General features: G+C 39.2%; 1 protein-coding gene across 7 annotated transcripts; it reads left to right on the top strand.

Moving 5' to 3' along the window:
- The first annotated feature begins 583 nt into the window (after positions 1-583).
- On the top strand, positions 584-68,103 carry DICER1 (dicer 1, ribonuclease III). Of its 7 annotated transcripts, XM_080396244.1 has the most exons (31): positions 685-844; positions 9,719-9,779; positions 11,581-12,474; positions 18,758-18,823; positions 19,688-19,788; positions 27,566-27,758; positions 28,713-28,875; positions 29,315-29,445; positions 30,600-30,734; positions 31,561-31,721; positions 33,088-33,256; positions 35,333-35,805; positions 38,395-38,527; positions 39,251-39,493; positions 39,588-39,742; positions 41,670-41,802; positions 42,309-42,384; positions 43,513-43,652; positions 46,044-46,223; positions 47,062-47,275; positions 47,648-47,801; positions 49,988-50,170; positions 50,473-50,578; positions 50,678-50,853; positions 51,146-51,929; positions 53,357-53,512; positions 56,898-57,780; positions 59,812-60,080; positions 62,648-62,810; positions 62,906-62,981; positions 63,265-68,103. In XM_080396244.1, exons 6-31 carry the CDS (start codon positions 27,615-27,617, stop codon positions 63,428-63,430), a joined length of 5,766 nt encoding a protein of 1,921 aa, XP_080252370.1. In that variant the 5' UTR covers positions 685-844; positions 9,719-9,779; positions 11,581-12,474; positions 18,758-18,823; positions 19,688-19,788; positions 27,566-27,614; the 3' UTR covers positions 63,431-68,103. The 7 variants fall into 7 exon arrangements, with proteins under 7 accessions (XP_080252373.1, XP_080252370.1, XP_080252372.1 ...); XM_080396246.1 differs by lacking the exon at positions 11,581-12,474; XM_080396247.1 differs by lacking the exons at positions 685-844; positions 9,719-9,779; positions 11,581-12,474 and adding an exon at positions 584-650.
- The last annotated feature ends 53,793 nt before the right edge of the window (positions 68,104-121,896 follow it).

Below are 121,896 nucleotides of genomic sequence, written 5' to 3'. Positions count from 1 at the left end.
TCTTTGCCTTTAGCAGCAAGGCCATCCCTGATGGAAATGACCGCCTGAGCATATGGGAAGGCAGGATTTTGTTAGCCAGCGATGAGAGAGCTCAGCGGTACTCTGCCCAGACACTGCCAAAAGGATCGCCTTTCCCCTAGCGCCTGCCTAGGAGCCCTACGACAGGACACCCCCATTCCCTCATGTTCATCTCTCTGTGACCGCGCTTGTCTCAGTGGGAAGAGCGGTGCCCTGGAAGCGGCTTGGCAGCCCCGCACCGCGCAGCTCTGCCCAGCTCAACACCCCTCTCAAAATGGCGGTCGCCGCCCTCGCCTCAGCGTTACCGCGCGCCACTCCCCGCGCGCGCGAGACCCGCCCCAGCGCGTGCGCGGGGGGGGGAGCGGGGAGAACCGGGGGCCGAGCGCCTCGCCGTCCTCGGGCGGGGGAGGGGAGCACGCACACACGTGAGCCCATGGACCACCCGGCAGCTCCCCGGCGGTTGCTGTATCCTGCTATCGCATTGGCTGCCTTGTGAACCTTTCACCTTTTACCCGTCTTTCGCCGCCAATCGCCTGGTTCCTCTCATAGCGTGGGGATGTGGAGCGTGTAAACTGCGCAGGGTGGAATTCTCGGAGCGGGCTTGCGTCGCGTGCGTGGGGCGGCCCCCGTTGGTACGGGTGGGAGGGGTGGGGGAGGCGCTCCGTTTGCGTAGGGCCGGCAGCGCAGGGGGAAGGGAGGGGGAGGAGGCTGTCCCAGGCCCAGGTGAATGGAGGAACCTGACAGTTGGGGGGAGTGAGGCGGCGGCGGCACAATGAGACGCGGCCTGTAGTAGGGGGAAGCGCCGGGCCAGGTCCCATGCGAGCAGGTAGGAGATGGCGGCCCGGGCGCGCCTGCCTCTCGCCCCGGGAGCTGCATGGCGGCCGAGCACGAGTGTCGGAGCCCGCCGCCCGCGCCGGCTTGAGCCCCCGCAGCCCCGGCGCCGCCGCCGAGAGGGGCGGCATGGCGGTGGTAGCTCCCTCCCGCCGCTGGGGCCCGTTTAGTTCTGCCCCGCCTGCGGTCCCAGCGGCCGTCCCTGACCCCGCGGCTCCGGGGGCCGCCGGCACCGACCTCCGGGCCCCAGCATCGGCCTCGGCAACTTCCCGCGGGCCCCGCCGCCGGCAGAGCCAGGGCCCGCACGGCGGGGGGGCCGCGCTCCGGCCCCTCGGCTTTGTCTCCTCCGGTTCCGCGCCCCCCGGGCGGCCGCGCTGGAGGCCTGCGAGTGGGCGCTGGGCGGGCCGCGCTGCGCCTCCCGGGGCCGGGGGCCTCGGGAGCCCCTCAGCCGGGGCGTGAGGGGCTCGGGGACAGCAGCGTCGGGCAGTGAAGAGTCCCCGCTCTGAAGCGCTGATGTTAAAGGCGGTATATGAAACTCCTGGCGCTTCTCTCGGCTCGCTTTCCGTCCTCTTCCAGTTTAAGTGAAGGCAGTGCATGGAGCGAAAGAGCGCAGTGGCAGCGTGATTAAGGCAGACCTTGTGCTGTGCGGTCTTATGTTGAAAAACAAAAGGTTAAAGAGACCAATATTTATGCAGTGGGGTTTGTTACTGTGTTAGGTAATCTGAAAGAACCCGAATGGGTGGGAAATGGATTGAAATCGATTGAAAGTGACATCTGAAAAAGAGGGGAGTTTCTTGTGTACTAGCACTAACCAGAAATCACTAATTGTAAAAAATGAATCTCTTAGTAGTGCAGTTACAGTTAACTTCAACTGCTAAAAGTCTGGAGGATGTTCGGCACTTCAGATGATCAGTTATGAGTATCTTTGATGTTTAGGTTTTGAACTCCCAAGTTTTGTGGTGGGCTCAGGTAATGAAAGTGTATAGATTGGGAGGTGATTACTACGTTTAGAGTAACAAAACAAAATGAATTTACGTTGCGAACAGTCATTTTATGCTGTGTTTTACTATGTTTTATGCTTTTTTTTTAAATGTAGTAAGTCATTTTGGATACTCTGTTTAAAGTGCAAACAGCATGTGTATATATTCAATGGGTTGGGTGGTGCTTGCTTTAACAAGTTGATAAAGACACAAACTGAAATTGATTTCTGTTATGCCATAATTCTTCTACATCCCTAAGAGAGTCTGTCTTTCCCATTGTCTGTCTCTATAAGATATGTAGTAGTCTATTTAAAAGCTTTGACGATGCTACTAGAAGTTTTCAGCTAGAAGGTGCTTTTATGTGTATAATCACTGGATTGTTATTTTATTATTTATTAATCCATAGGATTATAAAATACGTATATTTTATTCAGAAGTGCTGAACTCTGGCTTAGCTACTGCAGTTCATGAAAGCACCTTGGTGATACCATTCTGTGAATGTGGCAGCTTGGTACTTGGCAGTCAAAAAATGAGTAATGCTCTAATTAATAATTAATTGAGAAGAAAATTACATCAATATACTATTGTATAAATCTCTTCTGGGACTACTAAATACATTTTGAGTATTTTCCGTTTATCTCTCTACTGCTTTAAAAAGGTTGTATTAGACTAAGAGAGAGGTAGATTGGAAATTGACTAAGGCTTTTCACCCAGAGGAAAGAGATACCAGTGGAGGGATCAGACATTACGAAACTTAAGATTCATGAAGAAAGTAGTTAGGTAGCTGGTTTCAGGTGTTTCCCTGGTTTTGAAGGATTTCTGTATTCTACAGATTCAAAACAAATTAGATACTTCTTTGCACCATGTATAACTGAAAGACATGGTGCAGCAGCATGTTGGGAATGCCACAGTTCTACGAGGAAGTTGAAACAATTTGTAGGGAAAATCATCAGAGACCATCAGACACAAGAGTATCTTCTCAGACCCAGCAATTATCAAGGTGACTGGTCAGTGGAAGGTGTACCTGCTTCCCCTGCTGTTATACTCATTCATACATATCCTCCATTGGTTGGTGGTAGAGGAAGCAAATAAGCTAGAGAACTATTTTGCCTGACGTGGTACTACACTAAGGTTTTTATAGAAGTTATGCTTTTTTTGAGAAGTACCTTGATCGTTGGTACCCTATAAGAAGAAAAAAGCAGAACCTGTGATTCAGAAAAACTGTTGTCATGGGTTTTATATACTCCCTAGAAGTTTCTTATTCCCCACTTGAAAAATTTGTAAAATAAGTTTTGGTTTTTCAGGACATAGTTTGCACAAAGTTGCTTCAGCATAGCTGGTTAGAGTAAGTATCACTACTTGACTCGTGTTGAATTTCAGTATGAACTGATTAAATGTGTATTGGTGTGTAACTGAGTGCAAATTACTGGCAAAACCAAATACAGAACCATGCATATCCCTCTTAGAAAAGCAAGGAGCCATTTATTAAAATGGATGTGGTAAACTTGGAGTTGAAATACGCTGATGTATCTTTAGATAAGCTGTAGAATATGATAGCAAGAGTTCAAGAACTATTTTTTTTTCTAAAGGATTGTACACTTTATGGATGATGAGCATTATACTAAGTGCTAAGACTACAGAAGAGAGTTTTATTTCAAGGCATGATCTAGTCTATCAGGCAGCAGGTACAACATCAAAACAGTCTTTGAGATAGGTTGTTCCATTCTTCCGTAATGCTCTGTGAGGATGTCCAGGGTTTTTTTCCCCTCACATAGGTGGTACAAACCAGAGAGTATATTGAGCTTGACAGAGTAGCAAGAACTGGCAGAATAGCAAGATGGTTCCTATGTCCTAATGCTTAGCTGTATAACCACTGCCCATATGTATTGCATCACCTTCATATGTACAACAGTAATTTCTTCAGACTGATAGCACAGAAGTTTGATTTATTCCCCCCCCCCCCCCCCCCCCGAAAGTGACTCCCTTAAAGAAAAAAATATCATTGTAGTGTTGTTAAGAACAGGAGCTTGTATATAATTGTGTGCAGTATGCTTTTAGAACACACTACCTTAAAGGCTAAGAATGACTGGAGGAGAGGAGAAAGCATGATCTTTCTTTAAACCAGTCTTTCATGACTTCCGTATGTATTGTGGTAAACCAGGAGAGAAGAAACCTGATACACAGTGAAAAGTTCATTTTTTTAGCTGAAGTTAACTTCAGTCTTTGGTTGGGATTTTAAGGTTCAGTGTTCAAACTGTGTTGATCATTTAGGGGGGCAGTGGATGTAGGAATGTAATTAAAATAATCATTATAAAAGACTTAATCCACAAGACAAAGCAATGCTCACTTTAGTGTATACCATGATATTAGGTGAACTCCTGGGTTTGGTAGTTCTTGCATGCCTTACCTAGTAATGTCATAATTTTTCAAGTTTGAACGTGGAGCAGTGTATCTCAAATCTGCCCGTTATTTCTGCTCTATATTGCAGACTGCATTACTTACGTAAATTTTCCCTGACATTTGTCACCTTCAAATTCCTGCACCTTTTGGAGTCATGGAGCAGAGAACTGAAACTAGTATCAAGGAATTTACTTGCATTGTTACGCAGCTGAAGGTGTTGAAATCCTCTTCTCTGTTGGGAAGAGAAGGAAGAGCGATATTCCTCCAGCTTCTCCTTGCATAAATACCCCTGGATCCAAGAGACTTTAGTATTGCTTGTTGTGGCTTTTACTTAAGTGCAACACATTCATGAATCTGTGATCCTGTTTTGGTTGGCACAGGTGGCATGATCAGTTTCTGCCCATGTTTTGCATCTTCTGTTGTTACCCTTCATAAAGGATCAGTTCCTTTGGGTTCACTGAATAAGTGTGCATTTGTGGCTGGGATGCAGCAGGGTGACTGCTGGCTTGAGGGATTGGGTGCTGGAAACAAGAGGTGGTCAAGTTGGGACTGTTTTAGCTGTCATTGGGATTTTATTGTTTTGTTTTACATTGCTCATCGGTATCCTAGTGTTTTTTCATTTGTACAAAAAACAAAACAAAAAACCCCTTACTGTTAATTTTTAAAATGTGGTTTCCGCTACCTTGCTCCTCTTTTGGAATCTGATTCCTGGTAAGTCATCAAGGCATGTAGCAGCCTTTTCCTCAGCAGAGATGCTAAAAAATAGTTGGGTAGTGGTAAAAAAAAAAAAAAAAAAAAAAAGTTGGTCTCCTTGAAAGTTGAAGAATTTAAGCTATTTTTTTTTTTAAATCTTTTGGTTTTGAAAACTGACTTGGAGTTTTAGACCTGGCCACTTACTGATGGCATAAATCTCCTTTTCTTAGGAAGTGAGGCAAGTACAGCTTGCTTTTAAAAGTTAATTTGTTTGACTCCATTGAGATGGTTTGGCTATGCAAGCATGTCTGGGCTGGCTAACTTTGCAATTTATGTTTCTCTTTTGTTTGTGATGTCTACTTTGTTTCTGATCTAGATCCAAGTTTCTTACAGGTTTCTTGCAACTCTTAGTGGCTTTTTATGGTGACTTTGGCTCTGTATTTTCTTGTTCAAGGAGAAATGAACAAGGTTTACCTATCTAAAGGTGAAGTTGCTTCACAGTTGATAGTAAAAACTTCTAGAGGTAATCTAGTGGTTAGGCCATTGTCTAGGATTCAGAAGGCCTAACTTCTCTCACTGACTGAGATTTGGCAAGTTAATTCAGGTATCTCTCTTTTCACCCCTTCAAGTGTAACATCTGAATGCCTAAGTCAAAGACAGTTTTCCAATGTTTATATTCTGCCTCTGTATGTTAAGGCATTTGGTTTAGATGTATTTAAGCTGACTTACTAATTGTGGCTTTATGAATTCATAATGTTCACTGATCATATTGAATCATCTTTAATCAGATTATTAGTGCTTGGGATCAATCTCAAGTAACACTTTTAGTTCCTCACTTAAGCTTTGTGTTTATGAACAGACAAACCTGTCTGTCTTGCTACGTTCATAGGCAACGCCTAGTAGGTTTTCATTTTCAGAAGAGGGCTTGAAATGAAAGAAAGTGTTTACAATACAACTGAAAGCTTTGGCCTCCCATTTTTTCCAGTGACCCACAACCTTTTGTCATCTTTACACTAAAGTTAAATGCCTATATTGCCAATTTGCTATGTAAAGTTATTAAGAAGTGATACAAGATCTGTGAAAAATGTTGTGGGGAAAGCAAGAGGTGCCCTCCCATCCTCCTCAGTTACTGAAGATGATTTTTTGTTACTCTTGCTAACATAGTGCTGTCTCTATGAGCTTGGAGACTTTAGAAACCCCAATTAACTGTTGGAGGTAGAGAGTGGGCACAAAGAAAAAACATTTGAACCTCTGTTTCTGCTGTATAATTGTATGAGTCCCCAGGAAGATGTGTGTGTATTCTTCATTTATTCTTCTTGCTACTTAGCTTTCCTGTTTCTGTGAGGCAAAATAAGAGGAAAAATTACCCTAGGAAATCGGTTTTTTCTATCAGTGTAGTGAACAGCCAGCATGAACGGCAGAGACTATAAGGGGAAAGTGACAGAAGCATGTTACTAAGCCATGGGATCATCCTCTTCTCTCTTCCTCATTATTTCCACAGTTACTGTAAGCAAATTATGCATTTTCTGTTAGCTTATGAAAATTAAAAAAAATCCTATGGACTACCTTACACTTTTTTACTACTTGTAAAAAAAGTGTGCAGGGGAAGTTTTTTTTCATTGTTTTCAAAAAATATTGAGCTCTGTCAGTATCAGCCTCCTGAGTTGACTGGCTGACTCTAGAAAGCATAGCAAGTTGTAATTGATGGGGCAAGATGCAGCTGTCTGTATACTTTAAAAGATTACAAATGAAAAATTAAGAAATGTATACCCAGGTGTTCAAGTCCATAGGTTCATATGCTGCATAGATCAGTTGATTTGCTTACTGTGTAATCAGAAAGGCTACAATTTAGTAAAATCTTCCTCTGAAGAAGTGTGGGTATACCATTTACTGGGGATTTGAGAGGAAAGAATTTGAGCTGTCACACGTGACAGAGCTCTGGAGGAGGAGGTGTAGGTTTTACGAAGGTAATGGGCAACATAGGCCTGCATTTTTACTTGAAGTAGTTCATTGAAAAAGGACTGGAAGAATGCCAAAAACGTTTATGAACTCCCTGGGTTTTGAAAGACATATGATCACCTTCCAGGAGATGAGTAATTTTCCCTATGGTAATCTTTGCATAGTTAATGCTCTGCAGTTTAGAAGTTGAGAAGTGAAACCTGCTTTGATTAATACTAAATTGTCTGGAAAATGGTCTTCTCAAGACTACGTGTTACCTAAACTGAATAGAAGGTGGGTTTTCAGTGGCAGAATTCATGATTTGTTAAAACTGTCTGCTGACTGGTTGGTATTGCAGTGGATGAGGGTCTACAAGGAATTACTGGATGATTTTAGGGCATGTAGTGACTGGCATAATGATGAAGCAGGTGCTGATTTCTGGCAAGCAGTTTGAGTAGCATGCCAATAATGCTACTAATGTATACATTGACTGCCAACTACTAACACTTGTTAAAATCTTTTAATGGTTCATCCCGTTGTTTCTATCTGCTGCCACTAGGTGTTTCACAGAATGGTTTCCTTTTGCTACATTCAAGTAAGTTTGGACTAGACAGTAAGAAGTTTTGCTTCTGTAATTTTTAGGTTTATTATCATTAGTGCAACACAGTTCAGCAACAGTTGGCAATAGAGAAGCTGGTGTCTGGTTTTGAGTGAGTCAAAAACCTGCTGAATCCAGTTTGCTTGTTTTCTTAATGTGGGCAGTGTAGTGGCTGTCAAAATGGATGACAACTGTCTCCTCATGCCAGTTCTAATACTCATCTGATCCCTATCAACTACTTAATTCAGCTTGCTGAACCAGCAGAAAACTTGCCTAGGTCAAGAAAAATCACTTGGTTAGTGTGCTGAACTGTTTTTCTTCCAAAAAGTCAGACAAATGTCAAAGCTGTTTAGAGGAGGGAAGGAGCAGTGAAGAGTGGGGTTGCTTCATCTAGTGCTAGATTGCCATGGGATTGGATCAGCAGTCTCATGAAATCTAATCCCAAAATACTACTTCCCATTTGATTATCTTTATGAATATTGATTTATCTTCTTGCCTATTAATATATTTTTTCATGTTTTTCTCAAACTTCTGATTTCTCACTTATTGTTAATAGCTGCTTTTATAAATGTGTGTTACTACAGTAATATTTTGGGTTTGTATATGAAAATTGGCTGTGGCAAGTCCAGGGTATGAACCAAAGTGGGGGGAAGCTTTTGGTGTGTTATGAAAATGGAATAAAAATGCAATTTGATGTAACTACTTTTCTTTAGTGAATACTATTCTGAGGTTTTAACAGCTTTTTAACAAAGGTAACAACCATCAGATAGTGCATCTGACTTAGACTCTAGCTATTAGCTTGGGAAATTCAGATCCAAAGTTGTATCTGGTTTAAAACCTCTCATTTTTATCCAGTGGTAGTTTGTAGTCGTGACCCCATAATTAGGGAGTTGTTCTTAAGAACCAGCTTAAAACTTTACAACAACTTTTCCAGTTTTCCTCAAACTTAGTGATTATATATTCCGAGATAGTAATATAATCAAATACAAATCAAAACCTGATAGCCTAAAAAGCTTATGGTTTTCTCTCTCCAGTTTTCCATTCTTCTGAAAGTGATGGGGCATTTGGTTTGTTGGTAATTGTATGTTCAAGTTCTCAGGTACACTTTGAGTAGCTTTAAAAGCTCCTGAAGGCAGGGGTTAGGCTTCAGTGATAGAAGGGCAAATCATTGCCCTGATGTAAAAAAAACAAAGAAACAAACCCCGAGAAATCGAACGAAGTGTTGGTCTGTCTGTGACCTGTCCTGTCCCCCCGAAACAACTCAAAGCAAAATCGAACTGCGCAGTCTGTTTACCACCAACATGGTACAGATTTGTAATCCTCAACTTGAAATCAAAGCTTTAGGACCCCACAGTACCCATAACAGAAGTCTTATAAATAATTATGTGGAAAGTTCAAAAGTAACAAGTTAGACTAGTTGAGCGAGGCAAGTTACCTTTGTGGATCAGGAAAACCTTCTGATTTTTCTTTTTTTCCCCAACTTGAGGAAGGTTTTGTTTTCCCCACCCCATAGATATGCCTTCAGAGTACAACTGGTGGTAGGGTTAGGCTATACTAATTTTCCAGGCCATGTGGTGTTTTTTTTTTTTTCTCAATAGGGTAAGCTCAGTTTTATGGTGAAAATTGTCTGCAGTTTTTGTTAAAACAAGTGAAAGTATGGTGATGGTACAGCTATAGATACATTAAATCTTTGAGTAGGAATATCTAAACTGTAAACAACGTACCTTTCAGTGTTAGGAGTTCAGCATTTAAAAGTGTGGGCTAGATTTTTGTATCCCATTGGATTTATAGGATAAGTGATATTTGCAAGTTTCAATTTACAGGCATACTTTTAAGAATATTAGTTGATTTTTATGTAATTTTCATGTGAAATACTAGCCAGCAGTATTTGCCATTGATACTGTGATAGTGGATAGAGGGTTAATGAAAAAGACTAAAGTAGAAAAGTTTAATATAAAATATTCATATTATTTAAAAGTTTGCATTCTAATTAGGGGATATATGATCATGGAGGTACTACTCGAAACAGTACATCCTTTTTCCTGTTAGGCATCTGAGGTGCACAGACTGTGTCTGGGGCTGTATGCATTTTAGATAGCATTTCTGCTAGAAAGAAAACACCTTTGTGGAATTTGTTGTTAAGCTTTATTGGTGCAAGTGTTTCAGAAGCTGTATGATGAAGTAGATTAAGGAGACTAATTCATCTAAGAAACATTTTTATTGTGTGTGATTTCTTTACTTTGTTATGGTCTGTCTCTAGATGGGGTCACAAATTACCTGGGAACATTTGTGCCAGCGTAAGAGAGGGTTGGAGGCAGCACGTAAGTTGAACAGTGAGTAAGTGGTGCTCTTGTGTGTATAGTAGTGCCATATTAAAGGCGTGTTAAGCTGTAATCTGAGAGCTTTTATCATACAGCATTCTGTCTCAATGCTGAATGAAAACAAAAGGAAAGTGATAAAATATAAAGTGACTTTCCTGTATTTTGTCTACACCAGAGAGATCATATTTCTTCAGTGACTATTTTAAAGAAGCTTGACTGTACAGCCAAGCACAAATTTTTATGAGCGTGTTTGAAAGAGCTAAAGTGAAATACCGATCTGGTGAAATTATGGTATGTTAAACCTCTGCATATGTTCTGTGTTTAATCCTACTAGAAGAGGAGTAATAAGGTCACTCTCTTCAGTGACAGCTTGCCCATAAGTGTTTAACGAACTTTTACTTTTTGAATGAACTTCATTGCCTTAGTTGATTAGTCTCAGTTTCTCTAAGCTCTTGTCTGTGCAGCAAAGCCAGACTTTTAAAAACAATATACCTCTAAAATTTAATTTCAAAACTATTTTTATATTGCAAGTCTTAAGGGCCTAGACTTACAGCCTGGGATTTTTTTTTTTATTTTTATTTTTTCCACCAGTTAGTTTTAGTATGTGTTTGACAGATGCTGAAGTAGTTTGAACTGTAAATTATGAAAATGGCTGGTTCTGAATTAATTATATGCAGTTTTGGAGAAAAGGAAAGTTTTGAGTGTTAGAATTGTATCCTGCCTTCAGTAAGTACATGTCAATTTGGTCTTTAAAATGGTGAAAGCTTACTATGCATTTTTCCAAATAGTACTTTTGATTTTTGTTGTGCAAGAAAGATGTAATTAAAGAGAAGTGAGATCTCCTGTTGCTCAAAGTTGAGAAAGCAATGCTGAGGAAGAAGTGGGAAATCTTTCAAATCTCCATTGAAAGTTAGGCGTGTAATCTGTTTAAATCATTCTGAAAGTCATACCAATCAATTATCTGCCTCTTTTGGCATCTTAGTGCATCTGCTCATGCCTACTCAAATATGTCAGCTCATTAGCTGATAAAAGGAAATGATTAGTCAATGCAATTGAAAGCCAGATGTATTTAAATATTTATTTTGCATAATTAAAAGTTTTATAATTATAACTTTAAGATATGTTTGCATTGAGTTGTAAAATCTTTCCAAATACACCATCATATGCATTATAGGTGGGGGGAATTATTCAATATAATTGAATATACTAATTAATAAGCTAAATGATGTAATTACTTGATATGTTAATAATGGCTGTGACACTACCCTCCTAATTAATCAGATGCTTGTATTTGATAGTTGCAAATCAAAGTAATTAATACCAGTATAAAAGCACTTGTTTCTAAAAATACCTACAAAACCAAAATAAGCTTCTAACTGATACGGTTTCTTTTTTTCTTTTATAACTAACCATTCTATATGTAAGGTTTCCTGGTATAAATCAAGATTAAATTAAGGGGTTTTAATGCCTTCAATTTAATCAGACTTGCTGTATTGGGCTGTTAATAGTGGAATAATTTATCTTAAAATGCTTGATTATTCCCCTGCTTTTTAACCAAATTATTTAGCACCTTAAGGCTTATAGTGAGGTGTTCTTTTTTTTTTTTTTTTATTTTTTTTTTTTTTAAAGCGGAAGTAGCTCTACTATTCCAAGATGTTGATTGCATTAATGTTTCTCTGATTTGCTTCTATAAATTCTCCTTTCCTTTGATTCCCTCATAACTAGATTGAGTTCTTTGTCATTTAAATGCTGGCAGTGTTTCTTCTGATCCTTCCTAAAAGGAGGTATGTATTCATTACAGCTGTTCTGCTCTCCATTCCCTTCTGTGCCGCTTCATGATGTCTTCAGAGAGTCTGGATTTGGTTGGCCTCTGGAGAACTACATAGTCAGTCTGACCTGCTGGAATTGGTCACATTCAGGGTACTGTGAGGATAAATGAGGGCAAGAAAGTACTCGTAATCCAGTACTCATCACTAAGTTGAAGTGTTTGCAGCACTTCCCAGATCAGAAGAATGATGTGTTGATAACTGCAAAATTTTGTCATCTCCCACTGTTTTCATGTCAGTTTCAGGATTTCTGCAGAGTGTACCTGCCAGGCTGTCAATTATATATATATATATATATTTTTTTTTTTTCCCCCAGGTCTTAATGTATCCAGAGTAGAAGCTTAGGACACCAGCAGAAAGGGGAGCTAGTCCAGGCTTTGCTAATGCAGCTGTCAGAATGGCTGCAGTTTTTCTGAAATCTCAAAACTAAGAAATTGTAAAATCCCTCATTTTTTGCTAATGATTGCTTGACGTTGGCTGCTTAATGTTGCTACAATGAAGCAACCTGTGAATTGTCTATTATACTTCTGGTAATAAGATGGTATTTTTGGTATAATGATAAGTGGTTTGACAACTTCATGCAAACTCAACTGATGTGGTAAGAACGGGACAGAATTCTTTCGTTTGATTCATATTTTTCTATCTTTTGATACTACTATTATTTGATAACCAGTGCTGTGGAGCTGGTAATTCCAGGTAAAGCAAAGTTTACAGTGTTATTTTTAGAAAAGGGGCTCTACTAAAACTAGTATACTTGTGTTCTGCCCTGAAAATGGGGTTCACAACTGATTGAATTGCAGCACTATATTTTAGTGTTACAGAAGAGAAGAACTCCCTTCAGCTGATGGCTGTGGACCAGAATCCTGTAGGTATGTCTGTCCAGTGTAATATCGTGTCAGTTACTCAGACACAGCCTGGAATTGAAGGAACTATAGGAATTTCAAGTTGTGCTCAACAGAAGGGCTAATTGGCAGGTGCAGTACTATATTGCTTCTTGAACGCAAACTTGATGTCAGAAACTCTTAATTGTGCCATTCATAGGAATCTTACTCCTTTAAAACACTTCTCAGCCCTGAGTGGTTTTAGATAATAATGTAGAAAAAGTGGAATTGTTTAGCAATATTACATTATCTTTCCTTCTAACCTGCCTCAATAGTCATTAAATGTGTAATGTCATATGCAGTTAACCACAACTACTTTGATGTCTGGAACCATCCTTTTGTTTGCATAGCTGGGAATGCTTTTGCTCATGTGCAGGAGTACCTTTTACTCCACTCTGAGAAACGAAGAGTAATAACTTACCTTGCCCTGCCCCGTGCTCTCCTGCCCTCCCTCCCTTCTTATTTAATTTATTTAATGATTGCTGTAGTAAAGCAGCTTATTTCAGGTTTTGAAACTTTTTATCATTCATCAAGGAGGAACAACTTGTATACTTTTTTTAGCTACATAGTCTGAGTATCCATACTGTATATGTAATGTGCAGTACTAATGTGAAACATTGGACTAATGCTGCAGTGGACTGAAAAGATTCTAACTGTAAGGTAGACTTGGCATTAGGCAGAGATACCTATTAATGTGCATTCGGAGAAATTGCAAGGATGCCTATTTTATCTCCAATTATTCTTGCATTTGTTCTGCTGCTGTAGAAAATGGACAGATTGTTGAATCAGGAATGGGTGTATTTTTTGGTTTGTGTCTATGAATTGAAAGTGTTAGTGTTGCATCATTATTGGAGGTAAGGCACCCTTAATTAATGGGTTATGTCACAACTGTAACGTGTTAGGCTGTTTATCTGTTTGACTTCATACTAGCTTTCATAGCTGATCAGAACGAAAAGTTTTCAAAGGAGAAGGAAAAAACATTAGAATTTAAAGTTTCTTAGTCAGTGTTAAGACCCCTGTGATCCCACATGTTGCGGAGAGGAGGCTGTTGTGTTTTGTGGATCTTGAGTGTTTTTATTTTTTGAAGTCAATCGTGTTTCCATATTTACTCTTAAATCTAAGACTTCCATTTAAGGCATCTGTTAAAAATAAAGGTTTTTCTTCAGTGACAACTTCAAGTTACATAGTACAAGATTAAGTCCTCAAATGTTGGCAAACTGTTCCAGCTTTCCTTACCTATGGTTCAGGTCTGAAAAGAGACAAAACAAGCATGTCTCATCATATACTGTTATTTTTTGCCACATTACCTCAGACAGGGACTTAATCTTTCCCATCACTACCTTTTCACAGAGTAAATTCTTGTATATATATGAATCAGTTTCCATATCATGTCCGTTCTTGAAGGTCAACAGCACTACAAATAACCTGAGATATGAAAATGCTACATTCTAGCTTTATACTATTAAAATGTATTTATATCATCTCATCAGTTTTGAACCCCATGCAGCATTGCAAATCTATGTGCTTTATGGGACAATATTGAAAAATGAGGATTGATGCATTAAAATAACAAAAAAAAAATAATTTCTGTGACCTGCTGAAGTCTTATATTTAACTGTAAAGAATGTAAAGGAGTGATTGTTTTCTATTCTAAATGCATATATTTGCATGGAGGGAAATGACACTTTATAAAATGCTGTAACTTTTTACTTTGATGCTCATTGCATTCAGCTAGGTATGTATGATCTAAGTAGCTGCTTCTGTGCTGAGGCCTGATGCTTCAGTAGGATATAATAGCCTCTGCCTTAAAGATGGCAGTTCTTTTTAGTTTGACTCAAATAAAAAGTATTAATTACTACTGTTAAGTGAAAAGTTGTTTTAGTTTTTGTAAGTAGAAAATTCAGAATACCAGGAAGCGATGTAAAGTGCTTCACAGTGTGCAGTTTTTCAGCATTGGTCTGTTAATGCTGCAGAAACGCATTACATTTGTTGTTTTGAGATAATCATCACACAGATAATTAAAGTTGATTCTCAGCTCTTAAAATAAGAAAAGCCTCAACATAAGAGCCTTTTCTTGCTGCTCAGCACAGTAAGTTATTTAGCTGGATATGTAGGTTAAGGTGCGAATAATTTCATTTTTTAATGACCTTTTCCATTTTGGAATCAATTTGGATCATTTTACAATCAGGCACATACATTCTTTTCATGCATTTCATCTTGCTTGAGACCCCTTGCCAACACTGTTCCTGTTCCAGAACATTTTCATTTAGACCCTTAGACATTCTTATATGTTTCAGAAAAAAATTGGTGGGCCTATGGAAGTGTCTTACCACTGATTCAGGTTTTTCTTCAATGAAATGAAAGAATCAGTTAAGTATGGGGGGTGGGTGGGGGTGTGTGGGTGTTTGTTGTTTGTTTGTTTATTTGTTGGGGTCCCTTGTTTCCCATCTATCATTTTTCCCCCACACCCTCTGTTACCTCTCTGGAGGTTGGGTTCTGTGGCATCTGAGCAGCTTTGAATGTCTTCTGGATTTGAGAGCAAAACCAGTCTCTTTATAATACAAATCTTTATGGACTTAATACTGACTTCATCCCAGTTTTACAGCAAGTGAATCCAATCCCAGCAAATTCTTTGCAGGGAGAGAACATGTGCAGACATGTAGCGCAACTTTCGACAAGCCTTTATTTCTTAGGAAGGCTGGTTGAAAACTACAAAACCCAAAATGTAATTTGAGTAAATAATGTGCTAACCAGTACATAGTACTTCTGTATTTGAAGGTTGCATTAGGATGAGTTAGTTTGCACTGTTAAATACATTATTTTGGGGGATTATTCCTGTCATTTGTACACTGATTCTTGGGTGATACATAAATTGATATTATGACCAATGATAGGAGACTTGAACTGTCATTTTAAATTTGATGAAAATTCTAGAGAGTGACTTAAACCCCAAGTATCTGCAGGTCTTGCATCACAGAATTGCTGACTTCACAGAAAGCCTTTTGTAATGTAGGACTCTTAGTAACTTTGGATGTTCTGGCACAGAAACAGAAAACTGCGGACAGCCCGCTTCTTGGGGAACTTGACTTTTTGCCACATGGAGAGAAAGGATTTATGTTTATGCAAATAATGGGATTGAAATCCCCACATGAGGTTATATTCAGGGGGCAGCTGCTGCTTTTGCTTTTCATAAGCAAGAATAATTGATGCTTTGGAATTGTACTTCCCTCACAGCTTGCTCCCGATTGGGGAAGAGAGAAATCCCTGTCCTGATGTCTGCTTAATTACCTTCCTGTCAAAAGACACAGGTGCCTGAAAAGCTTGAACATAACCTTTAAATAAACTAAGTAATTACAAGTAAATAATTTGGTACCCAAGTAAAGGACTGAATGATAAATAAATTCACAGATACGGTCAGTTATAATTTCTTGTGATATTGATACAATAATAGTGTGGTTACCTACATAAATTAGGATCTGTGAACTTAGCTATGGCTTTTCTGTGGCTTGGTTTTCAAGCAGCAAATTGGAAAAAAAAGTAAAATTGAATATTATGTGGAATAGCTCTAATTGCTGTTAAATCCATTAAATGTGTTTCAGGGTGTTCTTACAGGGCATATTTTTTATTTAGAGAGAGGTGTCCCAGGTGTAAATTTTTTTCCTGACTTCCATGCAGAAAGCTTAATTCATTGGATGCTAAGAGTATTTTGGTTTGGAGTTAATCTGAGGCAGTAGTGAGTTTGAGCTGTGGCTTCTGACTGATTTTGTTGTTTGTACTATAATAAACCAAAGGAAAATACTTGTAATATAAGGTTGCTGGAATAACTACATGGAAGAGAAGGATGAGACCTGTTTTATAGTCTCACACACACACCTCCCAACATCTGTGACCAGCTGTAATTACAGAGGCAGGATGCCAGCCCAGATGGACTTTTTCCTTCCAATCGTAATGGTAGTTACCCTTCTGATGCTGCAGGACTTTGGTTCATGCCGGAATTTGTTTGTATTTGCATGAAGGAACTTCATCTGAGCTTGAGTCCAATTGCATAGATGTTATTGCAAGATAAGAACTTCATTTTCAAGTTGCTAACTGTTTGAATAATGGTTTAATTAAATAATAGCATCATTACTGGGATGGAGGGAATAGCTGTTTATTTTAAAACTGTAGAAGATGTTGAAGAGCAAGAATGTTGATAGTGTGTATTTTGGATTCAGCCTATTGCCTGTAGTGTGTCAGTAGTTTTTTTACTGTAAATTTCAGTCCTTTTTCTGCAATCTTAATAGCAACAATTAGGTGTCATATTACCATGATTATTTTAAAATACTGAATTACAAACTCAGGAAATAAAAATAAACTTGTTGATACATTCTTTTGTGTACTCTTTGATATATTTAGATACTTAATTTTTGTATTGGCAAATGTTTAAGTAGCAAATAGCAGAAATCCTTGAAGATCTTGGCTGAGATTTGTGGAAGTAACTAGAGAGTTACAGAAGTGACTGGCGTGTCATTTCTTGGATGCTTCTCTTGATGTCTTTATAGGAACTGATTTTTTTTTTTTCTTTTCATGATGCTGCTTTATTCTTTCAGTATTTGATATGGTTGTGGTGTGTCTAGTTAAACACTCCAAATAGCTAGTTATATTGAAACTCTCACCTTCTACCTTTACATAAAATGGGTGAATGTTGACCTTTTAATAGAAACCTTTAAAAAAAAAAAAAAACACCCACCAAAAAAACCTGTGGCATTACTGTTCAATGGAAGACATGTTAGAAATTAATTTTTAGCAATGTCAATGTCATTAACTTTTCCTTTTTGCCCCTCTTGCTTTCTTTTAACAAGATCCCCAGGCACTGTAGAGTAAAATTAGATATATATATTGGGTTTTAATATGGTAAAAAAAAATCTGACAGAATTGGACTTCAATGTTATAGTTAATAAATGGTGGAGGGGTTGGTTATGTTATTTGCTGTGGTAAACCCTAGCTGCGTCCATTGTTTGGCTGGGATGGTTGGCAAGCTGCAGATGCCTTTGGCCTGCAGACAGGAAGGATTGGCCGTCTACTGCAACAGGCTTTTGTCTAAGTGGGTGCACCAACACCATTTAGATGCTAATGTGATATAAGTCCACTGTTTTGTATGAGAACTTGACTGCATCTCAGGAATGTGGCCTGTCTGGTTGTATGTTGGCTTCGGCATTGAAAGAGCCTACTGTAATTCATGTCTGCCTATGGATTAGAGCTGCAATCTTCTGTTTTACCGCTTTGATGTGCCAAAGGAAATTGTTGGGGTTGGTGGAGAATTACATACTTTTTTGGCTCTCCCACATCTTGCCTACTGATCTGTGTGCCTTTTGTTTGCTATCTACAATTAGGGAATAAAGTAAATTTGCGATGTGAAGCCATATATGGCATTAGCTTTACTGACAAGAGTTGAACCTTTTTTTTTTTTCCTGTTCTTGTTTGTTATATGGTGGGGTGACTAAATGCTCTATTGTTCCTTTCTGGTTTTCTTGCCAATATAAAGTGTATTTCTGCATTTTTACTGGAGATGTGACGGTTTTCAGCTGTTAGGGTATTTTCTGGTTCAATGGAATACATACTCTGTTTCATGTTTTAGGGGCAGTGAAAAAATGAATAACCTAGGCATAATAAGAACATATTACAGTAAATTTAAGTTAAACTTGCTGCATCTTAGCAGCAGTTTGCTGTATTCTGTGCAGAAAAGAAAAAAGGATATGTGTATGGTACAAACACAAATTTAAAACTTAGACCCTGGGAATAAAACTTTTGAACATGAATGCAGTACTGGTCGGATTTTCTCTGCTGTGCTACCTACATATTCTTGTTGTAAAAGAAAATAACTGTTTGATTATTTTGGTTTTTGGAAACGCATACATTCTTTGAAGGTATTTGTGTGTTTTTTTAATGTGTTGAGTGATAAGTTTGTTAAAGATTTCATTACTGTATTAGGTGAAACATGCATGGAGGGGGCATAGGGGAGGAAAACTATAAATCTAGTTGGACTCAGCTAGCAATTACTGTAGCAGATAAAACAAAATATGCAAATACCTCCTGAGCACTTCAGGCTGATCTTTCAGAAACTGTGTGTGTTCCTAGCCAAAAAAGGACATATGATAATTAGATTTTGAAGGCCCATGTGCTGTTGCTACAGAACTAAATATTAAAATGCAAGAAAGCAGACTACCACATGGCACAATTGATTTTTATGGCAGTTCATGTTAAAATGCTCTCTTTTTATATTGCCTTTTAGGTTACCTAGGGTGAAACAAAATTACAGGCTTGGAGACTCTGGAAAAGCTCAGCATCAGCATTTGAGGTAAAAATGAACATACTGAAATAATCTTGGGAGTGTCCTCCTTGTTAACTTTATGGAACTGATTGGAGTAGAAATTTTCATCAAGTTCCATTTCGTGTTTAAGTTTTCAGTATTGATTTAAAAAAAAAAATGACTTCAGAACTTCTCTCTTTAGATCTGGGAAAGCTCATACTTTAGATGAGTATATAATGAAATATTTTTTTTTAATTTAAAGCTTTGAGAACACTGTAGATCTGCTTAAATATGGTATTGGTTTAAGTTGTACTTTTATAGAATGGCTGTATTTCCTAACTCCTAAATGCTAAATGGGTTTTTTATGCAAATCATCTTAATTGCACAGTATTATTACTTTTATTAAAAAAACCATATCTTAATATACTTAGGAATAAGTAATTGTTGCTTTTTCATCAGTTTATTATTTGTGGCTTCAAATTTAAATAGTTTAAAGAAGTTTGAATTCTGATTATTTTAAATGTTTAACTCAAATAAAATGAAAATACATGTGCATGGAAGCCGTACAATTATACAGAACATAGTACTGTATTTCTCACATGAACCAGTTACTAATATTAATTACAATACCTGTAAATAGGATTTGGGAAGTATGCTTTCCTTGCACTTTTAAACTACCAAAAATTAACCTTTAAATCACACTTTTAAATTTTTATTTTTAAGACTAAACTAAAATAATTCATGGATGGGCACAAGTAGTTCATTTTCTGTCAGGAAGTTACAGTCAGTGCAGGCTTGACACATTTAAATGTTTATAAGCAACTGAATTGCCACAATTGACCCTGCTGTTGTAGTTCCCTTTTCAAACTATTTTTTTAGTTGATAGGTTTTGTTGTTGTTCTTGTTTTTAAGAGCCGAAGCTTGCAAATTATGCGATTAATCTACAAGCTGATATCATGATGTCAAAATGCAGTTCAGGAAGCATAAACACAGAGACTGCGGAAATTAAAACGGTAAGACTATGCTGTGTAGTATGGGAGAAGCGGGTTTTTCTGTATCGCTTCGCTGTATTCTGCTATTTATGTTTAAAGCTTCTTCAGGACCACAGAGTAAAATAACTTACGTGTGTGAGGTTATAGAAATTTACTGTGAGTTTCTTCGGAAAGAATAGTGAAAGTAGCTACTCTTTTTTTTTTTTTTTTTTTTTTTTTTTTTTATGCGTACATGGTTAGATACAGCAATGGCATAAGCGGCATATGATTAGAAATATATTTAGTTTTTTAAAAGAGGGGGTGTGTGTTTAAATATTGCTTGTGGATTTTATATTCAAATGTGGTTAAGTTGTTGAAGTACAGTCAATTAGAAGAAAAACTGGGAAGAGGGGTGATATATGAAGTGTTGGAATTAGAATTGAATTTATATGTTGTTCCAGGTACGAGATACAAAGTGAATGGTGAGGAAAGTAAATGACAGGTAAATTGTTAAGGCCTTAGTTTCAATGGTATGATTCAGTTTGAATTACAAGTTCAGCAAAACCAGGAAAAGAGGCTCTCTGATTAAGGCTGCATTGAAGAAAAAATGATACCTAATTTGATAACATAGTGAAGACAGAAATTTGTCTAATGTCACTGGTCCTCGCCTTGTCTTCTGTCTTAGGTGCCATACACTTCCTGATTTATCTTTTGTCCACTGTGTTAAGGAGGTAAAAGAGGAAGAATCTGCATAGCATCAGTTCAGCACCACTGATTAAGTAACTACATAGTTAGGCCTGTTGTACAGGGTCTTATACACATTGTGTTAAAAATTGAAAGTTTGCGCCAGAATCTGGCTACATGGTCTGTATTTGTTAAAGGACAAGCATCCCCTTTCTAAACTTCTATTCTGAATGCCTCATGCACTGGTGTCACTATAGATATGCTAGAAAAAATGTGAAAACAAGTATCAGTTATTTCTGTACTGGTAAATGCCTTATAGCCCACGTATGTTATGTTGATATATAGTGGTATGTTAATAATGTATAGCAGCGTAACTGTTAGTGTGAACTGTGTCTTGCTGGCTCTGTTGATAGAGCTAGACTAATTGCAACAAAGTGTTTATTAGGCTTTTGCTTCAAATCCAGGTTTGCTAATACTAATGACTGAACACTAGATGAAGGACTTAAGTGTTGTGCATTTTTCTGAGTCTTAAGTGTCATGTTGTATTCCTTTTCTCTCCTGTATACAGACATTTAGGAGGAGTCTGGCAGGAGTTCCAGCTTTTAACTCTTTATTGCTTGTAGAAATGCTTCAGAAGCAGCTCATTCAAATGTAGAGCCTCAATGTAATCTTCATTTAATAAGCTCTTTAATGAAACTTCTGAAAAACAGAAAGCAGTCTTTGCTGCTCCGGTGTGCCTTGGTATGCTGTTAGGGACCGCTGTTCTGCTTGTGCTGTTAGACTGGCTCTGTATCAGAAGAATAGAACAAATAAAATACAGTTCAAGATGAACATTGATAATAAATATTGATGACTGTGCTAGGGAAACCAGGGGAGCTGGTTCTTATAGAAATGCTCGTATTTGAGCTTTGCAAGCATTTATGCATTGTTTGCCCTTCCTGAAAGAGAACACATCTGAAATACGTTTTTTCCCTCACCCCTGACTACTGTTAGGCAATGCATGTGGTGGAGGTCTTTCAAAGATAACAGATAAGGAGTGTCTTATGCAGCTGAATTGTATGTTAAAGATAGCATAATGTAAAAGAAATTTCTGATTCATGTTATTGAGTGATTATAGTTTGACAGTATTTCCTTACTTTAGCCCTTCTGGGCCAAATTATGTTGTTTAGAGACTTTGAGTTTTGAGTTGGGAGCAGAAATCTCAATGCTCAATTTTCAAAGTATCCTAGATAGCAGCTGCTGAATGAAGGGGAGGGAAAAAACCTTTCCCACGGAAGTGAGACTTTTTCACTTGTTTTTGAGATGTTTGAGTTTTTGGACCTTTTTTTCCAAATAACTTTTTTTAACTTCTCAGAGAACTGAAGTTACAGACAGGAATAGTATTCACAAAATATGCTTTTGTAATGCTTTTGGACTTCTAAGGAAAAGTCAAATCCTTTTTAAAAATATACTTTTAAAAGCAGGTATAGAAACCAGACAATGTAGGAATCTTGTATGTTTGCTTTCATTTGGGCAAAACCCATTCTTGCCACTGCGCAGGGAATGTAATTCTTATCATGTAGTGTAAGTAAAAGTCACTTTACTGCAGACTTCTGCAGTAGCTGGTGTGGAACATCATCAGTGAATATTTTATAAGCTAACATTTACATTAATTTTCTTCTCTGTATTTTATATTTGTAATTTTTTACTGTTTTTTATTTGGTCCACCATTACCCAAGTACGAATTTTCTGTTAGATCTTTCAGCAAGTTAATGTTTCATGCCACACTCAGACATAAAACTTGTTGTAAAGAACATGATATTCAGACTCTTTAGATGTTAGTGTAAGAGAATATTCAAGTAGCAAGAGTGTGTTTGTATTTTTTGTGTAGACTATGGTTTATTTACTTTAGAGTAAGTGGATTATTGTTTGTTTTTTCCCACCCCTGGAGGCCAATTTTTTTTTTTTTTTTTTTTTTTTTTGGCTGATACTGACTGTATTTAGAGAATAAGTTAGACCTTGCTGGACAAAGATGAAAACCTACAGCATTAGAAATAATTTGTGTATCATAAGGATTATATTGGCTACAAAATTACAAATCAGAATTAGTGAAAAAAAAACCAGATTAAACACATTGCGTATGGCAGTAATAAATTCTTGTGATTAATAGGAGATGTAGTTTTGCATTAACTTGGCATGAATATAACACATACTATGCACACAAATGGTGGTAAAAACCTGAAAGGTGCACCCCCAGGGCTCTAGTTTCTTCTCTGTTTACTTCAGTGTTACTCCATAAACATTTTAAGCAGTCCTTGGAGCACAACTAGATCCAGGATGTCTTCCAGGTGAGTACCCTCTTTGGTTTGGCTTGTATTCCTTAGTGCAGTAAACCTTGATATTTTTTTTTTATTTTTTTTTTTTTTTTTTTTTTATGTGTACCAAGGGACTGCTTCAGCTTGGGTGTAATCCTGTGATTGAAAAGCCTACACCACAGTTCCCTAATTATTGTAGACTGAATGAAACTGCTACTAAATGTTGTTGACTGTTCATTCCCAACCTCTTGCCCTTCTGAAATCAAAGCTCTTTAAATGGTAGAACAAGGGGTTAGTTTTAGCTCTGCAGTTTGCTGTCTGTTCACATAAATGTGCATTAAAGTAAGGACATCAGGTTGTGGATTTTGCTCTTAAAACTATCACAATAGATGGCTGTAAAACCAAACCTTTCAGTATTTTAGTAGAACAGATGAGCTTGGGCATTGTGCTGCTTTATCCAGCTTCTGTAACCTAGTCGAAAGCCACAGGAAGCAGGACTTGTTTCCAGGGTTTTGCCCTCCAAATTTGGCTTCAGCAAGTTCTTACAGGTGTCTTGTTTTATCAATTTTCAAAATAACTCAGTGGATAAAGGTGGAACATCTTAACAGATGTCTTTATTACTCACACTGGCTGAGAAGGACTAGGTTGGGGTTTTTTCAGCTTTGCTGTTAGCTAGTTTGTTAGCTATGTTCAGTTGACTTCTGTCCACAAATTCTGAACACATGTACTTGTATCTCAAGTGTTTTCAATTTAAAGCCTGTTCTTCAAGTAGATCTATGTTTTCCCTTTTTATTTCTAGGTAGTCCTGCACTGCTTTTATTTTATTGAAGAACTTGATATTTTCCTTGCTGTTGAAATATAGACTTAGAATGATAAAATTACTTCATTATTCTGGCTTACTCCCATAATAACATTGACATTGATATTGTCAGATCTTATATACTTCCAATACAAATAATACAAATGAAGGCCAGGACTAGGAAACTTCAGCACAGCAGGGAGTAGCATTGAAGGTTCAGGAGGGGAACTTTTCTTTTTTTTACCTGAGTTAGCATACAGTAGGAGGGAATTTAAGCTTTTTCAAGTGTGTTGTGCCACATGCGAGCTTTACTGTTATTTTGCTAACTAATTGTGCAGAAAAATTCTCTTTTTTTCTTTTTTTTTGTCAGATTGCAAGGTGATAGTGATGTGATTAACAGTGGCAGGCAATGCTGTTCTGCTTGCGCTTACTTTTCAAGTTCCAGTGTTCGTGTACTTTTCCTTTGCACTTCAAAGGATTTTTTTTTTTTGAGAATGCTTTTTGATCTCTGACATGATTGTACTTTAAGGCAGGTCTTTGCGAGGATGCACAGATACCAAAATTGTAGTTTAGAATATATGTTGTTTCACAGCTCTTCCAGATCAATCTGGAACCATAAGTATAAATCCCCCTGTTTCTTGCAGTGGAGTAGCTAACCTAGTATCACTTTCATTAAGTGAGTAGCAAGGGAGGTAAGATTATTTGTGAATATTAGTTCCTATGTAAATAGAAAACAAGCAGCCTTCTAAACTAGGCTTGGATTTCTTTCCTTAATTCCCTCCTGGTAATGTGATACAGCTATTTTATGTTCCCAAAGTTGTATTTATGATTTGGAAAAGAAACACAAAATAGGTGGAAAAGTAAACAAAGATGAGGCATTGCTGGTCTAAAGTGATATATAAAACTGAAGTTGCTAGGCTTAGATGCAGGAATGAATGAGGAATTTGCTTTAGCTTTTACTGTGCAAAATATTTGTGTTTTTTTCCTGGTCCCTTCCAGTCTTGAGCGATTACAGTGACACTGATGAGGTCTCAAACTAATAATGTTTCCATATGACTTGCTATATATAAGTAGAGAAGCATTCCTGAGACCATTTCAGTGAAATACTGTAAATGTGATAAAGACTTTTTGTTCTTCAAAGGATTTTTTGTGTGTGTGTGTGTGTGTGTGTGTTACCAACTAGTATGATACTCAATGGGATATAAGAAGAGAAGCTAGGTATATTGTTGGTGAGCTTAAGCTATAAGCTTGGGGAGATGGTTGAGTATGACACTTTCTCAACGTTTTCTCCCTTCTCCCTGGCTCTCATACGCCTAAGCTGTCAGTTCATACAAAAGCTTCACTGAGGTTAGCAGTGCACAGTTTCCATGTGCTTTCTATCAGTGACTGGAGAAGATTGTGTATCGTGCTACTGTCATTGCCATGTGACTGATTTAATCTGATTAGTCACATACTGATTAATATCAGTACATTTGATATGCAGATGCTCATAGATCGGAATGTCAATGATGATTGTGTTTGCTACATGCAACTGTATAGTACATGCATCTTTCCTGCCATTTGTCTCCCAGAGATGTCAAGTCCCAATGGAGGAACAGCCATGAAGCCACTAGTTCCAAAGAGGGAGTGAAGCATAATATCTTCCAGTTGTGCCAGATTTGAACACTCTAAAGTTACTAGTTGAATTGTTAGAACAGAACCTGCGTGTGCTTGTATGCTTTGTTTGAAATGTATAAAACCAATTTAAAAATCTATAGGAGTGTTTTTGTATTACAACTGACATGAATAACAGTGTATTACTGATTTTATGATGTGTGTACACTAGGTTGTTTTCTATTTGCAGCTAAATAAAGCAATGTCATATTGATCATTTTATCTATTTAGATAATCTGAGAGACTCCGGCTGAAATTAGCTTATGTTACAGAACTGAAAAAGTAAATGAGAAGGTTTGCATGAGTTTGGTGACTCATTGAAAAGCAACTGAGAGAAGAAATCAGATAAAGTGTCAAAAGCATTCTTTCGTATGCCCTGTGAAAATGTACATTCGTTCATCATCATTTTAAAAAAAAAATTTGAATACAATTTTTCTTTCTGGAGTCGTCTCTGCCCGACAGTTTCTGTGAAGCTCAAATTCAAATATCAGACAAGATTTTGGCAATATTAACACAGTTCTTTTAGTAAAGAAATACTGTCACTTATTGCTGAGCCAAAGACCAAAAAGTTATGTTTACCCTCTTTCACTAAGTAGCATTTACTACTGCATGTTTTTATTCAAAAGAGAAATAATTCTTTATAATGGAACAGAACAGTGTTACTTCAACTTAACCACTCTGTCCTTCAGGATGCCCCCTACCTCTTTGGAAAAAAAAAAAAAAGAGACAAAGCTTTATCTCTGACTACTTTATAGAAAGTGGCATTTCTTCTGCAAGAGGAGTGATAATCTAATTCAATATATTCAGTTCTCTTTATTTTGCAAGATATGCCCGAGATGGAAAACCAGAGTGATCAGTTTGATCTCTCTTGTCAGAGCTTCCCATAGTTACTTAATATTAGTTAAAATATATATCGGTGTATAGACATGGCCTAAATTATAATTTTTAACTTAAAAATGTGAATATATGAAAAAGAGCTACAATGTTATATTAGTTGAAGGCTATGGTAAAAAAGTTTCATCTTGGAACAGAAATAAATTATTATTTTTGTATCTTAAATTGTACTGCTTTATTTGTAATCTCTGAAAGCAATTATTTCTCATAACTATTAGTAGTTAATGTTTTCTATTAGATACCGTATCATACTTTTCTCAGATTTTTTTCTTCCTTAGTGCACATTTGCAAAACTTAACCAGCTTTCATTCATATAGAAAAGCAAGGACATTTCTATGCAATAGGGTGATAATTTGCTTTTCCTCATGTATTCCTAATGAATGATGAAATTTGAAAGCATTGTCAATTTTATGCATTTCTTGTTTTGAGATTGATGATAACTGAATATAGCGCATCTAGGAATTTTGAGAAATAAAACTTGAAAATACTGTTTTATTGAAAAGGGTATGTATCTGATTTGAAGGAGGGGAAGTATGCAAGATTTCTTAGATTTGCTGCATTATGTTGTATTGTACTTCAGCAACATTTTTCTGTATTGTTAGGCTTTTATCTGTTTCCCTGGGCAAGGTGGAATTGATTTGATTTTTTTTTTTCTTCTAAATCTTAATCGTTCCTGAGAGATAGCAAATGTTTTTAAACCTCCTGCAGTGATGAGGACTTCATACCATTAGTAGGAAAGTGTTTTCTAGTGCATAATTTTCATCAAGTTGAGAATGGATTGTTTGTTTATGAATTAGAATATATTTCTGGAAATTAGTGGTTAACCTGGTAAGTGTCCCTTTCTCCATTAGTCTTTATCAGGGTCATCAACAATTGTTTATAATACTTCAGCGAGTTCCTTAAACAGATAACCTTATCCGAATCTGTTGATTGGATAATGCTCAGGTTGTTTCTTGTGTAGTTCCTGTTCTTTCCCTGCTGATTAGAGTAAAGTTCCGGGGGGGGGGGGGGGGGTGTGTGTGTGTGTGTGTGTGTGCATGTAAAGCTTTTTTTAACTGGTCATAGTGACTTTTTGGTTGGAAAGAAAAATGGAAAATGTGATACTTATTTATGCATGTGGTCTGGAAAATCAATTTCTTTCCTGAAGTAAAGCTGAAACAACATTATTTTTAAAAAAATTGTTCTTAAAGATATTTTACATGGGATTCTGTCAGAACATAAATGGAACTTTATATTCAAATGTATGTGCGTAAATCCAAATGCCTAGAATGAACTTTGCCCCATAAAGTACAGCTCCTCTGAATTTTTTTGGTACTTTGATAAACACATGTCTTTAAGTAGGAAAGTTGTAAATTTAGAATTAATGTTTTCTGCTGAAAACAGTATGAGATCTTACTGGAAGTAAGATCAAGTGGTGTCTTTTTATTAGAATAAATTTTCTCTTTTTGCTTTTTATTGTGACTGTATCTAATACTGTTTCTTTTTCTTCCCATAGTAGGCTGTGCTGGAACAAAAATGCAATGAAAGAAACACTGGATGAATGAATGAAAAGCCCTGCTTTGCAATCCCTCAGCATGGCGGGACTGCAGCTCATGACCCCTGCTTCCTCCCCAATGGGTCCATTTTTTGGACTACCATGGCAACAAGAAGCAATTCATGATAACATTTACACACCAAGAAAATATCAGGTACTGGTGATAATACTAATGGATTTAATTGTACTTTTTTCTAACATTACTCTATTAACTTAATGGGGAAAAAGAGCCAGAGCAGCTGAAGAATGTGCAGTGTTGTATATAGTCTAGGCATGTTTGTCTCATGGCTCCACTTGTTGGGGGTTAATTGTGTCCCTTTTTCTTCAGCTTGGCTGTGTTCTACATTTGTAATATCGCCTATTCCTTCTTCTCAATTTGCTGTAATGAGCAGAACAACTTTTAAGCTGAGTATTCTCCTGCTGCTCTCTGCAATATGCTGTTAAGGACAAATACAGTAAACACGACACTGCATCTCAGTTGTATGCGTACAATCATGTCTCCTTCTCCCTCTGACCTTCTGTCTTCTCCATAGTAAATCTTGATATTTTATTTTTTTTTTTGTTCACATACTGGTCAAAGCAGCTCGGAAATGTCAGAAACCCTATCGGGGCATTCTGATTTTCATTTTGTTAAGGAAGGTTATTTCTGAGCTCTAGAATTTCAGTTGTCTTTGCACTGCAGAGGTGCCTGAAAGCTAGCAGTTGGTTAGTATAAGCTTGGATCACCTTGAGCTAATATACTTCCTTGTTTAGGTCAATTGATGTGTGCTAGACTTAAAAGCTCTAACATCCTTCTTCACACAGTGTATCTAGCAACAGAATCATCTATTGAAAAGGTATAGTTAGAAATAGCTACTTAAAATAGCAGCAAATTGTGATACTAAAGGATTTTGGATTTAGAAGCCAGACTATATATAGTGTGTATTAATATTTTTTGAAAGACTGTGACAATGTGTTGTTATGAAAGGTGTGTTAATTCTATGGCAGTGGAAAGATTTCTGGAGGTATTACTGATTTGTCTGTAGTTTATTTACCACTTGTGCCATTTTTTTGTCAGCTTTTTCACTGCATTGCAGCAAGTAAGGGCATTATTATTTTTTAAACCCAGGTTGAACTGCTTGAAGCAGCTTTGGATCATAATACAATAGTCTGCTTAAACACTGGCTCAGGGAAGACTTTTATTGCAGTACTACTCACTAAAGAGCTGTCCTATCAGATCAGGGGAGATTTCAACAAAAATGGAAAAAGAACTGTGTTCTTGGTCAACTCAGGTAAGGAGGAGAACGTACCGAGTTCCCACACAGGCTGTTAATATTTCTATGGAATATTCCTTGATAGAAGTTGTGTGAAAGCAAAGTTGGGAGAAACTTTTGCATAAAGTATTCAACAGCAAAGATGCTAAACTGATTATAGAATGTGATACCTTTCATGTTTTGCTTATAATCCATTTACTACAACCTGTTTATCCCTCTGACATCTGTCTCCTGGTTTAAAATTAAGACATTGAATCTGAAGTGCAATTTAGTTACCAGTCTGTTTCCTTGCTGTGGTTTTACATGGAGGCATTTGCTGTGTACACATGATTTAACACTGGTCTAAGCTAAAGATCATGTTACAAAACATCATGCTAGGTAATATGACACACATCTTGAAAATTAATGTGTGAGAAGACCTTTATATAATTGAGGGTTTTTTTATTTTTTTCTTAAGCAAATCAAGTTGCTCAACAAGTGTCAGCTGTCAGGACACATTCAGATCTTAAAGTGGGAGAGTATTCAAGTTTAGAGATAACTGAATCATGGACAAAAGAGAAGTGGAGTCAGGAATTCTCCAAGCATCAGGTGATGTATTAAATATAAACTATAAATACAAGCAGAGTCTACAGTACGTTAGGCTTGATCAGAAGTGACTTCTTCCAATTATACATTAACTTTTTTTTCTAACAGACATATTGGTAGTGTTTGTATATGAATTTTGAGGCAAAACATGAGTAGGAGTTCTCAGGCTGTTTTTAAAAGGTTGTATTTTTAATCCTTTGTTTTCAGTTCCTGACATGTTGTTCATGATGATGATGACTGCAGAAGGCTTTTCAAGTGTGCATAGTGTACATTAAATACCATTGAAAAAAATTTTAAATACCATGTACTAAAAAAGAGGATAAAATTGAATGCTTGCTGGGGATGCAGTACATTCTCTTGGGCATGCATTTTTTTTCTGCCTTTTTAGGTATACTATGTCTGTGTAGTTCTTCCTTTAGATGTAAAATCATGAGCTTTAATGGTGTGGGGGTTTGGGGTTTGTTGTTTTTGTTTTGGGGTGTGTGTTGTTTTTTGTTGGTTGGTTGGTTGGATTTTTTTCCATGCTGACCTAACTATGTTGCTGTAACGCAAATATTTGTAATTTCTGGCTTTTTTCACCAGTGTTTAATGGTCTGTGAAATATGTCTGAGGAACTCGTGACAAGTGAAATTGTTACTATACTTGGTGGAGTTCAAAGTTAGTGTAAAAAGAGTGCATAATTTTATCAAGAAACTCAGCTTTTTATCTGTGATCATGTACAAGAAATGAGTTTTCCTTTAAAAAGAATTGTGATAACATCCTGCTTTTGTTATAGCTGCAGGTGGTTATGAGTTTATGAGGAGCTATCTTTCTTGCCAGAGACATGATGGGACATACAAAGGACACTAATTTGTAATGGATTTAATGATGCTTGTTCTGTGTAGTCTGGCTGATGTTGAGATCGTCTGTTTGTTGTATTCAGTTTTTTCTAGGGATGTGACCAGAGATGCATACAAGATGTTCAGACAGTTTACTTCCTCAAGTAGATAATGTTTTATTCGCCTTTTCCTTACCTGGTATATGTAGATGAATAGGAGGCGATATCTGCTAATACTGTCTAGCAAGACCTGCAGAAGGCTTTCCTACTTCACCTTGACCTAAGACAGCTTGCACTTTTCTTATATTGACCCTTCTGGTTTTGTCCCCTTTCAATCTAGGTTCTGGTTATGACATGTCATGTTGCTTTGACTGTTTTGAGAAATGAGTATTTATCCCTGTCAAATATTAATCTTCTGGTGTTTGATGAGTGCCATCTTGCAATCCAGGATCACCCATACCGTGAAATTATGAAGGTGGGTTTCCATTGCATGAATATTTTAAGACTTGCTTGAGGAGGAGGAGTCAGGTGGGAGGGCTGGAGAAGTGGGAACCGTTCTAAAACAGCTTTTGCTACCAATGGAAAATATCAGTGGAATCTTATTTCAGCATATTCCAGGACTGTGAAATTACTGTAATCAGTTAAGACTTCAGTGATAGTATCAGATGAAAAAGTGTATTTACTGCATTTTCCAGAAGGGATTAAAGAAGAACCTGGCTAGAGAAGGTAAAGTTACGAAATTAGGGGAATTCACAAAATTCATTGATAAAATATTTGATTTTGGGAATGGGATGTACTAATCGGGTTTTATTATTTTTAAAATACTCATTTCTAAAGATGTTTGTAGGGCTCTTTCCAGGATGTTCTTAGGTCCATGTGGTATTTGGCTTATAAGTATGAGAAATGTGTGTAATAGAAGTCGTTCTGAAAGTCTCTTTCAAGTTTAAGCAGAACGTGTCTTAATTTATCAGATGATACTTTAGTTTTTACATGATGTGGAAGTATTAGGAGATGTGTATTATAAATGTAGCAAGGATATTCTGTGCAATGCTAACTAGTTATATTTTTCCATGTTGTAAATATTTACCTTTAAAGATAATTGCCATTAAATGTTAATCAATTTCTAGTTTAATCTCCAGTCAGTAGAACAGAAAAACCTCATGCAATGTGTTGTTCCTTTTCCAAGACCTGCTATTGAAATGCTAGTTTCCAACTAAGCATCTAAGTTAGCAGTCTGCTAGTTTCGTATTAGATTTGCAGGATCATTGTCCTAAGGTATTTCATTCGGTTTTACTTCACAGATCTGTGAGGATTATCCATCATGTCCTCGAATCTTGGGATTAACCGCTTCCATTTTAAATGGGAAATGTGATCCTGCTGAGTTAGAGGAGAAGATCCAGAAACTGGAGAAAATTTTAAAAAGTAATGCTGAAACTGCAACTGATTTGGTGGTCTTAGACAGGTACGTTGTACAATTATGGCTTTTAAATTGATGCCCGCATTTTCACTTTGGATGGAGGAATAAACCAGTGGAATTATTTCCTCTTAAGTTTTAGGAGACCTTGTGTGTGTGTGGTGCCATTACTTCTATTTAGGGTGAAGAGGGAATGTTAAATTGCTTTTTGAGTAACAGTGTTGAAGCACATCTTTCCTTGAAGTTAAGTACAAGGGGTGATTTGCCTTGGTATTCAGGTTTTCTGTAGCTGTTAAAATAAAACAAAAAAGACCCAACAAAACAACTAAAAAGAACCTCAAAAGACCAAACTGAAAAGCTCAACCAAATGACAACAACAAAAAGAAACCCAACACACCACACCGCCAACCTAAAAAATTCACGTTCCACAACACATTTCTGAACTTGTAAAATGCACCTTCTTATGTTTGGATAGTAACTGGGTCATGTTCAGAGTATGCCTAATGTTGCTATTTAATTTAGAAAAAAAGATGTTCTTAATGCCAGAAAAGTTGCATGATTTTTTTACTGTATTTTTCTCTCAAATAAGTAGCCTGGCTTTAGTGGCTGATGAAAAAGAGGGAGATAAGAGGAAGTAGTAAAAACTGTATTTAAATAGCAGAGCTGAGTAGGTGTTTTCCTCTGTTCTTAACAGAATGTAGAATTTTGTGAATGTTGCTTAAAGTAAAGGTGGTGATAGTGTGATGACTTGTAGGGGAAAATTATTGTGAAATGATTCATATGTAGTATGTTTTCCTGCACCAGCTGTACTGTGTTGTTGAATTTCAGCTAAAGGTAAAGATGGTTATTTCATGGTCTGGAACAGGTGTTTTGTGGGTGTGTTTTTTAAATGCATTTTTCTGAACTTGCGAGCCATTTGCTTTTAAGAATTTCTCACTCATAGCTTTGCCATTTAAGAATACTAGTTATTTTACTTGTTTAAGTGTATATATGGACCTAAATTTACATTATGCAGATCATTTTTATGATGAGTTATCTTCATAAATCTTGCCGTATCAGAAGAGTACATTTTGGAAAACCAAAATTGAAGATGGTTGTCAAATAAATTCAGATTGCTTTGCCTTAAATTTTCCAATATTTGAAATGAAGGTAGTGATAATAACCTCCTTTTTAGGCAGTGTATTAGAAAGAACAGTGTTTTACAATGGAGTAGTTTAGTATTTGGGGCAGTGGATATATTTTTTTTACATTGAAGTAATTTAACTGTGTATCTATTCATTATATTAATTCATGGTGGGGAAAGAAATATACTTGAATACGCTTCATGTTGCTGTTATTTGCCATATAACCTTAACAGGCTGAAATAGCTGACTTTCAGAAGCTGTGTTTAACTTGATCTTTGCCCTCAATTAAGATATACTTCTCAGCCATGTGAGATTGTTGTAGACTGTGGACCATATACTGACAAAAGTGGGTTGTATGGAAGATTATTAAAGGAATTGGATGAAGCACTTACTTTTCTAAATGACTGCAACATATCTGTACATTCAAAAGAAAGAGATTCTACCTTAATTTCTAAGCAGGTAAGGACATCAAGCTATGTGAAAAACCTGGGGAGCAGAAATCTTACTACTGTTTTTCTTTGCTGTGTGTGTTACATTACTGAAACAGAATCTAAGCTAGCCATCCCAGACTGAGCAGAAAGACTTCTGAATTTTTGTACTCACTAACAGTGCAGGTTTTCTCATAAATGAGTGGGGCTTGAATGACAGCCATTGATTAGAACTTCATCTAGCTTGAGATTCAGATTTGCTTAAGGCAATGAAACAATTCTGCACCCTGGTGTTGTGGGTCCTTATTTCTGAAGTCAAGAATTTGCCATCTTTGTGATCTCCTATGACCTTTGAATAATTCGGTACAGAAAAGGAGGTAATGCATCAGGAAATATATGGAAAAGGTGTACCTAGGTATGTTAAAAGATGATAAAGTAAGAATTTGGGCAAAAATTCCAGCCATAGATCTACAGTTTCTACAATTTATCTTAGAACAATATTGGACTAGTGCCACACCTTGCTGGAATGGAATTTGAACCTGAAGCTTGCCCATAACTTTCTTTGTGTTTGCCCCTATGTTTTCATGCAAGGTGTGAAGGGTGGAATCCAGGAGGCATGTCACGGGGTCCAGGCAGCCCTTTTTCCCCTCTTGGGCTTTGTGCTTTGGAATTACCTCCTGAGATACAACTATTTAAGTATATAAATTAACAAGAAGTCAGTAGTGAGTCACATTTCTATAATAGCCTGTGAGGAAGCTGGAGAACGTACTTTCTACAGCCCAAAGTATTCAGGTTTCCTTTAACATTCTTAGAAACCCAACACTCTGACGCTGTCCAGCAAAAGATTATTTGGGCCAGAGAGAAGGATTATACATAATGCAGCCTATCACAGCCTCACAGGAAAAGGAAGTCCTGGTTATTTCTGTGCTAAACTTGAAATGTTATAGGGTGAAATATATAAGGAATGCTGGCAGCTAGGGGCAGTCACCAGGATTTGCATAGTCCGGAAGAGTGGATTAACTGCTGTGCTTCTAATGCATGTAACCCTCTGTGCTTTTTTTTTCTGATCCAGTAGTTCTCCAAGAAGATGGAGGCACTCATATTAAGAAAAATAAATCAGTTTTCAGCCTGAGCTGCCTTTTGTCTTGATACCAGAGAGCATCAAGCCTCTATGTGCAGTTGTAATTAGTTTAGATAAATTTTGCCCCTAGTTAAGTCTTACAGCTAACAAATGTCTGGGAAGATATTGTAAAAAGGATGATACCTGTTTACTTCCTCACAGAAGGGAAGAAGAAAGAGAAATTAAAGCAGCAACTGAAAACTGTCATTCTGACTGTTATAATTCTGTTGTAACAGTATGTCCAGATCGTGAATCTTTTTAATGGTATTGTCATTGTACTGCATTTCTGGTTTTCTAGTTTGTTTGGCCACTTGACTCTTCAGGAGGGAACAGCTTGCCATAAGATAAGATGGTGGTGGTTCACAATTGTCCGTGCTGTTTTGTCTGAGCAGGGTGTAGTTCTCTTTGGTTTTCCTATTCCATCCATGTATACAAACCCTGATGTTGTTTGGGTTTTTTTCCTTTGAGAGACTAGACTTGTGAAGATTATCCTAAGGCCACTGTACAAGTTTCTGGTTAGATACTTTTGAAACCCTGGCAAATATCAGTAACAAAGTAGCAATGCCCAGTAAAGCATTAATTTTGTTAATTCCATGTTAAAATACAAAGGATGATAATTTCTGATTTGTTTATCTAGCTGTCTCAAGAAGCATTCTCCTTTCTAACATGATTATCTTAAGGTAAATTTCAAATCACAGTTCCACAAGACTGGAAAATATTCTTTGAGCTTTTTTTTGAGATTCAGAAATGTACAAAGTTCAAAGTTTAGTTATAGTAATTTAGGGGGGAGGGGAAAACTGGCTTCATTAGAAAGACCAATGTTCCCAAAGTCATCTAAATAAAAAAAGCAGACTTGTAAATATTTTTATAATAGAAAAATTGTTATAATCCTTACAAAGATTGTTATATGAGAAACAAGATCCTGGTCTTAAATGAATAGTTCACGAATGTACTCTTTGAACTGATATTTTAATTCTTTTGTTGTAGATACTGTCAGACTGTCGAGCTGTGTTGGTTGTTCTGGGACCCTGGTGTGCAGATAAGGTAGCTGGGATGATGGTGAGAGAGCTACAGAAGTATATCAAACATGAACAAGAGGAGCTGCACAGGAAATTTTTATTGTTTACAGACACTTTCTTAAGGAAAATCCATGCACTCTGTGAAGAGCACTTCTCGCCTGCCTCACTTGACCTGAAATTTGTAACCCCAAAAGTAATAAAGCTGCTTGAAATCTTGCGCAAATATAAACCATATGAACGGCAGCAGTTTGAAAGTGTTGAATGGTATAACAATAGAAATCAGGATAATTACGTATCTTGGAGTGATTCTGAAGATGATGATGAGGATGAAGAAATTGAGGAGAAAGAGAAGCCAGAGACTAATTTCCCGTCTCCCTTTACTAATATTTTATGTGGAATTATTTTTGTGGAAAGAAGATATACAGCAGTTGTTCTAAATAGGTAAAGCTTTTTATTTAAAAAAAAAATTAAGAAAAGAAAAGCAGACTCAGCTGCCAGCATGTGGATGCTAATATCATTAATATGTGGGGGATTGTCTTGTATTTTCAGAACTCTTATTGTAAAGTTTATTTAGGAGATCATACTGAATCTGTGTAAAGAATAACAAAAAAATAGTAATTTAGGCAATGTGTGAGTGGATTTAGTTGAAGGGACTCTGCTGATTGTATCTGTACTTATTCTGTATATACAGATGGAAAGACTGTCTCCTGAATAAGGAAGTCCTGAGTGTTTGAATTAGTATTGCCAAAACCACTCAAGCCCTCCACTAACCCATTATGGATCATTATACAGAACTGTTAAAGCAGAATTATAATTTTTCTTAAAATATATTTATTATGGTAATATGTAGAGACTAGAATCCCATTTTATGAAGTCAGTGATGACTGAAGAAGAGCAAAATTCATGGCATGTATTGTACTTTATGGGTGAAATGGGTAGGAATTTTCTCTAAAGCAGTAATTAGATTGATTCTCTTTCTTTAGAGACCTTTAGCAGCATCCACTGCACATACTGTATAATACTACAAACTAGAAAAAAAAAACCAAAACCCAAACCAAAAAAACCCTTGGCTTATTCTTTGATTATCATTACACACAACTGATGAAGTGGCTCACTTACTGTTTTATTTGGTGGATACAATGGAGTTCTGTTGTCCATAAGTTCCTTTCCAGAACAGAAAACATTTTTTTAAGGCCAGTTTCCTTCTATTTTTGTTGTGGTGCCTCTCCAGGTCCCTTAGAGAAAGTCTGATAGCAGAAGTTCTTGTGTCTGTTTGAAAAACAACACCTGTTACCTACTGCTAATAATACTTTTTTAACCACAGAGTTGAAGTCTTGCATGTTTCGCAAGAACTTGCAAAAGATGTGCATAGTGAAATGTTTAATTGTCTATTTCTATAAGAAATGAGGTACACTAAGAGTGTTTGAGATTCTTAGTAGGTACTCAAACTGAAGCTATATGACTTGACAGAAATGCCATGTGGAATAAGAAATATTTTTAAAAAAATTAGGGGGTTTGCCTAGTTATTAACCCATACTTTCATAGTATGTCTGTCTCAAAAGCCTAGACTGTGTACAGATATGTGATTCATTAGTTCAAGGCTAAATGAATTCACATGCATTTTAGTGCAGGAGGATCCCTCTCATCCATTTCCATAAGGCTGGCAAGCTATTTGCCACTCTTCTATTCTCTTGCCTATGCTTCCTGTCCATTTGTTTTAAGAGACTGCAAAGGAAAGAAGTCTTCAAGGTGTTTTATGTTCCCATAAATCTTGTTTAAAACAAAGACCAGGTAAAGGGGAGAGACTTCAGTAGTTTTCCAAGGGTAGAAAGGGCAGGGAAAACTAGCATTTTCCATCTGGTTTGGCAGCAGCTCACTGAGCAGGTGGTAGGTGTGTAGCTGGGGACTGGCACAGCAGCCATTGTCTCATACATGAGGCAGAACTTCTAGAGATGTAACTAGGGAAGGTTTGAGTGACTGTTGAGTTATACAGAGGAAGGCTGTCCTTTGGGTATGAGGAGCACGTGGCAATGGACATGATGGATGTGCTATGAGCAAAGTGGTACTGGGGTGGCTATAGTGAGACATGCAAGGGGAGTAATTTTTTTTTGTATCTGATCCGTTGATTTTTATGGGCTCTGCTGCTCAAAAACCTGTTACAGTTGAGAAATCCCAGGTTCTGTCCATGCTAATAACTGATGAACTAAGGATGCTACAGCATACTTACTTTGTACAATGTAATTATGCTTTTAAATCTATAAATGACTAGTTCTAGATTCAGTGCGTTATCTATATGATCAATCTTCTGCCACGTCTGTAAAATCAGAACAATGCACAAGCCAGCATTTTCTGCTTCTGTAACCTGAAGGACGTAGGGGAATAAACAGAGCATGGATGATCCTTGCTTCCCTGTTCAGTGTTCCTTTTACAGAATTGCATTAAATCCTCCAATTGTAGATGCATTTGGGTTAATTTTAAGAGTAGTAAACATCTTAATCTGTAGGTTGAGCATCGCTCTTTAGAAAAACAGGTCAACATTTTGTCATTAGTATACCTGAACAGAATACATATTTTAACATTAAGGAGAATAACAATCAATGTTTTAACCTAAAAATTAAAACCTTATGTTGAGGAAACATACTTTGTTGAGGGACCAGTTACAGGTCTTTCTGCTAAAATCAGTCATAATTTACAGAAAATAAGGTAAACTAAATTGTTGTGAGTAGGGTGCCTTAACAACAAGGAGCCTTAGAGCAATAGATTGGTTTAGAAATAGCAGGTTTTACCATGATAGGTCTGAAATGCATGTGCTGCACATATAGACTGCACCCATACAAAGCATCTTTTGTTACCTGTACAGAGGTTTTCACTAGAACTAATGTTTTTGGAGAATCTAAGGTCAGTTTATGTGTTAGCATGGCTTAATTATCATGCTTCCATTTTTTTCTTTTAATGTAGGTCTTGAAAACAAAAGATTGTCTTCCATTTTCCGGGTTGTGTGACTTCTAAAAACTTATGTAATATTTTTAGGTTAATAAAAGAAGCTGGCAAACAAGATCCAGAACTGGCTTACATCAGTAGCAATTTTATAACTGGACATGGCATTGGCAAGAACCAGCCTCGTAACAAGCAGATGGAAGTAGAATTCAGAAAACAGGAAGAGGTAACTTCAAGAAAAATAATTGAAACTAGCAGTACCTTCAGAACCTTTTGTTTTCTTCTTCCTTCTTTTAAAAAATTATTATTATTATTATTATAGTTTGTGTGTCTTAAAAACCAAACCAACAGGCAGAGTCATTGGCACTATCATTGGAAGTTCAGGGAATACCCTTAGTTTAACAAATACGCATACTTACTGGAGATATAGGTGTTCTTCATTTAAAAAAGTTTGAAGATATTGCTATGTCACATTGCACAAGCAGAAATTAAAACTTTCAAGTCATGTTTGTATCGGATCATCAACCATCTTTCTCTGCATTGGGTTAGTAGTACAGTGTAATACTGTGAAGAAGATCAGAAGTACCAGCTCTAGAATGTGCTCCACCCTCTGAATGTAGCATTTATTTTTATTTTTTTATGCTACAGCTGAAAAGTTGTAAACAAACAGGTGGGATTGTCTGTATTGCTAGTGGCTTCTTGGAGTCATGTAATATGACATACCAGATCTGTTTCCTAGAAATCTGTTCTGATAAACAGGCTTTCTGTGATTCTGAGAAGATTTTTTGTAGTAGTTTTATATCTACGTATTTAAACAAGTTTTTGGAATGTCTGACTGACTCTCATTGCTTTGGGTTTGTTTGTTTGTTTGTTTTTTGCTTTCAATGAATCTGATGATTAAAAGAGATCTCAGACTAATATCTCAAATTTGTCTTCATTACTTTGACAGGTTCTTAGAAAATTCCGAGCACATGAGACCAACTTGCTTATTGCTACTAGTATTGTAGAAGAGGGTGTTGACATACCAAAATGCAATTTGGTGGTGCGTTTTGATTTGCCCACAGAATACCGTTCCTATGTGCAGTCAAAAGGAAGAGCTAGAGCACCAATTTCCAATTACATTATGTTAGCAGATACAGACAAAATCAAAAGTTTTGAAGAAGATCTTAAGACGTACAAAGCAATTGAGAAGGTATGGGATCAGAAGAATGCGCATGCTTTTGTTAAATATATCATAGTAGTGTTTAAGGGAAAAATCTCACATGTTCTGTTCTTTAAATGTTAAGATCCTCAGAAACAAATGCTCAAAATCTGTTGATACCAATGAAACTGAAAGTGAACCCATTGTTGATGATGATGATGTATTTCCACCCTATGTGTTGAGGCCAGATGAGAACAGTCCAAGAGTTACTATTAACACTGCTATTGGACACATAAATAGGTAAGAGGCACATTCACTTTATATTTCTTGTCTTTGAATAGAAAGTTTCTTAGGCTGTCTCACGACATAGAAGCATAGGCTAGGGCATTGTGTCTATTTCCTCTTGGGAAACTTGGTGGTATCCTCCTTCCTAAAGAAAGTGGTCACAGTGGTTTGAAGGGATAATTTGCTTTTTGTCTGTTTATCCTAATGAGGTTCTAGCTCTGATAACAAAAGTAGTGATACCAATTCCTTTTTAATTAAAAGCTGCCCTGAAAACAGTTTCAAAATGGGTAGTAAGTTTATTTTTTTTAATTTTTTGCTCTTGACAAGCTAGCTTTAAAAAGACATAAATAGATAAAAGTGGTTTGTTAAAACTGTACTAAAATCTTCCAGTTCTAATATATGCATTTGTAATAGGAATCTATTATCATGTTGAAAAACAAAAACATGGTAAGCTGAACATAATAAAAGTTCATAAGACAGGATGGTATCTTCTAAAGGAGCTAGCTAAATATCATCTTTATAAGGCCATGGCAGTTGGAGGAGGTCCTCAGCGACAGGAAAAAGTAAGTGTTACGACACTTCAAAAAAGGCAAGGAAGAAGATCCAGGGAGCTACAGACTGGTAAAGTTTGCCTTAGTCATACGTAATCTTATGGACCAGGTCCTCATGGAAGCAGTTTCCAGGCACATAAAGGAAAAGGGGGTCGACAGCAGCCAGCAGTTTTATCAAGGGTGGGTTTTGCCTGACCAAACTTGTTGTCTCCTGTGTGATGAAGTGATTGACTCTAGAAGGGAAAAAGCAGTGAATATCATTTACTTAAGTAAAGCTTTTGATGCAACTGCCGTAGTACCTTAGTAGCCAAATTCTTGACATACAGTCCATTTTGGTGGACTGTCTGGTAAATAAAACCTGGCCAAGCAGTTGGATTCAAAGGGTGTAATGATAGATGATTGTTGAAGGCTAGCTAGCAGCTGGTTATACGTGGCACTACTTATGTCATAAGGGGTCCAGTACAGTTTAACACCAGCATGTTTGGTTTTGACACTGTTGTGGTTTTAACACCAGCTGGCAACTAAGTACCATGCAGATGCTTGCTCACTCCCCTGCCCCTTCTGCCACAGTGGGATGGGGAGGAGAATTAGGAAAAAGGTAAAGCTCGTGGATTGAGATAGAACAATTTAGTAATTGAAATAAAATATAACAACAACAATTGTAATGGGAAGGAGAGGGCAGAACAAAATCCAAAAGGTGGGGGTGAACCCCAAAAAACAAGCAGCTATGCGCACAGTACAGTTGCTCACCACACACGGACTGATGCCCAGCCAGTCCCTGAGCAGCGATCGGCAGCCCTGGCCAACCACTCCCAGTTTATATAGTGAGCATGACAATCTATGCTATGGAATATCGCTTTGGCCAGTTCAGGTCAGCTGTCCTGGCCTTCTTGCTTGCTGGCAGGGCCTGAGAAACTCAAAAGTCCTTGACTTATACGTTTCTAGTTCCTGCTATCAGCCTTCTCATACTAAATCCAAAACAGCACTGTACCAGCTACTAAGAAAATTAACTCTATCCCAGCCAAAACCAGGACAGACGCAAAGTTGGGAGAGGGGAAAGTGAATGCAGTGGAGAAAGGGCTACCGTGACAAATAGGAGGAATAGGACAGCAATAAATTCAGGAGATAAAGACAATTGCGAACTCTGGGACCTGAGATGGAATCTTCTTGTGCATCATTGCAACCTTGCTGGAGACCAGCTTTGTAGTAAAGGCCTTGGAGGTCTTCTGCTCAGTAGTTATTGAATATGAGTCGGTGGCATACCCTTGTAGTGCCCAGTATGGCCTGAAATCTTCTGTAGTCTTTACACCAGTAAAGCAAGATTCCACTGAAATACATTTAGGTTTCAATTTGCAGGTTTTGATGATGTATAAAATGTTTTGTCAACTTAGGTACTGCGCTAGATTACCAAGTGATCCATTTACACACCTAGCTCCCAAGTGTAAAACCCGAGAACTACCTGATCATACGTTTTACTCTACTCTCTACCTGCCAATCAACTCACCTCTTCGAGCTTCAATTGTTGTAGGTATTTGGGGAAGGAAAAGCATGGGGATAAGTGGATAAGTTGGTGTAGATTTCTGTGCAATTTCTAGAACTAGTTTCATTGTTGTTAATGAAAATCACTGCTGCTTTTCGTACGTTGTACTCAGTAACTGTATTTAGATCACTGTTTGTTTATGTTATAATCCATTTCCCGGCAGTTACTGTTTATTCCAAAGGCAAAAATATTTAGATACTCTTCCCAGTACCTTGGTTTTTCATGCATTTATGTATCAGTTGGAAAACGACCTTTATTGGTTTTGTTCTGTAGTATGTTGAGTTCTGGTAATTTGTAACTTTGACTTCTCTGGAAAAAACACATTAGTCTGAACATCTTCACAAAACTGTCATCAGTGGTGTGTTTGGGTTTTTTTTAAAAAAAGCTTTGCTTACCTTATATGTTTGAGTTAAGCTAAACTAATTAAATATGTATAAGAAGTAATGTGCTAATCAACCAAAATTTTAAAGAAATGTTTGAATGTTTATAGGGTCCTCCAATGAGTTGTGCAAGACTGGCTGAGAGAGTTGTAGCTCTTATTTGCTGTGAAAAACTGCACAAAATTGGTAAGAATTGGAAAAACAACACCTCTTTGGTAAAGAATCTTTTGTAATAGAGAATTTAACATGGTGCAGATGTTGTACATGTATGTGCATTTCTGCTATAGCCATCTACATAGCTTTCTTTCTCTTGCCTTATTTTGTGATATGATCATGTACTTACTAATTTAGCTTGCACCTTGTAAGCTAAAGTTAAATTTTCCAGGGGAATCTTGTTATTTAACGTATTTAATCGTTAACAGCAAATGCAACATTAATACAAGACGTGCAGATTTTGATGTTGAATATACTTAGTAAAGGGGAGAAGAGTCTTGTTCTCTAGAAGATGTTGATTATAGGTCAGGGACTACATTCTGCAGCTAAAAAGTAACTTGTTTTTTAAAGTGAATTGTAGCAAATCAAAATATAAAATAGACAGCCCTAAATTTATTACATTCTTTAGTGTAAAGTCATCTTCCAGAAGTAGGACTTTGCAGGATTACTTCAGTTCTCTTGTCTCTATTAAGTATAATGGAGCATATTCTTTATTGTGGAATGTTTTAAAGGGAATTCCATGTTATGGGTACTTTGAAGTACAGAAGTATTTATCTTCTAAGGAAAAAAAAAAATTGTAGGTCTGGGGTGGTTTGTGGGGGTTTTTTTTGCCCGAGTTAAACCTTTTGATGACTGAATTCATACTAATAAATGTATCCAAGAATAACACCATGATGGCTCAACTCAGTGTTGACAGTGCACAGTCAACAGTAGTAATTCCCTTTTTAGAATGATACAGAAATATAACTGTTCCCTCTTTCTTGGCATAACTCCATGTGAGTGATCTTTAAATGAGTGTTTCTGTTACTTGTTATTTTTATGGCTAAAAAGAGTTTATTTTTCTTTATTTTCATTATAGAAGTCAATGTTTTTTTGAAAATTACAGAGATTTTTACTACAACTAAGTATTTTTGCCAAAAATCCAATCTTTTATCGCTCTATCCCCAAAGTTACGCTTTTGGAGCGTTGCAGTTGTAAGCATATTTTAAAAACTTAGATGAAGTGTTTTCATGAGTAATCACGTCTACTGTGTAGTATCTGAAGGACCAAGGTGTTGTTAGTTCATAATGCTATTTCTTTATGCTCTTCCATAATATTCAGGTGAACTGGATGATCATTTGATGCCAGTTGGTAAAGAAACGGTTAAATATGAGGAGGAGCTTGATTTACATGATGAAGAAGAAACCAGTGTTCCAGGAAGGCCAGGCTCTACAAAACGGAGACAGTGCTATCCTAAAGCTGTTAGTATCACTTACTACTGTCCAGCTCTCCGATCAAATGCTTTATTACTAATAAGACAAAATTTTCAACTCTTGGTCTTACCTGATAAGAATCTTTTGCGACAAGTCTTGTATTTATAGTGGAAATATTTTGCAGTTTTAACTGTATGGAAATTTGCACTATGACCATATGCTTTGGGAGCATGCCTGTAGTTCAAAGAATGTACAGTTTCTGTAAAGCTTGTTGACTGTATTTGTCTGGTATAGAAATAACTGGGAAGAACTGTTCTGCATTAATAATCTGTAAAATTGTCTAAGTTGTCTGGTGAATGTACTACAGCAAAGGAAAAGGTACTGGCTTTTTAGACAAATAATTGAAGATTGAAGGAGGAGATGACCAGGGGGTCAAAATTATCTGCCAGGTGCCTAACACAGATATTTTCATTTTTATATATGCTTGGTTTAGTTTAGTTTGACTGTACTAGTCAAACACAAAATTTCATCATTTTTTTTGTTTTAAATCTTTAGAATATCAATTAATTATATTTTCAATATTTTACACTCTTTTAAAAGTTCTGAATATTATACTTAATATGCTAAAGGAATCACAGAAGATACTTAATAATGTAGAGCTATAGTAAGTAACGTATCCGTAGATCTGTTACAACAGGTTTCAGCCACATCAGTTTGTAAAATTGGACTTCTTAGATAGTATTTATGGGAGAACGTCAAATACTTGAAAAGTAAGAGAAAATGGAGAATAGCAGCTTTGTCAGAGTATTTTGCAACTATTCTGGAACCTTCCTTCTTCCCCTGCAGTTGTTACAGGTTCTGTCTAAGGTCCTTTGAATAGTAAAGGTGACTAATTCAGAATAGGTTGCATAGTAGCTTCTGATAATCTTTGCATTTCACAGAGAAACTGTTAGCCTTTGGCCCCACGTAGGAATGTCAGCATGTGCGCTCAGTAGTAGGCTGTAGTGCTGCGTTGTATGTTCACATCCAGCCTCAGTTATGGTACAGCCCTAAAGTAATTCTATTTTTTGCATCCTCCACATGCCCTAATTTTATTAGTACTTTAAATAATTGGTTATTGGAAAGCTTAGGAGAGGATACAGTGGCATCACAGAGTATGTTACAGAGGGAACAGATGAGAAAACCTTTTTCTTGCAAGACTTCACAAACAGTTTGAATCTTGGCACAGTGTTTCTTGGTGCTTCTTGTTACAAGTGACTTTGTCGATCCTCTTATCTCACTAGTGATTGTTGGAATAGGGGTGACTCATAAAATGCACGATTATGATATCCCTTATTCAGAGGAGTTGATTTGTCAAGTGATGCATCATGCTTTCTCAGTTGTTTTTGTTGAGTTTTTTTATACAGAATCCAAGAATACTTTCGCTTGTTTTTGTCTCAACTTTTCACATCTGGAAAAGAAGCTTTGGCAAATGTTTAAGGTCTACAAGATCCTCTGGGCTTAATATAGTTATTAAACTTATGAGTAATTTTCCATTAAGCCATGGCCATAGTTTTGCTACAATATAAATTTAAAATCCAGAACTACATGTATTGCAAATTTAGTTTTAGATAAACAGGAGGATCATTTTTGAGACCTACAAAGTAATGAACTCTGACCAAACATAAAACATGGTTTCTTAAGGTCTATGACAAATATGAGCAGCAGAGTTAAAAGTGCTTTTGGCTGTTGTGAGTATTAACATTTGTAAGTTACAGTTTTTACTAAAAGACTTCTATAGTGTAGTGCCTGGGTAAAGGGGTAGTGTATTGAATTTTGTTTGTGTTTGTTCCATGTATAAAACCCACTTTTGATACGTTTAAAAGTATGCTGGGGAAAAGTATCCGTGTTAATGAAGCTGTAAGTTCAGCCAAGCTTATATGAAAATTGAATTACTGGGATGTAGGGTTTTTTTCTGGGCATACACTTTTTTTTTTCTCCACCCCACCCCCCACCCCTTTTTTTTTTTTTTTTTTCCTCTCCCCTTCCTTCTTCTCCTGCTAAGGTCTAAAAAGTGTCCTCCAGAGTTACTGGCTAAATATGGAAATTAACATCAAAACTTCAGTTGTATTTATGGTGTATGTGTCCTACAGTTAGACTTCTATTTCTAACACAGGGTGTGTACAGAGGAAGTTTGGGGATGTAATGGAAGTTGCCTCTTGGCAAACAGCAAGATCTGGGAGCATCGTGCTCCCCTGATACAAGTGTTCAGACAGATCTCATGGCTGCCAGGCCAGGCTGCTGACCAAACGTTTTTGCTTATGAAAGAAAACATTACTTAAGTCCAGATTTTTAGCAATACTTTTCAAGTAAGCATGTGAAGCCATGTTGAAAAAAATTCTTTAGGTGAATTTTGGTGATTTTTATCACGTTAATTTTTTTTCTGTTTTTGATTTTTAGATTCCAGAATGTTTAAGGGATAGTTATCCTAAACCTGATCAGCCCTGTTACCTATATGTGATAGGAATGGTGTTGACAACTCCTCTACCTGATGAGCTCAACTTCAGGAGACGAAAGCTGTATCCTCCTGAGGATACCACAAGATGTTTTGGCATATTGACAGCCAAACCTATACCTCAGGTAATGATTCTAAGTAGTTTTCTTATTCTACATGCCTTGCAACCTGTCATTTCCCACTCTACTCCCTAACCCTCAGACTTGGGGACTTCTGGAAATGACAGTAAGTGCTGCTTGTATTAATAACCTCCAGAAAATAAGCAATAATATCCATCCAGTCCAGTCAGTTTGTTTTCTGTCTTTAGTAGTGGAACAATCTGTTCTATTTTTGCCGAACTATTGTTTTACAATTCTAATTTTTATAGTTTTGCAGTGGCAAATTTTAAATGTTCCTCCTATTTTGTATGAGGTATGATAGGAGCGGCATTATCAGCTACAGAGATGGCCTGCACTGCTACCTTGCGTGTATGAAAGCTATGATAAAAAGTCCTCTTGGCGTTCCTAGTCTGCAGCAGCAGAAAAAGTAGGCTATGTTAATTGAAATTGGCACGCCTTGCTTTGGACAATTTTTAATAGAAAGGCATTTTCTGTGGATGAGACTCAGTTGAGGAAGAGTTTTTTTCAGATTTTATTTTCTGTTGTCTGCAGAAGAAAATATTTCAGGAATATTGCTGGTTTTCACATTTCTTCATGATGGAAGAGACTTCCATTTTTACTTGAACTTGCATAAAAAGAGCAGCAGTAAAACGCAGAGAACTATTTTAAATAAACCAAACAGCTATTCTTTAAGCCTTCAAAATCTCATCCATAATTGAAGGTCATCAAAGGTCAAAATTCTGATCCAGTTTGCTGTGGGGTCAGGCAAGCACTACCTCAGTATCTGAACCAAACAGAAGGTACTTTGTAAAGGTCCTACTCTGGATTTACTCTCTTGATTTCTTTTGGTTTTTTTCTTATTTAGATTCCTCATTTTCCTGTGTATACTCGCTCTGGAGAGGTTACAATATCTATTGAGCTTAAGAAATCTGGTTTTACTCTGTCTCTGCAAATGCTTGAGCTGATAACACGACTCCACCAGTACATTTTTTCACATATTCTTCGTCTTGAGAAACCTGCACTAGAGTTCAAACCCACAGAAGCTGATTCAGCCTATTGTGTTCTACCTCTTAATGTTGGTAAGAACAGAGCTCTTGTTTTTTAAATACTCACTTTGAATTCCTTTAGTAACATGTTCGTTAATGTTTATGTTAAATTTCAGGTGTAGAAATAATACCAAATGTGTTAGTATGAAAATTTGATTATTTTTATTATTTCTTCACAATTCCAAATTAGTTTTAACTTGGTGATGTGAGTTGATTTGTCAGCTTGGTTTCAGCTGACTTTATAAGGGTCTGAAATTGTATATAGGTCTCCTTTTGAAATTTTTATGGGAAATAATCAAATATGTGTATAGAATAAGAAAAAATATACCGTAATTTACAGCTTCCCAGAAAAGTGCAGCCTGGAGAAAACTCCCCTAAACTGAGTTATGCATTTTCCTTTTTAAGTTGATGACTCCAGCACTTTGGACATTGACTTTAAGTTTATGGAAGACATTGAGAAATCTGAGGCGCGTACAGGCATTCCCAGTACACAATATACAAAAGAAATGCCTTTTATATTCAAGTTAGAAGATTACCAGGATGCGGTTATCATTCCACGGTGAGTACTGTGTACGTACTTTAGGTATGTACCCATTGTATCTATACAAGCACTTGTAATAAGGGGATGTTAATATCTGCAACGGGATTGCTTGTAAGAAATGTGTGCTATTAATCTGAAGATATCTGGTGGTGTCAGAAATAACGTAAAGATATTCTTTTAGTCAATAGTTACTCTACATAGTAGGATTTAAGTGTTTAGGCCTCCCAAGTCTTGTTACCTTTTTATTAGGAATAGTAGAGTTCACCAGAAAACTTAGGTAGTATTCTGATAAAACGTTGCAACCTCATCAAGAACTGGCCTACTGAAAACCAATTATAACTTGGAAGATCGAGTGGGAGTCCTGTTCTCTGATTACTGCTTATTCGTACCGAAGGTCTGCTAAAGTTATGCTGTTGGTAGGTGGAGAAATTAACAAGTGAAAAAGACTGGTTAAAAGAATCTTTCTATCGAGTGGTATTCATAGGAGGAATTTACTTCATTTCACGTACTGGGTATGCAAAGGTTCTCCAGAACTGTTAGGATTTGTGGAAACTTAATTGTTTCCTATGTTATGTTTGGCATGATTTAAAAAATGAAAACGGGCTGATTTGCTTTTGCTTGTACCTAGTATATTGTAAACAATGGTAGTTGTAGAACGTATGTGGAAGATACATATCAATACTTTGCTTTGGCCTCATCTGTGTTGGATAAAATGTCTTCCCACCAGTACTGGTGAATACTGTGGTAAAAATGATAGTGTAAAAAATGTGGGATGGATTGTCACTGTGTATAAGCATTGCTTCATGTGATCAGAGTTAATGCTGTAGAAGTCAGTCATAGGTGCTGCGAATTAACACAGTTGTTGGATTCAGTGAAGCTGTGGTGTTTCACCTGTCTGAAGATCTGGCTATAGTACCTAAACCAGTATTACTCTTCCCTCTCTTGTTTTAGGGGTTTTTTTGATTGGGAGTAGGACTGGGATGAAACATCTCTTCTTAAGAGAATTATTAGTAACCATCTGATTATGGTCAGACTTGGGAGAAGCCAAAAAAATTTTGGCCTTGTTTCGTACATCAAGAAATGTCAGGATTTCAAATACTTACATTTCCAGTCAACATAAAAATGGTGGAAATATGTGCTTGTCCTTCCCTATTCTACTTGATTGTGAGCTCCTCAGGGGAAGCATAATACAGTGTCTGTATGGATACAGTTGGGATTTAATTCTTCAGAACAGGCATAATTGCAAATAAGATTTTAAAAAAAAGGGACTTTCTGAAAGCTCCTTTAACCAGCATGTCCTTCAGTGAAGAAGTTCAGACAGCCTGGGAATATGGTTTTCTTGATTTTTCTCTTTGGAACAAAGCTGAAAAGACTCATTAATAGTGTGTTAATTTTATTTAGAGATGTCTATTTAGGTACCTGAATAGAAGCTTAAAATGATAGATGCAGCAGATCGAAGTATGAAATATCTTAATATGTGAATCTAAATATTGAGTGTTGATTTCATGTTTTTTAATTACTGTTTTCCTGTGCATGTTTATCACCATAGTATCCAACAAGCATCAGTAGCCACATTAAAGGTGTTGCGGCATTCTGCATTTATTTTTCTAATATTCTGCCTGTATTACCAGAATTGCATTATCCTTGGAAGGTTCATGAATTTACCTTACGTATTTGGGGATTTGCATTTTAATTTTTATTGGGAGGGTGACTTCGTTAAAATGCCAGTTTAGATGTGAGGGAATGCAATCTTTGTATACAATAGAACTCTACTTCTACTTATGGTAGCACATAGGAGACTGGACATTAAAAAGCCGAATTATGAAATTTAATTTTTAGGGGTTTGGAATTAAGAAATTATAGTTCTCAGTATTACTCTTGGAGATTGTTGTCCACAGGTTGATTTTTATATTAGATACTGAAGGCATAAATCCTGCATTTAATTTAAGTGTTTCTGTAGAGGGAATTTCATAGGTTATAGATTGATTTTTATTCTCCCTTATCTGATGACACATCTCACTTTAGTATTTGAGTTAGCTAAACAAATGGTTTCTACAACAACAAAAAATCCAAAAACTCAAGTGTGACCTATTCAAGTTTATCATCCATCCACATTATAGCATGAAAGAGCTTAGCACAAGCTTTATTCTTAACACTATAACATATGGCAAAATACTATTTTTTTTTTTTTTTTAATTTTTTAGGTATCGAAATTTTGATCAGCCTCATCGATTCTATGTAGCTGACGTATACACTGATCTTACTCCACTCAGTAAATTCCCTTCCCCTGAATATGAAACTTTTGCTGAATATTATAAAACAAAGTATAATCTTGACCTTACCAATGTCAACCAGCCACTGCTGGATGTGGACCACACATCTTCAAGGTAACGTCTTTGTGTCTGATGTTCATAGTTTAACAATAAAGTCTTTCTTTTTTTAAGTGTGAGATAAAGCTGAGGCCGTAAGTTTTCCATAATAATTCCTGGGTTTTGTTTTTCTTGAGGGGTACTTAAGTTATGTAACAATAACCGTAACCTGAGTCCAACTTCCTTTCCAGAGGTAGCTGCGCTTCACAATGTATTAAGGTTGAATACTAAGAATAAGTCATCACTTCAGAAAGTTTAGGCTAGTAAGTTCTATTCGTTAATTATCTACTTACATTAAAGTATTTTTACATGGTTTTTAGACTTAATCTTTTGACTCCTCGCCATTTGAATCAGAAGGGAAAAGCCCTTCCACTAAGCAGTGCTGAGAAGAGGAAAGCAAAGTGGGAAAGTTTGCAGAATAAGCAGGTAAAATAGAAGTATCTAATTCAAGTTGCATCTCTCTTAACAGTGATATGATGACTAGCTTTACAGGTAAAATTTTTCTCTTACCCCTCCTTTCCCCAGATACTGGTTCCAGAGCTCTGTGCTATACATCCTATTCCAGCATCGTTGTGGAGAAAAGCAGTTTGCCTCCCCAGCATCCTTTACCGCCTGCACTGCCTTTTGACAGCAGAGGAACTAAGAGCTCAAACAGCCACTGATGCTGGTGTAGGGGTTAAATCACTTCCTGCAGATTTCAGGCATGTATTTTTTCAGTATGTATTTTTCAATACGATGTCTGACTTCATTGGAAGACAAGGTGGAAACATAAGTATTACTGCATGAATTTAAAACTCATGCCCTTTGTTTAATTCATGTCAGTTTTCAGTGAAACAGTTTAAAAAGACTTGATTATAAATGATGAAGTTAGATGCTGCAGTCACTGTTCTTTTCAGAAGAATGTGGCTTTTTTTAAACACGTATGTGCATGTAGAGACTTCTTGTCTTGTGATAATATTTTTTTGTTAACGAAATTGGTGTGTATCTTTACAGATATCCTAACTTGGACTTCGGATGGAAAAAGTCTATTGACAGCAAGTCCTTCATCTCTATTCCTAACTCCTCTTTAGCAGAGAATGAAATTTACTGTAAGCACAGCACAATTGTAGTCCCTGAAAATGCTGCACATCAAGGTGCTAATAGAACCTCTTCTGCAGAAAACCATGACCAAATGTCTGTGAACTACAGAACATTGCTCAATGAGTCACCCAGTAAACTCCAAATTGATGTCTCGGCAGAACTTGCAGCAATTAATGGTGTTTCTTATAATAAAAATCTTGCCAATGGCAATTGTGATTTAGTTAACAGAGACTTTTGCCAAGGAAATCAGCTGAATTACTGCAGGCAGGAAATACCTGTACAACCAACTACCTCATATCCCATTCAGAATTTATACAACAGTGAGAACCAGCCCAAGCCCAGCAATGAATGTACTCTACTGAGTAATAAATACCTTGATGGAAATGCTAACAGATCTACCTCAGATGGATGCCCCAAAATGGCAGTGACCACCAGTACTTCAAAAGCTATTAATCTTTCAAAAGACAGAGCAGATTCTGAAAAGAGCCCTTCCAGTGGGTACTCCTCAAAAACTCTTGGTCCTAATCCTGGTCTCATTCTTCAAGCTTTGACTCTTTCAAATGCTAGTGATGGATTTAATCTGGAGCGGCTAGAAATGCTTGGTGATTCATTTTTAAAGCATGCCATCACTACGTACTTGTTTTGCACTTACCCTGATGCTCATGAGGGACGTCTGTCATATATGAGAAGCAAAAAAGTAAGTAGTAACAATCCGATGATATTATGTAAAAGGTATGCTGTAACGAGCCATATATATAAAACATTTTGCTAGAAGATTAAATGGCAACAGGTTGATTTAATTCCAGTCTTTACTGATTATACATTAGGTAGCATGCATATTAGGAATAAGAATACAGGACTACAGGATTAATATTGCCATAACTATGAGTGAGTGAAACTGTTTTCTACAGTTCATTTTGAAATCTAAACCAGCTGATTATCAGCCTAAGAAAGGGCAGGGCTGAACAGAACTAAAAGGTCAGGGTGAGTGAGGATGCTTGGTGGGCTGAACACTAGAGTGGTGTGTAGAAACTCTTTTACAGGAGTGCTTGAATGAAGGATTGAGTTAGCAGCAACAGACCCTTAGGTTGTAGCTTTATTTGACCTTTCCTTTGTTTTCCTCAGTAAGTTACTTTCCTTGAAAACTTTCAATATGATCTTACCGGAACAATAAAAACTAAACAACAAAAAACCTTACAGAACTGTTGCATCAAAACTTCTGTAAGTATTTTAAAGTAAATGTAAACAGTAAGGAGCAGTCTTCACTTCTGCTGCTCCTGTTTTTAAATTCTGGAATAATCAATCATATGAAAGTTTGTTTGGGTTTTTTTCCCCACATAATGTGATAGCTTGAATGGAATGCTAAGTATTTGATTGTCTACCTCTAATAAAATGCATCACTGAGAATTAAATGATTGAGTAGTTTAATCTTGGAAAATGAGGAGGGCTAAATAAATTGGACAGTTCAAATAAAGGAAGTGATTGAACATTCAAGTTCAAATTTCAAGACTTTAAAAACAAACATAGAAAGTGTGTTTCAAATGAGAAACAAAGATCAGAAGTTGATAGTTACAAACATACTTCCTTTTCCTTTTTGTATGCGAGTGCATTTTTCTCTACCCTTAAAAATATTTAAAAGAATTTTAAAGGCTATCAAGTAACATCTAAATTATGACTTAATAAGATTTGTTATGTGGAACTGTTTTAAGACTTTGCCAAGGTTTAGGTTGGTCTGTCCATAATAGCAATCATTTTTAATTCCAAATCTAGTCTAACTGTTGATTATTAACACTGGTAATTAATGATACTTTTACAGGTTATATTTACTGTTATTTTAAAGGTAGCAATAATTTTGTTTTGCAAAGATAAATTAATCTGTCAGAATTCTTTAACTGAAATTGTCACACCTAATATGCTTGGCCTTAAAAAAAATAAATAAAATCTGTATCTTGCTGTGGATTGGTTGTACGATATTAAGAAAGCTGAACTCCCTTTTGAAAATGCATAACATACAAGATCTGGCTTGACAATGTAAGATTGTTTTGCTCCTTTTGCATGTTAACCTTTTCAATATTTTTATGTAAATGTATATCCAGAGGTTTATCAGAATGTTTTTTCTTGAAGGTCAGCAACTGTAACTTGTATCGCCTTGGAAAGAAGAAAGGACTGCCTAGTCGTATGGTGGTATCAATTTTTGATCCTCCGGTCAATTGGCTTCCTCCTGGTTACATAGTAAACCAGGACAAGAGCAACAATGATAAGTGGGAGAAAGATGAAATGGTAAGACTTTAATTCTGTTGAGGAATAATTATTTGTGTATCTGTATTCTCTCACCCATACATCCTCCTATGCCAAAGATATTTTGCTATGTTTTCTTAAAAACAAAACAAAACAAAACCCAAAAAACCAACAAAGCAAATATGTATGTCTGTTTCCCTTCTAAAACTTCACTGTAACTTACTGAAAATGAGAGGAACACTGATCCTGAATAGAACCTGGAGTAAGGAAATTCACTGGATATCATCCAATAATGACTGAATATGTTAATGGAAAAGCAGAGGAAAAAAACTTTTCTTTTGCTTGTAGTTAGCATGCTCTTAGGAGTTTTTCTGAAATTTCTCATGGAAAATTTAAACAGAATTATCATTACTGATTTTGCTGTGGTATGTATAGGCAGAACACTGCCTGATGTTAATAAATAATGAGTCCGCCTTTATAGAATATATGAAAAAGAGTTGGTATTTTTCATAGGGCTGAGGCAGAACAAAGATTAGGTCTGACTTGAGAAAATGTTCAGTATTGGTTGCTGTTGGCTACATACACCATGGATATGACTGAGAGCTGCATCTCATACAATGCTGGCTTAGATACCCGCACTGTCTATCACCAAAAGTTTCAGAATGACAAATCTTAATGAGGAATGATTCATACTATTTTCTGACTACTCTTTACATACAATGAGTTTAGGAGTGTGTATATAAGAAATCTCACTGATCACAGCAATCAGTAACATAGCCTTTAAGTGTTTGAGACTGGTTTGCAGGGTAAAGGGGAGGAAGTTGGTGGTGGTTGTTTTTTTCTTTTCCCCAATTCTGAAGACCACACTCGGTTTGTAGAACCACCAGAGGGCACATGAGAGAACTGCTAGGTAGATGTACTGTGCAAATAAATGTTTATTGCAGAATAAAACAACCTGATTATTGTAGTTCTGTATTGTGCCAAGATTTCAGTTCAAAGATTTACTGCTATACCTTTCTAAAAATAAGATCGCACATTTGGGACAGGAACTAATCATTGGTTTTAAAAAGCTCTCAGTTCTCCATAACTTTTCAGTGGCCTCTTCCTCTTTGCTAGTCACTGTTTATTTTTAAATAAAACACAATTTTAGACCAAAATGCAGACAGTGATGCAATTTAGTAGATTTTTTGTGCTATGTAGATATTTTGCTTTCTTATATGTAAATTTCATTTTCCGTCCATGGACTGATGGTCTATGACTGGGGCTAGAAATCTCATCATTATGACAAATTGTTACTATAAACAGCCTAGTCAAACGTTATTTTTTTGTGTTATCAAGCTTTATTAAGGGTAAGGATCTTCCTTTGTTCATTTGATTAAATAGCTGTTTTCTAAAAAGCATGCAAAAAAAAGCATTTACATCTATTTTTAGCTTGTAAGTGGCCATAAGTTACTCAAAATCAATCAGGTATTCTTTAAGAAAAGGTCTTTTCTTCTGGGGTTGCTTGTTGATTTATTTTGGAAATGCTATCTAATGAAGAAAAAAATCAACTATCAGAATTGCTTCCTATCTCGCTTACCTACTGTTCATTCTCATCACTTAGGATTGATTTTTTTTTTTTTTTAATACAAGAAGCAATGTGCAGAAAACGTTAGGGTAGCTCATGTAGCCGTCTAATTTTAAGCTAATTTAAGAAACTTGTGAATAAAACTGTAGTAAAAATGAAATCTATCATTTACTAAATCTGCGAAAACAGACACCGAAATCTGTTTTGAATCATCCATGTAGACATGCCTCATTCAGAGAGTGTATTTTTGTCTCAGTGACAGATAAAGACAGGTGACGTGTAACAAGAAGGAAAGAAGCACTAGCTCTAGTTGGGAGTCATTAGTCTTATCTAGAGCATTATATTGCTACTAGTATACAAAATAACTATTTCAAATGAAATTTTCCTCTCTGATCAAAGTAGCAGACATCCCTGCTGTGTGTTTGTGAGATGGGTAATTACAGTGGCAGAAAGTCTCAACTATGAATTTCTATAGCCACTTTTTTGTCCTCTTCTCTCATTACTAAACCTGACTAAGCCTGCTCCATCCTGATGAGGAACATCGTGATCTGTTTGATCCCTAGATGGTTTCAGGTGCTGCGTAGTGCACCTTACAGCTGCCACCCATCCACACATCTGGAGAGCTGTGCATTTGGCCCAAAGGGAGAGGTCCCTAGTGGTAGCATCTGGGTCACAGACTTGCAGGATTAAGTGACAGAGACCTACAATGTGACATACGTAGATTGAGGGCAGATAAAGGCTGTTTCACTTGATGCAAAATGGTGTTGGCTTTCAGAACCCAATCCAGAAAACCACTTTGATTCTGATATTACTCCTATCAAAACCAGTGGCAGAATTCCCACTGACATCAGTGGTGCTGGGTTGTGCCTGTGAGTAGTCCTTTCGATATTAGGAAGGTGACATATTTAGCTAATATGTTTAAAGTGCTTTCCTGGATCAGGACCATGGCAAATTGTACGGCATTGTATAGCTTGTATTATACAGCAAAAACTGGCCGATATATAACCTGTAATAAGCAGCAAGTTCACTTACTGAATCCCCAACACATGCAGTCAAGACTATTACCCACACAAGCATTAGATTCTTGCCAGCTAACTGGTATTAGACTCTCATTTTTGATGTGTAATATAAAAATCACTTACAGCGATTCCCTAAACTTACTTTCTTCTAGTTTGCCATGTAGACTGAATTAATTCGCAGCTGTGTTTGAGGGCGTGGATAAATGTATTTTGCTGCTTCAAGTGATGATTATTGAAGTAGGGTAGAGAAGTTCTTGTAGTAGTTTCATTGAAAATGTTTTCCATTTGTGTCCCAAAACTGAGATGATTGTGATAGTGACTATAGCGAACCTGCAAACCCCTTAGTATTTGCCATCAAAGGATGTAGAAAGAATCTTCGAAATTACATTGATTCAACATTTGTAATAGCCTTACTTAGCAGCTAGAGAGAATGATGCACCCAAAATTGTTTCTTGTAATTCTCTACTTGTTAATGTAGAACTTTCTTTTGTTTGCTTTGATGTGCAAGTGTATAAAGTTTGGTGAATTTAAAGTTAATGTGCATCACATTCAAGTATAAGCACTAGCTCCTGTGAAATGCGGCATGTGTTTGTTATATGTAGACCGTGCACTGTTATAGGTTAGTAATTAAGGGTTTGTTTTTCAAGACAGTTGTTCTAGTCTTTAGAATGCTAGTGTTAATTGAGGTTGCATTGTGCATCTGATCAGACGATGAAATTTGGAACATTAAAAACCAGTCTTATTTTAGAAGACACTACTGAAATCGTAGTCTTCTGACAGTTCTGGAATAAAAGTTTCTCACTTCCCTCTTCAGTAGCATATTTTTTGTGTTCTTTCATAGGCAAAGGAGAACTTGTTGGCTAATGGTAAACTTGATGATTATGATGATGATGAAGAGGATGAAGACCTAATGTGGAGGTTACCCAAGGAAGAAACAGACTTTGAAGATGATTTTCTGGAGTATGATCAGGAGCATATCAAATTCATTGATAATATGTTAATGGGATCAGGGGCTTTTGTGAAGAAAATTTCACTGTCACACTTTTCAACCACTGATTCAAACTATGAATGGAAAGCACCCAAAAAGTCATCCCTGGGTAATGTTCAGTTTTCATCAGATTTTGATGATTTTGACTATAGCTCTTGGGATGCTATGTGCTATCTGGATCCTAGCAAGGCTGTTGAAGAGGATGATTTTGTAGTGGGCTTCTGGAATCCCTCAGAAGAAAACTGTGGTGTTGATGCAGGAAAACAGTCTATCTCGTATGACTTGCATACAGAGCAGTGTATTGCTGACAAAAGCATTGCAGACTGTGTGGAAGCCCTGTTGGGCTGCTATCTGACCAGCTGTGGTGAAAGAGCTGCTCAGCTTTTCCTGTGTTCATTGGGGCTGAAGGTGCTCCCTGTAATTAAAAAGAATGATTGGGAAGGCACTTTGTGTGCTACCAGAGAGAATTGTAACAGTGAGCAGAAAAATCTTTCACCAAACTCTGTTTCTGCTTCTGTAGCTAATTCAGAGCCTTCTCTGTATAAAGACCTGGAGTATGGCTGTTTGAAGATTCCACCAAGGTGTATGTTTGATCACCCAGATGCTGAAAAAACCTTAAATCACCTTATTTCTGGTTTTGAAAACTTTGAGAAGAAAATTAACTACACTTTTAAGAACAAGGCTTATCTTCTTCAGGCATTTACTCATGCCTCGTACCATTATAATACCATTACTGGTAAGTTGTCTTAAACAAATTAGAGTGTTTTCCTGTATTGTAAATGCAAGCTGAGCAGTTTGTGTTCCAATATATAGTCTTTTTGAGACATACATTTCTTTAAGAAGTCAATAATCTCTGTATACAAAATCTTAGAAAATAATATCTTACCCCTCATTTAGAGGGAGATACTTGTTGAAGCTGTAGCTCAATGATTATTTGTATTTTGACATGATACAGGTAGAAGATTTACTGAAGCCTAACCAAATTTTGGGAAAGGGCAATGTTTTTTTAGTCTCTGATGCTGTATCACTAGTTATATATGACTGATACTAGATGCTCCTTTAGCTGAAACAAGTTCTTGTAGAATTGTGGAAAATTGCAGTGTACTTCTAGAAGTAGACATCATGTTTTGCAAATATATTTAGCAAATTTGTGCCATAATTTAATTCCTAGAATATTACCCTTTGTACTTCTGAAGATTAAAAGTAGACTACACAATTGTTATTAGCTGAATAGTCTATAGGATAGCAAAATACAAAGACTTCTCTTTGTAGCTGTGAATTGAAAGGCTTAATTTAAGTCTAGGCGTGTTATTGAGTAAATATTTAAAGTCATGAGTTGGAAGCAGTTGACTAAATCAGACTAAATTTTAATTTCAAGTGTTAACTGCTTAATGTTTCTGTACATGATCTCATAAAAGGTTTTACGGCAGTACAAATTTGTATTTCTGTAATCTTACTGAATTACTTTTGCTTATACTAATTAATTTAGAATTCATTCATTCTAAAACTTTAAATATTTTCTATGATAACATGCCATTAAAACAAACCATGGTAAAATTCCAACCCTGTTTGAAGTGAATGGCAAATTCCTGTGCAGTCAGCAGTCAATTTTTCTCCATACTGGGGGAATTGGTTCCTTATTCCAAGAAGTAAGCGAGCTTTGCTTTAGTTAAAGAAATAAGTAATTTTGAAATGTTAGTACATAGAGATATAGTCCCAACAAAACACTGAAACGTTCCTTTGATTTTTTTCATTTGAGGTAATATTACCCACATAATATATTTCGTTTTTACGATATTTCCCAAAACATATAGAAAGGGAGGTAATTCCTTTTTATAGATACACTAATAAACAGAAACCTTGAGTCACAGTGTCTAGATGAAATTACATTTTTGGTAGCAGAAATCTGATTCCATTTCTATTTACCTAGACAGAAAACTGTGAATTGCTCTCACTTTTTCTCTTAAGCGGTAGCTAGCAGTTGAGATCTGGCAGCATCTTGGGTTCAGCTGCTATAAAAGCAACTTAGTACTAGCTTTCACTCGCATGTTATTTCTGTAGTAATTTTGCCTGCCTTCTTTCTTTACCCACCTATCCCTGTTTGCTTTCAAGACAGTTTTTTGCTTTCGTTTATATTCTAAAAATAGACCTCCATAGCTCTGCATTCCCACGCCCTCTGTCAATTTTCCAAACAGGAAAGGCTTGGCAATTTTAGTTTCCAGTTTAAAAGACCCATTCTGAATGGGAATCTTTGGTCAATGCTTTTTGAGAAATCTGTATGTGTGACAAATTAGATGAAAAATCTCAGATTGTATATGTACCCCTGCTTTTTAATACAATGATTTCTTTATTGATTTTTTTTTTTTTGAGATTTGATACCATTTTCAGAGCAGCCTGCTGGTGAAATTTCTTGATTGTACTTTTTTGATGTTTCTCAGCACAATGTGGTGATCTTGAGCAAAAGCATTAATTGATTATAAACAGAAGTGTTTTGCTAGGCTGACAAATTAGCATTGGTTCAAAGGTGGCTATTATTAGATATAACTACTGTTTTTTCTGATTTTTTTTTTTTAATATTTCAATAATGATCTGTTTAAACACAAAGATACCTTTAAAAAAAAAACAACAGATTGTCTTCTCTGAGCATTGGTTAGTTTGTGAAATTTATGGCAGTGTACCAAGCCTCTTACCCAGAAGGGCCTGGAAAGAATGTGTGTGTGAAACTTAACTGTGTTGTTGTACATTCTTTTATTTCCAACGCTTTAAGATTGTTACCAGCGCTTAGAATTCCTGGGAGATGCAATTTTGGACTACCTCATAACCAAGCACCTTTATGAAGACCCACGGCAACACTCTCCAGGAGTTCTTACTGACCTACGATCTGCTCTAGTCAATAATACCATTTTTGCATCATTAGCTGTAAAGTATGACTACCACAAGTACTTCAAAGCTGTCTCTCCTGAACTGTTTCATGTTATTGATGACTTTGTGCAGTTTCAAATGGAAAAGAATGAAATGCAAGGGATGGATTCTGAGGTTAGTGGAAGTAGAAGAAATGTGTTCAGTATCTGATTTGAAGCATGTCACTGGATTTCTTAGCATGATGCATATTTTTGTAATGTTTTAGTTTTATGAACACAGCAGCCAAAGAAGCAGGCTCCCAGTGACAAAGCGTGCAATATGCAAAGTAAAATACAGTCTTCATAAAGTGTAAAGTCAGTAAGAACATTCAGAAAATAATTAAATCGAAACCAGTTTGCCCCCCCTAGGTTTTTCTGTGATGCTTTATTTCAGTCACTGTTTTGCTTTTGTGTTGTTAGAACAGCATGGGATGGAGATTAGCTTGCTTTCTTCACTGACTGATTGGAAGCACAGCTATACCATAAAATTATGATGAAGAGTTACTAAGTCACATAATGTTAACTCAGGATAGGCTCTCCATGCAACATCATGAACGATACTACCTTGGCACAATGCTGGATTATTTAATGTAGGACAGACAGAGATTTCTACTGTTTTTCTTCAGACTATTTCTGTCTGTACTCATGTGTTTGACATGCTCCTAAAGGCTTTATATCTGCTAGGGAAATACATGCATCTTTCAAATAAGCCATTTGAAACATAGTTTAACTGAAGACCTGCAAACACAGATCATATCTGTGCTATGCAGGGAAGCTAATGATAATATCTATTTGCTGGAGAAAGGACTAAAACTAATTCATTTACATAAGCTGTTCTGAAGATACATGAGAGCAAGGGCCTTGTGAGTCATTTAATAGAGTCCCGGGAGAGGTGGCCTTTCTTTAAAAGTGTTAGCTAATAGATATCCTTAATAGTTGATCTTCTGAAAAACTGTGATCAGTCTTTTAGAAAATACTCTGAATACTGAGAATACTCCAGCACTAAATAAACATGTTATCTTTTAGTAATTTCTTCTTTCTGATACACAATTTAAAATCTTGGGAATCAAAATGTATCAGTTACACATATGTGTTGACAGACCTTGCGCTTTTGTTACAGAGTGAAATCCTTATGTTTTATGGGAAGATTCAGAAAACATTGACTTTACAAATTTATCACTGAAATTTAGATAACAGAGTTTGATCTTTTGATATAAAATAATTTATATTATCTGTCTTGTTCACAATATGAATGAAAAGGCTAAAAACTTACTTTAAGAGCTCGTAGTAATGATTTTTAGCTTTGTTTTGTTTTTGCTAGTATGCAAAAAGATTGCCTAGAAACTTCCACCAAAGTTGTAACCAAATTGCGTGATAGCTGTTTCAAATAAAATTCTTGTTTCACTTTCCCTACGCCTGCTCCCTATCTTGGTCTGGCACTGAATTACTGAAACCCTTATTTCTTCAGAGTTAATGCAAGAGTCTTTGTTTCTGCAGTTCATGCCAGCTAGACTCATTTCCATGTGTGTTTCCATGTCATCTACTTTTCTTTTTTTTAAAATCGCACTCCTGAAACATCTGTTGTCCCTTGCCTTATAGCTCTTGGTTTCTCTCTCCGTTATTTCAGTGTAACTCAAAAGTGCTTCAGTTTGTGCTTGGGATAAAATATGCTATTCAAAACAGTTGAATTTGGGTTTTAACATGAAAATCCCTATTTGGAGTGTGTACACATCAAGTCTGACTTCTTGTTTGATTTATTTTAGGTAGAAATATTGGGTGGGGCTAGTTTATGAAATATTATGGTTACTCGTAAGAGGACTGAATTGGGTTTTAAACCCCAAATAGGGGCCAAATGGAGTGAGAGGGCAGATACTGAGGAAGAGACCAACAAATTTGCTTCTCTTTAGGCGGAGGAGCAATGGTCAAAAAGTTTATTGTCAGGTTACTTTGTTTGGACTTAGGAGAATGTAATTATATGTATTTGAGATATTTTTAGTAAAGGATTAGATTAACTCAAGACATTTAAGACTTATACTGAAATTTCAGTTTTAATAGTAAGAATAGACTATTGTCTTAAATTAGTAGCATAGAAAAAACCACTGCCTCCTACATTTGAAAAATACCCAGGTATGCCTGTTAGCTCAGTTTAATGTTGCTAGTTACCAGTTATTAATGGCTTATTCTACTAATGCTTGTTTCATGCTTGTCTTCTGGGATAAATGAGGTAAGGAAAGGTACATCCAACTTCTGTCCAGAGATTGGACTTGAAGATTTTAAAGTCTCCTCCTAGGAGATGTTTGGTGTATGAACTCTTCCTTTCTTATGAGTACTTTCTGGCATTAAACTGATAGAGCAAAGTCTGTTTCTTATTGGAAAAAGCAGATTCATGGTGAAGTCCTACAGAATTATTACAGGAAGAATTCACAAAGCATATAAAGTCTCTGTACACAGTGATGTTCAGGATTTTTTTTCACATTTGAAAAAGATATATCCAGCAACTTGGTTTAATTGGGGGAACAAAAGAACAATTTCACTGTGGAAAGTTGTCAATGAAAAACTTAAAGGAAGCAGCTCAGGATAGGATGTAACAGAGCTTACATTTCTGAAGATCATTGTTTTATTTTAAAAGAGGCAATTGTTTCTCTCTTCTCTTCCCCTTCTCCCCCCTTCCCACCCTGCCTTGGCTTTTTTAATTGCAAACAGCTCAGAAGATCTGAAGAAGATGAAGAAAAAGAGGAAGACATTGAAGTACCAAAGGCCATGGGGGATATATTTGAGTCCCTTGCTGGTGCCATTTATATGGATAGTGGAATGTCTTTGGAAATGGTTTGGCAAGTGTACTATCCGATGATGAGGCCATTAATAGGTATTTTCAGCTTTCAGAAAATAATTAATAATTAAGTGCTATCTGCTGTGAAGAGAACAAACCTAAATATGTATGTTTGTTTATTTTCCAAATAGAAAAATTTTCTGCTAATGTGCCCCGTTCCCCAGTGCGAGAGCTGCTGGAGATGGAGCCAGAGACAGCCAAATTTAGGTAAGAATGCAATTCCTTTGGTACACACTGCTATAGTGTTTTAAACTGATTCATAAACTACTGAGGATTTTTATATATCACAAATTTACTTACAATTTCTTTTACACTAAGCAGCTATCATGATCGTTGTGTTTGCTGATTTTTTTTTTTCCTTGCATAACTTTCTGAGAAAAGATTTCTGTTTAACTATAGTGCTTTAACTTCTGTAGAAAAGAGAAAGTAGATCTCTTTTTTCACATTAACTTGCCTAGGCAGTAAGTAATTCTCGTGTATATTTTTGCAGCCCTGCAGAAAGAACTTACGATGGAAAGGTCCGAGTAACAGTGGAAGTTGTAGGAAAGGGAAAGTTTAAAGGTGTTGGCAGAAGCTACAGGATTGCCAAATCTGCAGCTGCAAGAAGAGCACTACGAAGCCTCAAAGCGAATCAACCTCAGGTCCCAAACAGCTGAGACTCCTCTTAAAATTAAGTAAAATGGGGGAAAAAAACACATACAGATAAAGCAAATTTTAAAAAAATGTTGGTGTTGAGAGGAACAAATTGGAAGACAGCATTTAAAGTTTGTTTGATAACAGAATAGATAAAACATTTAACATGTATAAAATTTTGGAACTAATTGTAGTTATAGTTTTTTGCGCAAACACAATCTTGTCTTCTTTCCTCACTTCTGCTTTGTTTAATCACGAGAGTGCTTTAATGATGACATTTAGCAAGTGTTCAGAATAATTGTTGTCAGGTCTTTTTGGTTTACTTTTATTGTCAGTACAGCTTTGCTTAGTGTTAGAAGGCCAGGGAGCTTATGCCTAATGCAGTTGCTAGATTTATATATAGTAATCTTGAAGTTCTTCAATCTGTGCACTAGTGCCAGTCATAAAACAGTTGATAAACTGTACTGGATGATTGGGTATAAGAAAGAATAAGTGTGCCAGTATTCTCCTTTTTTTTTTTTTTTTTTTTTTTTCCTCTCTCCTCCTTTCTCTCAATGTCATCTTTTTACATTAAGATGACATTCCCAATCATTGTTGCACTTATTTGTTAGGGACAGATTTTAATTGAAATGGCTGGCATACTGGTAGAATGAAACTTCACTTCCCTTATGCCACACAGTCTTGCATAAAAAAAGGTTCTTGCCTTAAAAATAAATAAACCCTCATTAACAATCTTTAATTTCTGATCTTTTTTGGAACAAACTGTTTTACATTCCCTTCATTTTGTTATGCATTTTACAATGATACAGCTCTATATTTACAGTACAACTCATTACTATAGCTGTGACTTGTTACAGGATTATAATAGAAATTGTATTCATATATATGTAATTAGGTTATTTTTAACAATTCTGAGGAGGTGGTTAGTCTACAGTTTTTTTTATACCATAAACAGAATATGGTCTTTGGCTAAAGTTCCAACTTTACACAAACCTGCAAGCTAGATAGTTCCAATACTGGAAACAGTAATTAATAATTGCACAGTGCAAACTGTCACTCTAACAAAATAACCTTAGACATATCACACCTAAAATATGCTGCAGATTTTATAGTCAATTGGTTACGTATTTAACAAACAGAGCACCTTTACACTTAGAGATATTTCCACATAAATTTCTTACTGTACTTTTCAGAGTTGCATGCATATTTCACCTACCAAAGTTGTGCTGTTAAATAACATGAAAGTTGATGTTTGAGATATAACTGCCGTACTTTTGATACATCTGTGATTTAGGTCCTTAATTTAGAGAAACTAGCTCATTGGTGTTTTGTTTTACTGGGGGTGGGGAAATCATACTTTTATTTTTTAGGCTTTGCCTATACTTTAATTAGATTTTTGTAGGCACTCTTCACTTAAATACCTCAGTTCTTTTTTTTTTTTTTTTTTCTTTTCTTTTCCTTCTTTTTTTGCATGCATTGTTTTTTTTCTGTTTTGGTGCTATGTTTATATATTATGCTTGAAATTTTAATTTTTTGCACTGTAACTATAATACCTCTTAATTTACCTTTTAAAAAAAGCTGTGGGTCTTGTATTCCCACCAGTATCAGTAGAGGTTTGCTGCAATTTTGCCCTGTTAATTATGCTTGAAGTTTGAGAAAGCAGAGCAAGGTGTTTTAATGTTTTCCAGCACAATTGTTTGAACTTGATGCTGTGTCTTATGTATTAAATTACAAATAAATACTGTATTTCCTGCTTTTAAACCCTATTCCTTTCCTCACAAATGCACACTAAAATAAAACAAACTGTCAGCTCTTGCTTTCTTAACAAAATAATAAAAGAAATGCCTTAGTGACAAGGGATAGACATTAAGCTTTTCTGAAATACAGTTTTCAAAAGTTCATACGTTTTCTATCTCAGTCATTTTTCATTCTGCAAAAAAGACTGTTCTTGTATTTGAAAGCAGCATTGTTATTGTAGTCAGACTGAAAATTAAAATACTAACTTATAAAAAATTCTAGCGTTTGTTTGGTACTTCAGTCATGAAAATATAACGGAGAAGTATAAGACCTGCAATTCATGGTGTGTATAAAACAGGTGTAAATGAGATGAAACAGAAAAACACGCAGTCTAAATTTTCAAAGGTAAATTGCTTTGAGTTAGCTATTTAAAAAAAAAAGTTGGTGATTTCAGTTTTAGCTCTTTCTTCGTGGTAGGAGTGGAGTTTGTTAGTGAAAATACATGATTACTAACGTTAACAATTCTGTGTTTCTGGCCAGACATCAATCAGCCAATAAAATCAGACCATCTAGGAAATCTTAACTAGTTTTAACTGCATTATGAAAAACTAAATTTTAAGCTAGTCTTTGAAAACCTAAAATTTCTTACTGATTGTTACAAGGTCATAGATTCTCAGGGGTTTCAGGTAATTGTTAGCAGTGAAGTGCTATGGAGCGTTTTGCTGCAAAGAAAATCAACTGAACTTGCTCTGTGTTTCAGAATAGTTTAATGATCACTTTGTTACTAGATAGAGCCTATGAATTGGAAATCTGAAATGTGTAGTGGCTGACTATAAAGTAGTTTCTGCTGCTGATGCGTTTTTAAATGCTTTTTAAATGCCGTAATTTTTTCCAGTGTGACCTCATTGAAATATTTTTTTTATCCTTTGAGATAGAAAATTCGTATTAGTTTCCATGTTATACATCTGTGTGTTTTACCCTACAGCTGATATAATTTTGATATTGGACAGTGTATGCTATTAAAGACCTAAATCTGATCATTTGAAGGTTGGGACAGAAATCACTTGACATGCTATAAGCACAAGTGTAAGCAGACTGTTGCAACCCATCTTCAAAAGCAACCACACAGGCTCATCATAAATAGTGTGGGGGTTAGTTGGCATGAACCTTGTTTTTTTTATCTTAAGTCCTGTTATACTGTACTTTAAACAGTCCTCCTAACTATGCTGCGTTTTTATTTTTATGGCTTTTTTTGCGCTGTTCTGTTCATGTAGCACAAATAAGCATTGCACTTGGTACCATGCTTTACCTCATTTCAAGGAAAAAAATGCTTAACAGAGAGGAAAAATGTGGTTTGGCCTTGCTGCTGTTCTGATTTACTGAATTTGAAAACGGTAATTATAATGCCTGCAATGTGTCATTTACTTGCACAACTTAAATAGGTCATTTGTAATGTCTGTGGCATTTTTACTGTATGTGGAAAAATACAACAAAGATGTGTAACAACTCTTGATTGTATTTTGAAGCTATTGTTTTTCTACTACATCATTTTACTGTTATGTGAAGTAATTAAAATTAGAATGACCTCTGGCACTCCAGTAATTATCTCTGAACAAACCAACATATTGTACATATAATGTAGTTATTGCAAGAAGACAACCCCTAGTAATTTGGTCAACCTCAACTAAATCTCCGCTCAGTCTGAATATTGAGTACCCAGTAGCGACTTTGGAAATGTTTGTTCAGCTTGATGCTGTGAAAGTCTGTACAGAAAAAAAGCATACTATTTTTAAGTCTCATTACACAATAGGATGTTGTGACTGCAGAGTACAGAACTTGGACAAGAACCAGTTTCCGTGCTGGGGAGGAATATAGTAGTGGCCCAGGGATGAGGTGCCAGATCCTCAGCTCATGCAAATTGGTGTGGTATCATTTTAATCACTGGAACTGCATTCGCTTACATACCTGAAGATCTTGTGCTTATATGTATGTTGCAGAGTTTGGGTTTTCCTCCTTGTAAGCAAATACAGAACCATAAACTGGAAAATGTGGGGTTTATGCATGGTTACTGCATATAACATAACTATGCTACATGCATTTATCTGTATAAAAAGTGAAATCTTTGTATCCCAGTCGCAGCAGCACACGTAATCAAAAAATGACAAATAGCATCATGGTCTGCTGTGATACTACACTTGCCTTTGACAGTATTCTGGGTTTGTATGTTTTGAGTGGGGTTCCTTACAAAATTCTTGTGGAAATCTCTGTATTTATTACATGAGTGAGGCAAAAGGATTCTGATTTTTGGTACTTACCGACATTGATCCTTTTCCAGTTCTCTAATTTTCAAGAAGTTAGTTAATTTTTCTTTTATATTAGGTTTAAAACTTAAAACACTACAGTTCATGACCATGAAATGTAATTTAAATATCAACTGAAACTCAAGCTGAATTATGTTAGTAGATACCTAGAGGTCATTGTAGTATACTCCACTAGCAGTTAAAATTAATTTCTGTCAAAGCTAGCTATGTTTCTTAAAAATAAATTTTATCCAATAAAGTTCTTTGGGTTTTTTTCCCTCTTTTATTTGAATGGCAACCACAGACTACTTTAATTGCTTTGTAGATGCACTCAGAATTTACTGCAGCAGCAAGTTGAAGAGAAAAATGTTTGTGAACAAGAATTGGAAATTGCAGGCATTTTTATTGTAAATAGTTTGACTGAAAAGATGGTTAAAATCAAGTAGAATGAATAACAAATATAATTTGATGGACAATAAAATATTTACCATCACATGCTGCAGCTGTCTTTAAGGGACATAAAATGTAATTCATTCATACTGTAATCATGCTGCAGAAGTTTGCAATCTGCACCTTATGGATCACAATTACCTTTAATAGTTTTTTGTAATAATTGTAGCTGAGTATATCTCCAATAAAGTTATGGTCTGTTCACCTTGTATTGTCTTTCTGCTTTTGTTTTTAGTTCCTCTTGTCTTTCCATAAATCTTCTAGAGTTTACAAAAAATTACTTTTCAGTCTCAGTCTAAATAAAAAAAATAATTTGTGAAAACATTATTTCTTGACCTTGTTTAAAGACAAGTCTGCTTGTCTCCTTCCTCTGATGAATGAACTGTCTTCATAGCTATGTGAAGACTCTTAAGGGACGCTCAGGTTAAAAATGATGGTGTACGTGCTACAATTTGATCTCTGTATTGACCATTATACCTGCAAAATTTGTCAGAGCTGGGAGGCCCCAGAGCACAAGGGTTCAGTAAAACAAGTTTGCACAATTCGGCACATGTTTTAAGAATAAGATGTTAATTTTAGCTAAGTCTCAACATTATTAACATTGATTTAAATTATGTTTGCCAGTTGCTTTCTGCTAGTATTTCACTTACTCTGAATATTGAAAATACGCGTGTAGAGCATTCTGACTGGCACACCAATGTCATGCCTATGTTTTACAGTGACGAGGCAGGCATGCCAGTCATCAGGAGTGTTCTTTTCTGAAAACTTCCCAATGCAGCAGTTTCTTGACATCTGCAATGGGGCAACTTCTGCTACATGTTGTGTTTTAGGTTACAGAGAAAAGCCTGCTGAACTGCTGATAGGCATGGTGGTATCTTTTTCTGGGACTTGAGGGAAGAACTGAGTCTACTGTTGTTCAGCAGTGTCAGTTTGTTCCTTGTCTTAGCTTAGCTGTGATGAGGCAAGCAAATCTCAGCTGAGAATCCTGAGGAACCTTATGGATCTTCTGTACCTTTCCAGCTCTTTTTTTAATTTTTTTTTTCTTTTCCCCCTCTAGATTCCACCCTGAGCCTGATGGCACTGGTAGGAAAGGCCCTTTAAGCTCTAATGTGTAGGCCAGTAAGCCATAGTAAGGTATGACAACACAGCCCCCACCCCCACAAGTTCTAACAAGTGGGTCAAATCGGGAAAACTTTTTTCTGGAATTTTCTACAGGGAAATAGGCCTGAAAAAATGATTAAAAAAAATAAAATAGTTCAAGATGCCATTATCTTCTTGTTCATTGTGGAGGAATGAGATAAGGCATGGCTATCAAGCTTGAGTTTCGAAGTGGTCCATCCCTCGCTGGGTAGTAACGTGAAGCATACAGAGTTCTCCAGAAAGTCAAAGTGTAAAATCAATAAAAGGTTCTGCTTCAGAGACAGGTGGCCAGATTTTTTGCCAGTAGGGGAACATCACCTACTTAGCATAGATTTTCAGTACAGCATAGTGATGGTGTTGAAATATAAACCATAAAAAAAATAAAGATTCTTTTAGTTTTTTAAATTTAGGCTACTCAGAATGAAGCAATGACTGGGTTCTTTTTGCCCCCACCCCCCCACCCCCCCCACCCCAGAAGGAACATCAGGCTTGACTTAAAAAGAGAAATTAACTTTAGTAAAGCTATAACATCAAGGCACAAATTTTTAGGATAGTTACCATTTGTCTTTCAGACAATCTTCAGTGGTCACACTATAGGAATTGAAAGGAGAATATCTCTACATCTGTCTGAAGAAGAGTTTACAGGTACTGGTTTCTCATTTCCTCATAAGAATAAATGTGTGTCGTAGTTGTATAAATATTGCTAAGATATGTATATGGTTAGCAGCTATTCTTCTTAAGTAAAACCATACATAAAAAGGAATTTGAGTAAAAACTGAGGGGACCAAGTTTTTGAATACACATGCCCTGAAAAGGGGTAGTAACAAAGCTAATCATAACTTAGTGACCAGAAAAAAACACAGAGAAGCAGATTTGCTGCTTGGCTGGGCTTCCCTTAACACTTCTGCTAGAGTCCAGGTGCAGGTTCTGTTCCTTAGAGGAAATCTCCATGTCAGTGGACACAGGCAGTACTGACATGTAAGTGGGTTTTATTTTTCTCATAGCTGTGATTATGTCCTTCCTTATTGTAGAATGTGAACAATACTTTCATTCTGGTGAGTCAAATAACTGAGGACCTTCCTTACGTTATGAAAACAATATAATTTACTTTTCAGCTTAATCACCTCCACTTACCTGGCTTATACTCTCTCCCTTTTTTATATATATATTTTATTGGAAGCCTCATGCTAACTCTTAAATGGAAGTAATTTTCTTCTGTTAACTTGAAAATTTCCTGTAGTTTTGAGTTCCTGTTGAGCTCCCACTGAAGTCACTGGGAAGACATCCACTTGGGCTCTGTAATTCATGTGCATTTGAACTTAATGCAAAAGTCCTTCAGCCATAATATGTGTAAATTCCAGATGTCAAGCAAAAGTTGAGAAACGCAATGATGTGCAAAGGCAGCCTCTTCTGTTTTGCTTCTATTTTTTCAGGCTCTTTAGGTAAAAAGGGTGGCACATTCACCAGCTACCTATTTTTGAGATAGCCCACCTCTTGAGGCAAATAGCCGACTGCTTGCTCCATTTTCTTTTGCCACATGGGCAAGATTTAGAGGGGAGGAACAAGGGTCGTCTTCCTCAGAGCTTTTATTGACATCTAGGATGCTTCAGCTAAATTCAGATTAGCTGCATCTGGGCCAGCTCCCACCCATTGCCTCTGTTGTCAGCGGAGCCATGTCAGCAGCGGTGGGGCACCGCTGGGTTTTCATACCCTTGGATCACCCTTTCAAAATGAGATGAATGAGAGAGGCTCTTCCTCCCCATCTGGGGCTGGCACCCAGCTGATAAAATGGGTCCCACACGGTAGCTTGAAGCTGGAAGTCTTCATTCAGGGGAAGTGATGGGTCCAGAAGAGATTTCATGTAGCTGCAGCATGGCCAGGGAGTCAGTAGTTACTCCAGGGTCACACTTGTCTCTTTGCTGAGGTGAGGATGATCATGATCCCCTCTTCTTTACTGCCACATGTCCTGAGGCAGGGGATTGAGTATGAACTGTTGCAGCTGTTCCAGTCTTTGTAATAACCTGGTGCGAAGTTTGCAGCCTTTACTTGCCTAACTGTGAAGCTCTGAGCTCCATGAGGGGATTGCAGAACCACCAACCCAGTCCTCAGCTATATATATTTTAAGAAAGCAGTTTTCACAGAAGTACTGGAGTGTCACTTTGGCATCAATTTTAGGGTAAGGTTTTTAACTTTGTTTTATAAATGAGAATAAGTAACATAGAGGAGCAGTGCTATGGTTGTACAAGCTGCCAATTTCACAGCTACCAGCGTTAGCACAAGTACCAGTGAACGCAGATATCATTAAGCATAGGTATCTCTTTCAATGTTCTTATACCACAGCCACCTACACCAGTCACTTTTGCTGTCATGTATTCAACCTCCAGTACCCTGAATTTAGGCAAGACCCTGGTGTCAGAACAAAACCCTCCCTGATTTTAGTGGAGCCTCAGTATCTTGATAGCCCTATTCTCACACATCTGTAGCAATTAATACGGTATTTTGCAGCACCAGTTTTAAGAAATTATTGCTTTCAGGGTGATTCTGTCTGAAATAGCAGGGCATTATGGTCCTGCCAGCAACATTCACCACCTTCCTCCTAGCTTTACATAGTGCATGTGCTCCTGGTACAAGAGATCTCGTTACACAAACAAGCATGGCACAGGCAGCTGCCCCCCTTGTCTGGCCAAGTGGCTGCTGTGCAGGGCCATGCCAGCAAAAACCTCACTTAAAACAAGGGCAGAAGTTCCCAGGACTGTGCCTCAACCACGGTGTTGAAGTTGCTGGTGGTGAATATGGGAACAGATCTATGGAAGATGTAGTAACCATTTTTTTGTGGACCAGATGCCTTTTCTGGGCTTTAAAAAGTTGCCCTGTCTGTGGAATCCATCAGCTCAAAGCATTCCTGCACTGAACACTACTTGCCTTGAATTCCCAAGGAGTGCCCCCATCCCCAGCAGGTACAGCAAGGCAGAAGAGAAGGGCAGTTCAGACCTTCCTGACCCACCTTGCAGAGCCTTGATTACAGAGCAAGCACACATCCTTGTGCGTGTGCATCGCAAGGGTACTCCTTATTTTACGTAACATTTAGTTGCGAGTCACTAAGTTAGCATAAAACAACCACATAGCAACTTCTGTGGAAGCTTTCTTGTAAAGGAACATTGGTTTATTGGCAGTTTAGCTAAGGTGAAGAGTTACTTCATGCAGTAGCTAAATAAATTGCAACAGAGCCTATGGCACATGGGCTGCAGGAACTAAACTAAATGTGAGTACATAGTCCATGCTAGATATATAGCAACTGCTTTTTGTGTAGGATATGGTGTGTTGATGGGTGTCAGGAAATCCCAGAAACTGCGGTGACTGTACCAGGCAGTGGTGGGGGACCTACATAAACACCTGAGATGTATCAACAATTAGAGAAAGTTGTAGGCTGGAAATATTTCGGAAGAAATGCCAAGATCAGAGACACTTAAATGTACAGAGGAAAGGAACAGACCTGGGCAACTCTGCTCACAAATCAGCTCCCCTGAGAGGGGTGAGCATTGTGAAGGAGGGCTGGGCAGTGGTGGAAGTTTGCTTATTCCAGCATCAAGTTCTAAGGTGATAGTGGGACATGCAGGAGGGACTGGGAAAAAAAGACCAACTGAACCAGAGCCTTGCAAGGAGTAAAGGTTGAGCTTGGTCACTGGGTACCGTGGAAGTCACCAGTTTTTGCCACTTCCAACAAACTTTAGACCTCTGAGGTCTAAAACAAGTCCTGTGGAGTTTGTGACTGCTTGGACCCCTGTGAGAACTCCATGTCTTAACTGCAATAGTGAAAACTGCCTTGCATCCAAAGCAGGCTTGTGGTGAGAAGTGCTGCAATTTGTCTGCTGTGCCAGCAGCAAAGGTACAGGCTCTGTGCCAGCCATGCTACAGACAGCAGGCACGGTAGGGTTGCATTTGCTAGGTGGGAAACTGGTTTTGCTGTTAAGAGATAAGACTGTAGTTATGACCTGGCATCACTCAGCTTAAAATCCCCTTCTGTTTTTCACCTCATTGTGATCACTCACGTTGAGAGCATCATTTGCTCATCCCCCACATTGGCACAGTCTTCTGTCTGCTTTGAAAAAGCATCTCGACCCTGAGCGTTCACCGGGACGATATGTCTCAAACTAAAGAGAAGCAATTGCAGCTTAAGGTTTCGGCTCTCTGGTACAAGAGAAACAATAATAGGTAGGAGTAAGCCCATCAGTGATGATTTTCAGGGGACAGCTTTAAGCTTTTGATGGATTTCCTAGTAAAGCTAAATCTAATCTAATGTTCGGAAGTTGATTCCTTGCTATGATCAAAGAGGTTCTGAGAAGGCCCTGAGTGAGCCCAGGCTGGAGAGATTTGGGGCTGGCATGAAGCCACAGGAGACCAGGAATTGTGGCAAGCATGAAGAAGCAGATGAAGCTGCAGTTGTAGTCAACTGAGGAACACAATTGTTTTTCAGGGCTGTAGGTAACAGCAGTATTTGACAGCCAAGTTCTAACTGGGTCAATGGCATAGCCATAAATCCATGCATCTGCCTGATTTTTTCTAATATTGCAGTATTTTTGGACAATTTCACCCAGCTGCCCACCGCAGAGGTCTCTAGTAGCTGGGCTCCCGTTGTCCCATGGCTTCCTGGAAGCACAGCTGGAGTTAGCTTTGGGGAATCTGGGCAATGCAGCGTGGCGATACTGGAGATGGAGGCTTCAAGCCTTCAGCTTGACTCCCTCAGCAGCCAGGGGCTGCACCACCAGAGGCTCATCCCTTTCCCTGACCCACTGCCTGAGGGCTGGCGCCCAACGCTGCAGCCTGGCCGTATGGCTGGGACTGCTCACCAGTGATGGTTACTGCAAGAACACCCCGCACCAGCGCATACACTGCCACAGCTGCCTACACACCTCCCTCACCTGCAACTGGGGTTATGCCTTTTATATGATGCTCCTGAGACTTCGGTATCATTTTCTCCGCTCCCCATCCCCAGCCATCTCTCTCAACTGTCAGTGTTTATAACCGCTGTGCACAATTACTCTCCTCCCCAACCCCTGCTCCACCCCAGAGGCAGCTGTATTTCCACAGCGAATGAAGCAATTCCTGTATGTATGATTTTTAAAGTACTTTGGGACCCTTTGGGAGAGAAGGTGCTATTGTACAAGCACAAGATATTATTAAAACAGGAATCTGCGTAATGGGTGATAAATTTTGATACTGTATGTTTAATATAATATGACGGTTGTAAATCCAGTGAATTACCATAGGTATTTGCTGTGCAGTGTGTTTATGAATTGTTTGGGCAGGTGTTTTTCAAGTCCCAGCTTTTCACACAAAATGTGAATTATAGGACAGTTTAATAATATTTCATACTAGACTCCAATATGCCACAATTAGCTGCAGAAATATTATCACTTGATGGCTGAGCTTGGTTGCTGATTAAATTCATGTATAAGAAGGTAAATGAAAAAAGCAGCACAGAGAAAAGAGATCTGCAGAAGGAAAATTCTTGATCTGTCTTTGATCTCTTACAAGCAAATATCTTTTGAAGCTGCAGAAATCTATAGTTTTGGTATTGTCCAACTGCATTATACATGTGCTTTCAAAGAGGTTAAAAGCAGTTTATTTTGATTGCAATAATGAAATAGTTCTTTAAAAGTTTATATTCAATAGTTATACTACTAATATTTATTGATGTGAAGGGATATCTGTACTGCACATGTTATTTAAATCAAACCTTGCTAGGTAGTTTTTAAATCAGATCCAAAATAATGTAATTCAGGATTACATAGGGTCGGAATTTCTTATTTTTATTTTTTACTGACTTCCACATAAAAAAGACTTATAAGACCTTGAAAAAATGTTTCCCTTCTCTGAAGAAGAGAGAAGTGCTCTATTTCACTTTTCCATCTGCTTTTGTACTATGAGCTGAATCAACCCGAGCTGACATTGCACCAAACAGCACAGCAGTAAACTACCTAGAGGTAGGGCTGGGTAGAGGTTTTAAAACTTAGTGACTGAAGAACACATCTTCTCCATCACTATAGAATTTTCTGACTGTAAGTTGGGCTGTCTTTAGTTTTATTAAATCCTATCAGTGTCCTTTGGGCTGTGAAGCCCTTTGCTTTTCTCGTAGGCGTTTGCAGCTCCCAGGGGTTTGCTGTGACTTACGCAGCTCCGTAGCCATCGCTGACACCTTCCAGCCAAGCGAGGCTCTGGGCTGGGTTTTGGAGGTGCTGTGCTCCCACCACTCCAGCTGACATCCAGGGCGGCTGAAGGTGCTGGGCATCACCAGCTGCCTCTCCAAGCCCTGTCCCACCATGGCTCGTGCCTCCCTGAGCACCCAGGAGCAGGCCCATCATTGGGCATAGCTGAACCTCACCAGTGCGACGCTATGAGCTGGTAGCTCGGCTGGAGGTTTAGTTAAACATTTTCCTTCCCCTTGACTGGCGTGAGGAAGGCGTCTGCAGCCCACCCCCCTCCCCGCGCCGTGGCTTGTGTATGTGTAAAAGCTGCCCTTGGCCCCAGATGATATGTTTGCATTTCATAATTAATGCTGAACTCGACTTGAGGCAGATACAAAAGGACGATTTTTTAAACAGATGTTGCAGGTCACTTGTAAGTTATTTGTCAAATAAGTTTCAGAGCGCAAGCCGCTGCTTTTGCCATTGTAACCAAAGGCGTATGCTGTTCAGCAGCAGTAATTACAAAGCCAGGGCAACGCAGGGAAAATTCATCTTATTTAAAAGTGTTTTAGTGTCACCAAACAGCTTGCTATGCCATTAGGCAAGTTTTGCTAGACACGTTTAAGTTGAGGGTTTTAATTTGTTTGAAGTATTCTCTAAAACAGAATTATGTTGGAGTTTACATAAAATGAGAGAATGACATGAAAAGTTTTAACTTAAGCAGCAAAATATAAAGGCTAATCTTATTTAAAAGTAATATGTGTGTCTTGATTGAGTGCCCAGATACACTCAACTGGGACATTTTAGTGGAATCGGTTCTAAGCTGTTACACTGAGTTATACAGAGTAGGTTTTCCTGAGCTCACATTGCCAGACCTGAAATACTCTTGTGGCTGCATTTAATAAAGAAACGAAAGTCTTGGGTAAGGGGATATGATTTTTTATGACAGAAGGAATGCAAATAACTTTTAGTCTCATTGCCTAGACCGGGTTTGGTCTGATTTGATGGAGTTTAATAATGACTTATAACCTGTGCTGACAATGTGCAGACCCGCACAACGTCATTTAACTCATTTATTCTGCTTGCTGTAAAAACAAAGAGATGGCAAATAAATATATGGAAAGTTCATTGTTTGTCAGAGGGCCCAAGCCAAAAGTTTTCAGTGACCTTTTAAAATATGGTCCCAGGCTAGTACTAAAATGTCTGTCACTCAGCGCACACACTTGCACAATTTGGCCTTTTAACCCGTGCATCTTGTTTTTCTCTCTTTCAACTGGTTGTATGAATTTCAAATCAGCTGCAGCTATTTAAGTTTTTGCATTGGAGGATTACTGTAAATTGCAGTCTGACAATTACAATGTACAGCGCACAGGAGAGTTATTAATGGATAGGCCTACTGATGGCCTTTCAGCGCTGACGAGGGCCTGGTGTTCCTCATCCATAATTAGATCCAGTGGTTGGGGTCTGTGCGGATGAGGCAGAGGAGGGGGTCGGCCATGGAGCGCCGCTTTATCAGAGGAAGATATCAATTGATCAGAGATAGTTACTATCGGCAACGTCTAAATCTCTAATTCACCTTCTTCTTAATGACTTGTATTGGCTTAAGAAGCTAAGTTATTTGACAGCACGGAGCTCGGCTGACAAAGCCGCGCAGGTGGTTTTAATAGAGGATTTCTGTTGCTTGAGATTTCACTAAAGACAGAGCAACAGTTCAACAGACACAACAGAGGCCAGTAAAAACCCCGGCCCACTGCTCTGCTCGCCGAGGATACCAGCGGGGCTCGGGCTGCAGCGAGCCGCTGCTCCCATTGCTGCGGCACTTTTTCCCTTTGCAAACCCCGCACAAGGGTTTTCTCTGAGGCTGCAGTATTTATTTTAAGGAATTAACCTTATGTGGGCATAAATTATATTCGACAATGAAAACCCTTTGCGGGGAGGGGGGTGGTATTTATTGGGGTTTTTACTGCCCCTTGAAAAAACATTTTCCAGAACATAATGCTCCTGAAAAATTAAATACACTTTTTAGGATTAAGAGAGAGTCCAATGCACAGGAAGAACCAGTAAGGTTTGTAAAGGTTGAAGACGATGGTCATTGACCATTGATAAACCCAGAAAATAAACTGACTGTAAGCCAAGTGCTTAGATTAGATGTGGCATCATGAACAAAAATTTCAGCTTTTTAATGAAGTCACCCAAGAAGCAACAGTTTTGTGCTTAGATTATCACAGTGTAAATCCAATAAGAGATGGGCACCTAACTCCCCAAGGCGCTGCTGATCCAGCCCTGATCCTTTCTAGAAGGATTACAACCACCTGCCCAGAATTTTTCCATGCAGTAAAGCTTGTAGCCAATCTGATGCTCTCAGTATGTCCCAGAGGTTTTTTATTATTATTATTCAGATTATGTATACCCATGGCAAATATAGATTTGGGTCTGTTAAGGCTTTTTTGCAGGGTAAACATTTGTTTAAAATCTTGTTCCAATCTCTTAACACATATGGAAGTAAAATCTAATTGAGTAGATCACTGGCACAGGCAGAACTTTCTGTTGTTGTTCTTGAGGGAGAGCTCAACAGAAAAGCAGGTCTGTGAGACTTTGCATTTCAGCCTTGAATGGAAACATATTTATCAGTACAAAGCGTGCTTTTTAAACCATTCTGGAGCTAGCAAAATTGGCGGACCTGTCTTCTGGTTTCACTGCTAGGTTTGTGACCTCACTCCGGTACCACTTCTGGGTTCATCTCATGGTTTTTACTTGTGAGCGCTAATTTGCCGTTTGTACTTCCACTGAACTTGCGACCCATCTCTGCATGTGATGACTTCGCAGCTCCTAGGTGAGGGACCACTGACCTGAAGTGTTGAGAATAAACACTGTGCACCTGTAGCGTGCTGTGGTCTCAAGATCTCAAAGTGCCTTTGAAATTTGCTAATAACAGTTTATAAAGCCTTGAATGTTATCCCTGTCAGAGGAGAAAACAAAGGCAAGGCAAAATAAGTAACTCTCCCAAAAGCAACAGATTGTTAAATAGTTCATGAAGTGAATTTCCCAGCCAGGGATATAGACTGAGCTACATCACGGATTGAAATCTTGATCCTTTCATGCTGATGGTGAGAGTCCCATTGGGTTCAGTCTTGTCACGAGCTCACTGGCATGTTTTTTGCTTTACGTGAGGAGAGCAACCCAGGAGCCCAAGCCACAGATGAGTTACCACATAATTATATATAAACTTTCCTCATTAAAATGAGAGCTGTCATTTTGGAGCTGACTGGGCTAGCTAGCTGGGGTGTCAGTGTCATCCTGAATTTAATATGGATGCACCAGCAGAAACCTAACTGGAGAATGGTGCTGAGTTGGAGGGCTGCTGCTCTGTACTATGAAGCAAACCAAAAGCATGGTGATAGCAGTTGTCTTCAACCCAAAATGTACCTGTTCTGCCATGGATAGTGAGGGATGCCAAACAAGTCCTTTTGGGAACAGGAGTGTAAGTCAGCTGCTTGTTATAAAACAATTTTTTATTTTGTAGTTGCATGTGCTTATGACCTTAGACTTCTGCTTTTTTGTGTTTGAAGTTACATTGTGCAGGGGAAGGTTTCTTCACTTACGTTAGTAGCATAACCTGCACAGTGAAAAGCTGTTACTGACATCTTTGGGTGCTATTATTTATCCACAGATTACTAGCAGTGGTGGGGCCAATAAGCAATATGGCTCTACAAGATCCCAGTGTACCACAGGAAGGTGTTTTCCTCCTATCCCACGTCTTGTGTGAGCAGCCAGGTATGGGTGCTGGGGCTGGCCTGAGTCTCCGCCGTGCTGTCTGCAGCTACATGCCAAATCAGCAAAATTTAAACTTCTCACTGAGGAAGACTTTGGAACTACGAATCAAGCACAATCCTTTCTCTTGCTGTAAGTCTGTCTTTTTTATTATTTAATTTTCTTTTAGGTATGGATTGGAATGTTTCAATTACTTTATTTTACTTTACCTGTGTTCAAGGACTTGCCAAAAGAATCGTTTTGGATGCAAAGAGCAAACCTTGATTGCTCAGCCCTTAAAGGTGACAGTTTTGGCATGTTTGGAGGGTTTAAAGCAGGGGGACCACATTCTTTGCTTTTGTAAAAGGGGTAACCTCTGCTGACTCAGTCAAGCTCTGTTCATTTACACAGAGAAGATAGGGCCCAACGGTTTGCTCTGTAATGGTTTCCATAAGACACATCTCAGCTCAGTCCCCACAACAGTCTGTGTGGTGTGAATAATCGCCAGGCTGGTTGCAGTTTTGAGCAAGCCTGTTTGCACCATGATCTGATCAGCTGCGTTTTGCAGAGAGACATCGCTGAGCCATTCTGTCACTCACAGCCGCATTGCTCTTGCAGTTCACGTCTTCCTATGGGGCAGCGTGACACAGGAGCTGCTGGTGTTACATATTCTTCCCCCTTTCGCTAGCCAACGATGGCTGTGCCCCACTATGTTGTATTTCAACTCAAGCATGCTTATTCAGTTCAATTACTTTGAAGGTAGTTGCTGTCCGGCTTAATGCCCATTATCTAATGACATTGGGGTAAGCTGGTCAAAAGAGGGTGCATGGTGGGTGACCTTATTCTACCAGTGTGCCCAGGAACCAAGACCAAAATATGATTTTTTTGTGCATTGGAGCGTGTATCTATACCTCATGCTTCTTCACCAAATAAAAAAGTTTACTAATTCAATCTTTAGTGTATATATATATATGTATATATATACACTATAAATATGGGTGTATATGAATTGCTCATATATGACTTGCATGTCAAGCCATCTGACGACAAAGAAAACAACCAAGTCCACAGCTTCTGACATGAAGCACTGCTGTGAAAAGCATTATAATGAATAACTGACTTCTGTCTTAGTGGTGCCTTCATCTTTTTATTCCTTCTTAAAACAAAGTCTGTTTTGACTGCTTTGCTATGCTGTTAACAGACAAATACACTCAAAATGTTGGCAGTTACGTTCAAGGCTGGATTAATATAGGTTTGTTTTTCTACTAGCGTATCCAAAGGCAAATACTCCTACTGGACTCCACCCTTCAGCTGTGAAGCAGGTTGTAAATCAGTTCCTTTTTTGTTGTTTTTAAAGTAGTTTAGGGGCTTTAAAATGGTATTTAACATTATTACAGTCTGCTTGAATATTGTACAATTTCTAACTACTTCTTCATTTTCATATCCACTTTTCTGCCACTCAGAAGCTTCTAAAAAAAACCAGTGCAGTCACCACTAATGCCAAGGTGTAGCAGAAGTGTTCTCAATGTCTGTTCTCTCCCAAGTATTTAGGTGTCATAATTTTTAGCTTGCTAAAAAAAGCCAGCATTTGCAGAAGGAAAGAATGAAGACCAGTTTTTCAAACTTTGTCCCTTTGTCTTTGAGGCTGGAACAGGTAAATTTGTCCTTGCTTCTTTCCCTAGGAAAGCTCCAGTAGGTGCACAGCCAGCGGTCCTTGTCCTCATGCTGCCCTCCTTAATGTAGCACTAAGACTATGGAAAAAACTTTCTGCATCTGGAAATATGGAAGGAAATGGCTACTGGATCAGGAGTCAGCAATTCTGATGCTAGCACACGTTCAGACACATCCATCAAGCAGTCCATGACCTGTGAAAATTAAATCCTGTAATACCCTTTTTCATTTGTTTCTGTTTTGAAATTGTGCTCTCTGGGTTTATTCTCTTTACTCAAAGTCAGAGCAGTGTAATCTGAATGCTGGAGAAAACTGTTTGAGCTGATCTTCTTAGATTCTTGACTGGTTCTAAAAATAGGGCCCTCCTATCCATTAAGATAAGACTGAAACACTGGTGACATTAAGCACAGCTAACAGCCTTGGTGTTCTGGTCTGCAAAAAAATGTCCATCCTGTCTAGTAGGCACATTGTGTCTGTCTGGTCTCTCAGACCTGGGTGAGAGGCTCCAGTCTATCAGGTGCCACCTCCCACCAAGTCCTAGCGGCTGCTGTCCCCAGAGGGAGGGACCCAGAGAACATATAATGTTCCAGAGCTCTTGTGATAAAGCTTGTGTACCTTGTGTACCCTGGAAGGCAAATCTGTTTCTACCTCACCTTGTCCTCTTCTGATTTCATGTCTCTGAAACCCCCTGTGCTGTTTTTTTTAATTTTCTTCGCCGGGCTTCCTTTACGTGGACTCCTGCTAGATCTCACGGACCCCTCCACAGCCTTGCCCTGTGCTGGGGAGGGCATGGGAGAGTGGTGCAGGCTGTGCTGGGGAGCGCTCAGCCTCACTGATGGACAGACTGGCATCTGTGTGCAACATGCTGTGCAAACCTAAGGCTGCTGGCTGTGTCGGAAGCATGTTTAGAGCTTCCCAAATGTAAAGACTAAAAGGTGAAAAAAATTATGATTTTTCAGTCCCTGTAAGCTAACCACTGTGTGAACTGACATCCAACCTTGCTTTCCTGCCCTCCCCTGCCCTCCCAGCACATGTTCCTGCCTCTCCCCCAGCATCAGCAGCGACGTTTGCAGACTACATCCTAAGCTGGGCGAGGGACCTATCCCCATCGCAGTGTGTCTTTGGTTATTTTTCTGTTTTATGGTCACGCTAACTTCCAGTCAGATCAGGTTCCTTATCTGACTTACTGCGTAACTTTGGGAGCACTGGCATCGACACAAGGGAGAAGGCAGGGCTGCTGAAGATGGGGGAAGCATGGGCTGACACTGGTCTCCGCTTCCCCTGGTTGTAAGCTGCCAGGAGACCACCAGCCATTTGCTCCCAACCCGTGTCTCTTGTCACACCAACCGTGGGGGCACCACCATGACCTGGTTGCTCGACGAGCCGATGCATCTGTGTGTGGCTGCACGGTCCCAGCACAAAGAAATCATGGGAAATGGATGATGGTGAGCGGGAGAGGGAGAGCTGGGCCGCTGCTCTTGGGAGCAGCTGGCGGCTGGGTCCGACTGGGTGTGGTGTGAAACTGAGCCCGCACGGAGGCACGGATCAAAGCACCATCTCAAGGTATTCATGTCAGACACAGCAAACGTTTAGCAATTTACTTCAGTGGCGAGATACAAGAAGTTTACTTAATACTTCTGGAAGATACCAGTCTGTGTGCTGCGGCTCACTCCCACTTGGTGCCTTCCCCATTCGCTACGTGCACACACACACGCACACATGCACACATGCACACACACGTGGGTGCGCGCACACACACACACATGCACACACACAATGATGGCTTTGTTGGCACGGAAAAATGCTCCGTGGGGAGCTGCACATCCCAGAACACAGCTCTGTTTGTATCTAGAGTCATGATGGATCACTGTGGGGAACCTTAAATCTCTGCAGCTCTCAGATCTCTATCAAAAATGGGAGCAGCTGGAGTATGCTCCATTTAATGCAAACTGCATGCGTAGCTGGATTCCTTACCACCTTGTCAATGCCACCCCCAACTGCCAAGGTCTGAGAGCCCCTGAGTCTACTGAAACCAAAGGGAGGTGAGGATTTTCTTTGACTTGGATGCAGGTTTTTTAAAGGGAACTTGGGAAATAATTAACACATAATTAACCTGTGGAACTTTCTGCCAGGAAGTATTACTGAGGCCAACTGCTCTGCAGGGTTAGGAATTTATATGAATAATAAGAGGTCCAAAGTGGAAAAGGTATCAGCCTTCAAAGTAGAGAGGACATCATTAACCAAAATGAGTTAAGGAGATGGTTTTCTTATGGATGAATTATTTCTTAGTGGTCTATTAAGGGATGTTTTGTGCCTTCCTGTGAAGCCTCTGGGAATAGCTACTGATGAAGACAGTAGAACAGTGGTCTGATCCACTCTGGCAGGCATGTTTCCTATTAAATATACAGTATTGCAGATGTTGTGCTCTAGAGCTAATAGAGCAGCACTCACCCCGGTTCCTACTGTGCTCCAGAAAATAGTCGCTTGTTCAACTGATTTAAAAAATATATCTTATTTGATCCCAGACCTGTCACTCTTGTAGACTGGCATTATTTGAATGATTGTCGCTTCATCTCACTGACGAGTTGTTCACTAGAAATGAAAAAATACGTGTGGGCGCCAGTCTATTTAGGGAGTGAACTACGTAAGGGTGGCATAAAAGTGTCCGACCAGGTCAGGCTGAAAGGCCACCCTGCCCAGGATGCAGCTTTGCAGTGGTCTATAGGTGTCTGGGGAAAGAATATAAGCAATGGAGTAAGCAGAGTTATCCTTCCTGGTAGACCACCTGGTTGTGGTACTTCATGTCTTCTGGATTCCTGGAGCTTGAGGCTGTGTCCCCACCACAGGGCTTAAGAGCCATTGGAGTTTTTTATTCCTTCTGGAACCTATCTTGTATTTGACCTCCAGTACATGCTGTAGCAGTGATACCCAATGCTGTAATAACCCCTGGGTGAGAAGGTGCCTCCTTTTGGTTGTCCTGAGCTTGCTTGGCCCACTCCCATGGGGTGGACAAGAGTGAACAGTCATTCCCACAAGCTGTTATGGCCCCAGGGGCATTTCCTATACCTTCTGCCTCCTGCCTCCTCCCAGCTTATCATCCAGCAGATCCTGAGACATCTCAGAGCCTCTGGTTGCTCCCTTGCTCCTCTCTTCCAAAGAAAAACTGAAGGACCTTTTCTCAGCAAGGGCTCAGCAAGATACACTGAAGTTTGGAGATACTGATCTCTGGTTTGCAAACCCTGTCCCCAAAGCAGTAGGTTTGACTTTCTTTTCTCCTTATCCTTGCAGCAGATCTAAGCTTTTGCTTTCTACTTTCTCTGTAGCATTTGTGATTTTGCACACTTCTACTGTACCCCCTTATCCTCTACACCCCCAACACAGTTATTTCTTTTCAAAGTACCTTTTCCACCGACTGCTTCCATGTATGAAAGTTCAACACATCCTTGTTTTTTACTGCCCTCGATGGAATTTTCGCCAGTATGTTTGTTGCCTTTCCCTTCTGCAGTTCTGCTGCGTCCTGCTAGAGACTGGGCAGCCGAAACACCATCAGGGGTTCACAGTGTGCGGCACCACACACAGTGGGGAGGCAGCACTGTAGTTTTGTTCTCTTAACTCTAAGATTATGTTTGCTCTTCAAACCACTATGAATCCTAGAACTGAGAATTTCATAGGACTAACCACAATGAGAGCCAGTTTTATTTCCTAAATAGTTTTTAAGCCTACTTAAGGAGCACAGCTCCAGGAACAACTCCTTGAGATGACTCCTTGTGGGTATTTTCTCTTCACTGGGGAAATGAAAAATGGTTCTTCTACCTTTTTGACAAGAATGAAACTATGGCCATATTGGATTAGACCAGAGGTGCCTCTTGCCCACAGCCCTGTCTTTCTGATAGTAGCTTGTGGATGCCTAGGGAAAGAAACAGGTGATATACTGCAATATTTTCTGTATATATTTTCCATATTATGCCAGTCTGTGGCTTGGAAACTTCTTGGCTAGGAGGTTGCATCTGTTTTGGTTCTCACAGTCCTTGGGGCACCTTTCCGTTGTTCACTTTAGCATGGATTTTTGAATACCTTTTATTGCAGCCATTTATTAACCTGCAAGAGGAACTTGCCCTTATCCTTGAAGAGCCTAGGTCTAAGGAAAAGTGGGGAAGAACTCTTGGTTTCTGACCTTTTTTTGAAACTCCAGACTCATTCATCTGACAGCCATAATAGCCCTTGACATTTCCTTGAAAAGTATCTTTTTCTAATATAGTCTCCTTGTCCATTTGTCTATCCATGTCAGAAACCCAAGGGACTGCAGCCCACGAAAGCCCTCCAACCTAGCTTGAAACTAGCAGCCTCAGACTGCGGCGAGATGCACAGCTCTCAGTGGGCAGCAGCCCTCTGCTGCCATGGCTGAACTGTTATCAGTACCCAGCAAGCCAGATGAAAGCTAGCTTTGCTGTCTGCTCAAGTTGCAGTCACACCTCCAGGTTGCCATATAGACACCCCCGTCTGCCTGAGAGTGTTACACTACATGAGTTCTTCCAGTTATAATAAATTTACCGTGAAATATTAAACACTGGCATATACATTTTTTTTGGCAAAAAGAAGCAAAAGTTGGAATCTGAATTTAAAACTGTAATGCAACAAGTGAACATGCAGATTTATGGGCTTAACAAACACATACAACTTTTGAGACAGGCCTAGCAGACATCATGCTTTTAAAATGTCACAGTTCATGTAGCTGTCACTTCAAACACTAAGGAAACTGGCACTCCCAAAGTGCTAGCAAGCTCTGGCTGGACAGTAACAAGACTCAGAGGTCTAAAATTAAAAACTGTCCAAGAAAACGTATAACTGCTTAAAGACCTCATTCTGAATGTTTTATACCACACTCCAGTTTGCAAAGAAATGGTTGTCTGATCGGCTAAATAGAAATGAGATGTTTCCACCACACCTTTGGTAGAGGAAACAGAGCTGTTTGTAAAGGAGCAGCTTCCATGGGGAGCGTCAGGAGTCCTGCTGATTGAAGAATGTCTTCTCCTATGAGGTTTGCTTGCCTTTCTCTGGCAGATGTCTAATCAGTGATGCTGACGTGTTTTACACAGTGGCCCATCGAATGTCAATGATAAATAGGATGTATTCTAGTTCTGCAGTTATCAAAAGCCTCATTTCAATTTACAGGTCAGATAATTTTTCTTTCTGCTACAGCATTTTAGTAATGTCAGCTTGGAACTCTCATTGCAGCCTGTTTCGGCAAACGAGGTACACTGACCTAATTGAGACCTCTAGTATAAACAGACAAAACTCCCTGAGTTTTGAGACCTGCTGCCCTTCTCTTCCTAACGGCAGCAGACAGAGACCCCTATGGAAGCAGCTTTCTCCCACTGAAATGCACCAAATCATTTAATAAATGAACCTTTTTTCTTCTGGTGCTCCAGAATGTTAAAATAAACACTAGGACTCAGAAACGAGAACACATATTATGAATTCCAGTAAGACTTCACTCTTCGAAGAAACATGTTTGTGTTTGAGTTTGGGAACTTAAAAATACAAATTTTCTGGTGAACCGAGTCAGGAGAACTCTGGAGTGAATTTGTTCTCTGTTAACAGGATATTCTGCTGATGCACAGCATTAAATAATCGTAGATCAGATGTTTTAAATGTTATTTTCCATATACCTGGGTGTAGTTTTAAAACCAGTCGCCCCCTCCTCCTCATACCAGAGACATCATGCTTGTATTGGATTTTCCTGTCCTTTCCCTTAGGGTTAGTTGTCAGCCAGATCAGCTCCCTCATCCAACTGACCTCACCCCCGGAGTCCTGCTGTGAACACAGTGAGAGACAGGTACACGTGGCTGAGCATGAAGGAAAGAACAACTCATGTCCTTTCAGCTCCAGGTTCAATATTACCTTTCTCAAACTTCTGATGCAGCTGTTGGACACTAATTAGTGCACTGACTACCTCATTCCACCAAATTCCTTGTTTCCCTCGATAGCTCCAGTCACGCTTCCAAGCCAAAGGTTTCTATTGGGTACGGTGGGACTTTGAACCTTGGCTTAATTAAAGCATATAATAGAAGCAAGCTAAGTCTCATATATAAATGTGGAACCATGCTTGAAGCGCATTAGGATGAACAGGTTGGTTGTGGTTTCTTCTTTCTTCTGAGTTCCTTTTGTGAGGCAAATGGAAATAAAACAGAAAGGAAAAGAAATACTCTTCCTTGCGGGGATGAAGAAGAAAAACAGGGAAGTCCATTTAAAATCCTAAGACTGAAAAAAAAAAAAGTCAAGAAAAGAAACAATTCCTGTGTTACCACCAAGGGACACAGCAAAAGTTAGTGTTGTCGTTTACTGTTGGTCAAGCTCCTTTTCTTGTCTCCCCTTAAAGAACTGCAGACAGCAGCAAGAACCACGATGCCATTGCATCTCTCCGGTTTACTGATCTCCATTCTTTCCTCTGCCAGACTGCCAGGCTCCTCGGAAAAGCCTTTTAGCTCATGAAAAGTTCAAGGATTGCTAGCTTGTACAATGAATGTCTCAAATAAGACATTTTAATTAAATTCCAGACTTGTTACTGAGTTGAGTAATGTTACAACAGACTAGTTTGTTTTGGAGATTATTTTTTTTTTTTGACATCCAGCACTAAACTAAGTAAGGCAAAAAGAAACTTCTTCAAGAAAATGAGGAAAAGAGGAATCTCCAATCTCTGTGTTATCAGCCCCTTTTTGCCCAGAGTTTGTAACATGCGCGTGGTGGGATAAAATGCAGTACAGTACTTTTTGAATGATACTAGACAAATACTTGCAATAAAGTAGTTCTTGTTTTCTTAGGTAACTGTCTCCTCATCTGAGTGGCAGAGCTCCTTGCTCATGACTGCAGATGGAGGGTTACTGCCCAAGACAAGGTAACAATTTTATCAACAGGGCAAGAGGGGACAAACTGTACACAATCTCAGCTGAACTAAAGGATTTGCCTTTCCTGAAGCAGTTACCAGGGAGAGCCCATCACAGGCTTCTTAACATCTTTCCAGTATTTAGGGCCACTTTTCTCAGACTGAGTCTCGTGCTTAGATCCTTGGGAACACAGCTGCCAAAACCAGGAATTCTCCACGTGTGACCACATCTTCTGCATGTCCTTCCCCTTCCAGTGCATGTGTATTGCAAGCCTCCTGCTTCCAGCCAGGCTGATTAGGTGTGTGGCTAGAGTTGACCGGCTAGTTGGGATGATTTCTTTAATTACTCCACTGGGAAGATTAAACTATTTCCCTAGCTGTGTCCAATGAGCTGGCCATGTATTTGACACCCTCTATTTACAAGGAGATGACAAGGCAAAACATTTGGTATAGGGTGTAATGGATGGATGGATTATGCAGAAATTTGGAGGCTGAGTAAGCAAGATATTTAAGAGAGGTATGAATGTGTAGATTGAAACACTTGGATTAAAAGCCTATGAAAGATTTGAGTCCTTTTATTCTTGTGCTGCCCTAGATATCATCACAAGAGTAAAATGAAAGAGTGGCTCATTGAGAGCACTTTGGGTTCCTGGCGTATCTTCCCACAGACCAAAGGGATTTTGAAAGTGGCCTGAGGTGAGAAGAGAAACTAGTGAGGGGCAGGATGTGCCTCACACACCAGTGGCCCTTGTGGTGTCATAAGCAGTTTCTGGAGGATCTGAGGTCTCTTCTGACAGCTCCATGGGGATCTGTGGTGGCTTGGTTGTTGGGTAGGTCAGGGTAGGTATTTGCACTGGCACCTCCCAGCATCCAGTGCTGTGCTCAGATCAAACCTCCAAAGGTGCACAAAATCAGCTGCTTCTCACCAAAGCTTTTGTCTTTGGCTAAGGGAATTAATAAGAAAGACAGAGAGAGAGAAGGCCAAATGCCCAGTGGGGCAGCATGGTGTGGGCAGGCTGCGTGGTGACAGCCTCTCCCCTGGGCCATCATGTGTGCCTGGGCAGATCCGGCAGGTAACATGGCCCCTGTTACCCTCTGCTCAGCAATGTACATTTTTCACCACAAGGTATTATACATTTAATATCTCACAAGACTTCTATGAATTCCAAGGTCTATATGTCATGAATGAGATGAAATATTTTTCACAGCATAAAAAAACCCCCTTTCATCCCAGAGACAGCAGTCCTGGACTTTTGCATTACTTCTATTGTACGTTTCTCCTCAGCCCAGAAGTCATCTGTGGTTTCTCTGGTTTGTCCGTTAAGCTCTTTCATGACCCCTTTAGTGGCCCACAGGCTGCCTAGCAGAGCTTGGTCCTTGTTCACCAGGTGGAGAGGCTGCAGGTCCTGCTGGATGTGCCCGCTGAAATTAATGCAGAAAGCTGCCCACACTGTTTTAAGTTGTAAAGCTCTCCGATCCCTCACCTACTTAACCTAACAGCTTCTGCAGGCCATTTGTAGAACTTGTCTATGTGTACGCCTGGTCGGCCCATTTTCTGAAGCAGTTTAACCTTGCTCTGAATGAATGCAAGCTTTCTCTGCTATGGCCTGTCTTGATCAGAAGTTACGTTTAGTGCAGCTCTATTAATTATTAGAAAAGTAGACTAGCATAGATACAACACTGTGCTAACATGACCCCATTGCTTGTAGCATGCTCTGAGCATGTGCAGAGTGAGCTGATGTTTGCCTGGAGGATACTGTGTAAAAGTTTTTTAGCCTAAATTAAAAGGAAGGCTTGTATAGCATCCAGCAGAAGGTCTTGCTCTATGACAAGGTCTTTTATCTGCACTGAAAAATAAACAAGTATCTCATCCGTAGCTAATAAATATCTTCAGGATTTGGTCCATAGAAATGATAAATGGGATACGTCTGTCAGATTAGGAGGTGTACATAAGACTTCTCAATTTTTTTCTTACTGTGGCTGTACATTAATGGAGACACTATGCCAAAAACTGCCCAGTATCGTGATATGCAGTACATTGCATAATGCCCCCCCTTGTTGGGAGAAAAAAAAAAAGCGGCAAACCTAACCAAGCAATATTTTTTTTCCTCTGACTGAAGATATGTAAATTTTTAGATGTCATGGTGACACAGAAAGCTTAAAAAATGAAATCAAGTTCACTATTCAGGATTGAAGAGCAGGAGAGCAGGCAGTAGTTGCCCTACATTTTTAAGTAAATCAATAACACAGAATTTTTTAAGTCACTGTATTGATTTTGTGGGGCTGCACTGCTGTTCTTGCACAAAGGTGCATCCCACCGTCTGTTGCCCCCTCTCTGCAATCACGTTGCCTCCCTGTGGTTGTGTCCACAGCAAACACGTTGATGTGGAGAAAATAATGCTGCACACAGTTTCACATTTTTTTTATTTCTTTTAATGCAACATTGGATCTGGAAATAAAGGGGAAAGTGAGCCTGTGTCAGCAGGCAGCAGGTGCCCCCAGATAGCCTGTGGCCGGCACAATGCACTCTAGTTGGGTTCTCACCTACAGACGTTTCAGTAACATCCCATTGTAGCATCCTGCGGTGTTAAACATCCTGTGTGAACAAAGGTTCTACCACAGAGACATTTGCCTGCTAAGTCTCATACTGACAGTTTTCAGGAAAATTGCAGTTGTCCAACTCACCCCATTACAAACTGTTTTCCATCAAAGCAGTCAATGCTCAACTGTAACCGAGGTTGCTGCTTGCATTGCTGGTGAAACACTGCCTGTAGGTGTGTGCAGTACTGTTGCAGTGCAATGCCTGACTGTATCTCTGAAGTTCAGTCTAGCAAGTGCTTTCACCACCCTACCTGCTTTCTTATTCATCCCCCCACTTTATACAGTTCCTGCCCTCCAACTATGGTGCCAAGGCTGCCCGTATGGCTGCTTTGGGCTTGAAGAGTTAACTGATGTGTGTAAGAGCAAAGTTTGAACATTAGTTTTCATCTGGGGAGTGTACAAATACAGCCTACCACAGCTGTGCTACACTGAATGTCTTCCAATCTTCCCCTCCAGTCAGGTTTCACATCTCTATCAAGGGATGCGTAAATATTTCTGAATCTGGCTTGAAGTGATGAAGGTGCCTCAATACTATCTATTTTCTCTGAAACAGGTCATATTCCTCCTGAATTCTTCATGCTGAGGTAACACAGCTGAGTATCCCAGTCCCGTGCCGTCCCACGAAGGTGCCTCTCCAGTATCTCCCAAGGTCCATAAGCCCTCCTCATTGCACTCCCTCCCGCTCCCCCTGTGTTGCTCTGTGCACCAAGCCTGGCAGCCTGCGCTGAGCAGCTGCGCGGGGCACCGTAACCCTCCAGCCCCACACGTGGCATCTCCCTGGATGGATGCCTGAGCCTCACATAAAACAGGCAGGACCTTCCTGCCACGGGGGCCGTCTCCTCTCCCCGCACTTTGCTGTTGCCCCTTCGTCCCTCCCCTGCCCGTGGCCGGTGCTGAAGCTGCCTGCCTGCTCCCGGGCAGCCTTGTGTTGGTGGGGCACCCCTCGCTGTGTGGTTGTTCATAGGAGACCTTCAACACCGTGCGGCAATGCATGTGGCTCCTACTGCTTTCATCAGTTGCGGTCTGTGTAAGAACAGAAGTGTGTCCAGGGCTCAGAAATGTCATTCAAGATAACTGCGGGCCTGGAATGAGTCAAAGCCTCAGAGATTTCAGTTTCACATTAATGCCTCCTGGCGATGCACCCAGCAACTAAGAAGTCCTTTACAGGTCCTGTGCTCAAGAAAGACTTGCCCTGCTTTATACTTTTCAAAAGCTGGCTATATTATGCACTAAAATGGCAAAAATACTTTGCTGGATCTCAGCTGTTAAATCTTCCTGGCCTGGCATTTTACTCAGATGTTTGAGTTCTTCCTTCCCTCCTCACTCGCGCCCCCATGACTTGAGTAATCAGGCGTATGGGCACTTGAAAAGAGTCCTCTTAAGGGTCTGTCTATTTCTCCGGGGTTTTAAATACTTACAAAACTCTGGCCTGTTGGCACCTCAACAAGTTTTATCTCTACATATTTCATTTATTTCCTGGAGCACCCAGAGTTTGGGAGCACAGAAGTTGGTTGTGTCTCTGCAGATTCTCTAACCAAATAAACTGCCATACCATACTGAATGACTAAGAGAAAATTAACAGCCTAGTAGTATGGCTACTTTACATCCTTTTAATGGTGTCCTTTCATTTCCATTCGCTTGGAAAGAACCTGACTATACAGCAAAAATAAATACCTGTAGAGTCACTGGGCCAAACACATTCCTGATTTAAGACCAATGAAGTTACACATAGGACAAATTTAGCTCAGTGGGTTTAGGTATGCCTCTGTTTTCCATGTCAAAAGACTCACAGCTGATAGAAAGCACATCTCAGTACGTTCACGCCATGAAATCAACCCATGTTTCATGTCATTTAGATCTGAAGACATACTGTATGTTTCATATTTCACGTCATATAGCCCTCAGAACACTGCATCAGCCTACTTCTGTCCTTCATGATGCCATCACCCATGCCAGTTGATGCAGCTGGCCTTTCGGGGATTTCTGCCCCTTCAGGCATGCCCGTGAATGGAAGAGACAGGGCAGGGGATAGATGCCCCTTCCTGCCCCAGCACAGAGGAGTGTAACACAGAGAACTGTGAAAAAGGATTCAAGCCCAAAGCATCCAGGCTTCCACCCGGTGCCTCCCTGTGGAAGGAAGTGTGGGGGCCACAGGGAACGGGGAATGCACCGGAGCAGAACCACTGCGGTTTCTCTTTGGGCCAAGCACACAACACAAAATCAGTTTGCAGTTACCTTTCTGTTCCCTCCTTTTCACACAACCCCTGTACTGTTGTGAGCCCAGTGTGTCAGATCACACGGATCTATCCCAAAATATTTAGCTCATTTTGTACATATTACCTTCAAGTAATCATACACCACTGAGTCATACATCATGGGATTAACAATCCTACACATGGTATAAACAGAACCTAAATAAAATCCCAGATAAAGGATATTGCCTTTTAAATAAGTCCTGACAGCTGTGGAAAATATTATGCCCCAATACGACCCTCCCATACGACATACATTAATATGAAGAGAACCCCAAACTGTTCCTCTGGATATTTTGTAAGGTTTTATTTTATTATGGATTGGACATATTGAAGTAAGACTATAATCTTATTGTGCTCTGACCTGTGTTTTTACTGCACTGTATAAACAGCAGTTACTATGTTAGATGGAGAAATGTTTACAGAAAGAAGAAATAAAAACAAACGGATTTATTGTGTTGCAGAAATTTGAAACACAAGGCCGAAAGGCTGCCCATGTGTTTTGTGCTTGTAAGACCTCTCCCTGATGGAAACAGACAGCTTAGGCATGACAGAAGCACAGAGAGGTCCTGCACTATCAAAAATAAAATGTAATATCCGCACAGCACCGACTCCTTCCAGCCAGCCTCACCCACAATCAAAGTCCTCGATACGGCTCTTGCTGTTGTCTGTTCACATACAGCAGGTTTGGAATCTAATTTTTTTAGTAGATTTTGAAATTGTTTTTCAGTGCTAGTGTAAAGTGCCAGATTGACAGCTCTGGAGTCTGGAGTCTCCTTTTAACTGCAGAAGGAGTGCAGCACGGGAAATGGCAAAGCAAACTTCCTTCCCTATCTCGCTCCCCATCCCCACCAGCACCAGGGAGGAGGAAAGAACAGCAGGTTATCTTCCCCGCTGGCTTCTCCGACATGTTCAAACACCCAGGGCGGGCAGCCACCAGCCCTCATGGGCTTCAGGATGAGAGAACCCATAAAATCAGTCCAAGTACGCAAAGCACTGGGGAAGGTAAGTCTTGGGAAACACTTTCCTCCTCTCTTTGAAGAGCTGACGTTTTCTCAAGACAAAGATTATTAGACAAAACTGGACTTTTTCACATCATGAGTTGGCTTCTTTTTTCTGTTGACATTTTTATTGACAAGCATTATCAAGATCAATGCCAGCATGATCATTTAAAATTTTCATTTTTCCAAATTTTGTGGGTTTGGCACAAAAGACTGCTAATAAACATGTCAGTGATATCCTTGATAAGAACATTGATTAAAAACATTGTATGCAAAATCTTCAGCTATAGAACACAGAAGTGAAAAACTGGCCTGTTTTCAACTCTACAAAATGGAAACAATTTTGAAATTTTTTAGGATTTTTCTGTTTTACATTTCAACCAGCCTTGTGATCCTCCAAGTCAAATCTCCACAGGCTGCTCAAAAAGGAAAAAAAAGGTCTCTTAAAATGAGATCCTGGCCCCACTGAAGTCTCTGCAAAGCTCCAGCTGAATTCAGCCCAGCTAGAATTTCACCCCTTATTTGTATACTAAGCAAATCTGATCTGGAGTCGGTAACACATAATAAACATGGGACCCTAGGATGCCATTTTTAGTCATTTTTCAGGGGAGAGCTGTGCTTTAATTTATTTTGTCAACTGTTTCCACTTAGGCTTTTCCTATTAATGCTTCTGTTACCCACTGCACAGTAAGGTTATACCTCATAGAAGTTCTTCTCCCTTAATAGTTGTGGCACTTTTGCAAATGTTAGTCTCTTTAATATGTGATTTCAGAATAACAAGTGCTTGTCAAACTGATTTTTTTGCTGTCTTAAAATGAGTGGATGTGTAAAGCAAATTGCACTAAGAAACAGGTATGATATGACTTAAAAAATGGCAGTGGCACCACAAAACAGGCTGAATTATTCGGAGCATCTTCCCAATAATAAGATGTCAGTTATTTGGCTGTTAAAAGGATGTTTCAGAATTGGTATTCCAAATGAATTCTGCCCCTTTCAAACCTCCATTCTACAATGTCTGTGTATACATGAAAAATTAATTTCTGAGATTAAGTGTATATCAGATAAAACCCTGAAAAAATCTGACAGCCACCAAGTAGGATAAAGGTGATATTCTTTCACCTTCATAGAAGAGGAAATCATCATCCAGGTGCTATTCTTAGGAACATCAAGAATAGTTCATAATGTTAAATAAACCAGGGATGTGAGAGGATTATCCTGAAATAAGAATTAGTCAGAAAACAGGAAAAAAAGAGTGATGAAGAAGTTTCCTAATTTTTTTTTCTCTTTTAGCAGTGAACAGTACAAATCTTCCCCTTACAAAATGCTTCTTGAGAAGCTAAAGGCTAGACATTCTGAAAAAGGCTCATAACAAATTCCACTTTTTGGGTGAAAATTTTTGCTAAGTAATAAAGAAACAACTGTATCAAAATTAGCTTTTCTAAAGCTAAAACCATTCAGATTTTAAAGTCTAATCCCTTGGTTGGTCCAGGGCTGGACAAGTACTGGATGACCCTGCTGTGCTCCAGCTCCATCCTTCCAGCAATGCAAGGCTCCAGCATCTCACTCTGCAGGCTGTGAGCTGTCAGCCTTTCTGCTTGCAGTAGTGTTCACATATGGAAATGGTGTCACTATATCACAGTAAATGCTGAAAAAAGTAGATGTTGAGAAATCATATTGGTATAGAATCCCAAATTTTGGAGGAAAGAAAGGAAATATTTTTCTAATATTTGTATATATGTATGTATTTAAAATGGGTGCTTGAAGTGGCTTGGAGATTGGGAAAACCTGAGGGAGATGCCTAACTCCCTGAATGCAGGTGGTGGTAGGTAAACAAACATCAATTACACAGTCTTGGGAATTTTATGCAGTTTAGACTCATGGAAAAAAAAACTGGAAAGAAACTGACGAAGTTAACTATTCCAACTTTCTCTGCTGAGATGGCATCAGCTTTATCTGTTGTGTGGAGTCTAATCCACATCTTCCTAGCTTGGTGAAGGGTTTGAAGTGATTAGAAGTGTGTGATCTATGCAGATTGCCATCTGTCCTTGCTTTCAGACAACAGGGTTCATGTATTACTGTGATACAGGCAGGAACTAAGTGATTCACCCTGATGCTGGAAAAGGTTCCTCAACCCAGCACTGAAAGTAGTTTGAGACTCCACAAAGTCTGTTAGGGAACTATGACTGGGAAATGTCCAGAAATGTATGGGCTGATAAGGTCTTCAAAACCTGCTTTATAGCAAAAATAGAAATAAATGTAACCTATTTATTTTGTCAGACAGAAACTGGGGTATGGTTGCAGGTGGTAGAGGAACAACTCTAACAGCTCAGTGTTGCTAAAAAGGATGGCCCAGGTGCATGCCCTCTGCTCTGGGGGCCACCGGCACATCCAGGATCCCTTATGGGGAGGAGATTTTGGATATCAGATAGGTCTCAATTTTATCAGCGCAAAGGGAATAAAAATCAGTAGCTAAAAAGGGAAACTTTACAAGGCAGCAGTGTTTTCTTCACAAAAAGAAGCCAGTTACTTCTGACTGCTGGAACAACTTCTCCAAGGCTGTAGTGGATTACCCAAGCTAGAGATCTCTGTTAATGTTCTCCAGCTCAACCAGAAGGTATCGGTTTGGTTGAGGAATCACGTCTTGACCTTTGTTATTTTATGGCTTTTGCTATATCAAAAGTCAGACTAGATGATCATAACAGCCATCACATCTTTGGATCTATTATACAATTTTAGAAAAACCCTACCCTGGTTCCAACGAGTTACATGTGGTATGAGTGAAAGTGGAGAATATTGCCTGTTGAGGTATGAGTACAAATAGGTACTGTGTAGCAAGAGAAAGTTAGGTGAGTGATTGTGTGAGCATGTGAATGAAATAAGACGATGCACTACGGAGCGAATGAGAGCTTGATAAAATGATTCTATATGTAAAACCAGCCATCTAATGGAAAAAGAGAGAACAGATGGTGAAATAACTCTCTAAACAAGCTGCTGCTTTAGACTTTGGCCTTCCACAAAAAAGTTGCAAGTATTTCTCATCCATGGTCCAGTGATGAAAGAGACAAAATTCAAAGGAAAAATGGGGGAAATCAAAGAGGGGGGGGAAAGAATGCATAAAACCCCAACCCAGTTTAAGTTTCATAGTGGAATATCAAAGCAATATTGAAATATAGGAATATCAAATACCAATACTTTATTTTTATGTTTTGCATTTACTGAATCAGTTTCAATTGTATGAAGCCCTCTGCCCTTAAGCCCTATGATATAAATTTTATTGGATTTAAAAGAAACAGATTGGGAATCTGGGACAGAAATATATATAATTTTTACCAGTACAGATTTTATGGTTTTGCCAGGGGAAGCTTCAAAAACATTTGAAGTGCTGCTTATTTAGTGCTAGTAACATATTCAGGAGTTGGGGATGGGAAGAGAGAGATGTAAGGGAAGGCACAGAAATCTGTGCAAAGACCAAGTAACGTTCTCCCCCTGGAAGCAATAAAGCGATCAGAGGCTGTGAGTGTGCCTGGGAATGTGTGAGGGAGAGAGTGAGGGCAGTGGAGTGGAGGTGGTGGAGAGAAGGGGCTCTAGCTGCTAGCGAGGCCAAATAATGTTTCTATCTATTTTTTTCTTTGCCAGTCTGAGAGTGAACACTCTAACCTCATCATCAGTCAGCTGAGATGATGATGTCCATTAACACCCCGTTGCGAAATGCTTGCTGGCAGAAGGGCAGCCAGATGCCCCTTTGTGGGTTCTGTCCAGGAGGCTTCATCCCTCATGCTCAGGATGGGACAACCATCAAGCATCTTCCATGTCCAGCCAGCAGGCACCTAGCCCAGCACCTCCCGAACCCCTCGGGCAAAAGCGGTACTTAAGTGTGCATTAGTCAACATTTGAGTTGTTTATTTCTGTCTCATGGTTGATAATAAAGAGAGAAAAGCAGCATTAAAACACCGTGTCTCTGGCTGAAGCTTTGCTCTTCACTGAGTGTTGCAGGAGACCTTTGCACTTTGCTCAGGCAGAGGTCTTGCACAGGAATTCGGCCTTCGAGTCACGCTGGAGCAAGTCCAGGAGAGGTACTGGGCACAGGAAGGGGGCTGGTCACCACTTTTGCTTCCCAAATATTTCCTGACACTCTGATGAAGAGGTGCCTGAGGCACCTCTCCAGTTTTCAGAAAAAAATGTGTGTTGAATTGGAATCTGATCTATTTGTAAAACTGACAGCCAGTGATCTGTTTGTCTCTTAACAGTCCTTGTCACCATGCTGGGGAAGGGGTCATATGTTCACGTTTTCCAAAGACTGGATGTCTGCTTGGCCACCTCCATTTCTGTCTTCTACCAAGCCCTTCTGACCAGGGATGGAGGCTGTGCTGCTGGAGGGCTTAGGCTGCAGCTTCCTCAACTTCAAAAAAGTAAAACTCCATTCCCTATGGGCAACTGCTCTACTGAGGGGATGAGCAGCTCATTGGTCATCACTCCTCATCCTGCCTACTTCAGCTATGGGGCTCTTGAACTGGCTGGTGGCAGAGCCAGCTGATGGTGATCGCCCAGATGCCTGAGTCACACCATAGCAGGAGTCACCGTTTAGGGTGTTAATGAGGAGAGGGAATTAGTCCCTATTTTATTCTGTCAGCTCTGGTATGTGAGAATGTAGGAGAAATAAAACTTCTTTCTTGAGAATATAAGGAAAGGTGGAAGAATGTGCAGAAAGTAGGGGAAGCTCTAATATTTCCTGAAGGTTTGAAATATGTTGGTACCTCCTGGCCATGGGGAAGCTGAGGAAGCCACAAGCTCCTGGTGATGCAGGTATGGGTGAGGAGTCTGTTAGTCAAGGTTGTGTCAGCTGTTGATCTTGGACACTGAGGAATTCAGATATTTCCATCGTCATTGGTTAAGTAAGGGGCCACAAATGGACCAGCCTACCATAGGGTAGGAGAAATTGTTTCTGAGGGAGGGGAAGGTACTTGGAGGTATTTCAAACTGAATGCAGAATGGGTGTCAAACTGCCTTTCTTGAAACATGTGGAGCTGGGTATTTAGTGCTGGTGTCAGTGACTGATCTTCATGAGTAGCTCTGTTTCCTGAGTATCTTCAGAGCTGCTCCAGGCACAGGGGAGGAACAGGAAGGCAGAATAGCTGGCGGGAAGTGAAGACTATAGAGTCTTGTTTGTGGCCTCTATGTACATTATTCAAAAATATTCCAGAAGCTCTGCCAAAAGAGGTAGGAGCAGGCAGTTAAATCCTCTGCCGCGGATGGGAGGTCATGCTAGTCTGAAACGTAAGGTTTGTATCTGAAGTGCCTTAAATTCACCAAAATGAATATTTGTATAAACATACTTACTTCACAGTAATCTGATTTATTTGAGCATTGGTCATTGCAAGTGTTTACTGATGTCTGTTTATGTTGCCATCGCTAGGTACTGTTTTAAGTCACTCTGTCCTCAGAGTTTACACTCACCCTTACGCTAATGTGTCACTGCTTCCTTGTCACTAAATTACGTTATATATGTAGTGTCTTGAATAAGAGAGAGTCCCAGCAAATAGTTTCTAGAAAAATATTTTTGTTAAGCCGTGTCCTGAGTTCACTTCAGCTGTGTTTGTTTTCTGTGAATGCTGTAGAGAGCAATTTTGCTAACAGTGATGCTTTCAGGGAAAAGGACTACCCAACAGATACTAAAGAATTATCCAGGGAAAGTAAACTATAACTATGTACTAGTGCACAGTAACACCTATCTTGTGGTAATCCGAACAGAGGCAGCAATGTGTAATGTGTTTAAGAAATTTAATGTTGGATTTCTCTAACTGCTTACTAGAAATATTTTTTGCACTGAAATTTGTTTTCAAGAGAAAAGATATTTAGATTTTTTTTAGAATTCTTTCTCCTTTTTCCGAAGGAAACTATACTAACCAGGAAATGGTTCTCTAGCCTGGCCTTTCCTATTTCAAAAACCAAACTTCATCTGTATAAAGTGTACAAAAATCTGAATGAATTCTCATGACTTTCTGTGTAGGACCTGAAAAATCTAGTGATCAAGAGTCAAAATAATTAATCTGAATAAACATATAGTAAAAAATTTTATTTGCCAATTCTCTAATTTGAGAACTAAAAATATTTCGTGGCATGATCTGGAACAAAAATAAACGGGTAACTTATACTCAGTTATTAGTGGAATTTCTCAAAACCACACTGAACGTCCCCTGCAGATTTCATGATAATGTGAAGCTAGAATAAAAAATTAATGTTTTCCAGTGATAAAATATTTTTCTTCCTTTTGACCTCAAGTAAAACTTTTAACTGAATTCACTGGACTATGGTATCTCGGCTTTGAAAAGAGGGTTACTGCTATCCAATGTGGAAAATCCTGTGGGAAAGGAGGGATAACCATAATACCAGTAATGCTGGACAAAAAAATCATTCATGTGGCTGCTGAAGAAAGACAACTATAATATTAAAAAAGAAAGATCTTTACTATTAAATTACAATGTGTACTAGAACTTACACTCTGAAACAGACTTTTCTTGTGCATAATCCTGATTAATAAAATGGTTGAAGGGTTTGAATATTTTTTAGCTGATGGTTCTGACAAGTTAAGACTAAATATACATTGCGGCAACCACTGTTGTATATACGTTTCATGCACAAATGGAGAAAATAACATGTTGACTGTAATTTCATAAGACCAGAGGGATCAGTCTCAGATTCGTATCTTAAGATAAAATTGTGCAATTACCATTGCAGTCCATCTTTCTGGAATATCTTCAATCAAAGAAAAGTCAGCCATAATTGTGGATTTCAATGGAATATAGATGTAGCAAAAATGTTTCAGACCACTGTGATTACATCATCTGCATCCTGAAGATCCTGAGCCGTTCACTCCCAAGCCCAGCGCAGCTGCAGCTCACTCTGTGCATTGTAAAGATCAGCGATACTGTACAGATTAAGAGAAAGCAAACAAAACCCGATCAGGGTTTACAGGGATTAGTGTGCCGATGTGTGCAGGTTTGCTAACATGCCCAGGGTGTGGAGGGTAAGGCTCAGGGGTCTTGACCGTGGTCCCACCCAGCAAGCTTTGCTCAAGCCTGTGGTGGGTGGTGGAGGTACCAGGGTTGATAACATCACCCATCAGTGGGTCCCTCTAATGAGACCATCAGGCCAGAGGAAACTGCCTCTTTTTACGGGCAGTGACCTCAGTTTGGGACACCTGGAGGTTTGATGAGGCGCAACTTCTTATCCTTGGGGAGTCGAGTAAATGCAAACAGACCTGATAAATGAATGCCCATGTTTGCAGTGCAGGGTTTAGCACTTGTCCCCTTTCCCTCTGTTGCACTGTGGATGGACCTCACTAGGATGCTCTGGTTCTGGCACCTCCTGCCAAAAACTTCTGCCTGCACTAGGGCACAGAGAGTTGGACCCATCGTCTGCAGTACGGTCAGGTCCATGGTGGATGGGAGGGGGATGAAAAGCAGGAAGATGGTAGGGAGCAAGGGACAGGGCAAGAAGGATCCCCTAAAACCATTACCAACTTGAGCTTTTGGTTTCTTTTTTTCTGTCCCACAAGGCACTGTGAATACATTGTGTACCCTGCTTCTTAGCCATAATAGACCACTGTGACATGCCACATATGGTGCCATGGACCCCTTTTATTTAATCCATCCTTGAAAAAGAGTGCAGTGCCACTGCCATCTCACAGACTTATGCAAGTTATAATAATCACCATTTTCATTTTTCCCACAACTTTGAGGCTTAATAGCTTTAAAATCTTACAAGTTGTAAAAACAATTAAAGCAATAATTTTAAAAATAAGCAGAATGGGACCTTCAAAAGAATGTGAACCTTTAACACTTCACGGTTAAATAAGGGCCTTGTAATACAGTCACTTGAAGGCCAGCCCTGAGAAAACGCAGAAGCATCCTGTGAATTTGTTGATGCTAGTTCAGACAGACTGTTTATTTTCATGATTTCATGGAAGAATTTTAATTTAATGAGTGTTTTATACATTAATGTAAAGCATAGTTTCAACCCTATAATTATAGTGTCAAAATATTTCTGCTTAAACAGCAGCAGCTGACTACAGAAATGTGATTTACATCTGAATTGTATCAGGGGGACACTGCTAAAAATAATCAGCATGTGCTTCTTAATTGAATAAAAAAAATTAACAAAGAATATCAATGTATCTCTCGGCCTAAGTCTTTCTGCCTTTCATTTAAACACTCTGATTATTTGCTTATTGCCTTTTTAGGGCTAAGGTTTCCAGAAAAAGTATAGGAACAGAATGGCTGTGTGTCATTTTGCCCACCCGTTTCTCCCTATTGCACACACAGCAATGGGAAATTGCATGAGCAAATTGTCGGTTCCTGTCACTGGGAGCCTACATTTTTTGAAAATCTCACCATTAATCTTTCAGCTCAGTTTTAAAATAACCAACCACCATCATGAAACAGGTTTCTCATGCTGCTTAAGGCTGTCAGCAGGTTTTGACCAGTTCAGACCACATTTTGCTCCTGGAATGGGGTTAGAAATCTTTTCTCTTTTTTTTTTTTTTTCTTTCCTTTGTTTGTTTGTTTGTTTGTTTGTTTGCTGCTGTTGGAGAATTAATCTTTTGAGGTAATGCCTAGGCCACTTCAGATGGGAGAAATCTTAGTTGTGCACTCCAAATCTGTTTGTACCGGGACACCACTGAAGATGGGGACCCGGCCCTGCTGCAGCTGCTCTGGTCTTTGTTTAGCCCTTGTCCATCTGTTAGGCAGGATTATTCTCTGTTTGTCTTACAGTACCTTCTAGAGGCCCCGGTTGAAATGGCATGTCGTTGCGCTGGGTGTTCTATGCACTTCCCTGGGAAGGATAGTGTCTTCCCTAAAGAAACTACAGTCTACAAACCAAAGCACACAGAGGAAGGACCTTTATCCTTAGTTTGGAAACAAAGGGCTCATGTTGAGTCTACATCCACATCTACTGTAGGTGGGAGGACATGGGATCCTTCTGAACATATGCCTCTGCCATGTGCTGGCTCCTTACTAGGGAATGCCAACAACCCCCCTCTGAAACCTCTTGTGCTCGCAGTTCCTATTGTAGGAGAGGAGAGGTGGTAAGTGCGGGCACTAAGGACCATGTCTCCAGTTAGGGCAGCCAGGGAATGCAATGCAAACCCAGGAGCTCATCATAGTGTACATCTGCCCTCCAGTCTAGAAAACCTCCAGGATTATGTTCAAATTCAACCAGAAAATCTGTGGTGAAGCAACCGCTCTTTGCCCAAGGTGCTCTCTTTCACTCATGCAGGAGAATTTGGTAGGCCCATGTTCGTCTTGTCTTCAATGGATGTGATGATAACCTGCTTCTCCTCTTCTGTGCTGCCTGAGCATTGGTGGGTTTAGGTTAAGCAAATCTGTCTTCCTTCTTTAGAGAGGGTTTAAGATAGCTAGCTAGTATGCAGAAGATCCTCACTCTTTTCTCTCAGCTTTCAGCCAGCTCCTTTGCACGTTAACAGTGCTTACAACCAGCACTTTTTTTTCCAACCAAGGCAGCCTCAGCAGACCACTCCAGCAATCATGCAGCCAGCGTCAGCAGCCCAGGGTTTAGAAAGGGGCAGCACAATGCAGCCTCAGTGAGTTACTGAGCTCTCCGTAGCATGGACTGATAGACAAACACTGTCTAAATCTGTTTTGTGCTCTTTGGATGTTATTTTCTAGCCAAAGATTATGGCCTTACACCACTAGTACGTAATCATGAATGCATCTGCAAGTTAGAAGGAAGTTTCTGTTATGTGTGGCTAAACTGAATAAACACTGCATACATGCATTATATATTGTGTATGGGCATAGAGGTACATGCATGCATACGCATGTGTATATGTATAAATATTATGCTTCCTTTATTTGATGAAGCACAAATTTGGGGTCCTCAAGAATTCAAGGCCTGATCCTGATATATGTGTTAGCTTTAGTTCATTGTATTCCTGCAGCACCAGATGCTCTCCAATGCCAGCAATGCGATATGAAACCTTTTTCACAGGGCAAGAACCTGAAGTTTTGCTGTGGCCTTTCATGACACTAGTATCAATGTATGGATGATTCTGGTGTTCATATAGATTTCAGTGTGTCTGTGGGAGCTGCATATGCTCTTTTTATTTTATACTAAGATTCCACTAAATTGTCCTTTGGATTTATTTCAAAGTAGGAAAGGGGGGGGGGGGGGAAGGCAGTAATGATTACTCTTCTTATGCTTTAGTTGTTTTTTTAACTCAATTATATTTTGACAATTCTGTATGAAACTTTGGAGTATGTCTTTGTTTAAGCAGTATACCTTCCATAGGAATAGTCAGTTAAATGTATATGGCTAGTTTCAGGCATAACAAGCTTTGACAAGGGCATTTAGCGGTTGTAATTCAAATCTAATTCAGAACATCTTAGCGCCAGACCTGTCAAGCACTTGAAATGCACTGTAGCTGCAAAACCAAGGGATATGGTCCCAGTCGTGCTCTGTGTGGCATCAAGTTGATGTGTCAACAAGAGCAGTTACAATTACAGGTTCTTTCAAGCATACTAAACTAATTTACAGTACTCTGAAAATGTGGGAAAAGGCCTTGCTAACACAAAGGTGTATGGGACTTTTAGACTGCAAAGCCAAAGCAAGTGGCATGGCCATTTCATTCAGGAGTTTAAATATGCAGCTTCAGTACCACCTTGGTATTGGGGTGCAGATGGGGTGGGGGGTGAGAAGCAGGGTGTGTGTTAGGTTTGTAACTTGATATTTTGTAGATAGTAATAGATTTGCCTTGCAGCTATCAAATACCCTTGTCAAATCCCATTAGAATCGCTTTGCACATTTATTTTAAACCTCAATCTACAATGCATGCATTTGTTAAGTGAGGATGGGGTCCTAATTGCACTGGCAATGACTGATCCTTTTTGTTTGTCTCTCTTGTTTACCTGATAAATGCCATTTACACAAGCTGCAAAACACTTAGGCTTCTTCTGCTTACAGGGATTAGAAAACTTAGTGTGAAGGGAGAGGTCTTTCCAGAAGCAGATCTGATTCAAGGATGTTCCACAAAAAACAGGACAGAATTACAGTAACCAACATGTAATTTTAACATCAAGATATAAAAAGACTTGATTTTAAAGTGCACCAGTGATTTAAAGCAGCTGCACACATTTAGAGGGCATTGCTTTAATGTGCACACAAAGGCTAATGGAAGCTTTTACAAAAGAAAAAAAAATATCAGGTTTTATGATTTATCTACTTTTTATGCACAACATTATAGGCCCTCCCCCCAGAGACTCATAAATGTGATTTTTACTTCCCAAATTACAAAGCTAGTCAATTATTTGGGAATGAGTCATTCATTCAAAAGTGTCTGTAATGGGATGTGTTAACCATCAGGAAATTTTACACCAATTGGAATTATAAACACCAGGGTAAAAAAGCTCTCTTGGCCAACCAGCTATGTCTATTTGTGAAACCTTGAGTATGTAGTGCAGTGTAACGCATGCTGGAGAAGTCCTGAGAAGCTGGTTTGGAGGGGAGGAAAGGAGTGGTGAAATTTTTTTTCTTTTCATTTTGATTGTATAAAATGTGTTTATTTTATTTTGAAATAATGTAGTTAGCAAGTCTGCAGCAACTTGCAGTCAAGGCTCCTAAAGCACCTTATAAACTTTTGTCGATTAAGCCTTGCAGCAATAGTACAGAGTGAGGAACTATTAGCCCCATTTTATGGAATCAGAAGCTGAAGGACAGAGGTGGCTGCCAGTGGGCAGACACACAGGCGTTTGCTTTGGTGGCCAAAACCGCTCCTTCCCCCACCACGCCTCCATCAAGACCAACAAGAACCAAAGGAGCTGGCTTTGATTTGCATCTGCTTCCCTCCATATCTGCCTGTTGGCCCCCGAGGACTTGCATTGACCCACCCAGAAGTCATGTGTGGGGTTAACAATGAGCCCCAAGCATGGATGTGACTGATGGCTTGTGCCTAAACTGGTTGCCAAAGGATGTACTGTTGAAACAGAAAATTGTTCTTTTGGCCACTGTGTACTCTAGCTGTACCCCAGGCCAAAATTAGAAAACCTCTGGGGATCTTCATTAGACACGTGTCCCCCAGAGAGGACACCGGGTGTCTGATAGAGAGGGAAGAGAAGGATGTATGAATAAATAGGTATGCCCCTGCTGACATTCCCTCTGCTCCAGCGTGATGAGGGAACAACCTATTCACTCCCTCCTCGTTGTTGGTGCGCTTCTTTTCTGTGGAAAACATTCAGTCTTTGTTCTCAAAAAAATAAATTTATTCATGCCCTTGCAAGCAGGTGAATGAAAAATGAAGAGTGGAAAAGTAAGGATAGTGTGTTCATATTGCTCTTAAAGTATCATTAGGACCTAAAACATTATTTTTCCTTTCTCTAAAGGAATTTGAATGTTATAAATAACTTCAGTGATGGAAATGCTTGTTGTGGTTCTGCACAGAAAGCAAAGAACTGTCACCCTGCTTGTGTGACAGCCTAGCTTTTTCACAGAAACTTCTGAAATAGTATGAAGCAGACTTTTAATTACTGTATGTAGTCTTCAGACTTTTAGGTGATATCACATCTGAAATTTAAATCTCAGCTCTTCATACCCAGAGGGACCACTGATTGCACATGCAGAATACCTGAATACCAATGTAAGGACAGAAGTACAGTCATGGAAAACTTGGAAAAAAGAGAAGTCCCCACACAGCAACATCCTGATGAGGTCATACACAGCAGGTACTTTGGGGATAAGCCGTACAACAGGTAATTCAGACTTGCAGAAATGGCCCACAGGGCCTTGGATAAATATTGTCAAGGATGGCAGAGCTTTAAGTACAGGAGCAACTGCCACAGATCTCGTCTGCAGGCAGATGAGGAACAGCGAGAGGTGTCATGGGACCTGCAGAAGGAAGGTGTGTAGCAAGGGCTGCCACTTTATGAGCTAGAGAAAAGGTGGATGGCAAGCCTTACCCCCTCTTAGACCACTTTCATAAGGTTCATTTTCTAAGGCTTTGCACAACGCTTTGTTTTCTTTTTTTGTACTTAAATCTAGACCATTGGAGTGCAGAACCAGGTACTTTGCATCAGGTATTTCCCTGCAGCTCCATTTCTCCTGTCGGTGTTGCGAACACTGTGAGCTCACAGATGCCTTGGTGAGCTCTGTTTTCTTTTTGCTGGAAATGGAAGAAAAACAAAACAGTGTCTAATGAGTCCTCTAAAAACTGAATGTTCAGAATCTGTGTCCAGTTTGGAATGATGTGATATAAACCCATCAAAATGACAAAGGGATGTAGGTTATTTTAAGACAGTAATAAAGCCAAAGCATGCTTCTAAATAATCAAGTTCATTCCATAACCTGTTTGCATGTAATGCCATTATCCAAGCAAAGGCTGGATCCTACGAGGACTTAAGAATGGTGTTACCATTAAGTGTGTGAGCAGATACATTGCCTTCAGAAAAGCTATACATAACATAAAAATTAAATATATATTTAGATGTTCACAGAGCTGATTTCTAATAAAGCCAGTTATGGGTTGCTGAATCAGGCCCTGAATAGTTTGGCAGTGCATGATGAAAGCTTTCCTTCTATAAATTACTTTCTGTGAAACACTTTAACTGAGTTCCAGACAAGTGGGAAGATTAAAAAAAGAGGTGGAAAATCTTGGAGAAAAATAGATTTCCTGAAGTCTTAGTTAATACTTCAAGAACTTATCTGCTACATGAAGCTAAAGGGTCAGTTGTTAAATTTTTAAGAATTTTCCTGATGTGTATTTTTCCAAAGAAATCCCAAAAATGTTAAGTAGCTTGGGCTCAGGTATTATTTACAATGCAAATCAAGAATCCTTTTTTTCCCCTCCACCAAACCCACATGCCAGGAATCTGACATAGGATCTGAACCACAACGGTTGAAAATTAGGGAAAGTAAAGGCTATTCTCTTTGTCATCACACTTCCACTTATAGTGATATGCTCTTTTGTTATTAAACAGGCCCAATCAAAACAAAAGGGATACTGTTTCTTTTATGAGTAATGCACTAACCCACCAGCAGAAAAAAGTTCACGTAAAGCGTATGGGTTCGGACAGCATAAGATTTATTACGATGGCTACAAAAATTATTCCTTCTTAACAGCACTTAAATTGTCTAATTATTCACAGCTGTTTTCAATTTGTTTCAGGTTCTTAATTAGGGGGTAGGGTCCTCTGCCCAAATCCTAAACTAGCACTGCAAAACGCCAAGAATAGCTTCACAGTGAAACAGCCCAACCCTGGGGCTGATTAGTGGAATCCACTGCAAGATAATTTGTTATTCATACTTATCCATCCGCCTCCCACTGGGCTGAGATAAAGATTAGGGAGAGACACGATTTCCTTCTTGTTTGTATCATTATTTTGATCCACCAAGGCAATCATGGTCTCAATGGGGGGAAAAAAATTAAACAGTGTTTGCTATTCTTTTAGAGGAGCAATGCAGGGTAAACAGATATGCTTGGGAGCCAGCACCTGATAATCTTAATCAATCTCTGGATCTGGGTTAGGAGATCCTTGTTAAAATTTAGTGTACCAGCAGGAGGCTGTGTGCCTGAGGGGCTCTCTGAGAGCACATAGATGTGCAACTTGCAGGTAGAAGAGAGTCTTAGGGGTTTTCAACTTCTAGCCAAGATAACTTTCCTGAAGGATGGTACAGCAGGGCACAGCTGGTCTCTGCTGATTTTGGATAGGTAGCTAACAGTCTATTGTGAGAAGAGCATGCCAGTTCTCTTCATATATATGGGGCCATTAAAGTGGAGGATTATGTCACATTTAGAAAGACAAGGACTCAATTATTCTTTCCAGGTTGCCTCAGATTTGTCCTAGACATTTTTTTTTCCTTTGAATAGTGTCCATGCTTCAAGCATTACAATTCTAAGAAGTCAAAATCTGGTGAAACTCCTTGTTCTTTCTCTGCCTGTGAAATGGTTGCGAATTTTGCAGCAGCAGCATATACGTAGGTACAATTCCTGCCCTTGCATGCAAGAATTTGCACTTGGGTTGGGTGGCTTAGTGGGCACATGCAGTTAGTGGAGCTCGAGCTGGTTCCAAAGGAAACCTTCCTGGTTTAAATAGGAGTGAGATCAAGACCTGAATAAATCTTTGAGGTCACCAGCTGCAGTTAGCTGGCCTCATTAAGAGTCAGCTCCTTAATATCTGAGGGTGAGTGTATGAAAGGCGGTTGTGGGGTGAATTGGTCAACAGATTTTAGGTTTGTTTGTGCTCCTTGTGGACTCCCCTACTGAAAAAGTCCTAAAGAGGTTAATAGGAAAAAAGAACCTATGTTGTGGGGGTTTTTTTAAGTATCCTATAGGATTTTATAGGGAATTATATCCTGACTATGGACATTTTTTTATGGTTCAGATAACTGTAGGCAAGACTGATTTGTGCATTAATGCATTTTTCTAGTGTGTCTCAATTATAGAAACATCTGCACCAAGTGAACTTGAAACCTCTTTGATTCCCTGTGCAAATTCTCACTATTCAAAAGTCCTCATGTTTTCCTATTTCTTGCCTTTAGCTTCATAGTTTCAGAGTGAGTTGCAATAGTATGTAACTGTGTCTCTTACAAAGGAAAGAGGCATTTTTTAATATAATTGCTTAAATCCTTCAAATCCTGCATTCAAAAAACATACCTAGCTCAGCACCGATTGAGCTCCTGGAGTTTATTAGCAGCATCTGTTATCTCTGGTAGAGACAAAGATTTTCATCCTAAATAACAGTACTCACCCCATGCAGCACTTTATTGGGCTGAGGAGGTGATATGAACCCCCTCTTTCAGTCGTGGCTGTTTAATGGAAGAGTGAAGATTTGTCTGTTTTTCAGCCTGGTACACGGTGTGACTTTCTATTACTCTCTGCTGTCATTTTACGTCAGTGCAAAATTAGCCTAAGCTGCTGCCTCAGCCTTTAGGTGGGCCATTTCACAAGGTGTGGGACAGCAGAGAATTATTTTTTTCCAGCTAATTGGAAAATGAAATGCTATTACCTTGAAACACATTGTTAAGTTTGTAAAGTCCTTTTCCAGGTTCACATAGCAAGTTGCTCTTGCTTGGAGTGTGTTGGACAGCACAGGCAAACTTCTGCAGGTCTGTTCAGTGGTGAATGGTTTTGATTCACCATTCGCTGCATGGTACCTTGAAGCACAGCTGATACCAGCAGCTACAGGCCACCAGCACTAGAGTTGCAGTGGGCAAAGGCTGGGTCCTATGGCCCTCTGGAAGAAGTAAGGAAGAATTCCATTATGGTGGAGAATCTGGTGACAGGCTAAGCAGGTTGCCCGGTATCAACAAGGAGCCTGTGGTAGACTTCAGAATTGAAGTAAAGGTTCATAGCTCACAAATAAATTTTCTGGTTTTTTTTTTTTTTTTTTACTCTCTGAAACAGCTCTGCCTAAGCCTTTCTATCTAGATTACACATGTTGACACAGCTTTCCTACTGGGGCACAAACCCCTGCTGAGTCAATGTATGCTAGTTATCATAGGTGAATATCTGCTGATATATACACAGAAGTGTATATAGGGCCAATTCCCACTGAAATCAATCAAAAGTCTATTATTAATATCACTGACCTGGAGTAGAAGTGTTTGCACAGTTATTTGAAAACTTAACCTGTACTGTGACCATTGCTGCTGTTTGTTCTCTGCCCAAGCCTGGCAGCAGGTGGATTTTGATAGGAGAATTGGCACTGACAGTTTGAGATAGCCAATATCTGAGCCTTGAGAAGGTTTGGTCCAGTTTTGGACTTTTGTGATAGCAGCCTGAAATCTGGCTAGTAAGCTTAAATAATTCTGGAGAGACTACAGAAAAATTTGGACTAATATAATTTTATGCTTGTATGAATCATCTCAGTGTTTTGTTAAGTCTTAATTTAGTTTACATTTTAGTTGTTCACTGGGACACCAATAAGAAAGAAATATCCTTAAAGAAAAAACAGCTGGTGACTCAAAAATCAAATTCTGCTAGTATTTCTCTCCCAATAAAATTGGTATCACTGATATGAAAGCATATTCTTCACATTAGATATAAGATTATATATTATAGCATATAATAGAATATATATGCACACATAAAACCCTAATGCTTTAAGAGCTAGGATTTAGAAAATACATAGGAAAACAAAATTACATTCACTACTGGGCACGCTATTGCCAAAAAGGATCTAGAGAAACTGGAAGGACTTCAAAAAGATGTTAAAGTCACTGGGAATCCAGGAGAATTGAATTATAAGGATTAAAGCACCTAAAACCTGTATCTAGGAGTTAATGAGGCAGTGTCTCAGGGCTAAGACATCAGAACTGGCACCGTTTTTGGCTGCTCTATGAAGGCAAATTGAGGCCAGGGCTGGTTTACTCTGGGCTGTAAACTGCCATGGCTTCGGTACAGCTTCACCGGCAGCTGAGTCATCTCCACAGCGGGGTTACAAACCTTGAACCACGGGGCTGGAAGTGGCAACTGGGGGCCAAAATGCCATCACACTGCCCCGGAAGGCTGCTCTGTCCTGAGAATGCGGTCAGTGATTCCCACTGGCATTCTGTTTAGGAAACTGCACCCAACCACCTAATCAGCAGGAGCTCTGCTTTTCGAGGGTACTGGTGTCTGCAGGGCTGGACCTCAAAAAGCTGCCATGCCTTGTACTGCTGACAAGGTCCAGGGGCCTCTTTCTAGATGCTGTGATCCCCACATGTGGCAGCGGTGTTACCCCGGGGGCTGTGCTCCAACTGGGATGTGCAGGGACGCAGCAGGAAAATACAAGTGTCCTGCAAATGGCTGAGACATGAGAGGAACAGTTGTCTGCTCATGGACACACAGACAGTTTCCAGCAGAAGCAGGGATCCAGCCCTGACCCTGAGGTTCAAGCACGTAACCAAGCCAAAAATTTCCCTTCCCTTGTACCACAGCCAAATTAGAGGGAACACCAGGAACATATATATGCATGAAATCAGAAAAATAGTAATCGCATCAAGAAAAAGTAGTGCGTGGATTGCTTGCTCTTTTCCCCATTTTCAAATTTTATTTACTTTAAAACAGACATTTTTTTGCAAGAACGCGTTTATAATATTTCTCCATGCCCCCTCAGGTTCTTGTGGGACCCAAAGGGCATGGTTCCTGTTACATGAGATTTATATATTTAGATGCAGCAAAATCATGTAACAGGAAATAACACTGCTCACTAGGTTTATCTTTGTCCTTTCAGACAGGTTGGCTGATTCAGCACACCTTTTTCGCTCCAAACAAGATTTGCTTTCAGATATTGTCTAACAAATTAGGGTATATTTCTATGAGGAAATCCTACCCTTTATTTTAATCAGTCACAAAATGATGTCTACTCCTGCAAGATCATAAAAAAAAAATGTCTTCAAGATATTGATATTATATTGTAATTTTACGTGTGAGAAGATCCATTTCATGACTGTAGCTCTCTTAGTAAGGAACTCTGACCTGCACATCCAGGCACATAAGACACAGCACATCAGATGCTGATACCACTTCACTCCAATGTGGGTTTCATGGGGACTGACTGATAAACTTTTCAAAAAGTAATGGACTCTGTGTATAAATTCTTACTGAATCAGATCACCAATTACTGCTGTTTCCCCCATATTTGGAACTTCCTTTTCTTATTTTGTTTAGAAAAAAAGTGTACTTATCCCACTTAAAACCATTTCCTTTTTCCTCTTCACAAAGTGAAAAAGCAGAGATGTGAATTAGTAAACATAAAAGAGCTGTACATCTGCTGCAACAACTTATTGTTGGAAATCTTGAATCCTAATTAAGGGAAAGAAGAGAAACTGACCTTTGGAAAGTGATAATGTTGTAATATTTTACATATACGAGCACTTGGAGAACGGCAACTGCTTTTGTATTTGAATTTATAAGTGAAAGGTAAAATATTATTAATGTAAGTGAAGCATGCTTCAAGCAAAGAACAAAACAATGAATCATGTTAAATGAATTTTTAAGTGCAAAGGTTGTGTTCCTATTCCTGAATGTTTGGTTTCTTGCAAACAGGCTGTTAGGTTGAAACCATATCTGTGGTTTGCTGTTTAATGAAAGAGCAAGATAAACTGGGGAGACTACAACAATAATGAAAAAACAGAAATCCATGAGACAGGTTTTGTAGAGCACTTCCTCAGGGAGAGCAAAGGCAGCAAGGATGGATTGCTAATGACTAGAAGTAGAACATTTGATGGCATTACCAGGCAATGTAAATATAGGCTAATGGCCTCATCCTGCAACACCTCTCCTGAGGTGCTGAGTGAGCAGCTTCGAAACTGACCACAGCCGGTAGAAGCCTAGAATATTTTAGGATGAAGCCTGAAGTTACTGGGAATACAGAGAGATTTCAGTCCCTGCCGGCTCTGCTGGTGGGAATGCAGTGTCTGGTCCCCAGAGTGCACAGACTGGGAATCTTTGTCCCCCCTTCACATTTCTGTCTAGAGTAGCCTGGATTTCATGGGCTTCTGTACTATTTTCTGCTTTAAAAACTCCCACCCTTACAATTACTTAGGGAGACATTCAGGTCCCTAAATATAGGTGGCTTCCAGGCACCACTCCATAAGGGCACAAGTCTCTTGTAGGGGTCCTCTGTCATCTCGGCTGGCCTTGTGCTAATGTCCTAGGTACCCTCAGAGGTCCAGGACGGCACTTAATACCTACAGCTAGCCACTGGCACTGTTCCCTTAGTTCCAACAGGAATATGTGGGTGGAAGAGGTAGGTTTTAATGTATTTCAATAATTTCTCTGTAATGTTCCCACTGCATTTGTGCAGGTGAAATGTTTCTGGCATAGTCTTCTGGAGGCTGGTATTCTCTCTGGACAAGAATCGATTTGGATGTAGCAACTTTTTACAGAAGTATAAGGGATCTTAGACATTGCAAGTCTATGAGAAGAAGAGTACCCATGGTTATTGTTGTCTAAAAACATAAAACTGGCAATGTGCATCAGAAAACAAAAGCAGTAGGTCTGGCACTGGAACAATATTATATGAATGTCTTTTTTATGGGTCCTGGGCCAAATTCAGCTATTGTTTATATGCAGGCACTCCTTTTGAGCTGCCGGTGTTCTTCCCATGGACATGAGGGCACATTCTCTCTTGCCATTTTCCCTTTAGCTGCACTCCTTCTTCAGGTACGGCAGCTTTAAAACAACAAAAACATGCTCTTTAACCTGACTGTGCTTTTAAGCACATGGCCTGTGAAAACATAGTCTTCTTTCTATCTACCGTACTCTGCATATCCAAGCACACATTTGACATTTAAGTTTTCCTGAGGCAGTAAATTTTCCTTCTGCTGACATTGAAGTAAATGTTTTAATCAGAATAAAACTGACTCTTTAAATCAGCTAACTACATCTATAGCAAATTAATTACTAAAACTGCTGTGCTTAAGGAGGCTGGATATTTCTAGTATTTATTAAGAGCATGGCTCTTTTTTTCACAGTTTCTCAAGAGATTTAAATCTCTGAAAAAGTGAGTAATTCAAGTTCACTTCAATGGGACTAGTATGTGGGTTAGGCATTACTAGTTTGAGCCCTAAAATTAATGTGAAAGCTCCTGCAGGCAGCAAACTTCTGCATTCCCAAGGGAAAAGCAGGACTGGATGAGGATGAGGATGAGGGGAGTCATCTTCAACTCGCAGTGTCTACAAAATGGATATTTCTGGGAGCAGGTGATGTTTGAGCCCTTGCTGAAAGGGCCCTGGACTTTGTGGTCAGCCTGGGGTTGGAGGTGAGATACGGCTGTGCCAAGCACAGAGCCCAAAGCACAGGCTGTGCCAGAACACCTCTCTCTGCTACCAGCCTTGGCTCCAGGCAGGCACTGCACTTAGCCCCACCTCTCACCTACTCCTAAAATACTCTGCGGGTACAGCCATTGAGTCCAAACTGAAGCCTATAAAAAAACTTGCCTGCAATTTTTAACGGGAAACGCGTCTGGCCTCCATAACAACAACTGTCATAATTAAAGACACACTTGAAAATTTCCTTTGGTTGAGAAAGGAAGCTTGGAGGCAATGCCAACCCAAACGCTTTTGTGAAAGGAGCCTTTAATGACTTTCAAAACCTGCTGTAACTGTCTAGGATAGCTTAGAAATTCAAACTTCTGAAGACCTCTTCCATGTGGATGATCAAAGCAAACTCCCTCTTTTTGTGTTTTTCACATCTTTCACAAATTTCTGTCAATTATATTGAAACCCAGGCAAGCCCTTTAGCTCATACTTCATTATGAAAGAATGTATTTTTCAATTTTTCTAGACTTTTCACTGTATCTTTCCCCTAAGTATGACTGCTGCTGCTCAGAAAGCAGTGAGTTTGGCCAAACCTCTTTCATAGAGGAAAACTATCAAGGGAAATAAAAACAAGAGCTTCCTCCACCCTCACGGACTCCCATTATTTAGCACTTTGTTTCTTTTCAAAATACTTGAAGAGCAGAATGGGCTGTGTTCAAACCCATCTGCCCAACACTGCCTGCAGTATGGTGTTGGGCTGTTTCCCAAGACACTATTGAACATCCAATTTGTGGTGGAAGCATCTTCCCATCAGATCTTCCACTCTCTTGGTTAAAATTATGACCCTCCATGGTAGTGGGTGTGGGGACACATGTCCATGATGACCTGCAGCCCTGCAAAGGTGTAAGGGGCCAGTGTGGTGTAGCAGAGCTGGCTGCGGGGCTCACAGGGAGAAGAGTAGGATCCTACCACCTGAACATCACACAAATGCAGAGGGTCTCCTGGCTTTTCCAACTGGAATTCCTGTGAGAAGCAATACCAATCAAAATTCTAGGGCATTCACCAGAAAGCTGGCGTTTGCCATATGGAAAAATACCAATTTCTCCAAGCTGCTACTTGTACAGTGCAAAGGTAGAAAGACAGCATCATGAGGCGTTTCTCTTTGCCAGATTTTATATGGCAAAAAAAGAGGTATGTCTGAACCCAAGCCAGGGCATCCCACGCTTGCTTCTGGTTAAGTCTGAAAGGTTTGGACTAACAGAAAAGCCCAGCATCACTGAAGGAGCAATGTGTACAGTAACTCTAGGGGTCCACTTCCCTGTTCAAACCTGTGCAAATCTGAAATGTTCCTGCTAGAAGTCAGTGACTTACATTTCAGATGGACATTCTTCAACTGAAAGTTCTGGCCCTGGGGACTTCAGCTCTTGTGAAATCTGGCTAAGGGTGTGTTTCTGGGGTAAAAATACCATTCTCTCAGAATTCATGAGGACCCGAAGCAATTACTGCACTCAAAAAAAAATAAAAATCACAAGCTGACTAGGTAAAGAGCAGATCTTAACTGGATAAAAGCAACAGCAGTTGCAGACTCTTCATAAGTCTGATGAACTAGTGATTTGACACTTGCTCACAAAACCCTGCAAAATTATTGAGGTTTTCCCCTCACTGTTAAAATGAAAAGCAAGTCAAAGATTAAGCCACTGATCCACCAAAGAGTTCAATCTCTGCTTAAGGGTGGAAGCCAGCAGAGCTGCCAGATTCATGAGGTCATGTTCAGAGTGAGATAACTGTCCAAATCTTGTTCTGAACATGAGTTTACTTTCTGGTATGCACATGAAACCTTTCAGTTTCTCCACTGACTTTAATTTTCAGTCATTCTAAACTTGCTAGACAGGTAACTTGGACAAAGATGTTAAATAAATAAATAAATAAATAAATTAAAATCTTGTTTGCCAAAGAGATGATTTTCTGACTTTGTCTGCTCAGACAAAAACCACTAAAAAAAGGCAATACTGAGCCAACCAGTACTGCAACGTGATTCAGAAAGATGTAACCAAACAAATGTTCTGGATTTAACATCTCTAAGTGCAGGAGGGTCCACAAGCTGCTGTGAATTCCATCACTAGCTTGTTTCCTTTTCTGACAAGTTCCATACACATCCTCAAATAAAAGCAAATTTGGGGTAATTTTGGTCCCAAACTCTTCAAACTGGAATCTAGCCCGTAGACTAACCTAAGCCACAAAACAATGCAAGAAAGTGGGAATTTGAATGAATGAATGTCATGAATTTCTAAGGATGTCAAAAATGGAGCAAATAGTAATCATAGCCCCTGATGAAAAGATAATTAATAAATTCACAGGGTATTCCCACAGTGTGCCACTGCAGTGATTCCAGCTAGGTTTTTTCACCTGTGGATCTCACACTATGTAGATTAAATGCCTACATTTCATCATGCCCATTTCATTGATGATGAGGTTGAGGCACTGGGCGTGTCTCATGGCCAGGGTGATCCCTTAAAAATCTTAAGAAAAAGCCCCTGGTGGTCCAAGCTGTGTCCCTGTGCTGGGTTACTGAGGGGCACTGGCTGCATCCAGCTTTTCCCACAGATGACTGAGGCCAGCAGAGAGGCCAGGTGAGGGGCAGGCACCCTGTGCCAGGTCACAGCATGGATGTCCCCTCTCAGCCCTGCCCCTATGCACAGCTACACAGACTAAAGGCTTTTCTAGAGAGCAGGGGTTTGTATGTGGTCTGTGACACAGCTCCTGGACAGGCCACCAGCCCTCACCATCCTCAGGGACTGCACTCAGTGTTCCCCAATCAAAGGGGAAGAGAAAATGGGAAAACGTGGTAACAGAGGCACAGGGATTGGTGAAGGGCTTCTGAGTAGTACGTGGGACTATAGTTGAGTTTAGCTTCTAATTAACTGGATATCAGGTTAATTGAATTTCTGAGGCCGGAGGCAGGCTGTTCTCAGTAAATAATTCAAGGCATTTGCACTCTCCAACAGGTTGCAATAGCACAGAGTTGGCAGCTGGCTTTGCAAGTGACCCCTGCTAAGGCAGAGTGTGCAGCAAGTCTTTCTGCTGGATTAAAGCAGTGTGAGAGTAATGCAATTATAGCTGCAGTGAGGCTGTGCTGGTCTGAAGCATTTCCAACTTATAGACTCACGGAGTAACCCTGAGGACATGTCTTGGCATATCTAAACCTGAAAGATGCTGAGATACTATAGCACACTGATACAGTTTTTATGTAGCCGTAAGACCCAGACCTAGGTACTCAAGTACCAAACATCTACTGAAAACACGTAAATCTGGCATTTAAATATCTTCAAAGGTCTTAACCTGAATCCTGGAGCCTTAATTGAACCAAAAACCTTTCACTGACTGCAATAGGAGTTTTGTCAGAGTAAGGACCGCAGGGTTTAGTCTTAAATCAGAAGGCAAGTAGTTTTAAAACCATTGGTAACTGGATGAAGCTGCTTGTTTGAGCAACTCAGAGCCACTTTTGTATAGCAGTAGCAGAAATGCTAATGCCTTTTTTTCTCACAGATTAGTGACAGAAACAGAAGTATTAAAAAATCAGGTTTTGAGTAAGTTATCTACGACTTTTATGTCTCAGCGCAGATTTGTGGGCAGGCTGAATTTGCCTGTCTGTAATCATTATTAGATAAAAAAAAGACTTTAAGGTAACTATTTGGGTTAAAAATGATAACTTTCCAGTGATCATCTGCACCCTGTCATTTTGACTTCTTAAGCCTGAAGTTTGCGGTGCCTCAGGCAAAAACATTACTGTTACCGTACCTCAGATAAGATGCAGCCTGGCTTCTTTTATATAGAATATTTATTGTATATTGGGCATTGCTAAAGGGGATCTTATTTTAACTGAGACCAGATTTTCTGTAGTTAATAGAGTTAGGAATGGTGTATTATTTTTCCAACTTGGACGAGTTATTAATACTTGTAAGTTGTGAACATGGAAAGAATTCCCATAAATCTGCACAGTGCGCTGCAGTTTATGGCAGAAGAGATAAAGATGTATGAAAAGCTGCTGAGTGCCTACATGTTACGTTCAGCCCCTGTTCAAGGGCCTGATTCTGCTCCATGGCTCTGGGGTGCTGTGGAGGACAGGATGCCTGCATGGGGCTGCCAGCAGCTCCCAGGGCCGGCTGGACCTGGGGTCAGCCTTCCTCCCCAAATTCTGCTCTTTAGCTCTGCGTGTTTTTCACATGCGTCATGACAATCTTCTGCTTCCCCAAAGGGTGTGGTTCAGCCAAAAGTGGGAGGATTTAGCAGGATAACACAGAAATGTTAAGGATTGATGACTGATTATTTCCTCCCCTCTATTTTAACAGGCAAAGAGGGCAATATATTTCTTCTGTGCGGCTTAAAGGGACAAGCGTCGTTCTTAAGTTGAAAGCCCTCACTTCAGTTAACCAGAGCTATCCAATTCAGACTTCAGTGTCCTATATCGGATTTTGGATCTAAAGAAAGTTATATACACCTGTATGTGTAAAGCTGGCCTTTTTGCCCTGCTCTGTCATATATAATTAGTGGTCATTTTTATTCAGGCTCCTCTTTTCAGTTGCACACATGCCTCCCTTACACGCACAAGCATGGCATTCATGCAAACCAGGTGCATGCAGAAAAGAATTTTGCTCTGAATATGTATTTAGGCAGCCCTTACTAAGCTTTCCAAATTCTTCTTCCAGTGTGCACAGAGCTTTCTGTAAAACCCGGGACAGACTCTCACTCTTATCTTTAATATCTTGGTCACCCTATTCAGAAATCCAGAGGAGATATGCCCATGGTACAACCACTCTGCTGCTGCTTCGCTGCATGGCTTTGGGCAATACGGGGAGCACAGAGCCCTACGAGTTGCTGAGGGCTCTGGCCCCCTTCCAACAAAACACTTAAGCATGTTACTGAAATCAAAGGAAGGACTCACTGGCTTCAGTGTAAGCAGTGCTTGTGCTTTCCTTAACAGGGTTGGAGCATTCAGTATCCTATTGGATCCAGTCCCTGAGGGTTTTGTTCCAACTCTCTCTTTCCCTCATTGTCTATAAAAATGCAGGTAATGGTACTCAACTGGAAAGGATTTTGTGGGGCTACACTTTATGTAGAAGAAAAATCCACAAAAGTGAATTATAAATGCCAATGTACTATTTTGGGAAGCGTTGGTAGGAAAACAAATGTGATCTATCCAGTCTACTTGCACAACAGCAGTTAACATCATTCTTTTATGTCACCTGTGCATTTATTTTCACTGCACTGTGCAAAGTCACACTGGTACCCCCAGCTTTATGGATCTTCAGCAAAAGGAAGCTAAATGACTTGTATAGGTCACAAAAAATTTGATGGCCATGCAAAGACTCAGGTACCCTACCAGGTGGTAACTTCTGAATTGCTTTAACTCAGTGCTATAAATAACCTGGATCCCAATTTTGCTTCCATCGACACTCCTGTAACTCCATCCCATCCATTTATATGCCACTGCTCTATGTCTCTTGCAGGAAAGCTTACAATTCAGCTTCAGGTTCTCTGCTGCCATATCTCACATTTTATAAGGAGAGGATAGATTAGATCACTAAAGCTGAGGTTAGGTAACTAAAGTAAGGCTTGCAGCAGACATAAGTACCAAAGTAAACAGCCCTCTCTCAGAGATTTATGGTTGTGTTCTACACAAATCTGAAGGTGGTGTCATATGTGTCTGCATATGCATTAAGCACAGATCATAGCTAACAAAAAAGCAAAAATGGAAACCTCCCCTAAGGCAAGATCCCCAAATGCATAATTAAGGCACAGGATGTGTGGACAGTCACATCGCTTACACCGGGCACTGTGGGATGCACAGCTGCAGTTTTGTCCTTCGCAGCACTGACAGCTTCCAACACATGGTGGTGGTATAGGGGGGAAGTTGTACCTTGCTCTTTCTTAGTGTACTTCACAACAAACTGAAAAATCAGTTTTCAATTAAAAAAGTGACTTTCTAACAATTTTTGTTATGAAAAATGTGACTGGCTGGTGTTAAAGACAGGAATGGGTCTGCCTGGACCTTTGGACCTGGTACAGGTACTGTTATGGTCTCATGTCTTTGTAATTGTCACATCTAGCACACGAACATGGTGAGGAACTATCCAAGCCATCTGACAGTGGAATTTCTGTTCTTAAAACTTAAACCAGGGTGCAATAGTACTTTGAAAAATAATTATAGTTTCCAGTTGTACCATATCAAAGATGTAAACACTGGCCTTTCATTTTGTTTTCTGATGAGTCAAAAATACGGGAGCTCTCTGGGAGTTGTTACTGAAATACTTGCTCTCAACCAAGGTGAGGCATCCACACACCTATGTAACTCGTGTCACTGGGGGATCTCTGTGTGATAACTTTGTTGACATCAGCTATGCTGAGCCTACCCCACCAGGCAAGTCTTAAAAGACAAAATTCCCTTCCAGGGCTCTGATTCACAAGTGCTGTTGGGTTAAGCTGTGGTGACTAAGAAGTTAGTTGGATGGTGCCTTCATCAGCCAGAGCAGCTACACCTGATGGGGATTTTCAGTTAGTCCACAGACCAGCACAGTAACATAAATTGAAAAAGGCATTGACCTTTTTTTTTGTGTACCAGGCTGTGAAAACTGAGGGCTTCCAAGCAGGGAGGCTGCCTGGTACCCCACCTTCATGTAGGTACCGTAACTTGGGTAAATAGTCTGGCCCAGCGGGGAGCAGAGACTTCTACCCATCACTACTTGAATTGGCAGAACTTGTGAGCCACAGACTGCTCCTCTTCTTGATGAATTGTATCCAATCCACGTGGGTGTAATGGAGGGAGAACTGGCCTCTGCAGGTCTGCAAGTGCATTGTAAAACTGCATTTCAAAGAAAGCAGCATTGTGAACTGAGTGTTTTGATTAAGGGAAATCCTTACAAGAGGTTTTCAAAGCATCTGGATGGTTACTTCACTGTTTTAATGACAAGCGAGGCTGCTCCAAAGGACTGTCCATGTATAGGGCTTTGGAAACTTGCTTTCAATGGGTATTTTTGATGTAGTGGGTTTGCCTTTGTTACTAGATCTGGTTTTCTCCTGGACAAGGCTCAGCTATGTGCTCTGGGTGTGAGGCTAACAAGTTCGACAAGGTGGGTGTTATAAGATGGGTGACAATGTAGCTGGGAGGGCACCCGATAGCCTACTTTGCAGTAGGCTTCGTAAACTGCAGAGGCATGCCTTGAACTACAGGGGGTAAAAGACATGCTTGATGATTCCAGCTTGCCAAGAAGGCTTTAATAACTCACCAGCACTAACAAAAAGAAACACTGCGAGTACCTTTATGCGGATGAGTCACTCATTGCAAGCACCGAGCTGGTAGGTTAGCATTTTCAAGAGCACCCAAATGATTGCAAAGCTTGCAATGTCTCAGACATCCAGAATTGCTGTTTTCTTCTGAAGCTGGAGTTAATTTTTAAAGGTGCTGAGTATCTACTTACACAAGAAAATCTTAGAAGTCTAACTCACATGATGCAGCAGCTTAAAATCAGACCTCTGCAAGGGATTGCTGCCACTGGTGCTTACTGCACAGCACTAAAGAAGGTTGCTACATTTGCATAAAGGGCAGGTAGAAATCTCATGCAGGGGCTTCTGAATCTTTACCCCTTTTGTTCTGGGATACTACGGTGTGCTGAGCACGCTTTCAAATGGGAAGTGGAAAGGAAACCCATTCTGGCTCTGAAGCAGTATCATCTATCCAATGCAATGGACTTCATAGCAAAGCCTGATCAGA

The sequence above is a fragment of the Falco punctatus genome, assembly GCF_963210335.1.
Source record: "Falco punctatus genome assembly, chromosome: 7".
In the NCBI taxonomy this organism is placed as follows: Eukaryota; Metazoa; Chordata; class Aves; order Falconiformes; family Falconidae; genus Falco; species Falco punctatus.
This window is presented reverse-complemented; position numbering and strand designations above follow the sequence as displayed.

Bases quoted from the DNA above. Each gene is read 5' to 3' on its own strand.
- DICER1 (XM_080396247.1), top strand. From the start codon at position 27,615: ATGAAAAGCCCTGCTTTGCAATCCCTCAGCATGGCGGGACTGCAGCTC. The intron at 35,806-38,394 runs GTAAAGCTTTTT...TAATATTTTTAG, and splicing joins ACAGCAGTTGTTCTAAATAG to GTTAATAAAAGAAGCTGGCA. The intron at 62,982-63,264 runs GTAAGAATGCAA...ATATTTTTGCAG, and splicing joins CCAGAGACAGCCAAATTTAG to CCCTGCAGAAAGAACTTACG.